Here is a 121896-nt window from a genome sequence, read left to right as displayed (position 1 = left end):
GGAATAAACTGGGGGTGGGGGGTTGGATATAGAAGTTTGATTTTAAGGGTTGGGATGGAATCTCCTCCATTAGATGAGAGGGGTTACCTTAAGAAGTGAGGCATTGGACTTCCCTGGTGGTCCATTGGTTTCCATGCTTCCACTGCAGGGGACACGGGTTCGATCCCTGCTCAGGGAACTAAGGATCCCACATGCTGCATGGCACGGCCAAAAGAAAAAAGAAAACAAAGGTGTCTGTTCCTAATGCTTGGAAGGTGGGGCTGCTGCCTAGCCTGAGACACATCTAGGGTTGTGGGCAGGTCAGGGGAGTGCAGCAAATTGGGAACTATCGATACTTTGGGGGAACACAGGAGGGCCCAAGTCATTGATTAAAGGCGATTCTTATTATTATATTTCCTGGAACCTGGGGATAATGTTTTGGAACTGGGTCATAGTAGTAACTGATATCAAGCATTGCCACACTGGACACTAGCAGAAAGGCAAAAGGTGAAGCTGATGTGACCTTGTTGAGAGAGGGCAGTGGGAGGTGGACAAAACATGGAAGCTCTGCCTTTGGACGCGTCAGTTCTCACAGTGAGGAGATACAGGGCCACCATCTGGGGAGCTAGAAGTAAAGGTTAGTAGAATTGAGAATGGTAAGATGAAGGAATAGATGTTTTAAGAAAAAGCTAGCAGAATAATTGGAGGTCTTGAAGTAGATAATCTACACATTCTGGAGGACCTTAGGTTCTGAGGCTGTCACTGAATTTGTCTAATCACGTTCAACTTACTTAGCTCCCTTCACAGCAGTTACAACAATCACCTAACTTGTTCCTCTTTTTAAAGAACAGGAACCGCTTTTCCTTTAACTCTGGATTCCTCTTAATTTCTATAGTTTCACTTTTCCTAGTTCTTTCTGCACCCTAGAGATCCTAAACCATAAACTGGTATACTGAAAATCTGTTTCACATTAAGCACATGTAATCTGTCAAATCCATTTAAAATAGACTAGTGGAAATTGCCTCAGAAACCAAACAGACTGCACCTGCGTACAAAGGACCAGGCTTCGCTGAAGCACTCCTTGTATTCTTGCTGGCACAGAGTCAGGCTGGCCAGGTTGGTAAGTGGCAAACAGCTAAGATTTTAGGTGGTCTACTCTTTAACTTGAGAGTTGCTGGGTATAATCTACAGATTCTGCATAGAAACCAGCCCTTACCTGGGAGAGCCTCTGCCAGCTGTCGAGTGCTTTACCAAGTAGCTCTCTACTCAGGAATGTGGCTTCTGGGTGAGGGAACAGTGTAGTCATTTTACATGTGCTTAGAGAGGAGGCCTGGGTGATGAAAGATTTTAGCTAACCTACATGCTGTAGGGAAACACTTCCAAAAACACCACATAACCTGAATACAGAGTGAATTGTTTTCCAGTAAATACTGGCTTCAGCATGTTTTCCCCCAAATCAAGGAACGGTACATTTTATAGAATGGGAAAACGAAACTGAGAAATGAAACTTGAACTGTTCTAAAACTAGGAATTAGAGCTGTTGGATTTCAATAATGAGCATACAGGGTACACGAGGAGTAAATGTGAAAGAACTGTGCCATGATGGAATCTGATACAGGAGGGAAAACATTCCTTAGCCATAAACACCGGGCCCTAGTAAGCAGCTGTCTTAGGGTGAACCATGTGAATTTAACGTACAAAAACGGCAATTTCATTTGGTTCAAACATACATTTCAAACCTTTGTCTTTTCCTTGTAAAGAATAAAGTTCAGTTCACAGTATACCAGAGTTAAAGTTGCACTGATGTCAACATTCCAACAGAAAAAAACAAAACAGAACAAAATCTGAGTTGAGGTAGTCAGATATTCTTTTATTATAGTCTTACTACTTTAGGGAACAAACCCTTCCTAGGTATAAAATCATGAAAAAACTGCCGTAGTTGCCACCCAACTAGTAACTAGTTTCCATGCCCCATCATAATTTTCAGAGAACCTACTTTCAGCGATGTTTAAATTTCTACCTTAAGTTGACTCAATTTCCCATTTATCAAAATGGCTGTATTGCCTCAGAATTAAAGCTGAAAGAGAAGAGCAATTTCTTAGTGATTCTCCTTATTCTAGCAACTTATTCTTGAAGCTACACTTGTGTCCAATGTTCCTACCCATTTTTTTTTCACCTTCCACCACTCAAGATATGTCAGCATTTCTGCTTAGTAACTGGCGTATTACATGATGCGAACTATCAGTGACTTGTGATAGATTTTTTTTCCCTTCTGTACTAAATCAGACCATTTCTCCCAATCAACAACTGACCCACAGGGCAAGGATAAGGATGCAGACGCAGAGAATGGACTGGAGGACACGGGGTTGGGGGGGTGGGGGGCGAAAGGGAAGCTGGGACGAAGTGAGAGAGTAGCAGAGACATATATGCACTACCAACTGGAAAAGAGGTAAATAGTGGGAAGTTGCTGTATAACAAAGGGAGATCAACTCGATGATGGGTGATGCCTTAGAGGGCCAGGACAGGGAGAGCAGGAGGGAGTTGCAGGAGGGAGGGGATATATGTATAAATACAGCTTATTCACTTTGGTGTACCTCAAAAGCTGGTACAAGAGTGTAAAGCAATTATATTCCAATAAAGAGCTTAAAGAAAAAAAAACTTTCTTTCTTTTTTGTTTTTTAATATTTCAAGTTTAGGTGACATCATTACCAATCTCCTAAAAGAGAGATACTAAGCTCTTAATTTTAATTTTTTGTTTCGGCCCATTGTTTGCTATCTTCAAGAGGGGCTGAAACAAAAAATTAAAATTAAAAGCTTAATGTTTAAAATTTACAAAACTAAATGAGTTCAGAAGACATCCAAGTAGACTTTCAAATGATGTTCTGCCAGTCTGTAGCATTTATACTTCTGCAACAGTGTCCTGCAGTGTCAAGCACACTTATATTAAAGCTTAAAATTGCACTAAGACTTTTGGGACACCTTCTACTTTATTACCTGCTTGCTAATTACTGGACCACCATGTTGGCTGGAATTAGGAAAATAGCCTTTCACACAAGTATTTAACAAAGAGGAAAATCATCAGAAAATGAGAAGCACCATTAGAGTCAAAAAGAAATGCAGCACGGACTCAACAGAAGCAGATGATAACATACTTTCTCTGCTTTTGATCCCAAACACGCTAATAATGCTAAGGAGTAGTGCTTGCAAAGAATTTGAATGACAAGTGTTATTCAGCAGCTTTTTGGTTTAAATCGATTGCCAATAATGACAAGCAGCTTCAATGATGTAGTAGGGAGGAAGAAGCCTTCAAACTGAACAATGCTACAACAGTCTGTTCCTAAGTGGCTTTATGAGTTGTTAGGAGGCCCATGTTTTAATGGTAATACTGCATTGATTCTAAAGGAATATGCAGCAACATGGGGGAGTGGGGCAAGAAAAGCAGGGAAAACGTAAATGTTATATAGTTAGTGTCTTTAAAGTCTAAAAATTTAAACTGCTAATTAAAAAACCTCACATCGTTCAGAGCTATTGGCCTACAGAGTAAGCAAACAACTGTGTGTGGGTTGGGAGCTTTTAGCTTTGGAGTGGTTTTTGTAACTCTGTTTACATTAAAAAGGACAGAAGAGTGTGTTGCATTGACAAGGTCCCGTTCTTTCCTATGAGCATATATAATCCTCGCTGTCCGTGAGTCTCTTGAATTCAATGTCTTTCTTTTAGGTGAAAATACTAACTTTGCTGGTTTCTGAACAGGAGAGGTGATATTTCTCCAGTCCTTGTTGCGAGGGGTTTCTGATGTTACAAACCCTCACTTCTTCCTTAAGAGAGGATGGCACTGGAGTGCTGAATACCGATGAAATGATCAGCACTGAAGGACCTTCTTACAGCAGTTCTGCACAAGTCTTTGTATTTGTCGTCACACAATCTGGAAATGGCCTAGGAAAGTCACACAGAACACAGGTATGATTAGGGGAAAAAAAAGTTCCAACCTTTAAAAAAAAAAGGCATCATTGATAAGCCACACATTGACATTCTTTTAGATAGTTCATAGTTACTGCTACTTTGGAGAGCTGATATCTACACTAACGGCCAATTCCCTAAGGTTATATCCTTTAAGGGCTATGATTAGATTGCTGGGGTAAAGGGGAACTGAAGAGTTATTGAAAAATTGGGTTCTCAAAGATAGGCTCCTAATAGCAGTATCATCTGTTATCTACACACTTGATCCTTAAACATAATGAACATACACTTGGGCTGAATCAGTGTTTACTCAGTTATTCAACTTCTATTCAATCTTCATCAGTAATTACATACTCTGAGAAAATTTTAATGAGGTAGGTGTGTGCTGAAGGCAGGAGAGGTCTCATGATTGAAGCACTGAAAGGTGCTATTTCACTTGCATGTAAATTACGGTAGAAAAACATCTTACTCTAAAGTACCACCGAGGTACCACAGAGAGTGTCAATTTTAAATGTGTTCATTTCAGTTGTGAATTTTGCTGTATGCCCACCAAAAATCATAAGCCATAAATTACTTTGTCCCATGTACATTACCATTTCCATTAAAAACTTAAGTACTTTCTACATCCATATCTGAACCCACATTATACCTTCCAAGTATAGGTCTCTCAGGTTAGCCACTGATGCTTTGTCTAATAAACTCATGGGACTGAACTGTGATACACACACACACACACACACACACAAACTGCGAGCTGAGTAAAAGACAGTTAAGAGTGCTAAGTAGATTATGTATATACCTATGATGAGAGATAAAACTGTAAGAAATTATTCACGTATGGTTATATGTAAGTGTAGAGGTTCAGATGGAAAACCACTAAGAACAGATTAAATCTAATTGAAAATATTCTGAATTATGGTTAAAGAAGAGAGAATATCTACTTTTTTTTTTTTTTTTAATAATGTGAGATCCCTGTATAAACCATAGGAAATATGATGCCAGGGTTAATAAGCTCTTCAAACTGTTAATTTAACAGCTTTCCATTTTCCGAATCACTGCTCAAGACAATCTGGCCACAGACGCTGGCTCTGGTGGCTGACAGAAAACCCCAGTGAGCGTTCCTCACCTCTAGGTTCTGCGCCCGCTCTTTGCTGAGAGGAGCGAACAGAAAGCTCAGGTTGTTTTCATCTGCTAAGGAGCGGAGGTCAAAGTAGTATTTGACATAAACACTGGCAGGAACATTAATATTAAACTGAAGCAGCTCCAGAAAGTGCCTTTCCAGCTCAGTCCTGGGGGAGGAGAAGACAAAACCAACACAGGACAATTTTAGTCAACTGGGCTATTTTCAAAAATATCATTCTGAGCTACGAGGATGGCTCTAAATACTGTTTTGAAACAAATAATGGCTACCCAGCTGGATTAATACACTAACGTTCAAACAAGGCACAGCTATCTGTGGTCCTTTCTGCATCCCAGCACTTTGAGTTTGGGACAAGGGGGAAGAGGTTACGGCCCTCTTATGCTCTCGTGCTGCTGACTCGGGGGCTTATTCTTCGGAGTTCCATTAGTGCAGCTGTACGATTCATGCTCCACACTCACTCACAAGGCTCCGCTACAGTGATCAGATGAAAGGAAGGAGGTATGCTGTTTATTAGCTCTGAAGAACTTGCAGACATTTTCACCGGGCCGCTAACAGGAAGGGGCTTACTGAAGTAGATACGCGCCAACAAAAGGAATGGGCACGTCACCACGGCAACAAATGGATCCATCGAGAGCCACCGCTATTATCTCTGAGGGGGGGAAACTCTGGAAGCAACAAAGATTCATCGCAAATAAATAAATAAATAAGCTACATTCCATGAGAAAGGGAATCCCTTCCCCCTGCTCCAGTGCATGGGGCTGTGTCAAAGGGCCTAATGCAAGTTTCTGTTCACCTTAACCTTCCTAGGGTGAGAAGCTGTCACTATGACAGGACAGGATGTACTTTCTAAGCTTTAGAAGGCAGTAAGCTTAAAGATAGCTGTCTTGGCTGGACTACACCCACTTTATGATATGACCTCTGACAGAGCAGACCCGGATGCTCAGCCCCGCAGCCCCCTGCCTGGACAGAACACGCACATGCACGCGGAGAGCAAATTCAGTGAAGTGGGAAAGTAGAGTGCTGGCAGCAAGCCTTTGCTACATAACCATATATAGCCATTTGCTTGCCAAATGTTTAAGTAAATAAACATAAAACTAGAGTAAATCTTACCATTTTCACAGCAATCACTAAAATTAGAGAGTTAATTATATAAGAATGGTAAATACAAACATGAGAGTGGCTTATTTTACAATATATTTGGTCTCTGGGTTTTAAACTGTTAATATTTTATCTATTGGATAAGTCAGTAAATGCTTGATGTTCTCCTGTATGGAGAGCAGAATGTGAGCAGAAATGAGGCTTCTCATTTGCTGAACTTTAAACCTAACTGAACTTACTTCCAAAATTAATCTCCTGTTCTTATGGCCATAAGTCTATAGAAATGTAAATCAGATAATGTTTTGATAATCCACTAATCAGGACTTCATTTTCTACAGGAATAAATGCACTTCACTATCCCTTCTATATTTTCTCCATGAATACATTTTAATTGTCTGGAAATACAGTACTTCATAGGCTTAACATGTCTATTAATAGAGCCTTAATCACTGAAGAAAAGCATTATGCCTACAGAATATGCACCTTCTGTGTTTTTTGTTGTTTTTTAAATGGCTAGATGGCTGAAGAGCAGACCATTTAGAGGCACAGCAAATTTTTCTGAACAGCAGCTGCTCACTTTAACGTAGTCTTTTGAAGGGAAATATATTTTAATAAGACATAAATGTTAGAAAGTTTTAAAGAAAAGCTGTTAGACACCAATTTTTCAATTTAGACTCAAAGTGAGACCATTACAAATAGTAGTCAACAGCAGAGGGATGAAACAAATGTGTATTCAACACTTTGTGGTAATGCTTTCCAATTTCCAAAGATCATCAACAAAAGCAGCCTATTATACACATAACTCCGGGTGATTCTCCATTCTACACAGAAAAGCGCTGCTTCAAATGTTTCTTCCTGCAGCTAGACACTGCCACCAAGGCTGCTGGGCTCACATCTATGAACACCCACACATTGCCCTGCATGTTCTCTGATGTTATAACTGGAACCTGAGCGCCGGTCAGCTTAGTGGCAGGCTCTCAGAAAATTTCCGCTGCCATCATGCCAGGGTTGGTGTTTACGATTACAAATTTTCCTTCCTTCAAGGGACCAGTTTAAAGACTGATGATACTGATGGTCAAAGTCACTTTAGTTTTTGCAACTTCCAAAATTACCTCTATTCATTTCAAAGCCATTATCCGCCATCACACTGTTTACTACGATGGCTACCAACAATATCCCCATGACTACTTAGTTTCCATTATCACCAGAGTGGACATTTTCACCAAAAGCCACTTTGACAGCTACCATCCCAACAAGCACTGGTCCCTTCACTTCGTCACAAGTTTCCTCGCTTCAGTTTTAAATATGCACTTCGGCAATTCTGAATTATCTAGAGTAAGGTGCAAAGGAACAAAAGCAAACTCTGGCCACTGCCTGCCATGATCTTGATCGGCCTCTTCTGTTCAATATAATGCAGACGTGTCCTTTCACACTTTCCTAAATGCCACCCACAAAGACATTTTCACTGTCAAGTGAGCACTTCAAGAGTCTGCTAGAAATACCTCTCTGGCTCATCCTGCATCCCACCCTTGGGGCCCTTCACCGCAGCCAGATTGGAAGCCTGGTGTTTCATGCCCATGTCAGCATGCCATCAGTGAGGAGCACCTGCCTAGTTAACTCAAGGTCCCACAAAGTGCTGCTGGGGTTGCTGAATGCCCTGGGTGAGGCCCGGGTGATGCTTCCCAGTCTGAGAGATCAGAGTTTCCTAACTCAGCAGACCTATTTCTAAACATGGGGAATACTCCTAAATAGGGGAGGAGATAGGAACACAGGGATCTGAAACCTTTATATGTGGCTATCTGTACATCACGGTTTCTATAACAACAAAACCTCAGATAAAAAGGAGGAAAAAGACCAGCAAAAGCAAATATACAATGTGTGACTCAGGCTGAAGTTATAACCTCGCAGTAGTCTAGGGCCCTGAGACCTTAACGGTGGCCGCTTACTTCAGAGGCCAGACGTGTGCCCCTTAAAAATGGTCTGAACCTGGTAGACAACTTTAAGAAAGCCGTGAAGTTATTTACTATACCGTGTTATTCTGTAGTGAGCTTGTAAAATGTCTGGCAAAAACCACCGGAAAAATCATGTCAATTTATCAAGCAGAATATTACAGCAATAACACATCAAGACCTACCAATTAATGATGGGAAATACGAATTGTTATACTACAGCCAGAAAGGAAGAAGTCTGTAGTTTTATGCCTATTTCAGCTCTTTGTACAATATAACCTTTCTTAAAATGTAATATTTCTTAAAATGTAAACTGTATGGGAACAAATGAGGTATTGGAAAACAGAAAGTTCACCAGAACCTTACAAACTCACATGTCCTCAACTATAATGTCCTTGAGGATCAGGCAGTAGTCCACATTCCATAGAGGCTGATGGTCCCAAACCCTGGAGGCAAGAAGAATGGCTCCCAAAACAATTCTTCTCCAGTTAGTGGGGCAAAGATCGATCTCAGCGTAAGTTAAAAGCCTTTCTAAGTAAACCTGCAAAAAGTAGAGCACTGATCGTTGATTTTAGTTCAGTTGAAGTGCTGTGATAAGAACTGTTAGGAATGACAGATTTCATCTGTTTCTGACGTGCCTTTTATTCTGAGGTTCTACAGACTTTGCTTGGCCAGCCAAGGCCAGAAGCCAAGACACAGTTTTAAGTCAGGTATTTCTGTTGCTCTGATATTTCTACTCTGCCCATGTGAATTTCCAACCCAATTCTGGTCACAGGAATGAAAGGACAAAGGGCATTCGAAAGACAGGCCTTGTGTTATTACCTTCCCACCTGTAAAGGGCAGCACATACAGCCCAGCATGGATTTCAACTGCTCAGTAAATGCCTGAGTGCCTGCACGTGCAATGTACCTACCATACCTGGTGGTGGTTACATGGCAATTTTACATAACGCTTGAGTATGTAAAACTCTGGTAAGACTGAGCACATCTTTATCGCCTCTTCAGAGTAACTAGTCCTTTTATGGCATGAACTTGAAGATAAAAACTGGTGGTCAAGAGAGCCTCCCAGTGGCTGCTGTGTGGCACAGCAGGACAGGCAGTACAGAGGGGCTTTCTAACTGTCGAGCATTCCCATATTCAATACCTTTCTAAGGAACGCACATGCATACAGAGGACAGTCTTTTTCATATCCCCTATTTTTCACATCTCCATTATCATTTAATAATTCACTTCTGTCTTACATAATCTGCAGCTTATTCAATTCGTTGGTTTTAAGGCGGAAAGAGCTGCCCGTGTTTGTATCCCTGAGGCCCCTCTAAACCTGCCAGGCAGTTTGCGAGTGAATGCCACGATCTCTTTTCCATGTATCAAATGTCTATTCTACAAAGAAATGGACAGAGTTAACAGTTGAGTAAAGATGAAAGAGGTAAGCTGTGATTTGTGGTTACCTCTGCAGAAGAGTGCATATGCCATTTGACAAAAAGGAAAAATCCAATTTTAAAGTGTATGTTTAACTAACTGAAGGTTATCAGATTGACAGCTCAGACTTGCCAGTGCTCTCCAAACTCAACTGTGTTTTCAAACATGGATATTGAGATTCTATGTGTATGTTCTGAGTGAATTTCTGCTCCCATTCCCCAGAGAACTCAGCACTCTCCAGTACCCTAAGAATGAATCTCCCTAACAAGGTTCAATTCTCTACGGGACTAATTAGAGGCACTTAAAAGGACATTGGCAAGCTCTCAATCTCCTCTCACCTGTACTGGCAAACCTGGTATGTGCCCACACTCATTTATACCACTTGCCCTCCTGTCTCAGTAGGAGTGAGTTTCTTTCTTTTCACTAAAGCCAACTCTTCTATGAATGAAGTGGATCCCATCTCACTTCTGCAGAATACTGTTCCCACGATTAACCTCTTTTTGAACACTTTCTCCCTCTCTGTCAGAGATTTCCTCCACTGTAAACACTTACCTGTTCCCAGCCTATGGCCCACGACCCCTACCATCTGTCCTCAGGAAACGCCCTGACACTGGCTCCTCATCGCCTCCTCTCCTTAGCCCACTGTCATCCATCCCCTGCCGCCGTGGCTCTACTGAAACTACTCTTGCCACGGTCACTGGTGTCTTCACAGGACTCTTCATCCCAACGCTCCCCAGCCCAGGCCTTCCCTCACAACTGAAAGACACTGCCACACGCCTAGTTGCTGGGACCAAAAACCTCCATTTGAGTTCTCTTGCTCCAATCTGTTGGAGATTCTTGTTGTCTCTACCTTCCCTGGTAACCAGACCACTTTTCTCTTCTCCTGGGTTGGCCAAGAAGTTCATTTGGGTTTTTCCCTAAGATGTTATGGAAAAACCCAAGTCAACTTTTTGGCCAACCCAACATCTGTCACTTCTGACTCGTGTTACTGCCACTGCCTCCGGACCTCTCTGCCTCCACTCTGACTCGCAACAGACTACAGTCTCTTCTCCCCAAAGCAGGCAGGAGAGCCTCTTAAATTAAGTGTACTTCATGTGCCTGCTCAAGATCTGCCAGAGTTTTCCCATCAAACAGATAACTTCTTGGCATGGCCTCTAAGTTACAAGGCCCTGTGCGGTATGGCATTGTCCTGCGACCTCATCACCTATGCTCTTTCCCTCATTCCCCACTCTGATCACAACGGCCACCTTGCTCTTCCTTGAACACACAGGACATATTCCTGTCTCAGAGCCTTGCACTTGTCCCCTCTGTAACGCCAGCGCTCCTGCTCTTCCTCGGTTCGGCCAGGCCCCAGGTTCAAATGTTACCTCTTTAAAGAGGCTCTTCCTGATCGTTCCAGTAAGCCCCTCTAATCACTTTATTCCTTTACCTTGCTTTCTCTTCCTGATTTTTACAACTACTTGAAATATTCCTTTTTAAAAATACTCATTACAAAAGATACTTATACTTTGCTGTATACCTGAAACGAACACTACATTGTAAATCAACTATACTCCAATAAAAATTAAAACAACAACAACAACCAAACTCAAAAAACCTGAGCAGGACTTCCCTGGTGACGTAGTGGTCAAGAATCCACCTGCCAATGCAGGAGACGTGGGTTTGATCCCTGGTCTGGGAGGATCCCACATGCTGCAGGGCAACTAAGCCCGTGAGCCACAACTACTAAGCCTGAGCTCTAGAGCCCACAAGCCACAACTACTGAGCCCACATGCTGCAACCACTGAAGCCCGTGCACCTAGAGCCCCTGCTCCTGCAACAAGAGAAGCCACTGCAATGAGAAGCCTGCGCACCACAACAAAGAGGAGCCCCGCGGCTCGCCGCAATGAGAGAAAGCCCACGCACAGCAACAAAGACCCAACGCAGCCAAAAAAAATAAATAAAATGTAAAAAGTAAAAACAAACACAGAAACTTATGTCTTCCACACTTGCTCCATAAAGGCAAGAATTTTATTCAACCTGTTCTCTCCTCCATCCCCAGCACTTAGAATAGGGACAGAGTAGGTATTAGGGGGGTTTATGGCATGAGCAGCTCCTTGGCAGCAACCAGCACTTGGACCACACTCTCCTTCCTGAACCTCTCCTGGCACCTCTTAGGATTCCCTCCTGGGCTTCCTACCACTCTAGCCACTCCTCTGGGGACTCGCCCTTAAGTGCTAACAGTCCCTACACATCTTCTACCCACTTTCTATTTTACATTCTTTCTCTGCATTTGAACAGCTATACGTAATGCCCTCCCTCTAGCTCAGATTCATGATCCTGTCCCATACACTCGACTGATTACTAGACATCGCCACTCTCCCGTCTCACAGGTACGTCACACTCAACATGTCTACAAAGAAATGCCCCTCTTCCAGCCCCAGATGCTCTCCTCCCTGCATTTCCTGGCTCTCCACATGCAAGCGCCACTGCTGCCTCTCTCAAGCATGTGCTAAGCACTCCAAGTGGCCTGGAGCTCCAAGGAAAGGCCTGTGTCTGATCCAGTGTCCACGGAGGGGTCTCTTTTCAAAAGGACAAGCCTCCTCTGCTAGATTCTGCCTGGACAGAAGCGGGCAGCGGCCTAACTATTCCTTCCCTCCGGACCATGCAGCTGACTTTCCCGTACAGGTGTGCTATAGGGAGGAGTAAGTAAAACGATCCCAACTACCTCTCACTTGAATATGATTTATTATTCAAATGATCAGCTCTTACCGTAGGAATACAGTATGGATGACACAAAGGTCCTCACGCAACTGCAGTTTAGCAGGCTAACTAGAGTAAAGCCTTTCCAAGTACTGCTGGCACCCTAATCCTGGGCAACTCCACATGCAGGCACAAGAGGACAGCGGGGATGGTTAACACCATCATCCAAGAACAGAGAACTGAGGGCAGCAGTTCTCAGTCAGTTATACATCAGAACTGTCTGGGTAATACAGCCTGGGACTCAGCTTAGAACTACATGGAGTCCGTTTCTGCCTGTGGACCAGATGAGTCATCGCCCCCATCCTACCACCACTGCACACCTTGTCTGTGTGTACGTGTGTACACTGTATGTGCATGTGTGCCCTGAGGTGTGCAAGGAGAAACCAGAACTCTCTCCTGCTGCCTTGAATAGCAACTGTTTTCTGATAAGAAGAGCAATGGCAACATTTTAAATCATAATGACTATTAAGCTCAAATGTGTATATTTTACTTTCTTTTCATAGGTTTCTCTTAGTAAAGTTCTGACGATCCTTTCAGGAACCTACTTTCATTTTAAAAACAGGACCACACCTTGTGTACAAGACAGAAATTTCTACAGGTGCTTTATGAAAGAAAACGTAGCTTACCAAAGTTACTATGGCACACTCAGCAGGTAGTTGTGCAGCACTAAACAGAACGCAAACAAATCTGTAAATGAATTTATGTTCAGGATCACGCTTAAAGTATTCCTCTGGAAGCTTTTCTTGCTAAAAGAAGAAAGAAGACAATATAAGCATCCACTGAAGAAAACTACTTAAAAGTACCCTCAAGGTAGCAGTCTTCACATTTGGGCCCACGTGCCCCTTAAAGTAATTTTGGTTGGGTGACATGTCTTGGAGTCTTTTAAATATAAACAATGGGATCCTAAAACACTACAGTGATTTAATACTCACCACCACCCACTAAAGAAAAACACAGATGCAACCTCAGAAAATGTACATATTTCCACCTTTCTCCCCACAGAATTCTAACCAAATGTCAACTCTTTTTAGGTTCAAAAGTCTTGCTGATCACCATGTGTCATCATACTTTTCTGCCATCAACTTTGAAAAAAACACTTCCAGGGTCCTGTCACCATAAGGCTCTAAGAATGCTCTGTCCTATACAGTAGTCACCAGCCACATGTGGCCACAGAGCACCTGAAGACGTGAATCTTAAATCTTTGTCATTTTAAATGGTTTAAAATTTAAGCAGTTTTCTAATTTTCTTCTTAGAGGTCTTACCACATTTGTTAGGTTTATTTACAAATATTTACATTCTTTGATGTTATGGAAAATCATCCTTCAAAAAGATACACCTTCTGTTACTTGGGTATGTGTACTTACCTGCTCACTAATCATACAAAGCACAACTCAGTTCTTATCCGTCACACCCCTTATACAACATGCCTTTGGTAAAATGACTAGACACAACATGGGGTGGGGAAGAAGACTTCAGAGGAAGATGATTTAGACCTTGAGCTGGAGGGAGTAATTTTCTTCTAGTAACTAATTTCAAAGCAAATCAGCATGAAATAAACAACTATAAGAGAAAAATACTTCAGTAAAACTGACACTTACTGTGAGTGAATGTGATCTCTCATCAAAAATATCCAGGGATCTATTTGCATCTCTATAAAATAAGAATATGCATGTAGAAAGTTAATTCAGGAGTTACTATCTTAGTAACATCTGCTAGGAGTAGAGAGAGGAGCAGAGGAAGCTTAACCTTTGACAAAGCAAACAGTTTTTTACAAATTCTTGTCCTGGATTCTGCCCTTAGAAAGGTTTCCTGACCTATTTTTATTCAGCACATCAAACTCTGAAATCTTTTCTACAACAACCAGCCAGAGTTGCCTTCACAAGCACTAACCCTCCCTAACAGGCAATGCTAGCAAACCAATATATTTCCATTCCTCTAACCTCACACGGAAATATATCAATACAAGAACGTTTTATAAAGCAGTGGTGGTGGGCAATGAAGTCTTCTCACTTCAATGAATGTGAATGAGAGATTCAGTTTTTTCCCCGTTTCTTTCTCTTTATTTCTTTATATTATATTCTTACCGTGTATTTCTTCTTGTCTCTCTTAAACAGTTTGAGTTAAAAATGTAATTGTCTTTTTATTTTAAAAGAGACCAGGCTTTTTATTTAAAATTTCACCACACTAATACACGGTGCTCATAATTTACACAGCAGTTCTCCAAATGTGGTCTGCAGGGCTCTGGGATCCTCCCCTATCCCCTCTTCAGGAGGCCCAAGATGTCAAAACTGTTTGTATAAAAATACTAAGACATTACCTGCCTTTACATTGTTTGACATTTGCTGTGACTGCATAAGAGCAAAAGTGGGTAAAACTGCTGGTTTCTGAGCAGTGGTACCAAACTCAATTAGAAGTCATTCAATTATTCACAGCTACTTGCAGTTAAAAACAAATCTGCTTTACTTAAGAACATCCCTGATAAAATCATAACAATTAATACTGTTCTTAACCCTTGATCCTTCTTTTTAATATTCTGAGTAAGTGGAAAGTATGCATTAAGCACTTGTACATACTGAAATACGGTTGTGTTAAGGACAAGAATTTCTGACTTAGTGCTAAGTCACTTTTCTCATAGAACACCATCTTGATTTGAACCATTTTTTTCATAGAACACCACCTTTATTTGAATGTACAAGTGACAGTCATTCTTCCAAAAATGAACAAAGTGAGCCTGTTACTTCAAGGAAAATAACTGTAACGTATCTGTTGCTAATGATAAAATTCAAGCCATCAAGCTAAAAATATCAGGATTTTTGGAAAACTTGTAAGTCCTATTGTGAGCGTGATCTACTGTGAGCCTGACAACTTCTCAATATTTAAAGACTTTTCTGGTAAGACTGGTGGTGATACTAACAAAAGTGAGTTTTTGACACTGTCTAAAGAAATGTGAACCAATACTTTCCAAATGACCGACATATAGTAATGTAAAATCAGGTACAGGTAAAAAGATCCACTTCAGTATGCATGACAGTTCAATGGGTATTAATTAACACAGTATTTACTACAAGTTCATGGATATGATTTAGAATTCCATTTTAAATAATTTAAGAAACTAGCACATGTGGACTTTTAGTACAGTATCAACGAATATACCAAATTATCTGAAGGGTTTAAAAATACACCTTTTTCCAACTATATATCTGCATGAGGCTGGATCTTCTTCATATTGTTTCTTCAAAACAGATGACTGAAGACTGAGTAGATATAAGAATCAGCTGTCTTCGATGAACAATGAGATACTCTTCTCTCAACTTTTTTGTTGTGGAAAACAGTTTAAAAAATGACCTATGTTAAACACTGGGGTTCCCAAGCAGGAGTGATTTCATCCCCCAGGGGACTTCTGCCCATGGCTGCAGAGTTCTGGTTGTCGTCATGTGGAGGAAAGAAGAAGGCGCTCCTGGCATCTAGTGAGCAGAGGCCAGGTGTGCTGCTAAATACCCTACAATGCACAGGACGACCCCCCCCCCGCCCAACAAAGCATTATCTAGCTCAAAATTTCCATAGTGCTAAGGAAAACGCTGTTTTCACATACAATGGATTTAAGGTTTTAATTCTCAATTTCAATTTCTAATATAGTAAATATCAATATAACCCAAATGAACAAATACTCTGAGAGACCCAGTAACTTAAGAATTAAGTCTTGAGATAAAAATAAAAGACTCATTTCAATATTATAATAAAAGCATTCTAATAAAAGCTTACTCCAATAATGTCTATAGTTATCACTTAACACTAAACATGATACCTTGTAAATTAATTAGCTGGAATAACAAGATAGGTTTTAAAAGAGCTCACCTGTTCTTTATGTGGTAATAGATTGCTAAGGTCACACTGTGGAGGGAAAAAAATATATTGTAATAATTGATTTTTATCACGTTAGACCTGAAGACATTTTGGAAAGGGGTTGGCGGGGAGGGAAGACCTTCCAGATGTCCAGTGGCCCTGACATCCTCTAATTCAGAACAGTACTCCATGGGTGCGTTCCCTCTGGTTTAAGGTTCTTCGGCTTTTAGCAAAATTAGGAGACCCAAACTGCCAGATATGCTGTGAGAAGACGTGTTTTGGTTATTATAATATATAAATTATTACATATTTCCCCAGTCATTTGTCCTTCTACCTACAGAAACTTTCGTCCTGTACAAGCTATATTTATCTATACACATGCTTAGATTCAAGCCATACAGTAGGTGGTGTGTGCGTGTGTGGCTTTTTTGTTAGGCCCTGCATCTCAGTTGATTGAGTTCACTATCCACCTACCCATCCATTTTCCATTATTTCCCTAAAAGTAAATAATAAAAATGCTCTATACCAAATAAAATGATTTAAAATCACGTTTACCTAAGTATTAGAAATTTTAATAGCAAAATTTTACAGCCACAAAATTGAGGATAGGTCTGGCTACCCTGGAATAAGCAGTGCTAATAATGCAGCATACTACAACACAGTATACAACCACTGACAGGTATTTCCAAATTACTTAAAGTATTAATGAACAGACAGATACAAGTCCTCAGATACTCTTTAAGTTCCTATATTTCTAAGTTATTCACAGATGTTGTGTATGAGGCAACAAAGGGTTTTCTGGTTAAGTTATATGTTTCCCTTTGTTCTCAGTGTCTAAAATGAAACTCAAAATAAGTGAGGGAAGGCAAATCTGAATTTTATAAGTAGGTCTATAGAATCTTAGCACTTGTATAAAGGCCTGTAACACTGTCAGCATCAAAGATGGAAACTTCTCTAGTGCTTCAAAGTTTCATCTTCCAATTGATTTTAAAAATCACAGAATTAGAAGTTACATGATGAAAGGACCACTGAACCTTAGATGACATTTAATTAAAACAACTCATTTTACAGATAAGGGAACCATGGCTTAAAACTGGCTTACCCAAGGTCCCACCAATTATCAGAAGCAGTTCTCTTTCTCCTACCCTCAAACCAGACAGTGGCTCCCAAGCTCGGCTGCACACTGGGATCACCTGAGAAGCTTTAAAAACTGCCTGGCTTCTGCTTCAAAATGTTCTGATTTCACTGGCATTGGGTATGACTTGTGTATCAGGATTGTTTTTAAAGATCCCCAGGTGACTGCAATGTGCAGCACAGTTTAGCATGAATGAGGTAGGGTTAAGATCAGAATCACTCGGGATGCTTTTGTCCATAGAATCATGCCTCGCAACATTCCCCCACTTGGCAAAAAGTGCGTGTGAGAGAGAGGGACAGACACACAGACACTGTGTCTTGGGGGCCGGGGGGAGGTGGAATTCATGTGTTTAGAGACATATATCTTGAAAAAGTTTCATAAGTGATTCTAATAAGGCTCACCTACCCCACTGAGAACAACTACCCCATTGAAAACTAATCTCATGATAAAACATTTTTCAAAATCATTCCTAAAAGCCAATTGGCCCTACTAATTAGCTCAGTAAACCTTTATTTCACCAATAATGAATGTGCTGAATGATCATTTCTAAAACTTAATGAGAGCTAATTAAAATTTATTGTACTTCCAAAAATTACATTAGATGGGGGAAAAAAGCATGAAACCTACTTGTCTGAGCAAGGTTAATCCTTAAAACTACGTTTGAAGTATATACTAGAACATCAGGCTCTTTTGAATTCAAAAGAAGCTGTGACTCTAGCCAAAGCAGTGATTTTTTTACCCACAGATTTAGTGTCTTGGCTAAATAAAAACATTCAGTGCCAAAACTCAGGGCTTTAGAGACAGACAGGGCTCCCCGTTTGCTGAAACATGATTTGACCACAACTATTATCATAAGTAAGACAGGAAAGTTGCATTACTATGATTGGGAACTTGCTGTTTTTAACGAGAAGTTATTGATAATTTACATAGCTAAAAAAGGCTGGCACATTAGCAACAAATTACTTACCTTTTTAAGACGGAAAATAAAATGAAGGAGATTAATATTTTCAAAAAGCATTTCCCAAACTGTGCTCTGCAAAGTCAACATTCATATCCTAAGGAGACATTAATGTTCCAGGAACAACACCAAGGGAGTCAGAAAGCTCTGCATCCTGTTTGGTTTTACCTTCTCTCTCTTAAATAAACTCGAAAGGTTCGTCATTAGGGGGTTTTGAAAGTGCATCTCCAATTGTGGACCATGAGGTGCTCCCAGAAGCTAAGGAACAGTTTTCATCCTCATGACACTGTTCACGTCTTAAGTATAAACCTAACCACAGCCATGTTTCCAAAATTTCATCTCTTTTATTGTTCTTCTGCCGTGATTGATACGGTGTGTTGGAGATGTATTTATAGATATACGAACAAAAATTAAATGTATCTCAAGTTAAAACTTCAGTCAAACAAACTGCATCTACAAAGAAATTAAGCTTGAGAGTGTGTTCCTTAAGACTGCTTTGATGTATTTTCCCCCTCTTTTGGGTTCAGGAAGGAGAAGTGAAATTTCACCCAGAAATAGTGCAGGAAAAAAAAATGCACAGTGGGATAAATCTGACAAAATCCAATGAAATTTAAATGCAGATTCACTATGGTGCCAGTAGGGGACAAGCTGTTCCTTCTTCTAAGAGTAGCTTCCAAAGTAGTATACATTGTTTTAGGACTACAACTCATAAAGAAATCATTTTGTCTAGAACCATCCAATACAAAGGCCCGCTCCTTCTCATTATGTTCATCAAGGTCTTAACAACAAAAATGGGGGGGGCGCGCGGAGTCAAGATGGTGGCATGCGAAGACGCGGAGATTGTGTCCCCCCACAAATAGAAGAGCTACCGGAGGCCAGCGGGGGACCTGAGGCCCAAGCAGACCTCAGGAACCCCGCAGCAACCGGGTAGGACCTGGGGGAAGTCAGGGGGGCGGGGAAGGGGAAGCCTGACCGGACCAGCACTCCTGGGGGGTGGCTGCGGGAGGGGAGACGTTCCTGCCTGGAGGGACTGCTGGGGGCTGGGGAGATCGGGGAAACCGCGATTGGGTTTCTCCCACCCAGGAGGCCGGGGGGCCTGCTGGGCTCCCCAGTGGGGTCTTCCACCCTCCAAGGCCCCCTCCAGGCTGCCTGGGTCCTGGGGGGTGTGGAAGGAGGGAGGAGGGGTGAGGAGGTGGAGAGGCAGACAGGAGGGGGTGGGAGCTTTGAGACTGGGGGACAGGGGAGGCTGGAGGGCATTTCGCCTGCTCTCTTGGCCAGGGAGGCCAACTGCGCTCCCCGACCTGGTCCTTCATTCTCCAGGCCCCCTCCAGCTGCTTAGAACCTAGGAGAGTGGGGGGCGGGGGAGAGGAAGAGAGGCAGACAGGAACCCTACCAGACTGGGAAACCTGGGGAAGTGCGGCAGGCATTACCCAAGCCCAGTTGGCCCTGGGAAGCCTGTTGGGCATCAGAGTCTGGTCTCCCGCCTTTCAGTGCCCCCTGCAGCTGTAAGGGTTCTAGGGGAATAGGAGAGAGGGGGTGGGAAATAAGAGAAGCCAAGGGGGAGGGGCCCTCCAAGACTGGAGGACTAGGGGAGGAACTAGGGGAGGTGCTTGCATCTCTCCCACCAACTTGGGCCCAGGGAGCCTGCTGGGTACCTTGACCTGGTCCTCTGCTCCCAGGACCAGAGGCATTTCCAGGCCCCTCTACCTCACTGGACCTATGCCCCATTCCCCACCACCCCCAGGGCCTTCTCTAAGCGTAGGCTCGGCCCATTGCCTAACATCCGCCCCCACCACTGCCCTTGTCTAAGCCCCGTCCCCACAGCCAAGGCCTTTTCTGGCTTTTTTTTTTCTTTCTTTTCTCTTGCCACCCCCTCACCTAGGATATTGCAGTTGTTTTACGATCCAGTTGTTGCTCCATCATTTTTTTAAAAATTTTTTCTAACACATCTGTTAGTTTCCTACTATTGTAGTTTTTAGCTTGCTATTGTCCTCCTGTTCTCCTACCTTTTTTTTTTTCTTCTTTTTCCCTGCTTCACACAGCTTGTGGGATCTTGATACACAAGCCCAGTGTCAGGCCTGCGCTCCTGAGGTGGGAGCTCTGAGTCCAAAACATTGGACTGACAGGGAAACCCACTTCCCAGGAACCTCCCAGAGGTTCTCAACTTAACACCAAGACCCAGCAGGAACACAATTCCACCCATCCAAAGTGGGGGGAAAATGAGACGACAAAAAAATATGCCACAGATGAAGGAACAAGGTAAAAATACACAAGAACAAATAAATGAAGAGGAAATAGGAAAATTGCCTGCAAAAGAATTCAGAGTTATGATAGTAAAGATGATCCAAAATCTCGATCACAAAATAGAGAAAATACAAGAAACAGTTAAAAAGGAATCAGAAGAACTAAAGAGCAAACAAACAGTACTAGATAACAACTGAAATTAAAAATACTCTAGAGGGTATAAACAGCAGAATAACTGAGGCAGAAGAACGAATAAGGGGATTAGAAGATAGAATGGGGGAAATAACTGCCACAGAGCACGAAAAAGAAAAAAGAATAAAAAGAAAGGAAGACAGTCTCAGAGACCTTGGTGACAACATTAAGCGCACCAACATTTGAATCATAGGCATCCCAGAAGAAGAAGAAAAAAAGAAAGGGTCTGAGAAAATATCTGAAGAGGTTAGAGTGGAAAACTTCCCCAGCATGGGAAAGGAAATAATTAATCAAGTCCAAGAAGCGCAGAGAGTCCCATACAGAATAAACCCAAGGAGAAATACACCAAGGCACATATTAATCAAACTAACAAAAATTAAACACAAAGAAAAAACATTAAAAGTAGCGAATAACATATAAGGGGAAACCCATCAGCTGTTAAGCTGATCCTTCTACAGAAACTCTGCAGGCCAGGAGGGAGTGGCAGAATATACTGAAAGTCCTGAGAGAGAAAAACCTACAGTCAAGAATACTCTGCCCAGCAAGAATCTCATTCAGATTCGAGGGAGAAATCAAAAGCTTTACAGACAAGCAAAAGTTAAGAGAATTCAGCACCACCAAACCAGACTTACAACAAGTGCTAAAGGAACTTTTCTAAACAGGAAACAAAAGAGAATGAAATGACCTACAAAAACAAACCCAAAACAATTAAGAAAATGGTCATTGGAACACACATGTCAATAATCACCTTAAATGTAAATGGATTCAATGCTCCAACCAAAAGACACAGACTGGTTGAATGGATACAAGAACAAGACCCTTCTATATGCTGCCTACAAGAAACCCACTTCAGACCAAGGGACACATACAGACTGAAAGTAAGGGGATGGAAAAAGATACTCCATGCAAATGGAAGCGAAAAGAAAGCTGGAGGAGCAATACTCATATCAGACAAATTAGACTTTAGAGTAAAGGCTATTACAAGAGACAAGGAAGGACACTACATAATGATCAGGGGATCCAACCAAGAAGAACATATCACAATGGTAAATATCTATGCAACCAACATAGGAGCAACTCAATACAGAAGGCAAATGCTAACAGCCATAATAGGGGAAATTGACAGTAACACAATAATAGTAGGAGACTTGAACACCCCACTTACATCAATGGACAGATCATCCAAACAGAAAATAAATAAGGACACACAAGCTTTAAATGACACATTAGACCATCTCAACATAATTGATATTTATAGGACATTCCATCCAAAAACAACAGAATACACTTTCTTCTCAAGTGCACATGGAACATTCTCTAGGATAGATCACATCTTGGGTCACAAATCAAGCCTTGGTAAATTCAAAAAAATTGAAATCGTATCAAGCATACTCTCTGACCACAATGCCATGAGACTAGATATCAATTACAGGAAACAAACTGCAAAAAATACAACCACATGGAGACGAAACAATACGCTATTAAACCACCGAGAAATCACTAAAGAAATCCAAGAGGAAATAAAAAAATACCTAGAAACAAATGACAATGAAGACACAACGACCCAAAACTTATGGGATGCAGCAAAAACAGTTCTGAGAGGGAAGTTTATAGCAATACAGTCCTCCCTCAAGAAACAAGAAAAATATCGAATAAACAACCTAACCTTACACCTAAAACAACTAGAGAAAGAAGAACAAAAAAACCCCAAAGTGAGCAGAAGGAAAGAAATCATAAAGATCAGATCAGAAATAAATGAAAAAGAAATGAAGGAAGCAATAGCAAAGATCAATAAAACTAAAAGCTGGTTCTTTGCGAAGGTAAACAAAATTGATAAACCATTAGCCAAACTTATCAGGAAAAACAGGGAGAAGATGCAAATCAACAGAATTAGAAATGAAAAAGGAGAAGTAACAGCGGACACCTCAGAAATACAAAAGATCATGAGAGACTACTACAAGCAACTATATGCCAATCAATTGGATAACCTGGAAGAAATGGATACATTCTTAGAAAAGTACAATCTTCCAAAACTGAACCAGGAAGAAATAGAAACAATGAACAGACCAATCATAAGTACGGAAATTGAGACTGTGATTGAAAATCTCCCAACAAACAAAAGCCCAGGGCCAGATGGATTCACAGGCGAATTCTATCAAACATTTAGAGAAGACCTAACACCCATCCTTCTCAAACTCTTCCAAATTATAGCAGGAGGAGGAACACTCCCAAACTCATTCTACGAGGCCACCATCACCCTGATACCAAAACCAGGCAAAGATGTCACAAAAAAAGAACATTACAGGCCAATATCACAGATGAATATAGATGCAAAAATCCTCAACAAAATACTAGCTAACAGAATCCAACAGCACATTGAAAAGATCATACACCATGATCAAGTGGGGTTTATCCCTGGAATGCAAGGATTCTTCAACATATGCAAATCAATCAATGTGATACACCATATTAACAAATTGAAAGATAAAAACCATATGATCATCTCAATAGACGCAGAAAAAGCTTTTGACAAAATCCAACATCCATTTATGATAAAAACTCTCCAGAAAATGGGCATAGAAGGACATTACCTCAACATAATAAAAGCCATATATGACAAACCAAGAGCCAACATCGTCCTAAATGGCGATAAAGTGAAAGTATACCCTCTAAGGACAGGAACAAGACAGGGATGTCCACCCTCACCACTAGTATTCAACATAGTTTTGGAAGTGTTAGCCACAGCAATCAGGGAAGAAAATGAAATAAAAGGAATCCAAATTGGAAAAGAAGAAGTAAAATTGTCACTCTTCACAGATGACATGATACTATACACAGAAAACCCTAAAGACTCTACCACAAAACTGCTAGCACTAATCGATGAATTTAGTAAAGTAGCAGGATACAACATTAATGTGCAGAAATCTCTTGCATTCCTATACACTAACAATGAAAGAACAGAAAGAGAAATTAAGGAAACTCTTCCATTTACCATTGCAACAAAAAGAATAAAATACCTAGGAATAAACCTGCTTAAGGAGGCAAAAGACCTGTATGCAGAAAACTAGAAGACACTGATGAAAGAAATCAGAGATGACACAAACAGATGGAGGGACATACCATGTTCCTGGACTGGAAGAATCAACATTGTGAAAATGACTATCTTACCCAAATCAATTTATAGATTCAACGCAATGCCTATCAAATTACCAATGGCATTTTTCACAGAACTACAACAACAAATCTTGCGCTTTCTATGGAAACGCAAAAGACCCCAAAGAGCCTAAGCAATCTTGAGAAGGAAACACGGAGTTGGTGGAATTAGGCTTCCTGACTTCAAACCCTACTATAAGGCCATAGTGATCAAGACAGTACGGTACTGGCACAAAAACAGAAAGGAAGATCAATGGAAAAGAATAGAGAACTCGGAGATAAACCCAAGCACATATGGGCAGCTTATCTTTGACAAAGGAGGTAAGAAAATACAATGGAAAAAAGACAGCCTCCTCAGTAAGTGGTGCTGGGAAATTTAGACAGCTACATGTAAAAGAATGACATTAGAACACTTCCTAACACCATACACAAAAAGAAACTCAAAATGGATTAAAGACCTACATGTAAGGCCAGACAGCATAAAACTCTTAGAGGAAAACATAGGCAGAACACTCTATGACATCCATCAAAGCAAGATCTTTTTTGACCCCCCTCCTAGAATCAATCATGGAAATAAAATCAAGAATCAACAAATGGGACCTCATGAAACTTAAAAGCTTTTGCACAGCAAAAGAAACCATAAATAAGACAAGAAGACAACCCTCAGAATGCGAGAAAATACTTGCCAACCAAGCAATGGACAAAGGATTAATCTCCAAAATATACAAGCAGCTCATGCAGCTGAATACCAAAAAAGCAAATAACCCAATCCACAAATGGGCAGAAGACCTAAATAGACATTTCACCAAAGAAGACATACAGAAGGCCAACAAACACATGAAAAGATGCTCAACATCACTAATCATTCGAGAAATGCAGGTGAAAGCCACAATGAGGTATCACCTCACACCAGTCAGAATGGCCATCATCACAAAATCTAGAGACAATAAATGTTGGAGAGGGTGTGGAAAAAAGCGGAACTCTCCTGCACTGTTGGTGGGAATGTAAGCTGGTACAGCCACTCTGGAAAACAGTTTGGAAGTTCCTTAAAAAACTAAAAATAGAACTACCATATGGCCCAGTAATCCCACTCCTGGGCATATACCCCAGAGAAAACCATGATCCATAAAGAAACATGTCCCATAATGTTCATTGCAGCACTATTTACAATAGCCAGGACATGGAAACAACCTAAATGCCCATCAACAGATGAATGGATAAAGAAGTGTGGCACATATATACAATGGAATATTACTCAGCCATAAAAAGGAATGAAATGGAACTATATGTCATGAGGTGGATAGACCTAGAGTCTGTCATACAGAGTGAAGTAAGCCAGAAAGAGAAAAACAAATACTGTATGCGAACACATATATATGGAATCTGAAGAAATGGTACTGATGAACCCAGTGACAGGCAAGAGTGGACATAGAGAAGTAGAGAATGGACTTGAGGACACGGGGGTGGGGTAAGGGGTGAAGGGGAAGCTGGGACGAGGTGAGAGAGTAGCATAGATATATTTACACTACCAGCTGTAAAATAGATAGCTAGTGGGAAGTTGCTGTATAACAAAAGGAGATCAACTTGATGGGAGATGCCTTGGAAGGCCGGGATGGGGAGGGTGGGGGGGGAGCTGTGGGAGGGAGGGGATGTGGGGATATATGTGTAGATGCAGCTGATTCACTTTGGTGTACCTCAAAGACTGGTACAAGAGTGTAAAGCAAATATATTCCAATAAAGAGTCTGAAAAAAACAAAACAAAACAACAGAAATGCATCAAATAAAGATTTATACTTTTCCTGGGATTTCGTATTTGCTCTCTGGCTTTCCCTTCTATCATGCACTCTAAGATTAAAATGGAAACTGAAAATCCATAGTTAGGTCCCTGAAATCAATATATAGTTGACACCAGTTTCTTAACCTGATCACTGAAAAGGACAATTCAAATGAATGAAATTGCGTATGGCTCCGGTGCTTTTAGCAATGAGGGGGTCTCTGTCACTCAGCCCTTGGCAACCTAGTTGTACTCACCATTTTATTGTGGTTGTAAGATTAGGCTGGCTGACTGTGCTGTCATCTAGAAATATTGTTGAGCATGAGCTATACTTTTTAGTAAGCTGCCCTGGAGATACCTGAAGGGGAAGGGAAGTAGAAGAAAATGTCACAGTAAGTTAAACCTATAAAAGGGTGTTTTTTCCTCGCTTAAGATGTCAAACGATAAAGCATTAAGATTTTTCTTACACTCCATGAACTGTGTGAGTGTGATATCCTGTGAAGCTCTATGGGAAACCTCTACACTCTAACTTCCACAGATGAGATTGGAGAAATGGTTTATAAAATGCTGCCCTTGGTATAGTACCTACAATCCAACCTGGCAAGCACCTATTATAAATTACCTTTATAATAATGTAAAAAGTTTAGAATAAGATTTCAGTGTTTTTTCCTTAAGCAAAGAAATGCAGCTGAGATTTTCTATTTCTACTCCTTTACTACAATAAAATGTAATGCTTTATGTAGTATCAATGCAAGAGCATTTCACGGCAGTAAATGAATGCCAATAATGAGACAGTGACGAAACAAACGTTTGTGAATCAGAGGCTGGGCATGCCAGGGGTGCTCTATCTCTAACAAGCTTGGGGCCGGAAGTCTCTCTGGGCCTCAATTTCCTTATCTGGAGGACAAAAAGGTACTGCTTGAAGATTGTCTCACATCCAAAAAACAGATAAAACAACTCTGAGAGTTTAACTTCTCACTTCATTTTTAAGTAAGACTGCCACCACATTACTCAATTGAGAACCTCAGAGAATACTTTCCATTCATTTCAAAATTTCATCAATTCTTTTCTACATATTTGACACTCCTCATGACACTTTCCTGCCTCACGCATTCTGCTCTCTGCCTGCAACGCCTTTTTTTCCCTCCTTGTCCCAGCAAGCCTGACCCCATCTACCTCCAGCATGTATCTGCCAGCAGCCACACCACAAAACTTCTCCCATTCTGTACACTCAACACATCTAATTTACCAACTGTTACATGGGCTCAACTGCTTGCATGGTATCGCCCTCATAAGTAAGCAAGCTGCTCCAGGTTAGGGAAGATTCTTCTCCTACCTCCAGCTGCTGAGCACAGAATGTGGGACAAATTAGGATTCCACAAGTGCTTGAGAAATTTTTTAAGATCACTTACAACTAGAAGGTAAATCTTACTAAAGATACAAATTCGTGAGAATTTATCTGCAGTGGTATTGAATAGGTGACAAGGAACTTTCTGAGACCCTCTAGAGAATAAACTATCTTTCAAACACTTTAGAAGTATCCATTTATTTGTGAAGAGCCCAAGAATGCAGCAATAGTCAAATACTAAAATAGCCTCAATGATGTTAGGACAATGCTCTTTCTTAAAGTAAGGCCACTAACCAAATCCCGCTCACTATCAGCAGTTGAAAGTAATAGCAGCATTCTTTAACATCACAGAATACAAACAATTGTAATGCTTGGTTTTGTTTTTGGTTTCTGTTTGTTTACTCATTCAGATAAGCCTTCCTGCCTCCTATTAATATAAAATAGTTTTCATCATGCTGTCGCTCTCCCATCAGTGTCTTCCACAAATACACGAAAGGTGAGGAAGGGAGAAAATCTACTTGATGCTTTTTAAAATACACAGCATTTAAATAAACATTGCCAGCAGCCAATAATCAGAAATATATAAATGGTATAGAAAACACCATTTTGCTTGTTTCAGATGTTTTATGGCAAAGCCACTTATTCCTTATTAACAAAAAGTTCTAGATGGAACCTATTTGAAAAGTATCACTATTTGGAGGACTAATTTATCCTTCAAACGAGAAATGTTTCAAACTCAAACTCTGATATGGTGCTTAAGCTATTTGGTTAATGTGTAATTTTAGAACCTCAAAAAACAGATACAGCATGAAAAATGAAAATTCATTCATTCAAATACTTTTCTTCTAAATGAAGCAGGTTATCTTTTAAGGTCATTGCTATTAGGGTAGAATATGACATACACTCACATAGTAAAAGTCAATTCTGACCAAAACTCTGTATATGAGGAGAATAAAAATAGTAAGGAAATGCTATTTCCTTACTAGAGACTAGTTGGTAGAGCTTTGGGTGATAGTTACCCTGTTTTCCTCTATTAAAATTTTCTTTTTTCTGTTGTGGTCTTACGGCCCTATGGGGGCTCCTTTAACGTATCAGCAACTTACAGTCTACTGGCTCGATCCTACCAAAGAAACACTTCCGCAGGCCTACTCCCAAAGCTATTCCAACTTTTTAGCATCGAGTATTCACTGAAGGATGGCAGAATTAAAGCCTCTGAGCAAAGCCTGGATATATTACCTGCCAGCAGGTTACTTTCCTCTCATCTTGCTTGAAAATTTAAGATAACTGTCCTTTATGATTAGAGCCTTACCACTGCTGGCTCAAAACCTCAATAAACTACACGGACACACATAAGGATATAAAATTCAAATCCAAAAAAAAAAAAAAAATCCAACAGCTACTGACAGTTTAATGTTCATAGGTATTATTTCAACTGGTTGCTGAAGAACAGTATTTATCTTCACTCAGGACAGAATACATGGAGTTTTACAATCTTTACAAGGGGAAAGGGTTGCTTAGTAGACTTCAGGTTTAATGGCAAAGACGAAAAAATAATCATACCTAGAAGGCTAGTGACAACCCCCAAAACTGCTGAAATCCTGCCCCCAACCCAAAGACTCTTCTCACTGTGTGCCTAATGCCTCTGACTTCAACCCATTAAAAAAATAAAGCTAAAGGTCACTTTTGTCCTCCCCCTTTTCACAAGTTTTGGATATGTTTATTAAGAATCAATGACTTTAACTTAAAAATTTGTAATACTTCACACATAATATTCCATCTATGTTGCACATTAATGAACAATACGGTATGGTGAGTGGTTTGAATTAAATTCTTAATAAAGGCCTTAGCAGAAAAGTACAATATTTTAATTAAGGTATAATCAAACATATTGTCTGAATTAATATCATTATATTGAATTAAAACTGTAAACGTAGAACCTATATTCAAAGTATAAATCTAAGTTTGAGTGGACTGACCACAAATCTATTTCCTCTTCCCCTTCCTTCAGAGATATCATCTCATTAGAATTAAAGGCATTTTTAAAAAATGCTATAAAGGCTATACATAACACAGGATAAAGACAGCAGATGATTTTTAACATTTGAAAGATGAAAAGGCTACATAAAGCAGTGGTAACTGACATGGCAGGAGAGAGGAAGCACAACCTTGGTACCTACAGAGAATGACTGCGACAGGAACAAGAAAGTCAATCTGCCTTCCAGAAACCAAAGCAGGCTCACAATTCAGAGGCGTGGTCCCCCAAATCCTTCCAGTGATGCTTCCAATTAGGTCTTTACAAACAGTCAGGGCCCACCACACATTTGAGGGAAGGCCCCAACAAGGAAGAGATCAAAACAGGGAGAAGGAATTGATGAGAGTGATAAAATTCAGAAGTAAGTGAAAACTTTAAAAAAATATCTTAAACATCCACAGAAAGACGAGAAATTGCATCAGTGAAAAAAAAAAGAATGACAGGATGTAAGAACTCTATAAAAATAAGGTAGACAAAACAATATATTCGATAGGATTAGAGTATAGTCAAGGAAATCTCCAGTAAGTGGGACAAAAAGACAAAATGCAAAACAGAAGGGGAAAGAAATTAATTAGAGATCTGTACAGGAATACTGCTCTAGGACTTCCAACATCTGAATAATAGGAATCCAGGAAAAAAAAAACCAGAAAATATCAAAGAAACACACAAAAAAGGTCTATACCAAACCATATTATGAAATTTCAAAATTCCAGGGAGAGAAGGTACTAAAAGGTTCCAGAGAAGGAAGGGATGGGGGAAAATGACTAAAACCGATAACGTACAATGTATCATATGTTGACAGACTTAAGAGCAACACTGTCAATGAGAAGAAGAGGGAAATGTCTTTAGAACTGCAAAAATTAGTTTCAACCTAGAATTCTATACTTTATCAAACAGGAGTTTCAGAGAGGCTAGATCTCTATAAAATTTCTGCTCATGTGCCCTTTCCCCAGAAAAATGTGTCCAGTAAACAAGGGAGTATAACAAGACAGAGGGAAACATAGAATCTAGGACATCAGGCACCCGACACAAGAGAGCAGTTATGTGAGATCCCAGATGACTTCTCACAGATATCCCAGGAAAAGAGACACAGAGCCTGGGAAAACTAGTCTATATGGGAGTAGGAAGACAAAAGGTTGGAGAAGAGCGTCTTCAAGGAAAAAATGGAACAGATGTGGCTTAGCAGATGGAAAATACTTTTGATAGGCATGTGACAAATGTTACAACATTTGGGGAAAAAAACAGCTGTTAGAAAACAGGCAAGTGAATACAGTCAGGAAATTAATTCCACAGAAGAAATGAAGGATGTCAAAGCAGGGAGACTGGCCAGGGAGCTGTATGAGATCACATTGGCTAGGAAGAGGGGGACTGGAGTATCCTGGAGAAGTGCAGAAGTGCTCAAATGTCATTAATACTTAAGAAAAAGAATGGTGTACAAGGAGGAGGCACAGTCATAGAACTATATGGTTCAGCAATACATAATATTCACAGTCTTAATAATGTAAACATTGATTCTGATTTCATAAAAACTGATACATGTTGAAGGAACAGAGGGAGGGAAATAAGGTCATGGTGGAGTGAGGAAGCTAAGCGTTCACCTGCTATGACAAGAGGTTAATGGACAGTGCTAAAAATTAACTTACCTATTACACATTTATTACTTTGGTTAAAAAAATAAGATCAAAAGATTAAGGCAAAAGAATTTAAGGCAGATCTTTATACCACAACCATATTACTGAAATTTAACTTGAATGTCAGAATCCTTAAAAAATGGGCACTACTAAGTCAAAGACTTTCCTGCATACATTGGATAATTAGGAAAAGAGAGCTAGAAAATCTACAAAAAAGAGGTCCACGCTAACAGTACTGGATCCATCACATTTTTCAGGATTCATGGCAGACATTTTTAATTCAAACCATTAATTTCTTCACTTTGCAACTGTTTACTTACATGGTTTAGATGGTTGCTCTTCCCCTTTTCTCGCACTAAGAATAAAAAAAATTAACTGATGAATTCTGATACAAATGCCACAGAAAAATAAAAGTAGTCACTATCCGACGGATTACCAATAGCAGAATGAGATAAAATTCCATTTTATTTTCTAAAATAATTTCCAACAGAATATATAATTTAAATCACCCAGCAAGATGAGTGCTATAAATAAAATCTAAAAACTTAGTTTTACTTTTTGACCTAACAGATATTCTGTATTAGGGACAAATGAAAGACTCCATTTACAAAGGAAAAGAACAAAGCAAATTAGGCCAGGTGAGAAATGTAGCTAATGCAAAAATTTACTCTGCTGCACAGCTGGACTACTATTCAGTAGTGTATTCTAATTCTACATTTACACACAGCTTACTTTAATTACCAGCATCTAACAGATGACAACTCGAAGAACCAGTTGGCCAGGCACTCATCTCTAAATGCACTAGTATCCCTGGAAGCATCCTGAATCACTTATTGGTAACCTACTCAAATACCTTACTGAAAAAATATATGGGTCTTTACACAACTGGAAAGTAACCTATCTTAAATTTAAATTTTAAAATGAGTGTGCTAACCTAACTGAACATTATCTACAGCACACAAAACTGTTTTGCTCCAACAAAGGCCAGGAGAATAAAAGGTCAAAGAGGGTCTTGGGCCACACTCTTTCCCACACCACCCCCTTTAACTCAGGATGGGCATTACAGGCACAAATTCTTTAAGACTGAAGAGAGAGATGGGCACGGGGCCGGCCACTTTTCTTTTACTGTCTCCACAGTCTCTCTACATGTGAGCAGCTCATGGCTCTGGAAGAAACTGAGAAATAGAGCAATCCTAACCAGAAATGATTGTCTCAAGACAAAGTACACACACTGGAAAAATGCCAAGTTAAAAACCCTAGGAGCTTCCAAGCTGGTGAACATGTGGTGCCCTCGGAGATGGCATGAAAGCTCTGCGCCCTGTCCCTGTGCCTGGCCCTCTGCATCTCTTCCACCTGGCTGTTCCTGAGTTATACCCTTTCCTAAAAACCAGCCATCTAATGGGGAAACAAAGAAAACGCCATTTTTTACGGTGCTGCATCACTTCAAATGTTATGGAAGGTTCACTTGTATTTCTGCTCTGGTCATCAACTGAAAAAGTTGGTCATGGATGGCTTTTTGGCAAATAAACTAGGATTTAACATAACATTAAGGAAGGCAACCAGGAATGCCAAAAATTCTACAGTTCTGATTCTCCTCTTAAAACAAGCACGACACAGGAAATTTACATGAGTTTCACATGCTGAGGATAATCTTCTGTGAAACCCCATAAGGCATGTTGCTCTGATTACCCTGGCACAGCACTACATTAGGATGAGAAAGTTTTGAATAGCTTCAAAGTTCTGCGTAGCATAAATCTGGATGTGAGATACGCTCATCTGGGTGAGCACTCTGTAAAACAGAGCCAGAATCACAAGACTCAATTCCCATGTATAACAACTGATGTTTTGGATTTGATCAAATGAAAACCTAACTCTGACCTAAACCCTATCACTCATCTTTAACACGTGTGCTCTTTGGAGCAAGGGGGAAAGAACAAAGTATCATGGAGAAACAGACCCCATCTAAATCATGGGGCCGGTTGGCTATGTTGATAAAGAAGTGGCAAAATGTATCGACAGATGGTTTAAGTGTTCTCCTCACTAAAACAGTGACAACTAAAGGACACTGAATCATCATATATTAAAATAAGATGAGTGAATACATGAAAAAAAATGAAACATTTAAACCATTGTAAGAGTTCTTCTAAATCCTTCCCATAATACAAAACAAAAACCGTTTTCAATCTTTTGCTCAGGGAAAAAAAACCAGTGTCTTACCATCCGTTTGAGATTTGCTCCGGAAAATTGTGCTTGCCCTTGGCTGGTCAGAAGGGTTTGATTCCTAAGCAAAATCTGTGTAGGAAGAGAAAAAGGTGTGATAATTCAGTTGAGTAGAAAAATACATGATTTTTAAAATAGCTACACACTGATTTCAATCACTTTTAATAGTCTTGAGAAGAGCTTTTAGTAATGACAAAAAGGCACTTTTAGTTAAAGCCAACAATATAAAAATTCTATTGGGAAACAGAAAAATTGTAGAAACTCTCCATACAGGTGGAATAAAACCATGGCTATGACTTACACTTTTCTTAACTTGCACCTAAATAATCGATGCTACTTTTAGATGAATCATATATGTGACTCCCCTCCTACTTATCAATTAAAAATTCAGTCACCCTCCTTTTAAGATGATATTACTAGCACATTCCAGGAACAGTCTCAAGAAGCAAACTATGCTGTGGCCAACTATTGTCAGATACCAGCTCAACATATCAAATATGCCAAAAAATAGCGAGTTGCTTTTGGCAAATGGTCTTCAGACAATCAAATGGCTAATTCTAACACCATTCAACAAATGAACTCATTTAGGTGGCTGTGGTTTACGTGGGGGCTATTCATCATGGCAGATTGAAGAGGACTACATAAAAGTTCAATGTTCTAATCTACAGGAACACTTCCATGATAGTGATTTTTAACTTTGCCCTCTATTTCCAAAGCTAAACTCTCACTTCTTCATTCCATGCCGCATGATTAATTTGGGGCTTCAAGAAGAGTACTTTCTGGAGCAGATCATAAGGCTACTTGGAAAAAATTTCAGCCATACCTACGTAAAAAGGTGGGTCTGCCTGCAGTCCACCTTGCACCAAGGCGGGATAGTCTTCTATTTAGGCAGAAATACAAAACAAGTGCCAGCCACCACACAGGATCGTAAGCTTATGGTTTCAAACAAACAAATAAATATAAAAGCCCTACGACATTTCCTCAGCAAAGTCCATCTCAAACCACTTAACCCATCTTTTAAGAAACTGGACCAAGATTCAGAGAAAGAGTAATGGTTAAGGCAATATTTCCCAAACCACATAATAACTGTTTTATTTTTTGAAGAGGGATTTGGTGGTCAAAGTGAAATACACTATATCCCCGACTCTCAGAGAGTCAAAAGAATACACACTGATATATTAAAAACTAAGCAGTCTAGTAGTGAATTCTGTCTAACCCCAGTATTTCACAAATTTGTTTACCTAGAATCCCATTTCCCCCAAAAAAGAATTTGGCACGAACAGAAATTTGGGACTTCCCAGTTTAGCAGGAATCTGAGCCATCCATTTTAATGTTACTGCCAGCATTAGAAATTTACAGCTAAACCAACTGCTTTGTTCTTCAGGAAAATTCCTTCACTGAATTTGAAGTTTGGTAAGCTGCTTTTCGAGAAAATAATTCATTCAACATTTTTATGTAAAAGACCCATTAAATTATTTTAAAGTTTTTCCCCTACATATTTGAAAACTGAGACAATGGGAAAATAAATTTCAGTTGTCCACAAAGTGACAGGCAGAGACTTTCACAGCTGCCTCTAACCTAAGGCTTCTGAAAGGATTCATGACTACTTACCTGTACCAAAAAGAAAGTAAATAGACTACATTTGAATCTAAAACATGAGCAGAAATGTTTGCAAAGTAGCCAAATTATTTTATCAGTGTCTATGGCATGGTAAAACTTAACAATTTTCAATGGTAGACCAGGAAAAGTAAGGGCCAGAATCAAACAGAAGCAAGTTTTAGCAACACCCCCACCCCCTGCCCCCTCCCCCCCAAGATGTGCTACGATGGATCTAAATACAGAAATCAAGAAGGCTGGGATAAAAGAAATGACAACATGCAGAACAAAGCAAACTTAGCCCAAGTGACCAGAAAAAAGCTGGCACGCCCCTAATCTATCCTAGGGGGTTCAAACATGGGCACATGACCAAGGACTGGCGGATCACAGCTGTCCTGGGACTTCCCAAGAAAACAGACAAAGGCAGAGCTGTGCTCCAGGATCCTCAGCGAGTCTGGAGCTGCCAGACACTCCTCTTGCTATCACGAGGGGAAAGCCTTTTCAGGAGACATCAAGAGAGGAAAGCAGAACGGAGACAGGCTCTCAGGAGATCACTTTCACTCCTGGTCAAGCAGTGCTTAACTTACTCCGTGAACTCTGGTTCTACAAGTCAGTACTTTTTTAAAAATGTAAGCTGTTCTGAGATCGATTTTCTTTAACCTGCAACTGAAGGAGACCTGGTTCATCAGCAGTACAGATGATCACAATAAAGGTGGGGAAAGCTAAAAGTCACTTGCTCGTTCCTTTAACAAATATCATGAACAAAAATCTGAGCCAAAACGATGCTCTGTTTAAAACTTAACCCATAAATTCACAACCATTACTTTTAGTTGCTTTTCTTACACATTAAAAAAAAAGCTCTAATTAGTGTACAATTTAGGTCTTCCTGTTCTAACAAGTGCTCTCCACCCCAACGGTTGCATCTTTACTGTGTAACATAAGCCATTAGACAGTAAACTCATACTTACACTATTTCTGCACTCTCATTAACTGTCTTCCCAAGAACCTAAGGAGACTATGATGAAACCTACTACTCTTCACTATCACAGGGTAAGACTGCCAACATAGTAAGCAAAGCATTACCACCCACCATCCCGCTCATCCCCGCCCCCCAACCACCACCACACACACACACCCACACACAAGTTTAGAGAGATTTCAGGAAATTACTGTGCATTTTATATGTGAATTCTTCCTAAAATTATTTCTTTAGACACCTCTAAGAATAGTTTAATCCAGAAGAAATATTCCTGAGCTAATGATTGGGGTTGTGATTTAAATTGCATTTTAAGACCCATCACTCTTGTATTATCAATTTGAAGTGTAACTTATTTGACAGCATGATAGGTCGATGTAGAAAAAGTATTAAAAAAAATTAAACTCGGGTCTTAATGTAAACATTCCTCAGAGGAAACCTGCAAAACACCATTGACACTGAATACTGCTTCTCCTCCAGTCTAAGATTCTATCCGTTTTCAGATCCATCTCAACTGCAGATATTAAACGTGTGAAAATATAGGCAATTTAAAACAAATGATATGCATTCCTGAAGGCTAAAAGTGTTTAAATTATGCTATCAAACTGTCAATAAATAATTTTTCCTTCGTCAAAATATTAGAGGGAGAGGGACGTGACCAAGAAATCATCTGACAGAAGCACCATATTTCAGAAAAAGACTACTTTCAACATATTGATTTCAATATATTCCAATTAAACAGTTTCTGGGCCAACTGCTGGGCACCAGGTTCCTTAAAGATTTACTGTGTTTACTCAACTGCCCTAGCATCCCTATACTGCACAGTGTATTAGTTTTATGGCTCATAATACAAACATTACAACTCTTACAATTACCATGTAAACTGATGATTTCATCCCTTTGAGTCCACACTGTCCACCCCAGTCAGGGAGTTCCTGCCAGCCAGCCCTGAGCTGGGCTGCCTCACCAGAGGGCACACAACAGGCTCCTGCACCTGCCAGTCTACTGCTCGCCCAAGCCTTGCTCCTGCTTTTCCAGCTTCTGACAATCCTGGCTTCCAAACTTCCCAACTCTGGTTTCCAACTGCTTCTGTATCTGCCTCTACCTTGGTTCTCACTCTCGCCTTATTTTAATCCTCAATCAGTGTGTTAGTGATCATGACTGAGAGGTGACATATAGGTAAGTATACCTGGCTTTGCATATTTCCAAAGAGCATTTTACTCAGTTGCTTGGACTTTTAAGAACCTTTCTGGGTTGTAAGGTACCTTCATTTCATTTCACATTATGCAATGTAACTGTTTCAACTCTAGAGTTTTATTACTTTAACACACTAAAACAGAAAAAGGGGGGTGAGAAAAAAGGCAGTATTCCAAAGAAGCTCACATAATGGCATCAAATAAATTCTGTTCCTCTAGGCTGTATATTTGGAATTTACAGTCCTGATCTCTCAAGACTCATTTTTATCACCTTGGACAACTCAATGTATACCTCAGAGAAGAATTCCTACACTCCCTAACTCAGAGCATGGTAAGAACGTTTCAAATGAAATGCAAGAGCAATCCATATACTACATAAAGCACAATAAATGACAAAACAAAGCTTTCACAAATTAACTCAAAAGCAAAAAGCGAACATTTAGCATTCCACAGGAAAGTGTATGTCCACTCATCATGCCCACCCAAATACCGTCTTAAGCAAACAGTGCTTTGACTACCAACTAAAGGAAAAGGGGTGAACAGTCACACAACCAGCAGGAATTACTCCTTGGGTTTTTTTGTTCTTAAATAAGCAAATACATATTATTTCTCCTGCTGCTGTCATGGAAATTACTGTATATGCTTTCCTTGCTTTTTTCCTATAACATCTCCTGGAGATCAAGTCACAGCAGGAGAGCCCCCTAATTCTTCACGGTGTGCATGTGCCAGTTTATTTTACCAGTCCTTTACTGGACACTTGAATTATCTCCAATATTGTGTTATTGAAGAAATGCAACCAAAGTTTGTGAATATGTGGTTTCATATTTGTGAGATATAGCTTCATTATAAATTCCTTTTGTGGGATCTCTGGATTCAATGAGATTGTGTCAACTTCCCCTTCATGAGGTTGAACCATTTCACACTTCCACTAGCAATACATGAATGTAACTTTCTTCAGTCTCACCAAAGAAGGCAGTGCCAAGTTTTTACATTTTCTCCCAACAGGAGAGAAACTATAGTAATTGTATTTTGCATTTCTCTTATGTGTGAGGATATGTTTAAAGGTTATATGTGTTTCTTTTTCTGTGACTTGTCCCATTCACACCGTTGTTAACCGACTTTTAGATTCACTCAATTTCTTCAACTCAGCCTATTTTAGGCCATTATTAGTATCAAGTTTTTGTTCAAGTCACTGTTGGCTCTCTCACCTGAACACAGGCAGTAGCACCAGCCTAACCGGTCTCCTTGCTTCCTTCCACTCTTGCCTGCATTACCATCTATCTTCACACAGACGCTGGTCTGATCTCCCTCCACCCTCCCCAACCTCCCTCCCTTGTTTTAGGAATTAACATCATTCCCCTGCATATAATCCTTCAATGGTTTCCCATTACAATTAGACTAAAATCCATCTTTTTTCCTCAAGGCCCACTAGGCATACAAGGTCTCAATCCCCTACATTCCTCCCACATTCTTTCACTTAGCTGCAGTCACTCGTGTTTTTCGGTCCTTTGCGTGCACCAAGCGTATTCCCTTCTGAGGAGCTGCAGAGAAGCCCCTTCTCCCGCATCCTCACATGGCTCCCTCCCTCACAGGTCACGTAAGGAGAGCAGCTGTCTTTAACCACCCCATGTAAAACGGTCCTCCTCCCCAGTCCATGACCCTCATTTTCTTTCTTCTCAGGGTCTCACTACCTGATATTATGCTTGTGTTGTCAGCCCCTACGCACCGCTAGAAAGGAAGGGCCTGAGTTAGAATACAGGTTTTGTCTTGTTTAACCACTGTTTGCCCTGCCTCTGGAATGGTGCCGATACTCATCTGTTTCAGTGTACCCAAAACCACTGACGTTTCCCAATTTTCCCACATCATCTAAGATTTCTTCTAATGCAAAATGTCTTTTGATGGGTCTGTCACCTAAGACCAGCATTAATTTTAGATCTCTTAGAGTAGTAGTTGAGTTACTCAGAATGAATCAAAGACATGAGAGAGGTTACCAAGAACCACAAAAACCTAAAAGAGGAAATCTAATGTTTAGTGAAAAATCAATGGTAACTTTAATTTGGGAGAAGCACACTTAATGTTAAAATACCTTAACTACAAAATGACCCTATGAATTTAATTCAGTCATAAGACAATGTGTATCATCAGAATTCTATAGGGAAGTATCAATACAATGCATCAGTTTTTCTTGGTGTCCCCAGAATAAAGCATTATAAGGAGATGATAAAAGATGCCCAACCATAAAGGGTGGATAAATGAATGATGCCCCAACCATTCAGTGGCACAGGAAACAGCTGGTAAAAGGCAGGCAGTAGAGCTACTTGCAATTGCATGCAAATGCATCCTGGAGCTCTCTCTAGATGTCAGCACACCTCTAGGAGCGTCACATCAATACTTTCCTTTATAACAGAAAGTTACAAAGTGGCACATAAAGAACAATCTCCTTTTTGTAAAATAAACACAATGTTATGTGTATATGCATACAAAAGGTTCAGGAAGAATCAACACCAAAATATTAATAAAAATTCTGGATATTCTAGTATGAGTGAATGACTTTTCCTTATTTTCTAAATCTTTTACATCAACTGTTTATTAATACTGTCAACAAAAAAAGTAAAAGAAAATAAAGTGTTTAAAACAGCTACTGGAAAGAGGAAAGATCTGTTGCTCAGAGGTTTCTCCACATCATATTGCCAATTCCTTCCCTACCCACTCCTCTGGAGGATGGGAGGAAGGAGTCACTTGAGACAGCACCTTTCACCACAGAACTAGCAAAGCTCCTAAGGTCGGAACAGAAAGGCTCTATGAAAAGTTGATGAATAAGAATAAATCAGATAATAAGACCGTAGCATCTTACTTTTTATTACTGACATTACCATCAGTTATATTAGACACACTGTTAAAGACAAGGTAGTAAAAACATTCCTTTGAGTCTATCTGAAATCTATACTAGGTTCTTAGGAGCTATTGCTTTGAAATGGCTTGAACAAATCATGTTCTTCCCAAATGTTTCTGAAAAACAAGACAAGAGCATCATTTACGTATGATTCTGTCTTAAGTAACCAAGTAATTCTTCATTGAAGAAAAGCCAACATGTTTTATAGCCAAGTAGGTATTTCTCAGTTTCTAGCACTCTTTCCCTATCTTAGTCGTATTCTAAATGCTTAGTACCTTCCTTACCTGCCTGCTTACCAGCTTCTTCTAATGCCCCTCTGTCCAGGGCATTCTCGGCTTCCACTGGAGGTCACCAGAACAAACTCTTTAAAATATATCAACGTGTTTACTTGACTGGTAAATTTAGGCTATTTCACGACTTCTACTTTTAGTCATATCCATTGTAATGAATGTACAGACATAGAATGAAGAGGTAAATGTTGCTTCTGAGTTGTGTACCATAAATTTGAATGGAAAGAATCAAAACTGGAGTAAGTTGAGATAGGCCTACCTTATGGATAAATTATAAAATAGAAGGTGCACTCTAAACAGTTTTTTAAGCACCCCAAGAACTGAATTTGGTGTATCTATCACCTCCCAAGTCTGTCTCTTCTGTTGAGTAGCCGTGTTACATCGTCATTTCAGATCTCTAGGTCTTGGCTTCTTCATCCGCAACACAGGGAAAATATACACGGGCCTTATTTGTAGATGGAAGGGCCAAGTGAAATACACATGAAAAAATGTTGTAAATCTTAAAAGAATTAAATTTTGGCCTCTCATCCCATGCTAGTTTTTTAAAATCACTTAGAGGCTTACCTTACAGTAACAAGGAGAGCAGTTTTCACAAGGACTTACATGATTTGTGTTTAAAGCTACAATTAATTCACATCATTTGTTCATTATTTCACACTATCTGACTATTCGGAAAAGGGAGTACCTCCCACTTACAAAGCCATGTCCATCATATGGATGAATCCACAGGCTTCATCAGTCTAACTTTTAAAGAAATTACGTAAAGACAACTAAAATTTAAACACAAGAGCTATGAGACATTTCCTTTATGAAATAATCTCTGGCATTTAAATGAAACAAAGGGGCCAGTGGGGCTTTAACATCGCCACTGTGTTACCCAGAATTTTTTCTTTTAACCTACAGCCACCCCTTTCCAAAATTCTGGAGGCAAAAAAAAAAACTTTTCCTCTCTCCTCTCCTCCCTGACAACCCGCCCACCTCCCAGCCATTTAGTCTTCAGAACTTTTACCTGAAACGGTTCAAGTTGAATAGGATTCTACTGGGGGGGGGGGGGGGGGGTGCCATGGAAACACTTTCCTGCAGGAAAAGGCATCTTAACTCCCAAACCTTTATATTACGAATTACAATCGAATTTGTTTTCTCTCCTTTGAAACTTTTGACCAACAGTCTCAGGAGCCACTCCACCCCTCCCTTAGAACAGGCAACGTGTAAATGAAGTCGGTTAATGAAGGCTGTGGGGCTGAAGACATATTTGTGTCAAAGTGGGAATTTTAAAGTAATCAGAACTCCCGTGGGGGTCTCCTTAGGGTAAAAAAAAACCTATTCTCTGCAGTCCTGGAAGTAACATTTCACATCGTTCCCAGTTATTTTAAGCCCCCCTCCCCCCCATCTTCTTTCCTATGGAGTTCAAGAAGGGCCGCAGATGGGAGGGTCTCAGGCCCGGCTGGGAAATGGGAATGGGGGAAAGAATTGGGCGTTCGGGTAGCGAAGAGGGAAGGAGACTGGCCGGACGCGACGGGGAAAGAATATGTGGTGGGGACTCCAGACAGAGCCAGCCCTTGTCCCCGGTGCCCAGCCCTGGGAGAGCCAGCTCGGGGCACGAAGAAGCCTTAGGCGGCGGCTCCCTCCCGGGGGACGCTGCGAGCGGCGGGCGCCAGAGAGAAGCCCGAGAGGCGACAGCGCCAACCCCGCGAGGGGCAAGGCGCGCCCTCCGCTTCTTACCTTCGGGCATCTCCCGCTTGCTGCTGTGCTGCAGGTGGTGGCCTTCGCCGCCTTCCCAAGTCCAACTTGGCAGGGTCCACGGCAGCTGGCGCCAGCGCTACAGCCACCGCGGCCCCGGCCGCCACCTCATAGACCTCAGACACATCGTCCAGCTTCGCCCACCCCTTGCGCCAGCCCAACTTGGGGCTGGCATTGGGGCACACGCAACAGCTCAGCGTGTTCCCCATGGGGCGCCTCCGCTCCTCGCCGCCGCCGCCGCCTCGGCTTGTCCCCCAACTCCACCACGCTCAGCAGCCGCCCCCTCCCTCAACAAGGGCGCGGCGGGCACCGGCAGCCACGGGCTATGCCGGGGCTGGGCCGCGAATGTAGAAGCGGCCTTGCCCGCCGCTCACTCGTCTGCCCCGGCGCCGAGTCCCGGCCAGACCTCCGCCGCCGCCTCCCCGGAACCAACTAGTCTGTGAGGGCAGCGACCAGACCAGCTTATTTAAAAGAGGGGGGGACTGGAGAAGCGCTGAGACGTGCAGCCACTGCCCACAGAGAGCACGGCCGCAGCTCCTCTTTCTTCCACCGCCCCTTCCAACTGAAAGCCGCTGGCCTGGCCGGCCCCTAGCAACGGGAACGCCTCCTTCGGTCACAAAGTTACGACGCACCAATCACAACTAGAGTCCGCTCCCAGCGCCCTCAGAGTGCAGGCACGTGACTCATAATGCCCCGCCCCCGCACCGCTGCTGCTCCGCCCCGCGAGAGGTGCACCCCGGACTCGCGGTCCATTCATCACGCGCCTACATCTTGCGAGGATGCGCCAGCCAGCGGGCCCGGCAGGGCCCGGCTGCCCGCCCAGGCAGGGGAGCAGAGGCCCCGGGGGAGGCCGGATGGGGCGGAGGTGTCCGGGTGCCCTCCCAGCCCAGGGCGGGCCCCCCTCTGCAGGTCCAAGGCCCGCGCTCGGCGCCCCCGCCACCGATCGCGCTCGATGCTAACAGGGCCGTGGCCCCAGAGGAAGCGGGGCCCAGGGCCCCCGGTCCTCTGGGCGCCGCGGCAGGCCTAGGCGCCGCGAAGCCTGGGTCCCGGCCGCCCCTCCTGCCTGTCACCAACCAGCCGAAAGCCACTGGGAGCAACCCGCGCGTCAGCTCCGCCCCTTGGCGCTGCCCAAACCACCCTTGCCCCGCCCCCCCACAGCCGCCCAGCCTGTAACCCGGCGACCCGCCACGGAGCTCAGTGGGGTGGGATGCCCCGCAGGGGGCGGGCCCAAAAGCCTACTGCACCCGGTATTCCCAGGCGGTCTCCCATCCAAGTACTAACCAGGCCCGACACTGCTTAGCTTCCGATATCAGACGAGATCGGGCGCGTTCAGGGTGCTATGGCCATAGACGGTGGCGGGCGCCGCCCGCGGCCTCAAGAGCTCAGAGAATTCAGCACCACCAAACCAGCCCTCCACCAAGCGCTAAAGCAACTTCAATAAGTGAGAAGCACACGAGAAGAAAAGCACCTACGAAAAACAGCATCAAAACCATTACGCAAACGGTAACAGGAACATACACATCCATAATTACCTTGAATGTAAAGGGCCTAAAGGCACCAACGAAAAGACACAGCCTGGCTGAGTGGATACAAAAACAAGACCCATATACATGCTGTCTGCCAGAGCCCCACTTCAGACCTCGGGACACACAAAGACTGAGTGTGAGGGCATGGGAAAACGTATTCCATGCCAATGGAAATCAAAAGTAAGCTGCAGTAGCAATACCCACATCAGATAAAACAGACCTTAAAGTAAACACTGTTACAAGAGACAAGAAAGGACGTGACATAAAGATCGAGGGATCCATCCAAGAAGAGGAGATGACACAAATATATAGGCACGCAATATAGGAGCGCCTCCATCCCTGGGGCAAATGCCAACAACTATGAAAGGAAATGCAAGGCAGAGATAGAGACACCGATGGAGAGAACAAACACATGAACACCAAGTGGGGAAACCGGGGAGGGTTGGGGGGGGGGGGGAATGAATGGGGTGACTGGGCTACCAAGTTTTACACTCTAAATATATGATGCCCATTGTCTGTTAACTGCATCTCAATAAAAGATCTTTAAAGCCAAACACACACACAAAAGAGCTCGCGCGTCGCTGCTTCTACTGCGCCTGCGTCTGCGAAGACGCTCCAGCCAGCGGGCCCGGCAGGGCCCCGCTGCCCGCCCAGGTGGTGCGGAGGTGTCCGGGCGCCCTCCCTGCCCAGGGCGGGCGTCCCTCTGCAGGCTGGAAGCCCTCGCTCGGCGCCCCGCCCCCGATCGCGCTCGCAGCTCACAGAGCCGTGGCCCCGGAGGCGGCTGGGCCTGGGGCGCCCGGTCCTCTGGGCGCTGCAGCGGGCCTAGACGCCGCGCAGCCTGGGTCCCGGCCGCCCCTGCTGCCTGTCTGTCACCAACCGGCCCAAAGCCACTGGGAGCAACCCGCGCGTCGGCCCCGCCCCTTGGCGCTGCCCACACCACCCTTGCCCCGCCCCCCGACAGCAGCCGAGCCCGGGACCAGGCGACCCTCCACAGAACGCAGTGGGGTGGGATGCCCCGCAGGGGGCGGGCCCAAAAGCCTACCGCACCCGGTATTCCCAGGCGGTCTCCCATCCAAGTACTAACCAGGCCCGACACTGCTTAGCTTCCCGGATCAGACGCGATCGCCTGCTTTCAGGGTGCTATGGCCATAGACGGTGACGGGCGCCGCCCGCGGCCTCAAGAGCTCAGAGAATTCAGCACCACCAAACCAGCCCTCCACCAAGCGCTAAAGCAATTTCTCGGAGTGGGAAACACAAAAGAAAAGCACCTATCAAAAACAGCAACAAAACCATTACGCAAACGGTAACAGGAACATACACATCCATAATTACCTTGAATGGGAAGGGACTAAAGGCACCGACCAAAACACACAGCCTGGCTGAGTGGATACAAAAACAAGACCCATATACATGCTGTCTACCAGAGCCCCACTTCAGACCTCGGGACACACAAAGACTGAGTGTGAGGGCATGGGAAAACGTATTCCATGCCAATGGAAATCAAAAGAAAGCTGGAGTAGCAATACCCACGTCAGATAAAACGGACTTTAAAGTAAACACTGCTACAAGAGACAAGAAAGGACGTGACATAAAGATCGAGGGATCCATCCAAGAAGAGGAGATGACACTTACAAATATATAGGCACGCAATATAGGAGCGCCTCCATCCCTGGGGCAAATGCCAACAACTATGAAAGAGGAAATGCAAGGCAGAGATAGAGACACCGATGGAGAGAACAAACACATGAACACCAAGTGGGGAAACCGGGGAGGGTTGGGGGGGGGGTGGAATGAATGCGGTGACCGGAATACCAAGTTTTACACCCTAAATATATGCTGCCCATTGTCTGTTAACTGTATCTCAATAAAAGATCTTTAAAGCCAAACACACACACAAAAGAGCCCGCGCGTCGCCGCTTCGCCTGCGCCTGCGGCTGCGAGGACGCGCCGGCCAGCGGGCCCGGCAGGGCCCCGCTGCCCACCCAGGCAGGGGAGCAGAGGCCCCGGGGGCGGCCGGATGGGGCGGAGGTGTCTGGGCGCCCTCCCAGCCCAGGGCAAGCGTCCCTCTGCAGGCCCGCGGCCCGCGCTCGGCGCCCCGCCCCCGATCGCGCTCGCTGCTCACAGGGCCCTGGCCTGTCACCAACCGGCCCAAAGCCACTGGGAGCAACCCGCGCGTCGGCCCCGCCCCTTGGCGCTGCCCACTGCACCCTTGCACCGCCCCCCGGACAGCTGCCGAATCCAGGACCGGGCCCCTGGTGGCCCTCCGGTCCCGGTATGCAGCCCCCTGTCCCATCGCCTCCCCTCCCTTCCCAGGTGGCTGGCGAAGTGGGGTCGCCGGGGACAGGTGCTTTCTCCGGATGTAGTTGAGCACATAGGCGCACACAGGCAGACAGGTGGCTGCGCAGGCTGCTGGGCGCGGCTGGGTGAAAGTCGAGAGGCTGGCCACCGGGTGAACGTCGAGGGGCTCGCGGGCCGCACCCGAGGTAACCCGGGCCCACTGAAAGCTAAGCTCAACCCTATTTAGTCAGGAATACTTCCCCACACCTGTTACTGAAAAACACTCACTTGACATATTAAGAAGGCAAAACGATCCCTAACAAGAGTCATTTTTAATCCCAATTAAAAAACGTTGAAAACTATGTCTACAAGATAAATTTAACCCTCTCAAATCTGCATACTGGCTCTTTATGGAAAGTCACAATTCTCCTATGAAAAGTAGTAAATACTATACATATTATGTACTTGGTAGTTCAATCTCTTCAGCCAGTTTATGGTAATTGAAAAATGCCTTGTTTTGGGGGTCCTATCTTGAACATAAAAACTTTCAGTATTTGGAATCCATGTGCTTACAGAAGATGATGAGCTGTCATACGCAGGTATGACTAAAAGCAGGATGCAACAGTGGCAGGAAAGAAAACAAGGGGCATTTCCAAAGCTGCAGTATGTGGGGCAAAGGAGGCAGGGTCAGCACTATCCAGATACTGAAAGGGTGCAATCAATGCTTCTTGGTTTTAATTCAAACAACGGAGATGCAAAAATTCTTTATGTAACTTCCTCCACTCCAATCCTCTTTCTATCCCTCATCCCCTACCCCTAGGCTTTCTGGCAAGTTCTCCGCAGAGTCAGTACAGCTTAGATACTGCCTAGGAAAAGCAGATTTGCAGAACAGGATGAGATGAGCACAGCTCTTCCATATGAGAGAGAATAATTTGCTATTTGATCCCATGACTCTTTTACTGCCTCCACCACCAGCTACTGAAGACAGCAGCCTAAACACTAATATCTGGGTGTGGTATGCATTTCTATCCCAAACGTCAAGCCAGAAGTACTATGTACTAATTAATTGGCCCTTTAAAGAAAAACAACCATTTTAGGGAACAATCGTTTAGCTGAAAACAATGAATGAGAAACTTGGCACAGGTATCACCTAGCATATAAACACTAAAATACCAGCAGAGAGTCACATCAGTCAGCTCACCCTTCCACTCCACCACCAAGTTCACAAACATTGAACTCACAGCTGAGTGCTTGGCCTGTTAAGGTACCTAAAGCAGCAGCTGGGGACAGGAAACATTTCAAAGTCTCCTTCTTTCCCAAAACTTCCCAGACCACAGGTCAAAAAGTTTTCTGGTGTGTATTTGAGGCTGCATTCTCAAGGAAATATTCCTTTGACAAAGTCTCTGAAGATGCTCTTTATTTCTTTATGCTTTCAATCCTTTGGGAATAAGATACAGAAATGACATCTGCTAGTGTAGCTTATACATGGCTAGGATTCTAAGTGCTGCCCAGAATGAAACCCCAGCCCCTCATTCCTGGTGCAGGACTCTTTCATGCCCTGGGAGCTTATCCCAGATTTCACCATGTACTGCTGAAACCCTTATTAATTCTTCCTAGAAATCTAAGAGATGGGATTATGGAAATTTTAGCTGAGAGAGAAAAGGTGAGATTTAATAAGCCCCATTCTGGGGCTTCCTAGGTGGCGCAGTGGTTAAGAATCTGCCTGCCAATGCAGGGGACACAGGTTCGATCCCTGCTCCAGGAAGATCCCACATGCCACGGAGCAACTAAGCCCGTGTGCCAAAAAAAAAAAAAAAAAAAAAAAAAATAAGCCCCATTCTGCTTTGATAGGTCTTACAACAATCATATAATTTAAAATATGTCTTGTCTCAGAAGGAAAATGGTGCTGCAATGTAACTGCCCTGAAAGAGGACAGTCTTTTGTGCAGAGGCCTAGGAGGGTCACCCCCACAGTGGGAGGAGCCTGACTTCACCAGACCTCCCGCTCCCTCAGAATCAGCTAACCGCTCTGACACACATCACGCAATGAGACACACAGCACATTCCTCCTGACATCAACACCACTGCGCTAACGCTCACGAGACCCACATGGACTTCCACAGCCACCAGAGATTCCCTCCGATGCAGTTAAGGCTCACTTTGCCTATGCCCATGACCAGCCCCTAGACCACTGCCTTTTCTACACAGTGTACACCACCAATAACCCCCTGACCTCTCTGACATACCAGAAGAGACCCAACATCATAGGTTGACCTACGGAAGCAGAGAGACCTAGGTTCACACATTGGTTTTATCACTTGATCGCCTTATGACTTGACTCCTAAGCCTGTTCCATCATCTGCAAAACAGGGAGGAAATCTAAAAGAGATGTTTTGAGACAAAGATCCCAAATGAGCCCTCAGATTGAATGCAGTTTTCAGAGACTCTGATCCATAGTGTTTTCGATTTTTTAACTGCTACGTTTAAAAAACAGAGATTGGCAGCTTAAGTAGGAAAGAAGTCAAAGATCCATGAACTGTGGGCCCACATTCTTGCATGGCCAACAATCCGCTACTGGCTCTCCTTTAAGCAAATTCTGTAGTTCGGGAGGCACTATCTTTTCTTTCTTTCTTTCCATTTACTCATGTATGTTACCTCAGGCCCCTGAAGCGATTTGAGTCCGCAACACATATTAAGGAGTAAAAACAACACATGGAGATGTAGAGAACGGACTTGAGGACATGGGATGGGCACGGGGGGAGGCGAAGGGAAAGCTGGGAGGAAGTGAGAGAGTAGCACTGACATATATACACTACCAAATGTAAAACAGATAGCTAGTGGGAAGCTGCTGCATAACACAGGGAGATCAACTTGATGATGGGTGATGCCTTAGAGGGCTGGGATAGGGAGGGTGGGAGGCAGTCCTGGGAGGGAGGGCATATGGGGAGATATGTATCAATACAGCTGAGTCAATTTGGTGTACAGAAAAAAACTGGCACAATAGTGTAAAACAATTATAGTCCAATAAAGAGCTTAAAAGATATATACATACTTTGGTGACCCTTGAAAAACAGCAATCTCTACAGCTATCACCATCAGCTTGTTAACAAGTTGGGTGTTGAGCCTGGAGTCTTCTTACTTTTACCACCTTCCTCCACTTCCTGCCTCACAGACACTGATGGTACCACAGTGAAAGACAGGACCACAGAACCATTCCTGCATCAGGTGCCTAAAGCCCAATACACACTGCTCATGTTTCCATGATCACTCGCCACACGCATCAGCTCTAACCTCCTGCCTGCTGGACAGGCTGGCACAGCCCCCCTTTCCCACAGCGGAGCCTGGGCCCAGGAGATGTCTATAAGGCAGCCCTTGGGAGGGGGGAAGGCAAGTCTTTCTACACTACAAAGATGCACTTGCATAGACGGTAGTCAACTTCCAAATCCTAATTCTATAAACTGAGCATGTACTGCCAGACCACTCAAGTTTAAATGACATCACAGTGGCTAAAGCCAAACTCTGCAGCAATGGGCTCTGGCAACACAGGGCAGCTCAAAGCGAGCTCAATGAGGACACTCCCAGACCAGTGGTCAGCCCTCAACTCTACTGTCCTGAGGGGCTCCGACAGCCCAGAGCTCCACAGAGCTCCAGAAGCAGAACTTCCTTCCACTCCACTTCTACCTATGATAACAACCAACCTACCAAGCAGAAAAACCACCACCAGCCTGAGGTGTGCAAGGTTTCCTTCTGCCTGTTCGGATTTCTTTTTGTTTTTAACCCAGCATGTGTCCCTAGGCTCAAACAGAACCTGACCCTAAGTGTGCAAACGATCCTCAGGAGATGCCCACTTCCAGCTGGTACATGTCAGCGCTGTCACCTGAGGGGCAGACAAGAGGCAGGCAGTGTGCACCTGTGGCTTCCAGCAACCCAACTCCGACCCCTTGGCCCCTGGCCCAGCAGAGGACACAGGCCAGCAGTTTACTCAGGTGCCAGCAAGAGAGCCAGGCGGCAGACAGGTAGCCAGGGAGACCAAAGGAGGCAACTGCCAAGGAAATGCAGCGCTAAGCAGAGCCTGGGCAGCAGGATGGGTTGGGGTGGGGGAGGAGGTCATGGCCAGCAGCCCTGGCTCCCAGCGCTGTCCTCGAGTCTTCCTGTTCCCCACTGGCCTCATCAGCGCAATCCTAGAGGAGGGCTCCTTGCACTGTGCAAAGGGGCAAGGCCTGCAAGGTGCAAAGGGCCACCATACACGAAATAACCCGGGCACACGAGGATGTGCTCCAGGGCCCAAGGGTCCACTCAGCCTTTCTCCATCCCTTGGACAGCTTTGAGCCACTTAAAAGGACCCTGGCCTGGACCAGGCCCTCTGGAACTGACGCGAGAAAGTCAGGGTCCCTTGACCTTAGACAACACTCACGCAAGGAAAAAGCCCGGAGATGATGCCAAATGGGACAACCAAAGGTGAATAACCTTTCCTTGGTCTGAGTCCCCACTCCCCTGGGGCCTCAGGGCAGGCACAAGCCTTCCCAACCCGCTGACTGGCCAGGCAAAGCCCCCAAGCTGTACCCCCAAGCCGCTGTTCCGCCAAACCCGAGACCAGCGCTGGGCCCACGCCAACCCCCCACCCGAGTCTGGGCACCTGGTCAGGTCCTGGGCTAAGAGGACAAACACAAAGCCAAAGCCACATGCACAATTCTCCGCTGGGCAGAGACCCCAGGCTGCGGCACAGGAGGCATGCAGGGCCTCGGGCACCTCCGCAGCCTGCAGCATGCCCCACACAAGCCTCCAAGACCCACCTCTGAACGGCGGGGCTCCCCAGCGTGAAGCCGCGGTGCCCCTGCCGGACACCCTCCCGCGCTCGCCCCTATCTAGCCAAGCCCGCCCCGGAACCCCAGCTCAGGCGCCCATCCCACCTGTGAGGCCAGGGGACCTCCCAGGCCAGGGAAGCGCGAGGGCGGCACGAGGGACCCAATCCCTCTGCCTTATAGGAGCTGCGCCCACGGCCGTCACGGTGCTCTCCCGTGGGTAATCGGATGCCTGGGTCCAGCGTCTACACCACCAGCCGCCCCGCCTCCTCGGGGCCCTCTCCCCCGCTGCCCACCGGGGACCAACCTGACTCGTGGGGGACGTGGCGATGCGCGTGAGCTCCCAGCGCCGGTGGCTTCGGCTCCCACCTAAGACGGCTGCGGGAGAAGGAAGTATTTCCAGCGCCGGGGCGCCCTTCCGGGCGGTCTGGCCCGTCTGGACAGACACTGCAGGGCAAACAGACTCTGCAGCGCAGCTCACAGGCCCCTCCGCTCCCCAGGGACACGATGTTTTGAAGCCCAAAGGCCCTGAGTCACAAGAAGGCTCCCTCCCCCATCGCCACACCCCTCCACGAGGCCCCACGCCCACGGCCACGTGACCCGCGCCCCGCCCCGCCCGGCCCAGGACTCACAGGCTCACGCGCGGGTGGGGGCGGGGAGGAGGGTACCGCGGGCGTCCGAGGCTGCGCTGGGACCAGCCGCGACCTGGACCATGGCCCGCCCGGCCCTGTCCAGGAGGGCAGTGGGCAGCTCTTCCCGGCGGGAACGCCGTGGGCCTGGAATGGCCCCGTGGGAGGGACGGACCGGCCGGTGGGCCGCTGAGGGCCTCGGAGAGGGACACGAAGACACGTGGGCACGGGGACCTGCGCACAGCACCGCACCTGGGCCGCCCCTCCGCAGCAGGATGTGAAGCACCTGTGTCCACCCCGCCCCTTCCAGCAGGCAGCGCAGAGGGCTCCACTGTCCACCAGGAGCAACATCACTGAGAAGAACCAGGCACAGAAATACATCCAGGCCAACTGTCTGTAGTACAAAGATTTAGAACAAATCCTACAAGCTTGGAAACAGGAGAAACGTACATGATTACAAACTAATACAATTACTTTATTTTTATCTGTTATTCTACTTTGCTATTCCTAATTATGTGTTATTCCTCATTTCTTCCTTGCTAAGGCTAACCGCAGGTTTATTCATTTTATTGCTGCCTTTTCCCAAATAACTAGGTTTAAATCTAGCCTTTCAAATGTTTTTAACTATTCTAAGTAACAAAATTCTTCTTTCACTTATATTAACGTTTTCTTCTGAATTCCTTAGATATATTTTGCTTTTTTAATGTCAGGAGCTGAATGCTTGTTTAATTTCTTTCTATTCATTCCTTCTTATGAAGCTTCCTCGACTTACAGCTTAGGCTGTATGTTTTAACAGAAGGCATTCTTTTTACTTTTCATTATTTTCCAGATAACCTACAATCATGGATTTTATTTCTTCTTTGCTACAGTAATTATTAGCTTCGGAAAGAGGCTTGTTTCATTTTGCATATGACTGGACTTATTTAATTTCTACTTTGTGTCTAGTTTTATTGCATTGTGATAGAAGATGTAGTATATGCTGTAATATGGGATATTGACTGACTTTTCTTTGTGAGCTAGTATATGGTAATATATTTTAACTGACCCCTGGGGTTTTTTACAACAGAAGATATGTTTTCTGTTTGGAAAGCACAGGGTTCAATATACAGCTATTAGATTAACTATGTTGAATTTGTTTCAATTTACATCACCCTGCTGATTTCACCTTTCACTTTCAATAGTTTTTTGTTTTTTGTTTTTTTCTTTTTTTTTTGTTTTTTTATCTTTTCACTTTCAATAGTTTTTGAGTTGATTTTCTTAAATGTTCAGATTCATCATAATTTCTTCAAATAATTATAGTTTTGACTCTTCCTTTATAGTCTTTACACCACTTATTCTTTTTTTTATGGCATTGGCTAGGTATTCTCGTTTAATACTTAGTGTTTTTATATGATTCTAGTATACCTTCCTTATTTCAATAGGATGCTGGCTGACAATATTCACTAAGGAATTTTCCTTATGGTGCTAGTGAACTGGAAAAAAATTTACTGGTATTCCACACTGAATACATCACATGCCTTTATGGCAACTTTTGAGACAAGTCTTCTGTCTGTTAATGACTAAATTTTTCCTCTGATAACGACTGAAGTTTAAACTATTTTTTCATCGCTAGGAAAACCACACTTGGTCATAATGTAGTAACAAAACAAACAAACAAAAACAACAAAACAAAACAAAGACATGGAAGCAACCTAAATGCCCATCAACAAATGAATGGATAAAGAAGATGTGGCATATATATACAATGGAGTATTACTCAGCTATAAAAAGGGATGAGATGGAGCTATATGTAATGAGGTGGATAGACCTAGAGTCTGTCATACAGAGTGAAGTAAGTCAGAAAGAGAAAGACAAATATTGTATGCTAACTCACATATTCGGAATCTAAAAATGATACTCATGAACTCAGTGACAAGAACAAGGACGCAGATGCAGAGAATGGACTGGAGAACTCGAGGTTTGGGAGGGGACGGGGGGGTGAAGGGGAAGCTGAGACGAAGCGAGAGAGTAGCACAGACATATATATACTACCAACTGTAAAACAGATAGTCAGTGGGAAGTTGTATAACAAAGGGAGTTCAACTCGAGGATGGAAAATGCCTTAGAGGACTGGGACGGGGAGGGTGGGGGGGACTCGAGGGAGGGTGGGGGGGGAGTCGAGGGTGGGAGGGAATACGGGGATATGTGTATAAAAACAGATGATTGAAATTGGTGTACGCCCCCCCCCAAATAATAAATACATAAAAAGGAAGCACATTTAAAAAATAAATGTTTCAAAGCATAATATTTACAATATTATAAAAAATGTTAGCATAGGAAACAAAACAAAATAAAACAAAACCTCCTGATTTCATTGATTAATATTTTATTTAGGATTTTAGCCTTTGGTTCATGAGATTAAAATATAATTTCCTTCTCTGTGCTATCCTTGATATTTCAGTATTATACTAGTCTTTTAGAAAGTTTTCTTTCTACACCCTCAAATAGTTTATGTTCCATACGAAATACATGTTCACATCAACGGTTGTTAGAATTCATATAGAAAAATATGTTGATGCCTTTCCAATTAATAGGTAACTGGCTGCTATTTCAACTTTTCCAATGGATATTGGTGTACTTATATTTTCTATTTTTTATTATAGGAGTTTGAGTTTGAATTTTAAATTATCCACTGTATTCAATTTTTCAATTTTGTTATCAAATTATACATAGTAACTGCTCATAATTTATATATTATATATAGTATATATGTTAACTGCTCATAATTTATACATATTTATATCTGTGATTCTGTTTCTGATATTTATTTGTGTCTTCTTAATTCTTAATCAGACTTGTCAAAAGTCAGTGTATTTTACTAGTTTTCTCAAAGGAAGAGTTCTTAGCTATATTGATGAAGTATATTGTTTTGTGAATGTTACTCTCCTATTTCACCATTTTTGCACAGGTGCAACCTCAGCCATGGTCTGGCATCAAAAGATTAGCTGAGCAACATCCTGCTCTTGAGCATATGTGCTCATAAACCCAGGAGAAAGCAGCAGAAAGCAACGGAACTAAGGGGGAAAAGCAGGCACTGAGAGGAGGGGTCAGGGCAAGGACAATTTATGAAGATGGAGACACGAAGGGTAGGCAAAAGCTCTAAAACAGAGAAAAGACTTATAGGGTAAAACAGATCAAAAGAGAGAACTTAACCCAAGGATGACAGTGGAGTTGCAGAGGGAAGCTCCATTAACCTTTAATGATGGTCTCTAGAGCCATCCTGCATCCAGAATCAACATCTGCCTTCAGTTTCTTTCAAATGTCCCTCCAGTAAGCGAGGGTGCCAATGTATCAAGCTTTTCTCCCTCCTCACACTTGTTGCTAAGCCCAAATTCACTGATTTTCACATTCTTGTGGGCATCCAAGAGGAGGTTCCCTGGCTTCAGGTCCTGGTGTACGATGCCCCTTTGGTGACAGTGCTACAGGGTGGAGACCAGCTGCCTGAATGGGCCTTGGGCCTACTGTCATGTGGCCCTGGTCCTCCAAATGGCTGCAAGTGTCCTCCCACTGAGGTACTCCATCACTAGCCACAGTGTCTCCTCAGTGTCAGTCACCTCCAGGAGTTTAACAATATTCAGGTGACCTAGAGCCTTCTTGCAATCAACTTCCCGGGAAGGTTCCCAGAGCCCACAGGAGCTCTGATTCCCTTTTCTTAATGACCTTGACAGCCACCTCTGGTCTGGTCAGAATGTGCTGGGCCAATTTCACCTTGGCGAACCTACCTTCACCAATGGTGTGGAGGATCTCGTAGTTCTCAATACGAGCCTCCTCATCAGCAGAGGTGGCCGTGAGGCCCTGCATCATAGTGAACTGCTAACTACACTAACTACCAATGCTAAGTATGCCAGCTTACAATGCTAACTATACTAACAACACTAACCAGGCTAACTATGCTTACTAAGAGTGCTAACTAATACTAACTATGCTAATAAACTATTTTTTTAAATTATTTTTATTTAAGTATAGTTGGTTTACAATGCTGTGTTAATTTCTGTTGTACAGCAAAGTGATTCAGTTACACATGTATATATTTTTTATATTGTTTTCCATTATGGTTTATTACAGGATATTGAATATAGCTCCCTGTGCTATACAGTAGGACCTCGTTTTTTTTTTGCTGTGCATGGGCTTTCTTTAGTTCCAGTTAGCGGGCTTTCTTTAGTTCTGGTTAGTGGTGCGCGGGCTCCTCATTGCCGTGGCTTCTCTTGTTGCGGAGCACGGGCTCTAGGCATGTGGTCTTCAGTAGTTGCAGCACATGGGCTCAATAGTTGTGTCTCACGGGCTCTAAAGTGCAGGCTCAATAGTTGTGGCGCCTGGGCTTAGTTGCTCCACGGCATGTGGGATCTTCCTGGTGCAGAGATCGAACCCATGTGCCCTGCATTGGCAGGTGGATTCTTAACCACTGCACCACCTAGGAAGCCCCGCTAATAAACTATTAACTGAACCAACTACACTAACTATTCCAACCATACTGTGCTAACTGTACTAATACTAGCAATACTAACTAAAGAAAAAACCTAAAATAACATGAGGAAAAGAACAAAGGGAAAAAAGACAAAAGCAAATGAAAGAAATGGGAAAAAATTGGGAAGAAAAAATTAAAAAGAAAAGAAAATGATAAATATAACAAAAGTGAGAAAAAGGCAAAAAAAAAAAGGAAAAATGAGAAAAGAGAGTACAGTAAAAAGGAAAAAAATCAATAAAATGGCATGAACAAGGCAAAAACACACTAGCTGAGGGTTCAAGGCCTTCAGGTCACCAAAAGCAGCTTCCTGGGCTCTAAGAACCAAAAACCTAGGCCCAACTGCAGTCTTTTATAGGGTTTTTGGTGAATTTCATCACAGTGGTGCCCTGTGAGCAAGGACAAGAAATGGACCAATCAGGGCTGGGGATAAGCCACAGTGATTTTCTCACTTTCTGAGTTCAAGGACACTTAGGAATAAGTATCCCAAAGAGATTTTTCTTTACGTGCATTAATAGAGATTGGTATTCACTTTGTTAGAAATTAAAATCTGTAGGATGCTTCATGGCCTTTTCATTTCTACCTTGAAAATGTGTAATAATTTTAAAGACCTCATAATGTCCACACTTGAAATATTCAATTCCTTTTCGATGAACTCCGGTCTCAAAAGAAATGTTACAACTTAACTGACTTCACGATATAACAGGAGAATGTTCTGTTGTAAAGGACACTGTTAAGGGACCTTATTCATGTCTATGAAGCTGAAAGGAGATTTGCCAGGAGGGTCGTGAGCAGATTTCTCATCAGGAGCCTCAGGGGCCAGATGGCATGGGTCTGTGTATTCCAAGTGTTGAAGGACAGAAGCTGTCGACTGAGAATCCTATATCTAGCAAAACTGTCCTTCAAAAATGAGGGCAAGATTAAGACATCCCCAGCTAATCAAGAGTTGAGAGAGTTCTTAACCACAGACCTGCCTACAGCATGGAGTTCTTCAGGGTAGAGTGAAGGACCCTGGACAGTAATACAAAGCCTTATGAAGAAATAAAAATCTCTGGTAAAAGCAGACTGCTAGGTGATTAGAAAAGCTAGTCCTAATCTTACTTTTGTTTCTATTTGACTTAAAGGACTAATATATAATTAAAAAAACACACATGAACACACACCCGGAAAGTGGTGGGGCAGATTCTTGTTGGGTGGACAGATTCTCACTTCTTCCCTGGACAGCACGGGCAAATTTCTTACACCTAGGCTTAGGCAATAAATGAGGAGTAGGTAGTGAATCGAGACTAAAAGTGATCCCAAAGAGAGAATATCACCTCTGCGTCGCATTACTTACAATAGCCAAGACGTGGAAGCAGCCTAAGTGTCCATCAACAGAGGAATGGCTAAAGAAGATACATGTATAATGGAACACTACTCAGACATAAAAAAGAAAGAAGTTTTAACATTTGCAGCAAGTTTTACCATTTACCAATGGACTTGGCAGGCATTATGCTAAGTGAAATAAGTCAGAGAAAGAAAAATAGTGTATGATATCACACATGCAGAATCTAAAAAATACAACAAACTAGTGAATGTAACAAAAAAGAAGCAGAGCCACAGATAGAGAACAAAGTGGTGATTACCAGTAGGGAGGGGGCGGAGGAGCAACATATGGGTGGGGCAGTGGGAGGCACAAAGTACTGGGTGTTACATAGGCTTAAGGACATAGTCTATAACATGGGGAATATTGCCAAAATTTTGTAATAACTAAATGGAAAGTAACCTCTAAAACTGTAGAATGCTTTTTAAATTAAAAAAAAAAATCTTTAAGGGTAAAAAAAGAAAAAAGAAAAAAAGTTGCTGCATCAAAGAATGACGTTTTCATCTGTAGTTTCCTGTACATACCAATCTCTACACCATATCAAGTGAACCTCCTGGCACAGCTGCTCACCTTCTTAGAAAGGACCCAAACGTGTTGGGGAAAATCTGCATCAGAGAAAGGCACAAATACCCACAGGCTTATGTTTCGTGTGGCTCCTTTTGTGCTTGATTTACTTGGACCACGAGTTTCCAAATATTAACTCACAACAGCCAACAAGGTTCCAAGAAGAATCATGTCCAACTCCCTGTCATTTGAGACTCAATTTCAAGGCCACTTCAAACCTGACTCGGCTTCTAACCTACTGCATGACCTCCAACACTGGTTATATCAATATATTAGTTTTCCCTTTTTCCCATAATATAAAATGCCAACATTTTAACACTCTGGAAGTTATATTCATCAATAACTCAGAGCTACAACCCAACCTCACCTCCTCCTCAGAGGAATATTATCTGACTTAAGTGTGTCACTAGAGAGCATACCATGTGATTATCTAATTAATGTCTGTCTCATCAACTACACTGTAAGCTCCATAAAATTTGGTCTTTGATCTGGTTTCATCTGCCAGGCTATTTCCAGCACTTCGCATGGTACCTGACATACAAAAGGCACTTAAGGCCAGCATTTATTAAATGAAGGTGTGAATTAATAATTTAGTTAATAAACAAACAAGGGACCTCCCCAGTGGCACGGGGGTTATGAATCCACCTGCCAATACAACAGTTCAATCCCTGGCCCAGGAAGATCCCGCATGCCGCAGAGCAACTAAGCCCATGGGCCACAACTACTGAGCCTGCGCTCTAGATCCCACCAGCCACACCTACTGAGCCCGAGTGCCACAACTACTGAAGCCTGCACCCCTAGAGCTCATGCTCTGCAAAAGGAGAAGCCCACGCAACTACAATGAGGAGCCTGTGCACCACAATGAAGAGTAGCCCCTGCTCACCGCAACCGCACAAAGCCCACACACAGCAATGAAGACCCAATGCAGCCATAAATACATACATAGATAAATATCTTAATACATTTATTAAAAAATAAAAAAGGAAACCAACAAACGCATAAATTTAATACTTTCAATAATAATGGTACTTGGATAAAAAGTCATGTTTTGACATAAATCAAGGAATTAAGCATTTCTCCAATACAGAAAAATTTCTCTATGAATCATCCTGAAAAAGAAGTGAGCCACAGCCCTGACTGGCAAATTTCTCTCTCTTGTTTACTGCCTGAGATTTGTTCTTGCCCAGATTAGCTGCTGATTCTGGTCACGACACCAAACTATGCCACAGAACCTACAAAGGAGAAAGACACGTATCTTACACAGTTCTCAACAAGAAAGGGCTAACTGGCTTGTTTCTCTATTGCCAGTGTTAACCCTCTTTTCATTACTACTTAAGGAGAAGATTAAGGAAAGCTAATTCTGTCTTCTGTGGAGCTGGGTTGAGTTAGCGGATATGTTGTAACTGATTAAGAAACAGAACCCTCAGGCTTGTAATAGCTGATACCTGATTCTGGTTCAGCTTGAATCCATAATCCACTGGCTTCAAAATCTGTGTGGAAATATGGGGATTTGGAAGGCCATGAAAGTGGAGGAACCAATTAACATCTAAACAGCCAAACCAAAGCTTCCAGAGGTCTGGTTTTACACTAAACGAGCCTTCAACATCTTTCCCAAGGATACAATGAAGGAACACAAATGAGTATCGATAACTCTGACCTGGAATCACAAACTATTAGAGCTGGAAAGGGACCCTCAGGCTTATTGTTTTTACAGATGGCAAAACAATGACCCAAGAGAAAAAGCTACACAGTCAATCCAGTGACAGAGGGCTTGGATGAGAAGTTGGTTATTTCTGCTTGCAACTCAGGACTCTTCCTCACTAAGCGCAAAGCTCACGCTTACGAATTGCTCGTCTACCACCATCTTCCCATCCTTTACCTTCTCCACTCTTCATCCTAAACGTCAAAGCCAGATGTGTCCCTTTCAAACACCATTTCACATCTGTCACTCCCACTCTCTGTTCAAACTATTTAGTGTATTCCTACTAGCCACAGGACAAAATCCAAAGTCTTCAGCTTGGCCATCAAGACCCTTCACCTTCTACCTCCTACCAGCATCCCCACATTACCTGCCTCTATGTTTCCACATGTAACAGCCACTAGAGTTCAATTGTTCTGGTCATCACTGACCATCGCACTGGCTACGCATACATGTGCTTATGCCATTCTCCCTATGCTGACACACTGGTGGCTGCCCTGAATCCCTGTCAGCGAACTCTTGGGGCCTCAGCTGCAGTAGTGTGTTATGAAACAGCATTCAGCCTTCAGCCTTTTCAGGAACTGACTCACTTACAGAAAAGCAACTCTCTTAGGGCCATGCCCCTATCGAGGGGCAGCCCACATCCAATGACTAATCGAAGCAATGATACAAACTCCTGGCCATCTCGGTCCAACTTCGGGCAGCTCAAAAAGCTTTACTTGGGACTTCCCTGGTGGTCCAGTCATTAAGAACCTGCCTGCCAATGCAGGCGATGCGGGTTCAATCCCTGGCCAGGGAACTAAGATCCCGCATGCCACACAGCAACTAAGCCTGGGTGCCACAACTACAGAGCCCACGACCTACAACAAAAAAGATCCCATGTGCCACAGCTAAGACCTGACACAGCCATAAATAAACGAATAATTTTTATTAAATAAAACCTTTACTTGCTCCAGAGTTCCTGGAGGTGGACTGAAGCTGTGTGTGCATCAATGTTACAGCTTAACTTCTCCCTCCGCACATCTGCTTCCTTTCCTCTCTTAAGGAGCTGTCAATCCCAGGGGAACTCCCAAATAAACATCTTGTGTGCTAAACTCCGTTCAGAGTCTGTTCCCCAGAAAACCCAACACACAACCCTCCCTCCCCCCAAAATGCCTTCCTCCATTCTCTTTCAAGATCTACTCCCCAGGCCACTCCTCTTCAGAAGCTCTGTAGTACATATGCATCATTTCACTTATTTTACATTAATATGAAACACAGCATACCATTAATTATATCCTAGGCACATGAAGTCAAAAGCATCCACTATGGGGATTCACTGGTGGCACAGTGGTTAAGAATCCACCTGACAACGCAGGGGATACGGGTTCCATCCCTGTTCCAGGAAGATCGCACATGCTGCAGAGCAACTATGCCCATGGGCCGCAACTATGGAGCCCAAGGTCTAGAGCCCACCAGGCACAACTCCTGAGCCCACATGCCACAACTACTGAAGCCTGAGGGCCTAGAGCCCGAGCTCCACAACAAAAGAAGCTATTGCACTGAGAAGCCCGCATAACACAATGAAGAGTAGCCCCCACTCACCACCACTAGAAAAAGCCTGCGCGCAGCAACAAAGACCCAATACAGCCAAAAATATTTCTTAAAAATGTGATGCACCATATTTACAAATTGAAGGATAAAAACCACATGATCATCTCAATAGATGCAGAAAAAGCTTTGGACAAAATTCAACACCCATTTATGATCAAAACTCTCCAGAAGGTGGGCACAGAGGGAACCTACCTCAACATAATAAAGGCCATATACGACAAACCCACAGCAAACATCATTCTCAATGGTGAACAACTGGAAGCATTCCCTCTAAGATCAGGAACAAGACAAGGATGTCCACTCTCACCACTACTACTCAACATAGTTTTGGAAGTCCTTGCCACAGCCATCAGGGAAGAAAAAGAAATCAAAGGAATCCAAACTGGAAAAGAAGAAGTCAAACTGTCACTCTTTGCAGATGACATGATACTACACATAGAAAATCCTAAAGATGCCACCAGAAAACTACTCGAGCTAATCAATGAATTTGGTAAAGTTGCAGGATACAAAGTTAACACACAGAAATCTCTTGCATTTCTATACACCAACAATGAAAGATCAGAAAGAGAAGTTAAGGAAACAATCCCATTCACCACTGCAACAAAAAGAATTACATACCTAGGAATAAACCTAACCAAGGAGGTAAAAGACCTGTACTCAGAAAACTATAAGACACTCGTGAAAGAAATCAAAGAAGACACAAACAGATGGAGGGACATACCATGTTCTTGGATTGGAAGAATCAACATTGTGAAAATGACTATACTACCAAAAGCAATTTACAGATTCAATGCAATCCTGATCAAATTACCAATGGCATTTTTCACAGAACTAGAACAAGAAATTTTATGATTTGTATGGGAACACAGAAGACGCCGAACAGCCAAAGCAATCTTGAGAAGGAAAGACGGAGTTGGGGGAATCAGGCTTCCTGACTTCAGGCTATACTGCAAGGCCACGGTGATCAAGACAGTATGGTACTGGCACAAAAACAGAAATAGAGATCAGTGGAACAGGACAGAAAGCCCAGAGATAAACTACGGTCAACTAATCTATGACAAAGGAGGCAAGGATACACAATGGAGAAAAGGCAGCCTCGTCAATAAGTGGTGCTGGGAAAACTGGACAGCTACGTGTAAAAGAATGAAATTAGAACACTTCCTAACACACCATATACAAAAATAAACTCAAAATGGATAAAAGACCTAAATGTAAGGCCAGACACTATAAAACTCCTAGAGGAAAACATAGGAAGAACACTCTTTGACGTAAATAACAGCAAGATCTTTTTTGATCCACCCCCTAGAATAATGGAAATAAAAACAAAAATTAATAAGTGGGACCTAATGAAACTTCAAAGCTTCTGCACAGCAAAGGAAACTATAAGCAAGAAGAAAAGACAACCCTCAGAATGGGAGAAAATATTTGCAAACGAATCAACAGACAAAGGATTAATCTCCAAAACATATGAACAGTTTATCCAGCTCAATATCAAAAAAACAAGCAACCCAATCAAAAAATGGGCAGAAGACCCAAACAGGCATTTCTCCAAAGAGGACATACGGATGGCCAAGAGGCACATGAAAAGTTGCTCAACATCACGAATTATTAGAGAAATGCAAATCAAAACGACAATGAGGTATCACCTCACACCGGTTAGAATGGGCATCATCAGAAAATCTACGAGCAGTAAATGCTGGAGAGGGTGTGGAGAAAAGGGAATGCTCTTGCACTGCTGGTGGGAATGTAAATTGATACAGCCACTATGGAAAACAGTATGGAGGTTCCTTGCAAAACTAAAAATAGAACTGCCATATGACCCAGCAATCCCACTACTGGGCATATACCCAGAGAACACCATAATTCAAAAAGACACACGCACGCCAATGTTCACTGCAGCACTATTTACAATAGCCAGGACACGGAAGCAACCTAAATGTCCACTGACAGATGAATGGATAAAGAAGATGTGGTACATACATACAATGGAATCTTACTCAGCTCTGAAAAGCAATGAAACTGGGACATTCTTAGAGACATGGATGCACCTAGAGACTGTCATACAGAGTGAAGTGAGTCAGAAAGAGGAAAACAAATATTGTATATTAACACATATATGTGGACTATAGAAAAATGGTACAAATCAACCCGATTGCAAGGCAGAAATAGAGACACAGATGTAGAGAACAAACATGTGCACACCAAGTGGGGAAAGCGGGGAGGGTTGGTGGGGGGAACGAATTGGGAGACTGGGATACCAAACTGTACACTCTAAATATATGCAGTTTATTGTAAAAAGAAAAAAAATAAAAACTTAAAAAAGAAAAAATAATACCTCCCAGGCTGTTATAAGGTGTTATAAGATCAAATGCTGTGTAAAATCTTTAGCAAAGTAAGGGCTCCAAAAAATGTTACTGTTACTTAAAGGGTCATCAGAGGTCACAGAGTTGGACTTCATTTTACCAGTGAGGTAACACAACCAGTAACAGAGTTTAGAAACAAAATGAATTCTCATCCCATAGCTCAGTGCTCTAGCTGGATTTTAATCTCAAATTATTATTAAATGTCAGTGTGACCTTAATGGAAGCCATGATCTAGCAAGGCTCTGAGCAGGATGTGTCTCGGTTGTGTATGCTTGGGCTTCCCTTGTGAAAACTCGCCTCAGGATCAGAGACACTGCCTCCTGCTCAGTTAAGGAGACGGTGGGATGGCCTGGTGTCTTGTTTAATCAACACTCGTTTACTGCCGGGTACAGACAAGATCAACCGGTTCCGTCAGTACTCTGTGTTCACTAGGTCTGATGGGTATTTGACCTCAAATGTGCATCTGCGGCCCATCGTATCTGTAAGCATACGTGATCTTTACCTCCTGACATGAGCTCCTTCACATAGTTTTGAACAAATCCTTACAAGTGAAAGACTATTTCAGTAAAAGTTAATCCTTTAGCTAAGGGAGATAATTGCTTGGCAATTTCAACTTAATGAAAATTGTTTTATCTAAAAAGGAAAGGATGTTCTTTTAAGCAAAAACTCAACTGAAGGGAGTCATCCAGAGCTTGAACTGAGGAAGCGCTGGGTCAGAAGAATACAAAAAATCCTTTAATTTCATCAGCATCAGCATTTCAGCACTGGATTATTTTCTCTAATATGTCTGTAACCTGGACTACACCCGTATTTGTTTTCATCTCTGCTGAGAGAAAGAAAACTACAATTACTCTTTTCTTGAGCAATGCAGAAAGCAGCTTCCATTTTTCTCCAATTTTAAAAATTTGCTAAATGAACAAATATTTAAAATTTTAAAAATCAAAACTACTACAATTAACTTTCCAGTGAATATATTCTGTGGTGCTGAAATTTTAAAATGTCTGTCAGCAGCCACTCTGTAACCCTGGAAATTACAGCTGACCCTTGAACAGAGTCAGGGCTTGAGCTGCACGGGTCCACTTATACTTGATTTTCTCACTAGTAAATACTGCAGCCCATCCTGCTGGTTGAACTGCAGACACGGAGAGCTCACTATAAATTATACGCAGCTTGCCGACTGCTTGCAGGGTAGCCCTCACCCCAACACTGTTCAAGGTCACCTGGAAATCTGTTCTGGAAATTCCCTTCCATAATTTAAAATCACCAGACGAGGGTACAGCTAAACATGTGATACTTGGATCCCTGAGCATGAATGAGAAGAAACATTCAAAATGAAGCTGAGTTCTATTTCTGACTGAAATTTAGTGCCTCAGTTGCTATGCTTGCTGAGTGTAGACACTTGCCAAGAAGAAAGCAAATGGCAACCTAACTTCTCTTCCACACAAACAGGGGAATAAAAATTCAACACTGTAACAGAATAAATGCTATAGAATAAATGCAGCAGAAATGCTCGGCATTAACAGAACAGACGTGGAAGACTCTAACAGGAATAGTACCTTGTTTCTTTTATGCATACATATTTATGTGGTACAATTAAAGAGCTTACCAATTAAATCAGAAATAACTTGGTATGTGCGATAGTGGTAGAGAAAAGCATCTGTAAAATTAATTTATTGAAAATAACTTTACCTGTATCTGTATATGCATTCAATTACAACTTCTTAATTTAGAATACATACCCTGCAGACAAGATTACTGAACAGGTTTAAAAACTGTTCTCTAGGATTGTTTGAAACATTGATAACCTCACAGATAATTATCTTATTCTCAGTCTTAATATTCTGTAACTTCAATGTTCCACAACCCCTTATATTTCAAAAGTAAAATTCAGAAGAACATGCTTATAAATATAGAAACTGTCGACTTAAAAAAAATTCACAACGTGAGAGTTGTGAGTTGAGTTTATCTGGGGCAAAATGAGGCCTGCAGCCTGGAAGACAGCATCCCAGATAGCTCTGAGAAACTGCTCCAAAGAGGCAGGGGGGGAGATCAGTATATGTGTGGTTTTGGTGAAAGAGAAAAACATGCAATCAAGCACATATTGTTTACAGCAGGTTTCTGCTGGTCTCATGCAGGTTACTGTGAGTCACGAGGAGCAGTCGTCACCATGAAGGATTTTAGTGTTTTTCTAGATGTGAGGAGGTACCAGAATTGAGCTCATAAAGTTGTCTCCTGGAAACATCTGACTATCTGATGACCTGTTCTGCCAGTTTTTCACAGAGCACACAGGGCCTCATTTCAGCCCTCCAGCCTGAACTCCTTTCAGGGGGTGCTGAAAGTCAGCAGCTGCAGCAGCACCTGAGTTAATCCTCACAGAGGTGGATGGCAAGTGCCAGTGGTGAGTGCCAACTGTAGCTGACAGGGCCCCTCATGGTCATAAACTCGACCACGCTTTGGGAGGCACTTCGTGACCATTTTGTCCCATGGTGCTGGGAAGGCTCCTTCCTAGCTCTGGCGAAGATTTTGCAGATAGGCCACTCAGTGTGCTATTACTGGGCTAGGTATTTTTTACAAAGGTCAGAGGTCTCTGGACCACCTGTATTTCTAGTCTGCTACAGTCCAGGAAAACCTCCCTCTTGTTGTGTCTTCCTGTATCTAGCATTACACTATTGCAATCATTGATCGCATACAGAACTATATCTTTGATTAATGCTTTCCAGTCACCTAGTCATCATTAGTTTTGTCAGCTGCTCAGTCACATTTTTGGTACCACAAGAAACAATAATTTTGTAAAACAGGCAAAATACAAATAATATAGCTAATAACATTAATAGAGTTATAAGCAAATATTTAAGCCAAAAACTTCCCTTAGGTGTAGCCCAATATATCCTCAAGTTGTCTGAGTCTATTTTGTACCAATCTTTATCTTTCAGGGGTATTACATTCTGACACTGTCCATAAGGCCCCCAGCCCAATTTCCTAGTGTTCCTAGGCTGCTTATCCTTCGTATAATTTAATTGTTCCCGAGATAAAGGGGGGCATTGAAACAAATGCCCACAGCCTGTTGGTAACCACATAAAACCAACCCATCTTTGTGGGAGGTTTTATTCCTTGGCTGAAATATTGCTTGTTTCTCTGCTAGAGCTTGAGTAACTTGAGAGGAAAATTCATTTTTTTAGGGCCAGCGTCAGAGCAGGTATTATTGTCTAGGTGAGGGGATCTCCTGAAAAGGACTATAATTTTTTCCTCTAGAATAAATTTCCTGAGGGCCGTCCAATTAGAGCCTTGGAGGGGAGAAATCCACCAAGGTAACCCAAGAGTACTAGTCATAGCTATTGGGCCACAAACTCAACAACTGGACTGAGTTTTAAAATTAGCATAGGAAAACATCTGAGTCATATACAAAGCTCCAAGAAGTCAAGAAAACATTACAAATGCTCATACAAGTCAGGTGCAGGATCTTGGGATAGCTATCTACTTCTAATGTTGGTTTCTTCTCATCCTAGTGTGAGTGCAGTTTCTCCTCTGATAAGGGTCCTTCCATCTAGGTTGGAGATTGTCCTTTAAAGTATGTCCTTTCCAGTATGTGTAGTCCCCTGGCTGCAGGTCCTGGGGCATCTGATTTTCATTCAAACACAGATTACTGAGATAAGCTTCCGAAACAAACTTGCAGTGTCCTTTTACAAACTCAGTTAGACTCTGCATTAATATAGGGTAACAGCAAGGCACTATCCAGGGAGTGAATCTTAGTAAATACAGACCTCTATCAGCAAAACCGGCACTTCATATTCATTGAAACATAAACTTTTTCTCTCTAAAATGGCGCTCATTTTTACCAAATATAACCGAATTAAGACTCAGTTGTTTGCAAAAGAAGTCTGGTCTCAAAAAAAAAAAAAAAAAAAAAAAAACTTGGCCTGATAATTTATGTAACTATACTTGATCATACAGGCTTTTTGCTTTGCTGAGACTTTTATAAGGAGTCTCAGACTGAACTTTTTTTTTTTTTTAATAAATTTATTTTATTTATTTATTTAGTTGGCTGTGTTCGGTCTTCGTTGCTGCACACGGGCTTTCTCTAGTTGCGTCGAGCGGGGGCTACTCTTCGTTGCGGTGTGCGGGCCCCTCATTGCAGTGACCTCTTGTTGCAGAGCACGGGCTCTAGGTGCATGGGCTTCAGTAGTTGCGGCACATGGGCTCAATAGTTGTGGCTCATGGGCTCTAGAGCACAGCCTCAACAGCTGTGGCACACAGGCTCAGTTGCTCCACGGCATGTGGTATCCCCCTGGGGCAGGGATCGAACCCGTGTCCCACGCATTGGCAGGCGGATTCCCACCCACTGCGCCACCTAGGAAGTCCAAGACAACTTTTTTTAAAAGACCTTTCAGGGCTAGGAAAGTCATGCCAGGGGCTTATCACAGATTTTGCCTAACAAATCTAGGGGAATTCCTCCCTTTTTAAGGGCCCCAAAATACCCTGAGTTTTTATACCTGTTAGTGAGGCAGCCTTTCTAATTTATCTGATAAAGCTGCTGGGAACCTAAGAGTTTCCAATGTCTGGAGGGAACAGAAAGAGAGAAAAGATAAAGGTTTCAATCCTGCTTACAAAGGTATAGTTTGCCAAATTACTGTAAGTCATAATTGTTTGAGGGCAAGGTTTTCCTTACACCTGGAAAACAAAGATTTAAGCCAGTCATTTTTCAGATAGAAACCATAAAATGTATGACCATATTCACCAGTTTGCTCACTCCTATGTAACTAATCCTTTTTGTTAACAGCTTATGAAGCCATCAGGTTTCTCATTAGGATTCTTCAATTTCTTACCCAGTTGAGCATTACGGTCAGAAAGTCAGAAACTTGTATTTTTCCAAAAGTCCTTTTTATAAGTCTTCTTGAAGAGGAAGCATTTTTGCAAAGGCATCAGAATAAAACCATAACTGTCTACAATAACATAAGGTTTAAGAAGGAGCATTTAAAATCTAATTGCAATGTAACTGACAAGCAAACTGGTTACTGACATGGCATACAATACTAGAATCATGAATGATAACATTTTATCAGGACATACCAGAATTTTAGGAACTCCATATAATGTCTAGAATATCTATATTAATAACAATTACTATATGCTAAAATCTAAGATTTATTACTCCTTTGACAATACTTCCCATGTAAGTTAATGTACCAAATGAACCTAGTTCATATCTCTCTTCGGGATGTTTGAGGGGCCCTTTGAAGCATCCAAAGTTAGCTAGAGGTCCAAGGACTTCATTAGAATTTGATGTGGGAAGTTTTGTAAAGGTAAGGAAACTTAACATCTGTTATCAAAAGGCAGCTCAACATTTTGAGAAAACTTGTCCTCTTAAAAGAGAGAAAAGCCAAATTCAAGTTGTGCACCAGCTTACTTTTAAAATTAAGTTACTCAACTAAATTTATTCTAAACTTAGTCAATCATGACCATGCACAAAACTCTTTTCACAGGGTCCACTTTCCACAAACCTTTTTCTCACTCTCTGTATCCATTGCTTTCCCATCCAGAAACAGACACCTCTGAGTCAGACCTACTTCCCTTTCCCTTAATAAAATGTAATTCCATTCCACATGCCTTCTTGAAAACACACATCCTACTTTCCTTAAGCAACCATGAACTGTCCTTTATGTTAGCATTCTGTAGACTGGTGAACATAAATACCAGTGATAATTTCTAAAAACATTTGCTTACTTCAGAGAACACAGCACCAAACTTCTTTACTAATAGTCCAAACTATCTTTAGTTTCTCTGTAAGAGGAAGCCAGTGGTCAGTAATTAATATTTCAGTATCTTATTTTATTTGGCAATGACCTAGCTATTCAATAAGCCTCCATCACTTAATTTAGCACAATTTTAGACTGTCAAGTTACCAGAATCTGGAGACACTATTTTAGATAGGCATTCCTAAAGCATAATTATTTTAATAGAGCTTGTCTAAAAGCTCTTATCTCATTTACATTTTCTTTCCTTAAAAGTTTCTTCACATAAAGTTACTTTCCTTGTTATTAGATTTGTAACAGATAGAACAAGATTTTAATTAGTTTATATTACACCTAGGCATAACAAAAGTATTATACTTAATGTTGATGGCTCTAAAAACATGTCTATGTTAAGTAGATCAACAAACATTAATACCAGATATTAATTTAATACTGAATAGTTCCCTGTTCCTGTGAACCTGAAACTTATTTAGCTTAATTTTTTTGTATTTAGAATTATTTTAATTTGTAAGTGCTTACTTTTCTTTAAGCCAGTTAAACAGAGCTCATTTACAAATTAACCACAGCAATATTATCCAGAGACAAAGCCACATACTGAGACATACATATATCCAGACACACACACGAGATGTAGCTGCATTTTCTAAACTTAGTCATGCATCAGATATCATAATATAAAACTCACTAGGTTATAAATAGCAGTTGAAATAAGAATTCTAAAAGGCTTCCTCCAGTTTTGTTTTTCTTTCTCAATCTCAGGAATTAGAGATAGTCTAGATAAGATATGTTCCTGAGAGCTCTGGTCTCAAGGTGCAGGGAGAGAAAATCAGGTTCTCCCTCGCAGGACTTATTCCCTTATGATCAAAATTCTGAAGAGAATTTTTTTTTCCTTCAAACTAGCTTTCCCTACTGCTTGGGAATTAAATGAGGGTTGATTAAAACTTTGACTGGCATTGTGTACTTCACTGCTGCAATTGAAGGTTGTGCAAGGTTCATAATTGCCACAGATACCCCCTTTTCTCTCTCTCCTTTTCTTCTTTTTTATGGTTTTGAAAAGTTGGTCAGCCAATATAACAAGGGTGTTTGTATGTAATGCAGATGAACCTAGATTGTGTCTTTTGACTAGAGTAGCCTAATCCTCATCTAAGCGTTCTAAAAAAGTGGGGTTAAGCAAACAATCCTTTTGGTGGTTAGAGAATAATTCAAAAGCCAAGCCAGAACGTTGCTTAAAAGTTGTTTTTTTTCCCCTCAAACCTTTCCTAACAGTCCAGAATTTAGTCATCCGATCTTTGCCTGCACGGTGGAATCTCTGTCCACTCTAAGGTTTTTGGGAAAAGCTCTGGGATAAGTCTGAGTAATTTCTGAGCTAATTCACTGCATGCAGTGTGAGCCTGTGCTTCAAAATCCATTAAGGGATGTTTTCATCCTACTTTCTTTACCCATTCCCTTTCTTTGCTTTTAGAATGGACAGCTGTATTAATTGATGAAGATCTGAAAACCTGGGCTCATAGGTCCGGATGATCAACTGAAACTCCTTAGCCAAGCCCTAAGTTCTGCTCGGGTCCAGGGTGTGTGCCTAGCACCGAGGACGGTTCACCTCCCCCTGTACCAGGTTTCTCCTTAGAGGGAGCTATAATCACTTCTGACTGTTTATCCTTCTTTTCTGGGGAGAGGGGAGCAGAAGGAGGCAGAAGAGTTGGAAGAGAAAAAGAGACAATTCCGATGGATGAGGCTATGTGGGAGGAGCAGAGGGAGAGAGTGAGCTGGAGACAGAGAGTGCTAGCAGCCGTTCCAGTTTAGAAGCTTCTAGATACCAACCAAAGTAAGCATTCCACTCAGTCTGTTTGATATTAAGGCCAGCTTTTTTCTAACTGTGCGCACAAAACAGCAATTTTGGAACATCAAAATAACCCCAATTTGGTCATTTTAGGTTGAGATCTCCTTTAGTATAAGTTCCCAATGAAGTAGGTACTTGTAAGTATAGGTTTTATACGTACATAAACCTGACTGAGGTGTTGGTCAGAGGCTGGCCTTCTGACGCCCCTTGTTTCTGTGTTTGAGAGGCTCTATTTCCCATTTTAAAGTTGAATTTGTCTGGGATAAAAACACTAGTGAGATTGTGTGGTGGGCCAGAGTGCCGCTTGTGAGCTTAACTCCTCTAGGCATCACCCCAGGGTCGTTCCAGCCCTCTTACGTGTCCCAGTTTCATCCTCCGGTGGTCTAAGACCACCAAGGGTGCTCAGATCGCTGAATGGCCAATTTTTATTGCGACCCCTGGCAAGCAAGTGTTTTAAGTAATGAGTGGGTTTCCCTACAGGACCACTGCATGGGATGAGGACTCTGCCTCCACCACTCCTGTAAACTTCCCAGTCGCCTGAGAAAGCTGCAACCAGCTGGCAGGGGTTCTTGTCCCGTTTCTCCAGAGTGAAGCTCTCATGTAATATCTTCACTTTTATCCCAACAAATTCTATTAAGGCAGCCGAACTGAGGAAAAGCGTCAGATCAGCCTCTTACCTAACCACTCAGCACAGACCACTCAGCCTCTTACAACTGAGCAAGCCCTGGTATCTTTCAATCACGCCCCACCCCCCAGGATCTTTCACCTGGGTGGGTACTCTCCAGTATCTTTCAACTGACCCCCCCCCCCCACAGTGTTTTTCCACTTGGTGGGTATTCCCCAGTATCTTTCAACTGACTCCCCCCACCCAGTATCTTTCTACTGGGTGGGTATTCCCCTGGTATCTTTCAACCAGCCCTCACCCTCTAGGAACTTTCACCTAGGTGGATATTCCCCAGTATCTTTTAACCAAGCATCCCGCCCAGTACCTATCCACTGGGTGGGTATTGCCCTGGTATCTTTCAACCAGGCCCCCACCCCCCTCCAGTATCTCTCAGCTGGGAGGAGGCAGGTACCTGCTACACTGCCAAATAAAACTCAGGACGGAGGAAGAGATCAAGATGGTGGAGTAGGAGGACGTGCGCTCACTCCCTCTTGCAAGAGCACCGGAATCACAACTAACTGCTAAACAATCATTGACAAAAAGACACTGGAACTCACCAAAAAAGACACCCCACATCCAGAGACAAAGGAGAAACCACAATGAGATGGCAGGGGGGGTGCAATCACGTTAAAATCAAATCCCATAAATGCTGGGTGGGTGACTCACAAACTGGAGAACAGTTATACTGCAGAACTCCACTCACTAAAGTGAGGATTCTGAGCCCCACGTCAGGTTTCCCAACCCGGGGGTCCAGCAACGGGAGGAGGAATCCCCAGAGAATCAGATTTTGAAAGCCAGTGGGATTTGACTGCAGGACCTCCACAGGACTGGGGGAAACGGACACTCCACTCTTGGAGGGCACACAAAAAGTGTGCTCACCAGGACCTAGGGAGAAGGAGCAGTGACCCCGTAGGAGACTGAACCAGACCCACCTGCTGGTGTTGGAGGCTTGCCTGCAGAGGTGGGGGGCAGCTGTGGCTCACTGAGAAGACAGGGTCACTGGCAGCAGGGGTTCTGGGAAGTGCTCATTGGCGTGAGCCCTCCCAGAGTCCACCATTAGCCCCACCAAAGAGCCTGTAAGCGCCCATGCTAGGTAGCCTCAGGCCACACAACCAACAAGATGGGAACACAGCCCCACCCACTGGCAGGCAAGCAGATTAAAGTTTCACTGAGCTCTGCCCACCAAATCAGAGTAAAGTCTTAATGAGCTCTGCCCACCCAGCCCTACCCACCATCAGTCCTTCCCATCAGGAAGCACCATGAGCCTCCTAGATAGCTTCCTCTACAAGAGGGCAGACAGCAGGATCAAGCACCATCAGCAGTATTTCGTCTTATGAAACTGAAAACCACAGCCCCAGAAAGATAGAGAAAATGAAAAAGCAGAGGACTTTCTACCAGATGAAAGGACCGGATAAAACCCCAGAAAAACAACTAAAAGAAGAGGAGATAAGCACACTTCCAGAAAAAGAATACAGAATAATGATGGTGAAGATGATCCAGGACTTTGAGAAAAGACTGGATGCAAAAATCGAAAAGTTTACCAAAGACCTAGAAGAATTAAAGAGCAAACAAACAGAGATATGCAACACAATAACTGAAATGAAAAACACACTAGAAAGAACCAACAGCAGATTAACTAAGGCAGAAAGGCGAATAAGTGACCTGGAAGACAGAATGCTGATAATCACTGCTGTGGAAAACTCAGGACCATCAACCAATACGGGAGATCCGAGAACCAGGAGAGACTTACCTGAATGCGTCTGGACTCCCCGAGGAGGCATATGGGCGCAAGGGGCCTCTGCTGGTACCAAGGCTCCAGTTCCTCATAGAGTTCAGGGGAAGGAGAGAAGTCCACTCTGGGTCCCTTCGTGGCTGCCAAAACTGTCCAGAAAAACAGTGCACAATGTGAGAGTTGCGACTGAAGTTTTATCTGGGGCAAAATGAGGACTGCAGCCTGGAAGACAGCATCCCAGATAGCTCTGAGAAACTGCTCCAAAGAGGCAGAGGGGAAGATCAGTACATATGTGGTTTTGGTGAAAGAGAAAAACATGTAATCAACACATATTGTTACAGAAGGTTTCTGCTAGTCTTATGCAAGTTACTGCTACTCACAGAGAGCAGTCGTCACCATGAGGGATTTTAATGTTTTTCTAGATAGGAGGAGATACCAGAATTGGGCTCATAAAGTTCACTTCTGAAAATATCTAACTATCTAAAGACATGGTCTGCCAGTCTTTCACAGAGCACAGAGGGCCTCATTTCAACGCTCCACCCTGAACATCTTTCGGGGGGCGTTGGCAGTCAGCAGCTGCAACAGCACATGATTTAATCCTTGCAGAGGTAGACAGCAAGTGCCGATGGTGCGTGCCAACTGTAGCTGACAAAAGGAAGTAGCAAAAGGAAGAAAAATCCTAGGCATTAGGCCTGGGGCCACACAATGAGATTAAATTTAATAAACACTTTGTTAAAGATAGGGATTACTCAGAGTTACACTTCTAGGTCTGAACATCTGCATTTTACATCTCTACTTTTTTCAAATAAGAATAATGAAAGAATTAAACAAAGAAAGTTCCCATATGAAATTAAAGGTGGCATTACTTTCACTGAAGAGTCTGTCAACCACCTGGAGAGCAGCTCCATCTCTCTCAGCTGAGCAGCTTCTCAATTACACACAGAAAGTGAACCAAAGCTCAACGAGCCTTCTGGGGAAGATGTTCGGTCATTAAGCTGAGTGCTCACCCAGTGGTCCTCATCTGCTGAGCTCAAATTCTTGAGAGTTCAAAGGTAGGACCTTCTTGGAGTTAAAGAAAAAGGGCAAAAAGCAGCTTCCACATCTAAGCAGAAACTAATAATCAAAGAAAACATTTTCTAGTGCAAAACTTGCCCAAACCTGGCCAATCAAACCCCTATTTCCAGACTCCAATCTCAGACCTGCTCAATCAGATGTTCCAAAAGAGGAGCCCAAATTAGAACTTTAGGAAGCCCTGTGGGTAGCATAGTCTAACACAGCCGAGAGGAGCTGCAGACCCAGTCAGGAGGCTGCTGAGGGAGGCCCTGCAGGCCATGAGTAAGAGTTAAGGGGTTGCCTCAGGTGAGGGTGAGCATCTCCAACAGGTGACAGGACCCCTCCTCTGTGCGGAGAGAGCTGAGGGGGCAGGAGCAGACCACGGAGGCCAAATAGGAGGCACAGAGGTGACATGCACCAGGGTGATGACAATGGAAGAGAAACAAGGCCAGAGTTTCTAGATACACAGGTGACCCCTTAACAACGTGGGTCTGGATGGCGTGGGTCGACTTATACATGGATTTTGTTCAGTAGTAAACACTCCAGAACCACACAGTGTGCAGAGAGGACCACGGCTGCAGGCGGATGGCCGCCTGTAGCTTAATGGGAGGCTGCTCCACTGCGGTGGTTCAGAGCCCCTGACCCCCAAGCTGTTCAGCAGCATCTCTGAATCAACAGCTTTGGCAACAGATGGGCTGCGGGAGGTGAAGAAAAGGCAGGAGATGTGGAGTCAGCTTTCCTGGGTTTGGATTCCACCTCTGCAGCTTACAAAACTGTGTAACCTAGCAAGTGGCACTCTCCACGTCTCAGTCTTCACATCAGAAAATGGAAGTACGATTAAACAATAAATGTTTAAATTAAAATCAATCAATTTAAGTGACCCATGCTATAAACACTTAGCACAGTGCTCGTCCCTGAGACTAAATGTTGGCTGCAATTCATGGGTTTTGTTATTAATGATGCTGCTGTAAAAAGATAACTCACTGAGACCTACTTTGGGAGAGGTACTGTGAAAATAAAGACTTTTTTTGAGAGGGAAGAAAAAGAAAAAACATGTGGTCCTCAAGACCACTTTCGGTTTCCCCCATAACTGCTGCTGACAGATTGACTGATTGATTCATTGATTGATTTTGCAAAACAGAGAAGTGCTGAAGTATGAAAACAATGTAGTTCTGCTACCAGGATCCTCAGAGCCACAGATCACTTACAGTGTGTGTCTCACGGCATCAAGGACAAGAAACAAGTCCCAGTTTTCCGACTCTCCTCATTCCCACCGCTGGGACTGGGGCAACCAAACTGAAACGGCACAATACTGCTATCAAACGGGTGCCCGATAAATCAGGGGTGGCTTCTGCAGTATCGAGTCAATATATCCTACATGAGGGTACATTTTTTTTCTTATTAGACAGCAAACCAGGTGTTACACTCCTCAGCACAAACTTCTCCCGAGTACTTTGAAAGCTGGCACACGTAGACCACCATCTCAGTGTTGTACCTGGCACCCGGGAGCAGGAGTGGTGGAGGTGCCAATGGGGGCCCCTCACAGACCCTAGGCCCCCCCCCCCCCCGGTGCAGAATCGCGGAGCCCGCCTTGCAGAGTTAGTCAGGATCAGCACTGTAAGGCGCCTGACGCGGGATTCCTCCTGGATCCTGCCCTGGCTCCCACTGCCACCGGTTTTCCATCTGAAGATCACCTCCTATTGTAGTAAATACCGGCTGCATTTGTAATAGAAAACCAGAAAGAAAGGCTTTCTCCACTGCATTCTTGACCCTCCTCAGGACACACCTGTCCCCCTCCTCCACCTGCACGTGTCCAGACGGCCTCTTCCCCATCCACCTTTGGTAAGTCTATCAACAACATGCAACCAATATTTACTGCAAAAGGAGGCCACTTTTAGATTCAGATTCCATTAATGGCAATCCCTAACCTCACTTATATACTGACTTTGCATCAGATGCTTTATTCTCAAGGATACCCTAATCTCATGCCCCTGATGGGATCCGTAAGACCTTCAATACAGCCCAGCTGGTACCTCAAGAAGCCTGGCCTTAGAAAAGGACAGTGACAGCAACCAGGCACCTTACTCCTAACCCGCAGGCTCACTTGTGGTCTTTCCAGACTCATGGGCTTCAGGACATGCCAACACGTTTCTGAGCTGCATCCACAGCCCATCCCTTCAGACTCTGCTCTAAACTGACCTCCTCCCGGGCGGCTGCTCCAGGTGAACTAGTGACGCCAGGGTTCTCACACGGAACATGGTGGGAAAATTCTCATTTCTAAAGCTCTTGTTTCAGGACAGTATTTAAAGTACATCTTCGGGTCCTCACTGTTCACACAGATTTCTCAGGCTACTCATCCTAGCTCCACTCTTCCTGGGTTGTCTCCCATCTTTGAATCCCCAGTGTTTACTTACAAGGATCCCCAGCACCTTTTGCAAACATCTTTAGAAGGTCCAGGGACTTCCCCGGTGGTGCAGTGGTTAAGAATCCACCTGCCAACGCAGGGGACATGGGTTCGATCCCTGGTCCAGGAAGATCCCACATGCCATGGAGCAACTAAGCCTGCAAGCCACAATTACTGAGCCCACGTGCTGGGAACTACTGAAGCCCATGTGCCGAGAGGCTGTGCTCCTCAACGAGAAGCCACCACAATGAGAAGCCTGTCCGTGTCCCAGGCCAACCCCGACCTGCGCTACCCATCCCCTCCCTCTGCTTTCTCAGGACCATACACTATCCATCACTTCTCCTTCTCTATGGGATACCCTCTATCAGCATCTGGACACGCTCTAAACACTCCCAAGCTTTTTAAAAAGGTACTTTTCCTTTCCCACTCAGAGCCCACCTGACACAACCCTCTGGCACTCATCACACACCTGTGCTGACCGTTTCCCATCTCCCCAGCTCACCCTGACCAGTTCACCCCACCTAGCCTCAGGCTGTGGAGACCTGGCCAGCACCCCCCACACCCCACCCAGACTGCTCTCAACATCTGCAACGTTACTGATCAGAGCTTTGGCAAATTCAATAACTACTTTTCAGTCTTACTCTTTCTTGACCTCTTAGCACCATTTTATATCACTTAATACTCCATCTGTCTGTCTTCTTTATCTGTTTTTCTGCCCCACCTCTGACTGCTCTCTACCTCTTCCATGCAACTCTCCCCCTGCCCATCACATAAATGTTCACCTGCATGTAAGGCCCTGCTTGATTCTCACTCTGCAGGACCTTTTCAATGCATAACGGCTTCAGGAATCATCTACATGATGAAGGTTCCTCCATCTCTCTCCCACTGGGCTCTGTCTCCTGACCCCAAGACACAAATAACCAGTTACTTTTATATGTCTTTCAGCAATTATCCCCAAATTCCATAGGACCTGAACTGAACTAACTGTTCTCCCAACCTGCTCCTCCTGTACTTTTCACAGAAACAGCATCACCCTCTTGCCTGTCGCCCAAGCCAGAAATCTGCGCACACACCCTCCTTATTCCTGCCCCCTCCCTCGCCTTTATACCATCAACCAAATCCCCAAGGCTCATCATCCGGACCTTCCAAGGCAGAGCTTCTCAGAGTGTGGTCCCAGGCCACCAGCAGCAGCATCCCCCAGGGAGCCCACCTCAGGCCTCCAGACTCAGAACCTCTGGGGTGGGTCCAGCAGTTGTGCTCACAAGTCCTCCAGGTGATTCCAATGCCCACTTGAGGGGGGAGAACCACTCATCTACCAGAATCATCAGATTGTTCCTTCTTCACCCCCAGCACCACCTCCATGGTCAAGGGCAGCACCTTCGCTCCCCTGGATTCCCACTCCATTTCCTCAGAATCGTCCAGCCTCCAAGTCAGACCCACAGAACACCCCTCAGTCAAGACTCCACAAGCACCCAGAATGCCCTCTCGTCTGCCCAAACACTCCAGTGCTTCCCCACTGCTCTCAAGGCTGAGTTCCAATTCCTAAACCCATCTTCCAGAAGCCTTCCTCAACGGCTCTGAGCACCACCCAGAATCTTCCCTACAGATGCCTCCCCCACCCCGGCCCCTCACACTGGACACTGTGCTCCAACCACACTGACCACTCAGAACTCAAGTCTTCTGTCCCCCACGAAATACTGTGCCATTGTATCTGCCCACCTGGCAGCCCCTTTGACAGTGACCAGCACAGCACAGGGAGAGGATCTACATTTTTCAGGAAAAAAATGTCAAGAACTTTTATGTGACTGGCTGGTGACCACTTATGATTAGAGACAGAAAGAAAAGTCAAACTGACACAATAAATTTATGTTTTACGTCTTACCTAAGTACAGACCAGGGTCCAGCAAACTGCCGCCCACTGGCAGTGTTTGTAAATGAAGTCTCACTAGGAAGTAACAGCCAGACTTACTATTCACTCCACGCTGTCCATGGCACTCAAATGACAACAGCAGAGCTGGGTGCTGTGACAGGGGCTGTGAAACAGTTACCAAAGCCTAAGATAGCTTCCATCCATCCAGCTTTAAAAAACTCTGCCAACCCCTCATCTAGACAATAATGGAATACAAAGAAAATACATTTTCTTTCAGATTTCCAAAGTCTAGTAAAAATCTGCAGGAAAAGCCCTCTCAGCTCCTGGCTGACTGGTGTCTCCTGGGTCCCAGGACCCTTCAGGTTCTGCACTTCAGGTTCTCAGGCTCTTGAGACGAGAGAAGGAAGCCTCAGAAACGCCAGTTACATCTGCAGATCTAATTACTATTCAGTATGTATCCAAGGGAAAGAGAAGAAAATCACCCATTTTAATAAAAGTCTATGCTATAAACTCAAAATACACTCTGCATCAGCAGTTGTGAAAGCAAAACAGGCATCTGAAACAGCATGACCCTTAAATGAGGAAATACAAACCACAGAGAAGAAAGTACATCATTAGCTTAAAAAGTGTGACTGCCGCAGATGAGCTGTTGAAAGCTGGTTTTTCTAAACCTCAATGGACTTTCTGGTTGGGGATTATTCTGAAATCCACCAAAGTCCTGGCAGCATTTCCTCTGAGCTCACAACACTGTGGGGAGGGAACAGCAACCAGAAGCCTGACTACTCCTGCAACAATACTCAACAATGGAGCCTAATTGGGGGGCGGGAGAGAATCAGCTGTTTGCCTTCTAAGATAGAATACACAAAAAGCAGCACATGTTAGATATTTACTAAAACACACACCAGGTCAAAAATAACCTCAAAATATATGTGATTCAATTCACATGCATAAAAGCTTGGATACCGATGACTACAGGAACTGGTCATTCAGCCATAAAATCACAGAGTCCAGAGAAACAATTTTCAAAACATGTATTAAAATCCTTCTACTTTACACTAAACCGTATGACTACTAAACCTGGGGGATGTAACCTGACCCACCATACCATCAAGCCTGTGGTAAAGAAAGGTTTCTAATACGACTATTTAAAAATCATGCAAGTGTACAGCCAGCAAAGAGAGAAAGCAAGGCACAACTTCATGCAATCCACTTATCATATTCTTTAGGAAGTAATTATCTACTTTTTAACTAAAAATAAAATTGGATGAAAAAATGCCCCTTGGGAAAAAAACTAAGAATAGTAAGCAGATTTCTTCCTGTTTATATTTATTGACAGTTCCCTTCAATAATTTCATCCTACAAGAATTATCCAGCCAAGAAAACCAACAACCTCTAGCCCTTGGGTTCCTCTGGCTCTGGAACTGAGTAAAGCAGATGTCCTTGTAGACGGTGGTACTTTCATTCGTTAAGGCCACAGTGTCCACAGACTATGCCGGACATACACACCACAGAGTGAGCGGAAATGACCACGAGAGGATTTCAGTCTGAAATGGAACTGGGGGAGGCATGGAGACTCACACACGCGCCCCCCAGGAAACAAACTGAGGAACCAAGAGGCTTATTTTCCCTAAGTGCCTGGTTTACAGAAGATGGAAACCTGTCTCCTGACCAGAGAACACCCACCAAGAGTCCCTCCCCATCCTCAAGCCAATGAACTCACTGCCTGGATGCTGGCTGGGCGCCCCCTCTTTTCACTCCTTGCCCAGCGATGGAGCTGCCCCAAACCCTCAACTGACTTCCTGAACTGCAAGCCCTCTGCTTTTCCCCAACAAACTCAATTTCTGGTCATCTGATGTGGCCTCCGTTTACCTCTATTATTTAGGGTGACACTACAAGTAACTGATGTGCCAGTCTTTGCGGGTGACACTTTCCCAGGGGCATGTGGTCACCACGAAGAGGCCAGGAACACACCACCACGTGGACATGATGGACTCGCCTTCACAAACTGGCAGGTGTCTGACCCGCGGCTTTTCCTACTCTCTCCAGAAAGATGTGGGGGAAGAAGGTGGCAATTACACCAGTAAAATCAACAGTAGCAAGTAGAGTAAGAAAGAAGAATGGCAATAAGCCCAGAAGCAGAGACCCAGTAGAGAGTCGGTTCCCAGGCCAAGCGATTCCTGAGCGAATCCATGTTCCCTCCCATCCTCCACCTTCCTTCCCTCCACCTTCCTTTCCTCCAAGCGTTCACAAGACTGTGAAACATATGTAACTCCTGATCATTAAATCAACCCACTTGGTAGATCTTCCAGGTCTTCCCTTTCTCAGTCACCAGGGCTTTCCTCCCAACCCTCCTCTTCGGGAAATCAGGGCACATTTACTGAATGGCTATGCTGGGTTCTGTGATAGAAACATGAAAGATAACAAAAACAGTAATCACTGCTATTAACTGGGCCCTTATTGCATGCCAAGTAGTTCACTAAATGCTTTATCAATTAGTCTCATTTACTCTTCCACATAGCTCCCAATAGTTACTATTATTACACATGAAAACTTTTAACCCATGACCTTGTAACTGTCCCAACCTCTTCAGTAAGTGGAGGAGATGGGACTGGAGTCCACGGTCTAGGACTAGGGTCTGCTCTGACCACACTGGGGAGACTGGATCCCTGTGTTCATCACAGATTCATGTTTCTGTGGTAACACAGGGACACAGCACTGCACCATCACAAGAGCACCTCCATGGAGGATTTAATGTGCACTGAGGCATGCAAGGTGTGTAGCCTATGATGACACAGGGTAGGTCCTTTGAGAGAGTAAATGCAGACTTTGATGGTGAAGGAAGATGTCTACGGACGGAATGACGTCTAACTCTGAAGAGCATTCTCTGAAAGAGAGTGAACTGCACGAGGAAGTAACAGTTCAGGAGCAGGTGCAGGAACACTCACCCAGCCCCACAGAGAGAGAAACAGAGAAGCACTTTGGCAGGTGAAGGTCGGGTCTCAAGCTGGAGGAGAAGGCAGGTCATGGAGGTCCAAGGAACCTGGGCTTCATTCTGACAGAAAAACGACTAAAAAGGCTTTACACAGGAATAGGATACGGTCAAATGTCATCACGGCATTTCTCAACTGCTAGCATTGGTACTGGACACTCTCTGTTGGGGGAGGGGTCCTGTAAAGCGCTTGGCGGCAACCTCAGACTCCACCCCCAGATGCCAGCTGCACCCCTGTGGGAAGACACTCGGGAACCTTTCTGAAACCTTGAAAATGGTAAAGTATGTGGGCCGAGCGATGGGATTCAGAATGTCCTGCTTGAGCAGTGGAGGAGCTGAGGGTGCAGGGCGTGGAGACTAATATCACCCTGTTTGGCCCTGAAGGACGGCTGGTTAGCCAAAGACGGGTAAGATTCCTCAAGGGAGGAACAACCTAAGACAGGCACAGCCGTAGAGGGGCCAACAGGGGTGGTGCATAGAGCCTTCCTTATATCACCCTGTTTGGCCCTGGAGGATGACTGGTTAGCCAGAGACGGGTAAGATTCCTCAAGGGAGGAACAACCTAAGACAGGCACAGTCGCAGAGGGGCCAACACGGGTGGGGCACAGACCCCTAATATCTGAGAGAGGTCTCCTGCCCCCAGGGCTGTTTTGCTCTCCACCCCCAGCTCAAATCCACACCTGCTCAACTCGGACCCAGGAAGTAAACAAAGATAATTGCCTCAGTCATGTGAGGCCTTTGATTGTTTATGGGTGTAACCTGAGAATGTTAGACCAGGAACTCAATAAAAGCAACCTGGGATGAGTCAGCGGGGGCTCTTGATCCGAGAGGTCTTGAGCCCCACCCCCCCCCCCCCCCCCCCCACTTTTCTCTTCAGTCTGTGTCTGTGTCTTCCTCAAGCTTGCGGCACCCGTCACTCACCTCGAGTCGCCGAGCTGGTCTCGGCACACCCCTCCTGCATTGTGGCCACCAAATGTCCTCACACATTGCCAATCACACCCTGGAGGGACCCTGACCCTGAAGTGAGAACCACAGGCTGGAGTGAGGAGCAGGGACTGGGGACCCAAGATGGTAGCTGAGAAGGCGGGTGTGAGAAGCAAGCCAGGGACAGCTGAGCTGAAAGGTGACTTTCCTGATTCCTCTCATATAACGTGGCCACACAATCCAGGCCCCCAGAAGCATCTAGACAATGTTCCAGGCCACGTTGCGCAAACTCCTCTCCACCTCTGAATCCTGTCTCACCCGGCAGGGTCATCACTGACCCACCCCAGAGGGGAGCCTGGCCGGCCTCCTCCACACAGCTTTCCCCTCACAGCCCCGTGTCTGCTTCTCAGCACAACCTCCTCCAGCCTGGGGGTGTCCACTCTCAGCCCACACCTGAGCCCGTCAACTCTAATAACTCCCCAGAATGGACTTCAGAATCAGGAGCCCAGCTCCACCGCTCCGATCTTAAACAATATCCTCCAGCCAAGCCTCCCACGAATCCATTCCCTCTCCTCTCTCTACGCCTGCTCCTCACTGTCCTTAACTTTATCCCAATGAACTACTCTCCACTATACCGTAACTTACGAGATTCATATGCGTACCCTTCTAGCATATAACCCATGGCCTATGCTAATAACCCCAGCTCCTCTGTCCTCCAGGAATTGCCACCACAATGGCCCCAAAATCACAAATTCTAGATATCCAACAGAAAATGACCATCTTGCCTGAGACCTGTTCTCGCTTTCATATCCTGACGCTTCCTAGAGAATCAGAAACCAAAGAAATCACCCAATCAAAGCTCAAGTCCGGGCAGCTGTAAATCCTGAACACTCCCCATATCTGTCTCTTTCCTTCCCCACTGCCCATTTCAGTTCAGGTACTTTTACCCACAACCCACACACTAATCTTACCTTTCTTCAATCCATTCTCCATTCTGCCACTGCAATAATTTTTTAAAACGCCAATCTCTTTATGGCTTAACTACTCAGAAGTACTGAAAAGCATCACCAGGTTGACACAAATGTCCTTGTTTACACGTCGGGTCGCCTTTCCACCCATCAGCCCCCCAGTTTACAATCCAGAGCCACCTGCACTCCACGGTCACCTGCATCTCCATGCCGAGCACACCCACTGCTCCTTTCAGAGCCGGTCCCTGCAGTCAACCCCTCCTGGACCCTCAGGTCCTGCCTCAAGTCCTATCTCCTGAGCTACAAGGAGACTCAGTCAACCCTCCCCTTTTGCTCCCCTAGTTTGCATGTCTCCACTGGAATCCCAAATACCATAACACTGCATACATCCAACACTGGGCACCCCACACTGTGCAAAATGTTTTACTTGTATTCATGCGTTCTTCTTAGGCAGAAACTACTGTATCACTCCTCATTTTACACAAGAAACAAACTTTGAGAAATTCAGCCGTTTACCTTAATTTGCACAGTAAAGTGGAAAATCCAGGGCTCAAATCCAGTACAGTCTGACTGGAGCCCACTCCAACCAAGCGACAGCCACGGGCGGGTCTGGGGCGGGCGGGGGTCGGTCCAGGCCCGGAAGGCCCCAAGGGGCAGGCGGCGGAGGCGGCGACGCCGGGGGTGACTTGGGCCCTGCGGCTGCTGCTGCAGCTGCTGCAGGCGGGTTGCCTGCTGGACATGCGAGAGCAAATCCTGGGGCCCCGCGGCCAGGAGTGAAAGCTGCGGAGGTCTGGGTCCACCCTGCGCCCGGCCGCCGCCTCCGAAACCTCGGCCATCTCCGGGGCCCCTGACCCCGGCGGAGCCAAGCCCCTCGGAGCGCGTCACCTCCGAAGGGTCTGAACCTTTGGCGTCCGTCAGGCCTGTCTCCTCTGCCCAGAGGCTGGGGTTTGGGGCTCTGGTGCCCATGGAGTGGGCGCTGGCCGGCCTGCCGGGCCTGCGCGTCCGGCACGTCCTCACGGGAGCCGCCGGCACCGCTGCCCTTGCACAGGGGCTTCCGGATGCGCACGCTGGAACACACCGAGGCCCTGCGGTCCCACCGGCTCTTACTCCCGCCCAGCTCCCCGCCGCCACCCCCCTGGCCTTGCGGGCCGGCGCCTACTCACCCCGGCCGCGGTCGGGCCTTCTCCGTACCTCGCCCTCGAGGGGGCTCCGCGCAGGGCACCGCCTGTGCCCCTCTTCGGCTCCGCGTCCCGGTTCCCCACGCTGCTGCCGCCGTCACCGGCGCGCAGGCCACGTAGGCCTCTAGGCCGGGCGGCGTCCAGTCCCGGGCGGGCAAGAACGCGGCGGAAGCAGGCGCGCCGCACACCTGCTGTGCGTCTCACCACGCGCTGAGCGGGCGCCCGCAGGCGCAGCCCCCAACGCACTCACGCAGCGCCGCCAAGGGCCAGGGGAACGCAAAAACCCCGCCCCTACTCCCGCCCCACCCCGCCCTCGGCCCCGCCCCCATTCCCCGCCCACAGGCCCGCCCCCCTAAGCCCGGCCACGCCCACCCTGGGGCACTGAAGGGCTTGGAGCGCCGCTTGGTCCGGGGGCCCTCATCTCTGCCACTGGAATCTAAGCCTTGTGCTCCCCAAAGAGCTTGGCAGATGGAATATGAATGCCGAACAAAACAGAAAAATTTTAAAGGGGAAAAAGGAAAGCCAAACGGTGGCTTAGAGATGTGGTAATATCAAGGCCGCGTGCACCACCCGCTCCCACCTGCCTGCGGAACCATGGCTCTTTAATAAATACTGGTTGAGTGGCTTGTTCTCTTCCTCAATAACTGGTCATGCTAAACACTGTTAACATGCTTAAACTATGGTTTAGAAGGGCTTCCTACACATAGTGCTGTGTTTATGTTCATGGACACCTTGCATCTCCATGAGAGAATGTTAGCGGTCATTTCAAAGTTTCATTTTTCAAAACTTTTGAGACAAAAAGGTGAGGGTGGGGATCAGAAAATACTAAGAGATTAGGCTGGATTAAAATGTACTACACGGGGAGACCTTATCTGCAGTCGACACGGGCCCAGGGACCCTTGGGTGGGCGACGACAGGGGCCGGGTGGCCACCGGGCATTCCAGGGCTCGCCCTCTGTCCCCTCCAGGGGCGCGCGGCGGCCGCCATGGAAGCACATCCGGGGGCCGCCGGGGGTCTCCGGCCGCCGCGTCCCCGCTTCCCTGAGGCGACGAGGGGGTAGGGACACGCCGCGCTCCATCGGCCGCACCGCGAAGGACCGTGGGCCGACCGGGCGGCGGGCCGCGGGGCCACCCTCACGCCGCCCCGCCCCGCCCCGCCCCGCCTCCTGGGGGCGCTGCCGGGGGGCGCCCGCCGCTCTTGGCGCCCCGGCGCCCTGCCGCGCCGGGCGCGGGCCGCTGAAGCCCGGGACGCGCGCCGCCCGTCCGCACCCGCCCGCCTCCCCGCTGCCCCGCCGCCCCGCCGCGCGGAGCCGGCCGCCCGCCCCTCACCCCTCAAGATGTGGCACAGCGTCGGGCTGACCCTGCTGGTGTTCGTGGCCACGCTGCTGATTGTGCTGCTGCTGATGGTGTGCGGTTGGTATTTTGTTTGGCATCTTTTTTTGTCAAAATTCAAGTTTCTTCGGGAACTGGTGGGAGACACAGGATCCCAGGAGGGAGATCATGAACCCTCAGGGTCTGAAACAGAAGAAGACGCGTCATCATCCCTACACAGGATCAGAGCTGCTCGCCAGAGGAGGGCAGCTGCTGATGAAGGCCACTGACCGCAGCCATGCTCCTGTGCTAGCGAGTGACGGAGGGCACTGGGAGCCTCTCTCTGTAATGACTTGGCTTTGCAGTTTGCTAAAAGATCGAAGAACCCTCATTCTTGGATCTTAAGTCCAATTCAAAAAAAGATTTACACGTAAGCCATATGAAAATTACAACCAAATCGGACCATTGCAGATTTCATCCTAAAGATAATTTCTGTTATACGTATATACTTTTTGACTCTTGGGCTTGTTTTCTTGCACTGGTATTAATCTAGTAAATATTACAGGCTTGAAAATCATATTTTATTAATATTAGTTCTATGCTGTACTTTTTTTTTCACATTATACCTTGTGTGAAATTGGGATGCACCTCACGATGACTGTCGACCAGGCAATAGTCATGGTGTAACCTCGCCCGTGCGTGTGGGGACTTGCGGCTCGTCACAGCATCATTGCTTATTGTTGGTATCAAATGTGTCAGGTTTAATCGGCTTTTAAAACCGTCTTCAAAAAGATTACACTATGATTCAGCATTGAAACGAGAAGTGATCGTGTATGCAGAAAAGCGTGGAAACAGAGCAGCAGGGCGTACATTCGATATTAGTGAAGCAAATATCCGTCGCTGGAGGAATGACCGAAATTCCATATTTCCTTGTAAAGCAACGACAAAATGCTTTACGGGACCTAAGAAAGGAAGAGACCCACAAGGAGACGAAGCTGTACCGCATTTTGTTGGTGAGACACGTGCAAAAGGGCTGCCTCTCACACGCCAAGCAATGCAGTTGAAGGCAGCAGAGATTGCCAAAACCCTCGGAACAGATGAAACAAACTTCAAAGCAACAAGAGGCTGGTGCGATCGATTCGTGCGTCAAGCAGGGCTGGCGTTAAGGCGTCAAACATCCTGTTGTCCAAAGCTTCCTGCTGCCATAAAACAGCAGGCCGTGCTGGAGCGCTGTTTTAAGAGATGCTGTATCACCGGTGCTCTTGTTGATGCCAAGGGTGCTGAGGTCTGGAAGAGCGCAGACACCAATGGCTGTGATTTGAGTGATTCAGAAGAGTTAGGCTATGAAGTTATAGTTATAACTTAACCAACTTATTTCATCATACACTTTCTTTACATATGCACAGGATTGATGCAGTGAATATCTGTTTAACTCTAAAAGCTCTGAGTAAATTAAAAAAGTAGACATTCTACAGGATACAAAAGCGTTGTGTCATAGTTTAATTGCCTGTGTTTTTTCTTAGTGATACATATGGTGCATCTTACAACTGATGGTGTCTTAGGTTAGGAAGAAATAGTCTGTAAATTTATTTTTCCGTCTGGGATAGCAGTTATTTATTGGGGAACTTAATTCTGACTCTTATAATGTTGTTAAAATAGTTATCCTCTATGAGATGCATTTTGGGGCACCCTATTCAAGAGTTTAGAGTAGTAATTTGGGAATCCAGGCCCGATCCTCTAGCTTAGGAAGTGTAGGATTCGTTACTCCTTCTGTGTGAGGGGACTTCATATTCAAGGCATGTGTTGTGGAGAACGTACTTTTTCACACATAGCAATTCAGTGACAAGACCTCAGAGCAAATGGGTATTGAGGAAAAATAGAGTGGATGAAAATGCCTGCTTTACTGTAAAATGATTCCTGCCAGGTTTGCATGTTTGTCTTCACTGAACTTTGGACTCCGTGTTTCCTGGGGAAGAGAGGTATGAATTGAAGACCCTTCCCATTGAGTGTTGCCTGCTTTATACAAGAATGAATTGCAAAGCCAACTTATTTCATTAATCCAAGGTCTTTTTACGTTTTAAACCTTCGTTTCTCAAGAACTAGTTATTGCAGAGTATATCACCCCTATTTTCCGATGGTGTGTGATTTTGTTTGATACCTCCCACCTCACGCCGATGGGTTTGCTTATTGACAGTTCATCTGCACTGCCCCAGGTTGGTTGATGCACACCTCTGCTGTCGTTGTAGCCTTTTGGATGTCCTGAAAGGGCATTTACAGAGTAAAACTTCACTTTTCAATGTCTGCTAAGGGGAGGTCCCCAGCAGCTGAGCGTGGGGCACAGTCTTTGTCTTTATTTCCTTATTGGATGCAATTAGAGTTCTGTTTTTATGTGACTACACTGATTAAAAAAAACAGTGATACAAGTTTCAGGCATTAATGTTAATGCTTCATGCTAGCTAAATATCACATGAAAATGCTCATCAGTTAGAAAAAAATTTCATGCTTCTTGGTGCAGCAGGGAGGATATTTGAATTAGATCTTCCGTATTTGGAGCTGTGGATTCCACTTCGTAGTGGATATCTTAGGTTTAGTTAACAGTTGCTGACAAACTTTAAGTAGCTGGTAAGCTTTCCATTGTGTCAGTATTAAGAATGATGGCCGACATAACCCCTAAAATCTGCAGGCTCATCCACAAACTAATCCATGAAAGTTGTACATGTTGGTATTATTTATTAATATTTATGCTATTATGGATGTCTTTTTTTTTTAATAGAATTGTAAGAAATGTTCTGCTTAACTTGCTTGGGAAATATACCCAAAGTGTATTAATAGCTCACACTCTACCATGTTTTAACTTTTAAGAAAGTAAAAAGAAATCACTGCTGCCAGTATGAAAGTTCTACAAGCTAATTCCTGTATTTAAAACGTTTTTCCCCCTGCACTCCTCTTCCCCAGTACACTCACCATAGAACATCTTTCTAAGGCCACTAAGAGAGGCAAGAGAAATAGTGGTTAACAGAATTATTTGTGTGATAGAGTGATTTTGTTCTTTTTCCTGTTTTAGAGCTTTTGTAGCTGAACTTAACTCATCATAAGTGCATTTTCTGTTTCTTAGTAGGAGATGGAGTAGCGTGTGGTAAACTTTAAAGTTTAGAGGGTTCTGAGCATTAAAATTACAAACATTAGTCTTGTTTGGATCCTCGCAAACAGTGATGGTGAACAAGGATGCCATCATTCCAGGACTGATTCTAAGACGAGGACTCTGGTGGGTGCATTTCCTTCCCAGCCAACCGTTTCCAAATTTTATTCTTCTTTTGCTTCTGATACTTCTGTGAACATTGCCTGTAATCAGATTTATTGGTAGCATTGCTCTGATTTCAAGGCCAAAAAACGCTAAGTATTTGTCTGACATTGTTAAATAAGGTTTTTAATATTGACATAAAGCTAAAAATAGAATTCATCCATTGGATTTTTGTAGTGATGTTTTCATGGTGGAAACATAAACATGTCATTTTGTGGTAGATAGCCAATTTACAGACATGCAGACCCATTTCTTTAGGTGTTATCAGATTTAAAAACAACTTCAAACTGTTATTTTGCTGAAAGTTGGGAATATATTAAGTAAGTTTCACAAAATAGGGCATTTTAAACCAAATTCTGTTGAAAGATTTGGAAGTTGTGCTTTTTTATGCTTGAGCAACATTTTTGGAAATTATTTTAAGTCAAGTATTTTTTAAAGTTTTTCTTAAAAGGTATGTTTTAATGTAACATGTAACCAATGTAACTTCAGCTTTTGACTGGTAAACTTCAAGTGCTTTTATATTTCAGGTTGACTTTAAAAAGCCAATGAGCAGTACTCAAAGTTATGGATTCTTAAGCAATTAATGGAATAGTATTTTGTTGTGGAGTCTAGAATTAAAGCACCTTGTGCTGTCTGCTTTTAAAATACTCTATAGTTTTTAACATAAAGCATAAAGAGTAACATTTTATCTTATATTAATTTTAAAAAGTTACATTTTCCATTTGTTAATATAGATGCGTTGCCTGTTTTATGACTAGTGTTTACCCTCTAAGTCAGTTCTATGCAGAACCGTTCACCAAATGCTGCTGCTCCGGTTTCTTAAAGGAAACATTCTGTGCTATGCTGTGGTGTATTGTCACCTTGCTGCTTGACAAATAGGCTTATAAGGAATTAGAACTGTGTGTTAATAGTACCTTTGTATAACAAGCTGTAAAATTAGAGATGAGGAGTCTGTAAATGATTATTCACTGTTTTAAAGCTGGTCAACACTATAGCTAAAGCTTCTGTGGTTTGTCTATATGATGTTTCACTTTAAACTGCACGGAATAAATTAAATGAAAACAAAAAAAATAAATAAAATAAAATAAAATGTACTACGTATTACATGATGCATTTTAAATGCCACAAGCAAACGTGCATTTGCATATTGTGAATCAACATTTTAAACCGCCCTCCTTAACCATTTTATCAAAAAAAAAAAAAAAAACCAACACCTTTTTTTAAGGTCCTATAATGCTTTGATGTGAAAGTAGCAAGCAGCAATAATGACCAAACTTTTCTAATTATTTCCTTAAAAATAGATGATAACTTAAGGGCAGATGGCCAGTTATCCTCAGGTGGCCCCCTTGAGTAACTCGTTCTGGCAATCAACTTGAATAACTTTGCCAGGGCACTATCCCAGTCTCTGAGCAATTCCAGAGGACTTGAAAAGCCTTGCCCAAGACTGCTCTCTCCTGGAATCCTGGCTCCTCAGAGGGCACAGTTGGCCTGAGGCTATAAGAATTTTCTGTGTCTCTGAGGACTGAGGTACTGTGGAGCTTTATTTTTGCTTTGCCTTTAACGAGACATCTTTGATTCTGAACTATTTGTTCCTTACTATTTTTTCCGAGATATATTCTACAAGTTCTGAAGATAAATGAAGAGAAGGAGTGAGGAGGGCAAAGAGAGGGAAATTGGGAGAGAAGACTGCTAGTTCCCTCACATCCTTTGAATGTGGAACAACAGGTGACAGTTGTGCAGTAGGTCACAGATGACAAAGCTCTGTTACCTGCAAAGGCTTGTTTGAAACTCACAGGTGTGCTCGGTAGGTAGGTAGGTACTTTCAATCCAATATAATTAATAAACAAGTTCAATCGAAGAGATTTTTCCAAGATGATATATCAGCAAAGGCAATACTTGAACCTTCACATTTAGATTCCAAATTCTTTGTAACAAGCAACACTACATAATTTACTTTTCCAGAGACTTGAAGAAATGAAAATATTTATTTTTTTCTTCTGTCATAAGGCATCTCCTACAAAGCTAAAGAGTTCTGTAAATGAAATTGGCCTTTCCACCTGAAAGGCATCATTCAGGGACTCAAGTCAGTTGTCAACAACCATTCACAATGAACTATATAGAAAGCCCACTCTGCGTGTCTCAGCCCACAATGTTCCTTGTTCAGTGGCAAGCAGTGATAAACAGCATTCTAAACACAGAGCCCATGAGAAATTAAAGTTGAGGAAGCCAACCCTTAGCCTTAGAGTAGCATTCTTCAGTAGACACATAATCAGAACTTTATCGGTAATTTTTAATATTCTAGTAGCCACACTAAAGAGGTAAAAGGAAATAGATGAAATTAATTTTAACAATATATTTTATTTAACCCAAAATATCCAAAATAGTTCAAGAAAAAATCGATAGAAAATTACCAAGGAGATATTTTACATTCTTTTTTTCATACTAAGTCTTTAAGATCCAGCATCAGTTACAATTTGAGACAAATCCCCTAGGGAAATTGATTGCAAATTTCAGTCCTGAAGCACAGGCTACAGATTGGACTCCCAGGTTTACATCTGACTCTGTGTATCATTTTATCCAGGATAACATGCTTACCCCTCTGCCTCATTTTCTTTTATAGCACATACCTCCCCCCACCCCACCCCACCCCAGGTAACACCAGGAAGATACAATGAGCAAATTGCCTGAGAATTCCCAACAGGAAAGGCCTTTAGGGAGTGTGTCCAGATATTTGGCTTTACCAAATGTATTGATTTCTAACTGGATTCTGTTGTGTTTGGAGAACAACCTTTTTATCTTTCTCTGCTTCTTGTGAGTTTTATGGTCCAGTGTATGCCCTATCCTGAAGAAAGCTGCATGTGTGCTTGAATGTATCTCCTTCAGTATCTTAGATTCCATCTTGGAAGCTCCCACCTGGACTACAAATGATCTATTGCACCTAAGTAACCACTTAGCTCCATTGCTATCTGTGTTCTCATGAAATCCAGCCTAATTCTCCAGTACAAACCATGTGTATCTAACAGACACTGCATTTTCTTTCTGGGCCTAAAAATAAACAGGATAGCCCTTTGGTAAACTCACCATGGGAATCTGGGGTGGCATTCCAAAAGTAACTTTCTAAGAACTGTTCATCCTGTGAATCAAGGGAGGTAAAATACTGCCTTCCTATGCATTATACTTATTCCATAATCTGGAAATTTTCACTGCTAAGTATGCTGGTGTCTCACAAGTGGTGCAAATTAATGCTTGACTACATTCTCTATCTTGTGGACAGTTCAAAGTTTTAGAATCTAAAGAAAGATCCAACCTGGACCCCAACACTTCCAGCAGCAAGAAGACATGCTGTGACCCTCGAGTGGGAGGCATTTTCTGTTTCCTGTACTGGAAAGAACTTCCCTGAGTGACATCAGGTGAGGAAAGAGACTTTGAAGGCAAAAAAGACATTGGCCATTTCCACTGAGTGAGTTTTCAGAATCGAGTTTGTGAGTTACAATGTTTGTGGAGATTTACACTGATATTTGGTTAGTAAAAGTGTATTGGCTTCTGTTTGAAGATTCATTGATTCTATGCCCTTTTAGCTTTTGCTCAAGACAGTCTCTCAGAACAGAGGTGCTTCTCCAGCATGGGTGCAGTCAAGTTTCCTCAAACCCCTGTGCTATTAATCACGAACCCTAATAATGTCTGGTGTGTTTTTTGTTTTACTGACTTAAAAAAATCCAGCATCAATTTCACACTAATGGCCACATCTCAGTTCAGACCAGCCTCACACAACCTGTAGGGTAGCCATGCATAGGGAATGGCCGTTCTTTCTTTAAGGCCTGACCTTTGATTTCTCAGAGCTTCTGGAGCAACTCTCAGAATCTGCAAAGGCTGATCCGCACTGTGTTACTGAGTTATTAAAAAAACAATATTATATACTCTGATGAACTTAAAATGACTCGTAGATATTAAAGCTGTTTAAATTTTACATGTAGGTATAACATTTCTTATTTAACACACTGTGGGAAAAAGATTTTACCCTCCTTTTTTAAACCATTCAGTTTATTAGGGCTTTAATAGGGGTAAGTCCTTGGTCTGTACAGAGCTTGCCATCACAACAGTAAATAATTCACTGAACAGGAAGGACCATGGGAAGAGATTCCAGTATAAATATGGACATGGAAACAAACAGAACCCAGGTGTCCCTCATCAGCCCCTTTCACAAGGGTTAAGTCTCACTCCACTGCAGACAGTGTGCCCTAAGGGGAATTCAGGGTGGAAAACCAGGAAGCATCCTGTGCCTTTGGATATATGGGCCCTAGGCAGTGAAGATGCTATCTAAGGAAGAATTTCAATGGTCCCAGATTCTTGCATCTTCCCATACATAGAAAATCATTACCTTGAGATATTTGTCATTAGTGAAGCCAATCTTTTACTAATGCTTGACTACATGTACTTCCTTTCCAAAAAAATTCGTATGTAAACTGGCTCCTCCTCTACCTCTTCAGAGCAGCTTTTCAGAGTATCTGAGAGGCTGTCTCCTGGGCTAGAGTCCTCAGTAAATTCCCCGAATAAAACTGAAACCCACTGGTGTGTGTGTTTGTGTGTGTGTGTGTGTGTGTGTGTGTGTGTGTGTGTGTGTGTGTGTATTTTCAGTCAACAGGCAGAAGAAATAATATTCCAGAGAGCACTCCAGTTTTAGTCATCTTTTCTCTGCCTTAACTACTAAAAGAAGAGCTGCTCACAAAAATTAGGCCAAACAGATGAATTTTCACTAAGCCAAGACTCCACAAACAGCATGCATATGCTTTTTCCCCCTAATAAATGTTCATTTGTCCATTCCAGAAAATGATCTTAATGTTGATTTAAATCACAGTGCTCCGTAAGATCTTCACTATATGTATATGTATGTGTGTGTGTATATATCTATATCTATATCTATTTCTTTGTTTTTTTAAGATGCTTTTACATTGAATTCCAAGTGTCAGCATTTTCTCCCAGAATGTAAGAGTCAATTTAGTTAATTATCCCAATATGGGAAAAGGCCAAAAGGAGTGAAGAAGAGAAAATAAATGTTTCCGTTTAGGGGTAGTGGCTTACGTGCCCATTAAAGAACCATTGCACTTCCATGCAGAAATTAAAGGCACTTGTTCTGATAAGAAATGAATCCAAAGCAAGTCTGAAACTCACATCTTCTTCCAGCAGATCCTTCCAGGGAACTGCTCTCAGGTAATTTACATTCACCAGGAAATGGCTAATTGCCTTTTTTTCTTTATCACAAAGTAGCGGTTTCTGAGGAGATTGGCATCGGCTTCCTTTTCCTCAGGGGAGCAGGTAAGGCTGGCAGTTGTTTCCTTCCTTTCACCTGTGTTGGAGCTTCAGCTGAGAAATCGTCACCTCAGGGTGCTGCTGGGGAAGGGGAAAATTTCACCCTTGACAACGTAAGTAGCTTTTCTTGTAATAGTATAGAAACGACTATCACCAGAGTTTCAGGGCAAAGTGACTGCATTACTTGCTTACTGGGAAGTAATTTATGAGTATCTACCACAGCACTTTAAACCCTTCCCCAGAAACTCCCTTAAAAACTAAAGATTTTATAAATTTAAAAAGATCTGTGAGACATGAAAAAGCGATTTCACAATGTAAAGCAATTATATTCCAATAAAGAGCTTAAAAAAATCACATGTGCACATATGCTTAATAAATGCCTTCTTGTATAACTAATTTTTCGGCACACTTAAAAAATCATTTTCTTCATCCATGAATTTGACCATTTCAGCACTCATAATTTTAGGTAAATAATGTCCTATATGATATTTAAATAACCTATCATGGGCTTTTAACATCCATTTTTAGTCTCTCTCTTATCCACTTGTATTTTTCGATATAATGAGAGAATCGTAATTTCCAAACATAACCCTCTTAACCTCTTGAGACATTGCAAATTGAATTTCTCCCTCTGAAATTAATGACATTTTGGTACTGACATCAACCCTCCTTCCTTCAAAACTCCCCAGAATCTGCATCTTCCACGATGGCTTTACACTCCAGCAAGGGCTATAGACCTCAGTACCCTTCTCTGTGCCCCACATCATCTTCCTTCCCATCACAGTTGTACCTAAATAAGGTTTACCCCAGGCTTGAAAAAAATTAGCTATTATTCATTAAACAAAAACCTGCTGCTGGGATGGAACCCGTTGCCCCCTGCAGTGGAAGTGTAGAGCCCTAACAACGGGACCACCAGGGAATTCTCCAATTTTCAATTTTAATAAATACTTATAAACAAACAAACACAAACCTGCTGCTACCAAACCCTGAGTCAAACTCAACTGAGTTACCACCTACAAGGATTAGCTCAGCTGTCACTCAGAAACCACAGAGTAAAGCATCTGCATTTGTCACCCTTAAAGGGTCATGTCCAAAATTACTGTTTGCCTTCTCTTTCTGTGACATCTGATACATATGTCATGCTTCTATCAACCACAGTCTCACAAGACTGTTATCGATGCTTGTCTTCAAGTTCTTCCAAGGTCATTTAAAGTACATTTTGTGTATGCTACATGTGTCAGACCACCCCAAACAAATACTCTAAAGGTGATAGCAAGTGCCTCAGATTTAACTGCTCTAGGGGAGCAGGGTGAATATTTAAGCCCACTCTTACCTACTATTGTTATTCTATGTACTCTAGATTGGAGAATTGTCATCTCCACCTATCACGTTGTTGTCTTTATATTTAAGAGATTACCCAGACTTCCCCAAAGTGAATTTCATATACATCATATAGTCCATACACATCCCCCCATTTCGGGCAAATAGTCAGACACTGCTCTAAAGTGATGAAGTATTAGGAGACAGTGCTTCCTTTTTTTCAGTTGATCCTTGAACAAAATAGGTTTGGACTGTTCAAGTGCACTGATATGTGGATCTATTTCAATAGTAAATACTAGAGTACTACATGTTCCAAATTATACTTCGATTAACCCTCGCATGTTCAGGGCTTAACAGTATGTATAAATGATTGGATACTGAATAAACCAAGGGTAATTGAATAAAAATAGAGTTGCTTTCCCTTCCATTATTTGTTTTTTATTGGTGAAATAAAGTGTATTTTATTGTGGGCACAAATATTATATTAGCTCTTTTACTCCCCTGCCATTTTTCTACATGCATTTCTAGCAATTTCCTTAGATTCTACCCTCAGCCGCTCTTTCCTTACTCTTGATTGTCTTTTCATTTTGTTTTTAATTCCAATCTATAATCACCTTTCTGGAATTTTCCGAAGACTTTAAAAAATCTAAATATTTTGCTTTTTTCCCCCCATCTTTTCCTTACAAACTACAATTTAAAATTGATTTAATATTTTATGGTAATGAAAACTGTGCTTTAAACATTATGAAATGTGTTACAGAGACACATGTATTTGATTCATCAAAGAATTATTATCTATCTAGCCTAAAAATATATTGTGGTGATCAGTTCAATCTAGAAAACAAAACAAAACATTTTGGAAACAGACTCTCCATGATATACCATAGCAAGGATTATTTTTATCAATTTATTTGGACTCTAATATTATTATTTTTTAAAGCTCTTTATTAGAATATAATTGCTTTACACTGTTATGCCAATTTTTGAGGTACACCAAAGTGAATCAGCTGTATTTATACATATATCTCCATATCCCCTCCCTCCGGCGACTCCCTCGCATCGTTCCTATCCCAGCCCTGTAAGTCATCACCCATCATCGAGTTTATCTCCCTATGTTATACAAGAACTTCCCACTAGCTATCTATTTTACATTTGGTAGTGTATATATGTCTATGCTACTCTCTCACTTCGTCCCAGCTTTCCATTTGGCCCCACCCCTGTGTCCTCAAGTCCATTCTCTACATCTGCATCTTTATTTTTGCCCTGTCACTGGGTTCATCAGTACCACTTTTTTTTTTTTTTTTTTTTTTTAGATTCCGTATATATATGAGTTAGTATACGGTATTTGTTTTTCTCTTTCTGGCTTACTTCACTCTGTATGACAGACCCTAGGTCTATTCACCTCATTACAAATAACTCAATTTCATTCCGTTTTATGGCTGAGTACTATTCCATTGTATATATGTACCACATCTTCTTTATTCATTCATCTGTTGATGGACATTTAGGTTGCTTCCACGTCCTGGCTATTGTAAATAGTGCTGCAATGAACATTGTGCTACATGTTTCTTTTTGGATTGCGGTTTTCTCAGGGTATATGCCCAGGAGTGGGATTGCTGGGTCATATGGTAGTTCTATTTTTAGTTTTTTGAGGAACCTTCATACTATTTCCATAGTGGCTGTACCAACTTATATTCCCACCAACAGTGCAGGAGGGTTCCCTTTTCTCCACACCCCCTCTAGCATTTATTGTTTCTAGATTGTTTGATGATGGCCATCCTGACTGGTGTGGGGTGATACCTCATTGTGGCTTTGACTTGCATTTCTCGAATGATTAGTGATGTTGAGCATCTTTTCATGTGTTTGTTAGCCATCTGCATGTCTCTTTGGAGAAATGTCTATTTAGGTCTTCCGCCCATTTGTGGATTGGGCTATTTGCTTTTTTGGTATTAAGCTGCATGAGCTGCTTGTATACTTGGGAGATTAATCCTTTGTCCGTTGCTCCCTTGGCAAATATTTTCTCGCATTCTGAGGGTTGTCTTCTTCTCTTGTTTATGGTTTCTTTTGCTGTGCAAAAGCTTTTAAGTTTCATGAGGTCCCATTTGTTTATTCTTGATTTTATTCCCATTATTCTAGGCAGAGGGTCAAAAAGCATTTTGCTTTGGTTTATGTCATAGAGTGTTCTGCTTATGTTTTCCTCTAGGAGTTTTAAAGTGTCTGGCCTTAGATTTAGGTCTTTAGTCCATTTTGAGTTTATTTTTGTGTATGGTGTTAGGAAGGGTTCTAATTTCATTCTTTTACATATAGTTGTCCAATTTTCCCAGCACCACTTATTAAAGAGGCTGTCTTTTTTTGATTGTATAATCTTGCCTCCTTTATCAAAGATAAGGTGCCCATATGTGCATAGATTTATCTCTGGGCTCGCTATTGTGTTCCAATGACCTTTATTTCTATTTTTGTGCCACTACCATACTGTCTTGATCACTGTAGCCTTGTAGCATAGTTTGAAGTCAGGGAGCCTGATTCCTCCAGCTCCATCTTTCCTTCTCAAGATTGCTTTGTCTATTCAGGGTATTTTGCATTTCCATACAAATCATAAAATTTCTTGTTCTTGTTCTGTGGAAAATGCCATTGGTAATTTGATAGGGATTGTGCTGAATCTGTAAGTTGCTTTGGGTAAGATAGTCATTTTCACAATGTTGACTCTTCCAATCCAAGAACATGGTACATCCCTCCAGCGGTGTGTGTTGTCTTTGATTTCTTTGATCAGTGTCTTACAGTTTTCTGCATACAGGTCTTTTGCCTCCTTAGGCAGGTTTATTCCTCGGTATTTTATTCTTTTTGGTGCAATGGTAAATGGGAGTCTTTCCTTAATTTCTCTTTCTGCTCTTTCATTGTTAGTGTATAGGAATGCAAGAGATTTCTATGCATTAATGTTGTATCCTGCTACTTTACTAAATTCATTAATTAGTTCTAGCAGTGTTCTGATAACATCTTCAGGGTTGTCTGTGTATAATATCATGTCATTTGCAAAGAGTGACAGTTTTACTTCTTTTCCAATTTGGATTCCTTTTGTTTCATTTTCTTCTCTGATTGCTCTGGCTAAAACTTCCAAAACTATGTTGCATAATAATGGTGAGAGTGGGCACCCTTGTCTTGTTCCTGCTCTTAGAGGGAATGTTTCAGTTTTTCATGATTTAGAACGATGTTGGCTGTTGGTTTGTCATATATGGCTTTTATTATGTTGAGGTAATTTCTTTCTATGCCCACTTTCTGGAGAGTTTTTATCATAAATAGATGTTGAATTTTGTCAAAAGCTTTTTCTGCGTCTATTGAGATTATCATGGTTTTTTTTTTTTTAAGCTCTTTATTGGAATATATTTGCTTTACACTCTTGTACCAGTTTTTGAGCTACACCAAAGTGAATCAGCTGTATTTATACATATATCCCCATATCCCTTCCCTCCCACGACTCCCTCCCCCCTCCCTGTCCTGGCCCTCAGCCATCATCAAGTTGATCTCCCTTTGTTATACAGCAACTTCCCACTAGCTATCCATTTTACAGTTGGTAGTGTAAATATGTCTATGCTACTCTCTCACTTCATCCCAACTTCCCCTTCACCCCCCACCCCAGCCCTATGTCCTCAACTCCATTCTCTACATCTGTATCTCCACTCTTGCCCTGTCACTGGGTTCATCAGTGCCATTTCTTCAGATTCCATATATAGGAGTCAGCATACGGTATTTGTTTTTCTCTTTCTGGCTTACTTTGTTCTGTATGACAGACTCTAGGTCCATCCACCTCACTACAAATAACTCAATTTCATTCCTTGTTAATGGCTGCATAATACTCCATTGTATATATGTGCCACATCTTCTTTATCCATTCATCTGTTGATGGGCTTAAAATAAAAAAGTTCTGGGGAGAGACGGGAAGATGATGGAGGCGTAAGATGTAAAGACCACCTTCCTCCCCACGAATACATCAAGAATACATCTGCATGTGGAACAGCTCCTACAAAACATCTACTGAACAATGGCAGAGGACCTCAGACTTCCAAAAAGGCAAGAAAATCCCCCTGTAATTGGATAGAGCAAAAGGAAAAAGGAAGAATAATAGACAATGGAATCTGGAGACCCACCTCTCTGGGAGGGTGCTGTGAAGGGGGAAAAGTTTCCACACACTAGGAAGCCCCTCACTGGTGGGGACGGAGGCAATTTCAGAGCCCCTGGAGGAGAGGGCAGCAACAGGTGCAAGGAGGGCAGAGCAGAGAGATCCCTGCATGGAGGACTCATGCCACCCAGCACTTCCCAGCCAGAAACACTTGTCTGCTCACCCATTGGGGTGGGAGGGGGCTGGGTGCTGAAGCTTGGTCTCTGTATGTCAAAATCCAGGGATAGGACTGGGGTTGGCTGCGTGAGGACAGGCTGAGGGTGCTAGTGTACCACAGCTAGCCAGGAGGAAGGCTGAGGAAAAGCCTGGGCCTGATGGAGAGGCAGGAGACCTTTGTTTTGGGGTGCTCAACAGGTGGTTTGCCATAGCAGCTTCCTCCTCCACAGGCTCACAGAAGGCAGGACAATGCCTGTATGGGCACCACCGTGAGCCATGGCTGTTATATCAGAACACAGAGCCTGCTGCCAGGGCCACCAAGGGTCCCACGTGCAAGAGAGGACACTGTCCACACCCTCCCTGCAGCCAGTGCAATATGCCACTGCCAAGGGTCCTGTGTTCTGGGACCAACTTCCTTAGGAGAATGCACAGTGCACATCAGGCTGACTCTGACCTCTGCTGCTGCAAGCACTCCCCACACGTTTCAATTAGACTGCCATACCCCTTCAATTAGACTGCTCCCCCTGGCTAAAGTAGCAAGTGAGCCCTACTCAGCCACTGCTTTCACTCCCTCTTGCCTGGATGGGGAACTGATGCCTGAGAGTGGACCACATGCAGAGGGGGGACAAAAGCCAAAACAACCCCATGGGACCAAAGAAGAGAAAGGGAAACCTCTGTGTACAGCCACAGGAGGAGCAGATTAAACACCCACAACTTGCTTGGTAGACCCTGCATTTGTGGATTACCTGAATAGACCAGTGTTCCTACAATTGCGGCTGTGGACTTTGGGGGCAACTGTGGACTTTGGGGGCAAGTACACATGGGAGTAAGGCCAGATCAGAGTCTGAGCTGACACCACAATGCCCAGAGCAGGTACACAGAGCTACCTAGAAGTATTGGAGGACTTCCTGGTTTGCTTTCCTCTTTTGATTTGTTTCTGATTCTATGTATTTGTTAGTTTAGTTTTTAGTGTATATTTTCATATTGTAGGTTTGTTTATTGGTTTGGTTGCTCTCTTCTTTGCTTTCTCTCTTTTATTTTCTCTTTTTATTCTCTTTTCTTTTCTTTTTGTGGATGTGTGTGTGTGTACAACTCTTTGTGTGATGTTGTCTGTTTAGTTTTGCCTTTACCATTTGTCTTGGGGTTATGCCTGTTCCTTTTGTCTATTTCTTTCTCTCGTTTTCTTCTTTTTTCTTTTCTTCCATGCTGTGCAGCTTGCAGGGTCTTGGTGCCCCAGCCAAGGGTCAGACCTGGGCCTCTGAGGTGGGAGAGCTGAGTCCAGGACCACCACAGAACTCCCGACCCCATGGAATATTACTCGGTGAGAGCTCTCCCAGAGGTCTCCATCTCAACACAAAGATCCAGCTCCACCCAACAGCCAGCAAGCTCCAGTGCTGGATGCCTCTTGTTAGACAACTAGCAATACAGGAACATAAGCCCACCCATTAGCATACAGGCTGCCTATAGTCATAATAAGGTCACAGACACCCCAAAACACACCACCGGATGTGGCCCTGCACATCAGAAGGACAAGATCCAGCTCCACCCACCAGAAAACAAGCACCAGTCCCCCCCACCAGGAAGCCTACACAAGACACTGGACCAACTTCCCCACTGGGGACAGACAACAGAATTAAGAAAAACTATGATCCTGCAGACTGAGGAAAGGAGACCCCAAACACAGTAAGTTAAGCAAAATGAGAAGACAGAGAAAGAAGCAGCAGATGAAGGAGCAAGGTAAAGACCCACAATACCAAACAAATTGTAGAAGAGATAGGCAGTCTACCTGAAAAAGAATTCAGAGTAGTGAGAGTAAAGATGATCCAAGATCTCAGAAATAGTATGGAGTCACAGATGGAGAAAATACAAGAAATACTTAACAAGGAGGTAGAAGAATTAAACAGCAAACAAACAATGATGAACAACTCAATAATTGAAATTAAAAATACTCTAGAAGAAATGCAGAGCAGAATAACTGAGACAGAAGAACAGATAAGTGACCTGGAAGATACAATGGTGGAAATAACTGCCACGGAGCAGAAAAAAGAGTGAAAAGAACTGACAGTCTCAGAGACCTCTGGGACAACATTAAACCCATCAACATTTGAATTATAGGGGTCTCAGAAGAAGAAGGGAAAGAGAAGGTGTCTGAGAAAATATTTGAAGAGACTATAGTTGAAAACTTTCCTAACCTGGGAAAAGAAATAATCAATCAAGTCTAGGAAGTAGAAAGGCCCATATAGGATAAACCCAAGGAGAAACACACTGAGACACATAATCAAACTATCAAAAGTTAAATACAAAGAAAAAATATTAAAAGCAGCAAGGGAAAAGCAACAAATAGCATAGAAGGGGATCCCCATAAGGTTATCAGCTGATTTTGCTGCAGAATTTCTGCAGGCCAGAAGTGAGTGGCGGAATATATTTAAAGTGATGAAAAGGAAGAACCTACAACAAAGATTACTCTACCCAACAAGGATCTCATTCAGATTTGATGGAGACATCAAAAGCTTTACAGACAAGCAAAAGCTAAGAGAATTCAGCACCACCAGGCCAGCTTTACAACAAATGCTAAAGGAAATTCTCCAGGCAAGAAACACAAGAGACAGAAAAGACCAGCAAAAACAAACCCCAAACAATTAAGAAAATGGTAACAGGAACACATATATTACCTTAAATGTGAATGGGTTAAATACTTCAACCAAAAGACACGGACTGGCTGAATGGATACAAAAACAAGACCCTTACATATACTGTCTACAAGAGACCCACTTCGGAATTATGGATACATACAGACAGAAAGTGAGGGGACAGAAAATGATATTCCAAGCAAATGAAAATCAAAAGAAAGCTGGGGTAAGCAATACTTATATCAGAAAAAAGTAGACTTTAAAATAAAGACTGTTTCAAGAGACAAGGAAGGACACTACAAAATAATAAAGAGCTCAATCCAAGAAGAAGATATAAGAATTGTAAATAGTTATGAACCCAGCATAGGAGCACCTCAATACATAAGGCAAATGCTAACATGCATAAAAGGAGAAATCGACAGTAACACAAAAATAGTAGGGGACTTTAACACCCCACTCACATCAATGGACCCAAAGCACTATTTCAAGATAGAATAGCTAAGAATTTCCCCAAACTGATCCAAAAAATTATATATACTCAAGTGGTGCCAGGAACCCCCAATAAGATCAACAAAAACAAATACTACAAAACAACCACACACACACACACACACACACACACACACACACTCCTATAACAACATTATACATGCTTTCTTAATTACATCATTTATTGAAACCCAAAGACAAAGAAAAGTCTTTGAACTAGCTCAAGGGAAAAAAAAAAAAAAAGACAAATTATCTCCAAAGAAGAAAAAAACATCCAGAAGAGATTATAATATCTTCAATATATTGAAACAAATTAACTGACAACTTAGTATTCTATATACATGTTTAGAATGGAAAAGACCAGTTTAGAGCTGTTTTTACTGGCTTAGATTTGCAGAGACAGGTTTAGATTGGTTTGCACTGCTTCAGACAGGCTGAAATGGGTTTAGACCACTTTAGACTGGTTGAAACTGCATTAGATAGGCTTAGAACAGCCAAAAACAGATTAGACCAGCTGAGACAGTTTTAGAACGGAAAAGACGAGTTTGGATTGGCAGAGACCGTTTTAGACCATTTCACACTGCTTCAGACTGGCTGAAACCGAATTAGACCAGCTTAGGCCAGCTGACATTGGTTTAGACTCGTTCAGATTGGTTGAAACTAGATTAGATAGGCGTGGAGTGGCCAAAACCAGACTAGACCAGCTGAAACCAGTTTAGATTCATTTAAATTGGTTTAGACCAGCAGAAACTGCTTTAGACTGGTTGAGACTGAAACCAGTCTAGACCAGTTTAGATCCTTTGAAACCAGTTTAGGCTGGTTTAAACCAGTTGAAAATGGTTTAGGCTGGCTGAAATCAGTTTACACCAGTTAAGACCATTTGAAACAGGTTTAGAATGGTTGAAACAGGTTTAGACTGGTTTAGACGGACTAAAATAGGTGTAGACCAGCTGGATCTGGTATAGACCAGCTAAAACTGGTTTAGACCGGTTGAAACTGGTTTAGACTGGATCAGACTGGCTGAAACCGGTTTAAACAGATTTAAAATTGACAGATTGTGATGACTCTCATACATGGTTTGTGACAGACGTGAGGAGACAATCACAGGCCATGTGTGAAAATGTGAGGTGCCACATACATGGCTTGTGACAGATGTGAGGTGACACACACATGCATGATGTGACAGATATGATGTGACACTCCCATAGGCTTGTGACAAATGTGAGGTGAAAATCACACTCTGGGTGTTTCAAATGTCTGGTGACACTCTCACATGGAATGACACAGATGTGATGTGACAATCATGCATGAGGTGATAGATGTGATGTGACATGCACATTATGACAGAAGTGAGGTGACAATCACACGTGTAGTGTGACGTGTGTGGTGACACTCATATGTGGTTTGTGACAGATGTGAGGTTACAATCACAATCCTTTTGTGACACATGGGAGGTGATGATCACATGAGGAAGTTGACTGATGTGAGATGACTCTCATACACAGTTTGTGACAGACCTCAGGTGACAATCACATGCCATGTGTGACAATGTGAGGTCACAGACATGTGGGATATGACAAATGTGAGGTGATGCACTCTTGGGAATTGACAGTTGTGAGGTGACACTCACAAGCAGCTTGTGACATATCTGAAAAGACACACATAGGATGTGACAGTTGTGATGTTACACACACACATGGTTTGAGACATCTGATTTGATACTCACATGTGCGATGTGACATATGTGATGGGACACATGCAGGTTATGACAAGTGTGATGTGACAATCAAACTCTGGGTGTGACAATGTGAGGTGACACTCACACATGGGATAAGCCAGGTGTTATGTAACACAAACATGGGTTGTGACAGTTGTGTGGTGACACTCACATGCAGGTTATGCTATATAAGGGTTGAAAATCACAGGTGGGGTGTGATAGATGCGAGGTGACAGTCACAAACCATGTGTGACAATGTGAGGTGACACACACGTGGGTTTTGAGAGATGTGAGGTGACACTCAAATGTGTGATCTGAGAGACAATGTGAGGTAACAATCACACTTTTGGTGTGACAGATGTGAAGGGAGACTTACACGTGGGTTGAGAAGATGTGATGTGACAATGACATGCATGATGTGACAGATGTGACATCACAAATTCGCATTATAATAAATGTGAGATGACCATCACATGTGCGGTGTGACAGATGTGATGGGACCCTCATAAGCAACTTGTGACAGGTGTGTGATGACAATCACATGCCTGTTGTGACAACATGAGGTGACACACAAGTGGGTTGTGGCTGATGAGATGTGACACTCAAATGTGCAATGTGACAGGTATGATGTGAATGCATGTGACAAATGTGAGATGACAATCACACTCTGAGTGTGACAGGTGTCAGGTGACACTGTCACATGGGTTGAGACAGATGTGATGTGACAGTCACAGGCATGGTATGGCAGATATGATGTGACATTCATAAGAGGTTTGTGACAGATGTGTGATGACAATCACATGCCAGTTGTGACAATTTGAGGTGACACACAAGTGGGTTGTGACATATATGAGGTGACACTCGTGCAGGATGGTACAGATATGATGTGCAACTCCCATAAGGCTTGTGACAAATGTGAGATGACAATCACACTCTGGTTGAGATAGATGTCAGGTGACACTTTTAAGTGGGTTGAGACAGATAGATGACAATCACATGCATGATGTGACAGATGTGATGTGACACATGCACAGTATGGCAGGTGTGAGCTGACAATCACAATCTGGTTGTGGCACAGGGGAGGTGACAATCACACAAGGAAATTGACAAATGTGAGATGACTGTCATTCGCGTTCTGAGACATACGTGAGGTGACAATCACACGGTGTGTGACAATGTGAGTTGACACAAGTGGGTTGTGACAGATGAGATGTGACACTCACATGTGAGATGTGACTAGTATGATGTGACACTCCCATAAGGCTTGTGACAAATGTGAGTATGGAAATCACACTCTGGCTGTAACATATGTCAGGTGATTCTCTCCTGTGGGTTGAGACAGATGTGATGTGACAATCTCATGCGTGATGTGACAGATGGGATGTGACACACAAGCATTATCACAGATGTGAGGTGACGATCACACGTGCAGTGTGACAGATGTGATGTGACACTCATAAGCCATTTGTGACAGATGTGTGGTGACAAGCACACAGCGGTTGTGATAATTGAGGTGACACACAAGTGAGTTGTAACAGATGCGATTTGACACTCAAATGTGTGATGTGCAGAATGAGAGAGCCATGGACTCTGAGGGCATCAGAGGGCACGTGACTTATGACCCAGCCTTTTTTGCTGCATCCAGCACATTTCACCCTCCTTTCTCTGCCACCCCATCATTCTTTCTCAGACCCCTGTTATCCAAGGCCCTCGGGTCTACACAGGCCTAGAATATCTGTAATCTGACCGAGTTGTGAGTGTGGGCTGTGCCTCAGGATTGCTAATGGCTCTCATACATGATCCCATTTATTTTGCAAGGGGGTGCATGCAATCAAGAGGGGGTGCACACACGATCAAGAGGGCGTGCACACGTGACCCAGAGGGGGTGTGCATGTGATCAAGAGGGGGTGGGGTGTGCATATGATCAAGAGGGGGTGCCCATGAGATCAAGAGGGGGTGCCCATGTTATCAAGGTGGGTGTGCATGGGATTGGCATGCCTATGTGTGACAGTGCAGGGCCTTGAATAGAGTCTGAGTGTGAGATGTGTAATCCTTTTCAGTAGGATTAAGCCAGACAGGTTTCTTTGTTTTTCCTGTTGGTTCGTATCTTTATACCTTCTTGGCACAGGTTTATTCTGATGTGATATCACCAGGGTCTGCACATCCTGTATGTCATCCCATTTTTCTTCCTGTCCAGATTAAATCTATTTGGAAAGTTCTATTTCTGATGGAAGGATCCATTTTTAGGCTGTTTTCCTCTGGAGTCTAAAGTATAGGGTGTCCATGCAGGGGCACCAGGCACAGAGGACCATAGCGGCTGAGAACTTTCCTATTATCTGCAAAACCCCATCCATCAGGGCCTCCAGCCACGATCTTCTCAGGATTGTGGAAAAATCTAGAGCCATGCGTGTTTCTGTAACCAGGTGGCTCACCCAAAGGTGTCTTTCTCCAAAAACCCCAAAACTGCTTCTTCACTGCAGAACCAAACTAAGCTCATGAGGTGTAGCCTGGAGGGAATCCAGGGCTGGTGCTGGAACCAAGGGACCCAATGACACCAGTGTTCACACACGGACCCTTAGTGCCCCCACAACCCTATCCCTCCAGACTCCCTGTCACTGGGTTCCGAATTTGTGCACAAAAATTTGGCCCGATGCACAGCAACCTAGAGGCTAAGGCCAGAGTCTGATCTAATGTTTACAGTCAGGAGGGATTTGCAGTGATTAAAGAGCCGTTTCCTGCTCACATGTTGACAGTAGCAGTTTCTGAGTCATATAGAAGAGGAGCTGACAGGCAGAACCCTGCAAGAGTGGCTGGTCCTGGCCGGGGAAGTGTCTGGGGTGGTCTGCACTGATCAAGCAGCTGTCTTGTGAGACCGTCCTAGTGCTTTCCTCTGTGGTGTGTGCAGTTGATCTGAAGTGCAATGGCATCATCAGGGCTCTGTTCACTCCAGTCCTCGGTTCTGTCCCCGCTGCCGCTGGCTTTGTCCTGCAGACGGCTCCCCGCTTGGGATGCACAAGATGGCTGCTGACAGCCTGACACTCGTGTGCTCCCCGTTTGGCACCAAACCTGGATCACAGCGACTTCTATGTTCCAGCTTATTTAGAGAAGCTGAGACATAAGCCTGGTGCTGTGTGGTCATCTGCCAGTGGGCTGGGTCAGGAGGGCGTGGTCGTGAGGACATGCCAGCTGATAGAGCTCCATGACCGCGTAGAGCCCAGTGCCCCCACTGGGAGCCAAGACAATACTGCATTTCTTCCTTCGCCCTCTCCAGGAACTCATCTCTCTTCCATTCAGCACTCCCCAGGGCCAAGGGCTAATATATGATTCGGGGTTAGAATGAGAAGGAGAAAACTAACAGGAATAAATGCAAAGTTTTGCATTTCCAATCTTTTGTGCGTGTAGCTGAGAAATTGTTCTGATCTAGTTACTTCTGGATGCCTCCTGTTTTCCCTGTTTTTGAATAGCAGAGTATATAGCAGTTATCTTGGCTTTGTCCCACCATTGTATATTGGGTGTGTAAGGGGCAGGTAATGTGTCAGCCTGGTTCTGGGTTTTTAGTGAGACACCATAGAAGACAAACCCTGCTATGGGGGCCTCACTGGTGTTTGGACCTGGTTTCGATGACGAGATCCCAGAAGTCAGGCTGATGCCATAATGGAGTGAAATTTGGGGATCTTGAGGGAGGGCATAAGAGCATTTGTGATGTTGAGGGATGGGAACTGTTACAGCTGTGGCAGGGTGTATTTTCAAAGGACGTCCGTGATGATCTCTCCCATCCACATGTTCTTTTTGCAGCGTGACCTCACAGCCCACCATTAAGAGCCTGAATCTTTGTCCTCCTTTCCTGAACCTGGGTGGGGTTTGCAACTACTTCAGTTAGCTGCATGCAGGGAAATGGTGCTCTGGGCTTCCATGGCTAGGTCATAAAAGTTGATAAAGGTTCTGGCTGGTTCTTCCTCTTTTAGGACTGTTACTGCAGGGAAGCCCAGGCCATGTTAAGAGGATCCATGTGTGTTTTGGCCAATAGCCCCGGCATCAATCACCAGACATCTGAGTGAGGAAGGCTTTAACCTCCAGCTCCAGCCTTCCTCTTACTATAACTGTGTGAAAGAGCTGCCTACCCATGGTTTGGCAGGTTGAGCCTGCCAACCTCCCAAACTGCAGGAGGTAATAATCATAATGATAATAATATACTAGCAGTAATAATAATAATAATAATAATAATAATAATAATAATAATAATAATAAATGTTGTTTGATGTCACAAGGTTTGGAGTGTCTTTTTACACAACAATAAATAATGTGAATTCTGACACCAAAGTGGCTGATGACAGATGTGTGGTGACACTCACACGCTGGTTGTGACCATGTGTGGTGACACACATGTGGGTTGTGACAGATTGTTGCGACAGTCACATGTGCCATGTGACAGGTATGATGTGACACTCCCATAAGGCATGTGACAAATGTGAGGTGACAATCACACCTGGCTGTAACAGATGTCAGGTCATACTTTGACATGGGTTGACACAGATGTGACGTGACAATCACATGCATGATGGGACAGATGTAATGTGACTCATGCAAGTTATGACAGATGTGAGGTGACAATCACACTATGAGTGTGATAGGTGCCAGGTGACACTCTCAAGTGGGTTGAAACATATGTGATGTAGCAATCACATGCCTGATGTGACAGATGTGATGTGACAATTGTGTGTTATGACAGATGTGAGTTGACAATCAAGGGTGGGGGTGACAGATGTGATGTGACACTAATAGGAGGTTGGGGATAGATGGTGGTGACAATCACATGCTGGTTGTGACAATGTGAGGTGACACACATGTGGGTGGTGACTGATGTGATGTGACACTGACATGTGTACTGTGGCAGGTATGATGTGACACTCCCAGAAACATGTGACAAATGTGAGGTGACAATCACACATTGCATGTGACAGATGTCAGGTGACACTGCAACTTGTGTTGAGACAAAAATTATGTGACAGAGGCACAATGTGACAGATATGAAGTTACACTTGTGTGTTATGACATGTGAGAGGTGACAATCCCATGGGTGTTGTAACCGTTTTGATCTGACACACATAACATGTGTGGCATTTGTGTGGTGACAATCACATGGTGGTTGTGACCATGTGAAGTCACACACAAGTGGGTTGTGCCTGATGTGATATGACACTCTCATGTGTGATGGCAGATATGATGTGACACTCCGTAAAGCATGTGAAACATGTGAGGTGACAATCACACTCTGGGTGTGACTGATGTCACGTGACATTGCCACATGTGTTGAGATAGAAATGATGTGACAGTCATGGGAACAATGTGACAGGTATGACGTGACACTTGTGCATTATGACACAGGTGAGGTGACAATCACATGGGCGTTATGACAGTTGTGATGTGACACATATAAGCAGTGTGGGATAGGTGAGTGGTGACCCACACATGATCGTTGTGACCATGTGGGGTGACAGACAAGTGGATTGTGCCTGATGTGATATTAGACTCCCATGTGTGATGTGCCAGGGATGATGTGACACTCCTGGAAGGCATGTGACAAATGTGCGATAACAATGACCCTCTGGGTATGACAGGTATCACGTCACTTTGCTACGTGTGTTGAGACAGAAATGATATGACAATAACAGGCATGATGTGACTGATATGTTGTGACACTTGCACGTATGACACGTGTAAGGTGATCATCACAAAGGCATTGTCACAGCTGTGATGTGGCAATCACAAGAGGCTTGTGACAGGTGTGTGATAATTACATGACTGTTGTGACAATGTGATGTGAGGAAAAACAGGGTTGTGTTAGAGATTGTGACATGCACATGTGTGATGTGACAGATATGTGACACTCTGGAAGGCATGCGACAAATGTGAGGTGACAATCATACTCAGGGTGTGACAGATGTCAGGTGACACTCCCACATGGGTTGAGACAGAAGTGATGTGACAATCACATGCATAATGTGACAGATATGATGTGACACTTGCACACGAAAACATTTGTGAGGTGACAATCACATGAGCATTGTGACAGTTGTGATGTGACAACCATAAGTGGCTTGTGACAGATGTGAGGTGACAATCACATGCCAGTTGTGACCATGTAAGGTGACACACAGGTGGGTTGTGCCTGATGTGATGTGATACTCTCATGTGTGATGACAGATGTGATGTGACACTCCATAAAGCATGGGACAAATGTGAGGTGACAATCACACTCTGGGTATGACAGATGTCCGGTGACACTGCCACGTGTGTTGAGATAGAAGTGATGTGAGAGTCACAGGCCTGAAGTGGCAGATATGATGTGAAACTTCATAAAGCCTGTCACCATCGTGAGATGACAATCACACTCTGGGTGTGACAGATGTCAGGTGACACTGCCTCATATGTTTAAACAGATATGGTGTGACATTAAGAGCAACAATGTACCTGAAATGTTGTGACACTTTTGTGTTAGGAAACCCACGAGATGATGATCACATGGGAGCTGTGTCAGGTGCGATGTGACAAGTATAAGAAGCTTGTGACAGATGTGTGGTGACAATCATGTGAAAATTGTGACAATGTGAGGTGACACAAAAGTGGGATGGAACTGATGTGATGGGACACACACGTGAGATGAGACAGGTATGATGTGACATTCCTGGGGAACATGTACTAATACGAGGTGACCATCACACTCTGGGTGTGACAGGTGTCAGGTTGAGACAGATATGATGTGATACTTGCATGTTGACACATGTGTGGTGACAAGCACATGAGTGTTGTGACAGCTGTGATGTGACAGTCATAAACGCTTGTGACAGATGTGTGGTGACAATAATATGCTGATTGTGACCATCTGAGGTGACACACATGTGGGTTGTGACTGATGTGATGTGACGTGCACATGTGTGATGTGCCAGATATGTGACACTCTGGAAGGCATGTGACAAATTTGAGGTGACAATCACACTCTGGATATCACAGATGTCAGGTGACACTGTCTTGTGTGTTTAAACAGAAATGGTGTGACCATACCAGGCATGATGTGACTGAAATGTTGTGACACTTGCATGTTATGACATCCATGAGGTGACAGTCACAAGGCATTGTGACAGCTGTGAGGTGACAGTCATAAGTGGGTGGTGACAGACATGTTGTGACACTCTGGAAGGCATGTGACAGATGTGAGGTGACAATCACACTCTGAGTGTGAGTGATGTCAGGTGACACTGCTATATGTGTTGAGACAGAAATGTGATAGTCACAAGGATGATATGACATGATGTGGCACTATGTAAAGTATGTGAGAACTGTGAAGTGACAGTGACACTCTGGGTGTGACAGAGGTCAGGTGACCCTCATGTGTGTTGAGATAGATGTAATGTGACAATCACCTGTGCAATGTGACAGATGTGATGTGGCACGTGAGTTGAAAATCACAGGAGCATTGTGACACGTGATATGACAGTCATAAGGGGCTTGTTACTAATGTGTGGTGACAATCACGTGAAGATTGTGACCATCTGAGTTGACACACATGTGGGTGTGACTATTGTGATGTGACACACATATGTGAGATGTGACAGGTATGATGTGACAGTCCCAGAAGACAAGCGACAAATGTGAGGTGCCAATCATACCCTGGGTGTGATAGATGTCAGGTGACACAGCCACATATGTTGAGACAGAAGTGATGTGACAGTCACAGGTACAATGTGACAAATATGATGTGACAATTGCACATTATGACACAGGTGAGTTTACAATCACATGGGAGTTGTGACAGTTCGGATGTGACACACATAAGCAGTTTGTGACAGTTGTGTGGAACAATCCCACACCAGCTGTGATAATGTGAGGTGGCACACAAGTGGGTTGTGCCTGATTTAATATGACACTTCCATGTGTGATGTGACAGACATGAAGTGACACTCCATAAGGCATGTGACAAATGTGAAGTGATAATCACACTCTGGGTGTGATAGATGTCAGGTGACACTGCCACATATGTTGAGACAGAAATGAAGTGACAGTCACAGGCACGATGTGAAAGATATGAAGTGACACAGCACATTAAGACACAGGTGAGTTTACAATCACATGGGAGTTGTGACAGCTCGGTAGTGACACCCATAAGCAGTTTGTGACAGATGTGTGGTGACAATCACATGCTGGTCTTGACCATGTGAGGTGACACACAAGTGGGTTGGAACTGTTGTGATGTGACACACACCTATGTGATGTGACAGGTATGATGTGACACTCCTGGAAGGCATGTGACTAATATGAGGTGACAATCACACTCTGGGTGTGACAGGTGTCAGGTGACACTGCCATGGGTAGAGACAGAAGTGATGTGACAAACACAAGCACAATGTGACAGATATGATGGGACACTTGCATGTAAGACACATGTGAGGTGACAATCACACGAGCATTGTGACAGTTGTGATGTGACAGTTAGCGGCTTGTGACAGATGTGTGGTGACAATCATAAGCCAACTGTGACCATCTGAGGCGACATCGATGTGGGTTGTGACAGATGTGATATGACATGCACGTGTCAGATGTGATAGGTATGATGGGACACTCCTGGAAGGCATGTGACAGATGTGAGGTGACTATCACCCTCTGGGTGTGACTGATATCACATGACACTGCCACAGGTGTTGAGACAAATGGTGTGAGAGTCACAGGCACGGTTTGACATATATATATGACACCTGTGCATTATGACACAGGTGAGGAGACAAACACACGCAGGTTGTGAGCATGTGAGGTGACACACAAGTGGATCGTGCCTGCTGTGATATGACACTCTTATGTGTAATGACAGATATGATATGACACTCTGTAAAGCATGTGACAGATATAAGGTGACACACCCACTTGGGTGGAGACAGGTGACGTGATAAACAGAAAGGTGATGTAAGAGATATGTGACATTTTCGTGTTATGACACATATGAAGTGACAATCACATGGGCGTGGTGACAGTTGTGATGTGACAATCATAAGAGGCTTGTCCCAGATGTGTGGTGCCAATCACATGATGGTTGTGACAATGTGACGTGTGGGAAAGCAGGGTTGTGATACAGTTTGTGAACTCACTTACATGTGTGATATGAGCCATATGTCACACTCCGGAAGGCATGTAACAAATGTGAGGTGACAATCACACTGGTGACTGCTGTGGGGTGACGGTCACATGCCTATGGGGACTCTGTGCGGTGCAGGTATGTGAGGGGGGTTGACGGGGTCGATGTGACCCCTGTGGGCGATGGCGCAGGCACGCTGTGATACTCCCGGACTCGTGTGGCAAGCGGGGGGCAACCGTTCCATGCTGAGGGTGACATCACACGGGGGTCCCGCCATAGGGGTGGAGTCGGAGGTGAGGTGACCACCCAGGGCACGAGGCGACACGCACGGGGTACCCATGGCGCGTCCTGACACCCACAAGCGGACAGTCAAGCGTTGGGTGGGCGGTGACACAGGTGAGGTGATGCTCATTTGAGGCTGCTGACTGCTGTGGGGTGACGGTCACATGCCTTTGGGGACCCTGCGAGGTGCCAGACATTTGGGGGGGCTGACAAGTGCCACGTGACCCACGCGTGTGATGGGGCAGGCGTGATGCGCGCTCCCTGACTGCCTATGGAAAGCACAAGGCGACCCTCCCACGTTGAGGGTGACATCACTCAGGGGGTCCCGACACAGGGGTGGAGACGGAGGTGAGGTGACCAGCCCGGGTTGAGGCGACCCGTGAGGGGTGCCCCTGGTGCATCCTGAAACCCGGGAGGGGACAGTCAAGCGTGGGTGGGGGGTGACACAGGTGACGTGGCGCTCATTCAAGGTTGGGGACCGATGTGTGGTGACGGTCCCATGCCTGTGGGGACCATGTGAGCTGCCAAGCACGTGTGGGGGGCGGGTGTGACGTGACCCCTGCCTGTGATGGGGCAGGCATGCTGTAACACTCCCAGACTGCATGTGGCAAGAGCGGGGTGACCCTCCCATGCTGAAGGTGACAGCATTCAAGGACCCCTGCCACATGGGTGGAGATGGAGGTGAGGTGACCACCCAGGGCACGAGGCGACACGCGCAGGGTGCCTCAGGCTCAGCATGACACTCGTGAGGTAAGACTCAAGTGTGGGGGGGAGTGACACAGGTGTCGTGATGCTCATATGACTTTGGGGACCCATGTGTGGTGACGGTCACGTGCCTGTGGGGACCACGTCAGGTGCCAGGCCTGCGGTGGAGGGATTGGGGTGGGTGCAGTGTGACACCCGCCTGCGATAAGGCAGGCATGCTCTAATACTCCCAAAACACGTGTGGCAAGCACGGGGCGACCCTCCCACGCAAAGGGTGACAGGGGTCAGGGAGCCCGACCACATGGGTGGAGATGGAGGTGAGGTGATCACTAGGGTGCGAAGCGACACACGCGGGGTGCCCCTAGCGAGGCCTGACACACACGAGGGGACAGTCAAGCGTGGGGGGGGGTGACACAGGTGACGTGACGCTCAGACGAGGTTGAGGACCGATATGTGGTGACGGTTACATGCATGTGGGGATCATGTGACGTGTCAGGCATGTGGTGGAGGGGTGGGGGTAGGTGCGACGTGACTGTCACCTCGCATTTGTCACATGTGTTCTGTGTCACATCGCATTTGTCACATTCCACGTGTGTCACAGAGCCTCTGACACCCCCCGCCCTTGAGTGCCACTTCGTGTCTGTCATAACACGCAAGTGTCACCTTCCATGTGTCCCATCATGCACGTGATGGTCACCTTACATCCATCTCAACCCGTGTGACATGGTCACCTGACAGCTGTCACCCTCTGAGTGTGAGTGTCACCTCGCATTTATCACACGCATTCCAAGTGTGTCACATCCCATGTGTGTCACATTGCCTGTGTCACACCCCATTGACTGTCACCTCGCATCTGTCATAATGTGCAAGTGTCACCTCACATGTGTCCAGCACGCACATGATTGTCACCTCACGGAAGACTCAACCCGTGTGACAGGGTCCCCTGACAGCTGTCACCCTCCGATTGTAGTGTCACCTCGCATTTGTCACCAGTGGGGAGAGGGAAGGGTGGTGGAGCAAAAATGGGGTATGAGATTAGGAGATACAAACTACTCTGTATAAAATAGAAAAGCAACACATGTATATATGGGATAGCACAGGGCATTAAACCATTATTGTGTAAACACTTTTAATGGAGTATAAGCTGTAAAAATACTGAATCACTATGCTGTCCACCAGAAACTAATATAACTAATATAATCAGCTATACTTGATTTGAAAAAATGGGTCCTCTCCAGGGCTCACTTACCAGGAACAACAATCCCTTCCTGCAGTGGGTAACTGAATATTTCAGTAGGCTGTCAGACCAACAGGTACCCATAATATACAGCAGCAGCACAGGAACCACCGTGTTTACAAGTCTGTTGAAGAGTTGTGGTTGCCAAGGGGGAAGGGGGGGTTGGGAAGGGATGGACTGGGAGTTTGGGGTTAGCAGATGCAAACTATTCTATATAGAATGGATAGACAACAGGGTCCTACTGTATAGCACAGGGAACTATATTTAATATCCTGTGATAAATCACAATGGAAAATAATGCAAAAAGCATGTATGTGTATGTATAACTGAACCACCTTGCTATATACCTGAAACTAACACAACACTGTAAATCAGCTATATCCCAATATAAAATTAAGATTAAATTAAAAATAAGCAAATAACAATGTCAAAAAAACCCTATGATAAACCATAATGGAAAAGAATATAAAAAACACGTATGTGAATGTATAACTGAGTCATTCTGCTGTACAGCAGAAATTAACACGGCCTTGTAAATCAACTATACTTCAATTAAAAAAAAAGTCTGTTGCAAACCTTACTTAATATTCTGCAGTAAATTGGACACACTTTGTGAATAGGGACAAACTTTATTTAGCATCATTTAACAATGACAAATATAAGCATAAAAGGAATGGTAATAATAAAAATAATGATGAATAATAATGCTGAGTGATCACTGTCATAAAGATATGAATCGTCCCACTATCAATAAATAAGAGCAATGCTAATAAACCTAAGGAATGGGGGATTATGGACTCCCTCTGACTGAATGACAAATTTCTCGTGGTGTTTTTTATAGAGTCAGAGTCCTAGATTTGCACAGGTTTTGGAATCACAGTCAGGTCTGTCACAATTTTCATGAGATTGTCACCACACATCTGTCACAAGCTTCTTATAATTTTCCCATCACACCTGACACAACTGACTTAGAGGGCCAGGATAGGGAGGGTGGGAGGGAGTCACAGGAGGGAGGGGATGTGGGGATGTGTGTATAAATACAGCTGATTCACTTTCATGTACCTCAAAAACTGGTACAAGAGTGTAAAGCAATTACATTTCAATAAAGAGCTTAAAAAAAAGAAAAAGACACGGACTTCTGTCTTTCTTCTTCTCCAGCCCTCCCTCCATATCCCCATCTCCCACCCTCCCTTCCACAGGCTCTGCTCCAGCCACACTCAGCTCCCCCCCCTTTCCCAGCTGCGCGGTCAGAAAACCAACCTTGTAGTCATCACTGGTGGCCGCCTCCGCAGACGCAAAGGTGTTGTGATTGGCCCAGTTGTTGTCCCCCTCTGGGTAGTCTGCCCTGCTGCCCTGCTGACTGCACCAGCGATCACCCACCGTGCACTTTCCAAGCATGTTGTTCTTGTACACACTGGCCACCGGGGTCCAGCCGCCACCCCAGAGGTCATGTCACAGAACATCTGCTACACGATACTGTTCTCAGGATGAAGGAAATACTGGCCATCTGCAGAGGGAACCAGCCCTGAGACCCCCTGTCTGAGAGCACAGGGTCCATCTCAGGCCCCACAACCAGAAAGATGCTGGGAAGTCAGAAATGGATCCTGGAGGCTCCCACACGTATCCTGTTCTCGGAGGACATTCTCTATGGGTCATCCATGAACAGGGACAGCCTTTGTTCCATGCTACCTATTTAAAAACTTCATAGAGCAAACATCCTTAGAAAACAGAGATGGTATCTCCTCCAGATAGTGCCTCCTTCTGGCCATGGGAGGCCGGAAATCATCACCTGACCACATCTCAAGTCTACATCATGATATGGCCTCTGCAACTCAGAGTAAAGGTCAGGCATGGTCACAGCCCGTTATATGAGACTCAGACTCCCTAGGTGCAGGGTTCCTCTCCTGGACCAGCCCTAGAGAAAAATAAACTGTCTCATCTAAAAAAGGTTGGCAGTTTCTTTAACAGCCCAATTTCTCAGCCTGCTTGGCAAACCCATGACATGTGCACATGTCTCCTGGCCTCTTCACATCACCCTATTGTGTTGGCGCTCGGGGAAACAGCAGCAAAAAAATGCTGGTACTCTGGCTACTGCTATGGTTGTGAGTGACAGAGTTCTGTGTCTGTCTCGGGAGGCTCCTGTTTTCTGCCAGCACCTATGAAACTGGGGCAGACTAACGCTTTGGCTTACAAGAAGTGGGAAATATTACTCATCATCCCTCTGGCCACCATCCTGAGTCACCAGGAACACTGCATTCTCCCTGTGTTCAGAAGGTTATGTCTGCTCTGAGGAGGTGAGACCCAAAAGCCTCAGTATTCCCACTGGACAACTCCTTGGCTGGAAGCTGGAATCAGCGTGGACCGGGGTGACGGGCACATTCCACTTGATCTCCCTGACTGGGATGTGTTTAGCTAAAAAGTGGTTTAAAAGGGAGGATGCTGTTGGTTTGCTACTCAAGACCTACTTCACTATGACTTTCTTTGATTTCCTTGCAGCTCCTAGGCAGGAAAGACAGGAAAGGGGCACAGTTTTCATTCTCCCAGAACGTCTCAACAGAATGGGTTGCTGCTAGATGATGTGAGAATAATTCTCGTCAGTAGTCTGGTGCCGCTCATCCCTGCCTTCCTGGCCATCGGGTACCAGCCCCTCCCACTTCACAAGTTCATCACTGGGCTGTGAGGCCCCAGAGCTCAGGATCCTCCCTGCTAAGACTAGCTGGCCTATGATCTAGCACAGGCTTAACACTTGCATCCTTCTGCCCAGCTGATTAAAAAGGAAAACTATCATTGTACCTACTGGGAGGAATTGAATTGTGAGGATAAGGACAAGAGAAGGAAGTTCCCCCGACAGAGCCCTGACCAATCAGCTCCCTCTGGGATTCCCAAGGCCAAGGCCATAAGGATCGGAATAGCTGGAAGGGAGCACAGTCTTTACCATGGCTCCCCTAAGTCCCCTCAGCCACACAGAGGCACAGAGTGGCGCCCCAGGACAGACATTAGTTTCAGACCAGACCCCCACAGAGGCCAGCAATCAGCACCCAGGCCACAGCTCAAGTCGGCTGCAAAGTGTGGCTTCTCTGCATCTCCTCGGCTCCCCCTCTGGACCAGGACGCCAGCATCCAGCCCAGCTCCACTCCCTCTGCTCCACTGCACACCTGGGTGAGCTGAAGAAAGTGCTGCTCCTGACTGACTTACCTGCACCCAGCCCTCTGGTGGCCACAGAGGGGAGCAGCAGAGGGAAGAATCTGGCCCCTGGCCCCTAAGGGGAAAGGAGAAGCACAAGGTCCTTGGCTGCACCATCCTTTCTCTTCCTCCCATCCTTGCTCCCTGAACTTTCTGAGTAAGGAAACCTCAAATGGAAAGAGATGGGCTTCTGGGCATTCTGGAACCTCCTGAAATAGCCTCCACCCCATCCAACCCCACAAATCCTTAAGGGGCCACAGGCTCCTTTCTCTAAAACTCCCCATCCCTGAAACCAAGACCAGACCTGAGCTGGCATCCTGGCTCCCCACACACTCGGATCTTGTCTCCGACTCAGAAACAGCTTCCTCCCAGCACGGAGAGCTTCCTTCCTCACAGATGCCAGGAGCTGAGCGTTCCTGGCCAGGCAGAGACTCAGAGCTACTGCCTCTGCAGAGAGTCCTGAGGTGGGTGAAGTGCTGAGCCTTTATGGAGAGAGCAAGCCACGTGGGCCCTGCCCAGCCCTGCCCACTTCAGGCTGCAGGCCCCTCCCTCAGGCAGGCATCCTGCCCTTGAAGGTCTCCAGGCCTTGAACGCTGGCAATGAGAAGGGATATGTGACTGGCTGGAGGGGCAGGGAGCAGTGCTCCTGGTCACAGGTGACACTCACCACTGGGGAACCCGCTGGCTCAGAGCACATAGTGTTACATTCTGTAACAGACTCTCAGGGCGGACGGGACCTCTCAGCCTTCCCTGCAGCCTGTTCTGCTCCCACTGCAGTCAGAGGCTCCAGTGCCTCACATGTCTCTGTCAATACGTCATCCTTCTAGTCTCTCGTGAAACTCTCCGTGAAGCCTTCTCTAACTCCCCAACCCAGCAAAGCTGATGGCTTACCCCATCCTTCTGCTGCACTTTGTCCAACCCCTAATTATGACATGTGCCACAATGTCATGTCATTCTTTTATTTTCTTTTTGGTGAGAAATAATTGAAAACTTACAGAACATTGCAAAAATTAAAACAATACAAAAACATGCGTATAGCATTTACAGAATTCACCTACGGTTAGTATTTTACCGCAACTGTTTTTCCCTGTATGCCCTGTCGCGATGTGCAGACACAAACACACAAACACTTTTTTGTGGAAAGTTGAGGCTAGTTACATACATAAAGGCCCTTTCCTGTAGATACCTGTGTATCTTCTTAACAGTGAAATTCTCATATACAACCACATGCAATTTTGAAATTCATATCTTTACCCCTTTTTAATGTAACCAGCACTTTCCTAGGGTCCACCAGCCCAGAAGTTCTACTGAGCTGGCTTTCAAGGTACTGAAATGTCTCTGACTTTCGTTCCCTCCCGTCACTAGGAGATTCCTGTCTACATTGGAGCCCATAATCCCCAGGGCATGTTCTACACCTGCTTACGAGCAAGATTTCTCCACTCCACACATGCCCCCGGCCCCACACCTTTCAGCGCTGTCCACTGCCCAGTCTCTGGCTGACCACTGAACCGATGACTCTTCATCCCCGTCACCTCTGGCGCTGGACCTGCTCTCTGGGACCAGATGCTGATGTTCAGGGCACTGCTTGCTCTTGCTCCTGGGCCTCTGGCCCCACATCTTTTGCTGTCCAAGGTGCAGGAGCCGTTCAACATGTTCAGTGCTGAAGATAGCAAATGTCTCACACACTTAACCAGAACCCAACCCAAGAACTGGAATGTTGTTAGTAACTTACATTTACCCAGGGCCTTCTCTACATCACCGTTGTTTGTACTGCTGTTGTAGGGAAAGAAAGAGGAAGGGAGAGATGGGGAGAGGACTGACCTGTCTCCCATGCATCTCAGCTGTGTGGTACAAAAATAAGGAAATGACCACTAATATCACTTCATCAGGAAATTTCTCAGGTAATAGTTAGTGTTGTTTACTGTGATTAATTCTCCTTTTTTTGGAGGCACGTGGAAGACTGTGCCTCTTCTCTGAGAAGTTAAACAAGCCATGGGAATTGTTCTAGCCAAGAAATGTAAGCAGAAAGTGTTGCTTTTAGGCTGAAGCCATTACCAGGCAGGGCACAAGTTAACGAACATAGTCCTTTTTCCAGCTTCAGGAAATAACTCAAATATGCAGCCCTGCCTTGGTGGTCTGCTTATAACTGATGAAGTAACTAATGTTGGAGCTTAGAAGGAGGTATTCTGTGTCCTCTCGCAGGGAAAATGGTAAATGCATTGCACATGGTATCTCAGGAGGTACGTGATGTACCTACTGCACTGGAGCTTTAAGGGAAGACCTCAGGGAAACAATGTCAGCACTGCGTGTCAGCTGCCCTGTTCTATATCACAAAGGAGAGGGTCTCGGGAGAGAAGGTGGTCTGTTTTGCAAGCAGGAATGAAAGGAATAACTGATTCTGGGTCTTCAACCAGCAAATAGTATGGAAAAATGTCCTTATTACATCATCTTCAATCAGGACACAGACACACACACACAAACACACACACAGACACACACATGGGCTACCATTATATACTTATATATACAAAAATACCACCCCCCAAATCTTTCTCTTTATGGACCTCCGTCCAGGGCATGTATGCACTATTTGGTATCTCATGTACATTACAGTAACCAGTGACACAGACCCAACCTAGCAAGGGAGGCAGCGGAGAAGTATTGCTCCCACACAACATACCATACTCCCAAAATTTGACTAGTTACATCTGGAAGAATATAACAATACATTTTTAATTGCATTGGGATTGAGTCATCTTCCAGATGTTCATT

At 43.9% G+C, this 121896-nt stretch overlaps 1 protein-coding gene, 1 long non-coding RNA gene and 3 pseudogenes across 4 annotated transcripts; 1 reads left to right on the top strand and 4 right to left on the bottom strand.

Annotated features, from left to right (window-relative positions):
• Positions 1 to 206: 206 nt before the first annotated feature.
• Positions 207 to 41714, bottom strand: LOC130829915 (cyclin-Y-like protein 1; annotated as a pseudogene). The gene is made up of 10 exons (XR_009047671.1): positions 41488 to 41714; positions 32812 to 32886; positions 30915 to 30949; positions 25841 to 25941; positions 16140 to 16175; positions 13883 to 13934; positions 12911 to 13030; positions 8499 to 8665; positions 5063 to 5225; positions 207 to 3912 (listed from the first exon to the last, which is right to left on the bottom strand). The product of XR_009047671.1 is annotated as a cyclin-Y-like protein 1 (transcript).
• A 1023-nt stretch (positions 41715 to 42737) lies between these two features.
• On the bottom strand, positions 42738 to 42856 carry LOC130830645 (5S ribosomal RNA; annotated as a pseudogene).
• A 1210-nt stretch (positions 42857 to 44066) lies between these two features.
• LOC130830679 (5S ribosomal RNA) lies at positions 44067 to 44185 on the bottom strand (annotated as a pseudogene).
• A 16237-nt stretch (positions 44186 to 60422) lies between these two features.
• LOC130829916 (uncharacterized) lies at positions 60423 to 84485 on the bottom strand. Of its 2 annotated transcripts, XR_009047673.1 has the most exons (4): positions 84176 to 84485; positions 72823 to 72953; positions 67312 to 67377; positions 60423 to 67169 (listed from the first exon to the last, which is right to left on the bottom strand). It is a non-coding gene; the product is annotated as an uncharacterized LOC130829916 (long non-coding RNA). The 2 variants fall into 2 exon arrangements; XR_009047672.1 differs by lacking the exon at positions 67312 to 67377.
• A 1006-nt stretch (positions 84486 to 85491) lies between these two features.
• Positions 85492 to 89804, top strand: LOC130830220 (small integral membrane protein 13-like). The gene has a single exon (XM_057697283.1). It carries the CDS (start codon positions 85527 to 85529, stop codon positions 85788 to 85790), a length of 264 nt encoding a protein of 87 aa, XP_057553266.1. The 5' UTR covers positions 85492 to 85526; the 3' UTR covers positions 85791 to 89804.
• Positions 89805 to 121896: the final 32092 nt, after the last annotated feature.

Source organism: Hippopotamus amphibius, chromosome 10 (genome assembly GCF_030028045.1).
Source record: "Hippopotamus amphibius kiboko isolate mHipAmp2 chromosome 10, mHipAmp2.hap2, whole genome shotgun sequence".
Lineage (NCBI taxonomy): Eukaryota > Metazoa > Chordata > Mammalia > Artiodactyla > Hippopotamidae > Hippopotamus > Hippopotamus amphibius.
Note: the sequence above shows the minus strand (reverse complement) of the source record. Positions and strands in the feature narration are given on the sequence as shown.

Coding starts and splice junctions, on each gene's coding strand:
- LOC130830220 (XM_057697283.1), top strand. CDS start 85,527: ATGTGGCACAGCGTCGGGCTGACCCTGCTGGTGTTCGTGGCCACGCTG.